Source organism: Moschus berezovskii, chromosome 14, assembly GCF_049115385.1.
Source record: "Moschus berezovskii isolate FMDL1 chromosome 14, NW_MosBer_1.0, whole genome shotgun sequence".
Lineage (NCBI taxonomy): Eukaryota > Metazoa > Chordata > Mammalia > Artiodactyla > Moschidae > Moschus > Moschus berezovskii.
In genome coordinates this window covers 78904149-79046552 of record NC_142473.1, presented here as the reverse complement: position 1 = coordinate 79046552, position 142404 = coordinate 78904149, and the positions used below count along the sequence as shown (strand labels likewise).

The following is a 142404-nucleotide window of genomic DNA, read 5'->3' as shown; positions in this document are numbered from 1 at the left end:
AGCGGGGTTTTCTGTCCTGGGATCCCGCGGCCTCTGGCAGGTGAAGAGAGGGGAAGCTAGACCGGCTGGGAACGAGGCCCTTTTCCTTCCTCTGGAGCCTCCTCCCATTTTGATTCCCTCCCGGCTGGAGGAGAAAGGTGAAGTCAGCGAAATCCACCCCCACCCCGCCCACTCACCGTCCTGGGCCCCCAGCCACCCTTCCCCTCCCCACGCCCCAGAGCAGTTACCAAGCTGGAAAGCCCTGGGAAAGTAGTGGCAGGGATGCCATTGACCCAGCTCCAGGACCAAGCTTTGGAATCTCCAAAGCTGCTTCTTCACTGAAAGCTGTTCGGGGGGTGGGGATGGGGGTGGGGGTGGGACAGGGGCGAAAGGGAACTGATCATTCAGTGGGATGCTTTCGTCTCCTGCGATTGTCACAGCAGCCTCGTGGGTGGGAATCGCTACCCCCCGCTTTACAGATGGAAGCACAGAGGTTCTGAGAGCTTGCAGCTGGGGAGAACTATGGTTGGGATCTGAGCTTAAACTTGCATTCCTTCCGAGTCTGCCCACCCAGCCAGGGGTGGCTGCAAGGTTTTCCCTGTCACTACTTCCTTTTTGAATGACGCATCTTTTAAGTAATATTTTAAAAATTATTTTATTTGTGACTGCGCTGGGTCTTTGGTGCTGCTACGGGCTTTCTCTAGTGGCAGCAAGCGGGTGCTACTCTCTAGTTGCAGTGCATGGGAATCCCACTGCAGTGGCTTCTCTTGTTGCAGAGCACGGGCTTATTGTGGTACATGTGCTTAGGGCTTACCTGCTCCGCAGCATGTCAGATCTTCCCGGACCAGGGATCGACCCTGTGTCTCCTACATCGGCAGGGAGATTCTTCACCATTGAACCACCAGGGAAGCCCCCATCACAGCCTTCTAAGTGATCCTGCTGGTTTGTTCTGGGCCACTTTGGAGGCAAGCTCTCTGCCCCGAGGGGAGGCCTGAGTGGATCTGCTGGACCCTCTCTGAGGTTTCCTGGAGAGTTCCATCTCAGCTCCTCGAGGGCTCTCACCCTCAGGGACTGGTCACTGCAGGGGATTCAGCGCCCATGGGCTGAAAACAGAACTTCACAGGTCAGCCCTCCCAGGCTTGGTCACATGGGAGAGAACTCAGGGCCTGTGGTCACTGACCGGTGGCTGCAGAGTGACCTTCTATGGGGATGCCCCGTCCTGATGGTACACCCTGCGAAGGATGTACAAGATGAAAGTGCCAGGCAGTGGCTGTCAGAGTCCAGAGATCTGCCTGGTAGAAGTCTGTCCTTGAAGCTGTACAAGGGATTCATGCTGGCTTTGAGGGGAAGTATGAAAGGAGATCAGGGCTGGGGAAGCTCTCTCCAGGGCTCCCCACAAGCTCCAGCCCCATCACTACTCTTTCAGGCCCATCTCCATGAGGAGCTGGAGAGTTAGGGGGCCTGATATCTCCCGTATACTTCACTGAGCAGTATCGTCCATGGAGCCCAGGTTTGTACTCCAATCCAAGCTCTGTGGAACCCCACAAACAATTCTACCTGTTTGTTGGTGAGTCCTACTACCTACCCACTACCCAAGCACAAACTCCCATCCCTCAACAGTCTGTCTCTTTGAGGGCAGAGAGCGCTTTCCAGCCACAAAGCTCTGTTAGCGGACTGTGCCAGCCAGACCCCAGCTAGGAAGGGACCTGAGCCTGGGAAACTGGGGGGAGGGGGGTCAAGGGTGGCAGCCCCTGATCCGCCCCAGCTGTTCAAACATCCAAACCCCCTTCCCTCTTCCTTCCAGTGTCCCTGGTCAGCACTCGACCTGACTCACGGTCACCCTGGGTCCCTGCAGTAAACACCTGGCAGAGATTTCCTCCTGGGGCCAGAAGGCCACCAGCTCTGGGCAGCTGCCCCGGGAATGGGACAGAGGGCCATGCTGAGCTCAGCAGTGGGTGCAGGAAAGGGCAGGGGACGGGGTGAGTGGCCCCGAGGGTTGGCTGCACCCAGGTCTCCTTGCCTTTTGCCCGTTCACCCACGGACATTGACGTGATGCCGCCGGTTCATTAGTGATGGGTCCCTCTCAGTGCACGGAATGCCTCTCCACCCAGCCTTTGCCGCAGCCCACACTGACGCCTGTGTCTCTTCCCGTATCCCACCTCTGGCTATTGACCGCACTGTCCTCTCCTTCCGGCTCCTCTCTGAGTATCTGAATTCTGTCTACTTTCAAGTCCCCCAATAAAGTGCTTCCAGGTAGAAAGCACCTCTGTCCATCCTCTGGCCCCACGGTGCCTTGCCTCTGTGGCTCTGGTCATTTTCTGTCATATCGGACAGATATTTGGGTGAAGGTCATCCCTGCCTTCCTGCAATTCTTGAGACCAAATGTGAGCAGAGTCCTGCCATGGAGTCCCCAAAGGGTGCCTAATCCACTGCCTTGGAGATGAGCAGGAGGAGCTGACATTTATTAACCTAGTAACTTTTCACTTGCTGGTACCTCTTACTTTTCTCAATAATCCCCACACAAACATGGTGAGGTGGATACTACCATCCACATTTTACAGATGTGGCAACTGTTGTAAAAATGATTTTTTTATTATTTACATTTTCCAGTGTACTGGGACACACAAGCAGGATAGATTCTTTTCTGTGTTGATTTTGTATCTGGCAGCCTTGCTAAGTTCTCTTGTTAAACCTAATACTATATCCATGCATTCTTTTGGGTTGTCCATGAAATAATCACATCCATTGAAAGGAGTTATTATTTTTTTCTTTCTAATATTTATGTCCTTTAATCTTTGAAAAGTTTATCTTATTATCTGTCTTACTTGGCTGAGTGGAACTTCCAATACAATACTAACTAGAAGTGGCAGTGTGTGCTGAGTTGTTCAGTTGTATCCAATTCTTTGCAACCCTTTGAACTATCACCCACCGGGTTCCTATGTCCATGGGATTTTTCAGGCATGAATACAGGAATGCCATTTCCTCCTCCAGGGGATCTTCCCAACCCAGGGCTTGAACCCACATCGGTTATGTCTCCTGCATCCCAGGCAGATTCTTTACCTGCTGAGACATCAGGGAAGCCCTAGACGTGACATTAGCAGGTATGTTTGTCTCATACCCAATTTTAAAGGGTATGTTTTCCATCACTTCTCATGTTTTATGAATTCTGCACTAGAGTTTCTGAGATATTACTTATTAGGCTAAAGAAATATTTCTTCTCTTTCCAGATTTCTAAGAGTTTTTGTCATGAATAGATATTTACTGCACTTTTTCTGCATCTGTTGAGATTATTATATAGCATCTGCCCTTTGACTTGTCTGATGTGGCAAATTACATTAATCTATTTTCCAAAGTCAAACCAACTTTGCATTCCTGGAATAAATTGAACAAGTCATGATGTGTTGTCATTTTTATTCTTTAGAAGATTCAGTTTGCTTACGTTTGGTCCAGGATTTTATCTCTGTGTTCACAAATGAAGCAGCTTCCTTTTCCACAGAGCTGTGTCTGTCCTGGGCATCATGATTTAACTTGCTTTGTAAGAACAAACTGGAGATTAGCTTCTTTTTTCCTGTCCTCTGGAATATTTTGTGTGGAATTAGAATTATCTGAAACTTGATTGTTTGATAGAACTTGCCTATAAAGTTGCCTTAGCCTGGTGTTTCCCATTTGGAAAGTCTGAAACTTTAGATTCCATGTCTTCTGTTGTTCTAAAACTATTCAGATTGGGGGGGGGGAGGGGATCCTGTGTTTATAATTCTCGAGATACCATTTTACCTTGTATTTCTTCTGGTTCCAATTTTTTAAGTTTTATTTTTCTAAGAATTCATTCATGTCACATAATTTTAAAAATGTATTTGAAGAAAGTTCATAATATCTTCTGATAATTTGGGCAACTTAATTGCAGTATAACCTCCATTAACTTTACACATACAAAGCATACAACTAGGTGAGTTTTGACAGAGGTATACACTTGTGAAACCATCACTGTTTTCAAAATAGTGAAAATATCTCTTGTCCCCCCAAATTTGCTCATGCCCCTTGGTAATTCCTAGGTCTCCCACACTGCAAGTGGATTCTTTACCATCTGAGCCACCAGGAAAGCCCAAATATAGAGTTACTACCAGCTCAGTTCAGTCGCTCAGTTGTGTCTGACTCTTTGCGACCCCATGGACGACAGCACGCCAGGCCTCCCTGTCCATCACCAACTCCCGGAGTTCACTCAAACTCATGTCCGTTGAGTCGGTGATGCCATCCAGCCATCTCATCCTCTGTTGTCCCTTCTCCTCCCGCCTTCAACCTTTCCCAGCATCAGGGTCTTTTCTAATGAGTCAGTTTTCCGCATTAGCTGGTCAAAGTATTGTAGTTTCAGCTTCAGCATTAGTCTTTCCAATGAATATTCAGGACTTATTTCCTTTAGGATGGACTGGTTTGATAGTCATGCAGACCAAGGGACTCTCACGAATCTCCTCCAAAATCACAGTTCAAAACCATCAGTTCTTCATTGCTCCACTTTCTTTATGGTCCAACTCTCATATCCGTACATGACTATTGGAAAAACCGTAGCTTTGACTATATGGACCTTTGTCGGTAAAATAATGTCTCTACTTATTAATAAATATTGTCTAGGTTGGTGATAACTTTCCCTCTAAGGAGCAAGCATCTTTTAATTTCATGGCTATAGTCACCATCTGCAGTGATTTTGGAGCCCAAGAAAATAAAGTCTGACACTGTTTCCATTGTTTCCCCATCTATTTGCCATAAAGTGATGGGACCGAATGCCACGATCTTCGTTTTCTGAATGTTGAGTCAATTTTTTCACTCTCCTCTTTCACTTTAGTCAAGAGGTTCTTTAGTTACTCTTTGCTTTCTGCCCTAAGAGTGGTGTCATCTGCATATCTGAGGTTGTTGATATTTCTCCCGGCAATCTTGATTCCAGCCTGTGCTTCCTCCAGCCTGGCATTTCACATGGTGTACTCTGCATATAAGTTAAATAAACAGGGTGACAATATACAGCATTGACGTACTCCTTTCCCAGTTTGGAACCAGTTCCTTGTTCCATGTCCAGTTCTGTTGCTTCTTGACCTACACACAGATTTCTCAGGAGGCAGGTCAGGTGGTCTGGTACTCCCATCTCTTGAAGAATTTTCCACAGTTCATTGTGATCCACACAGTCAAAGACTTAAGCAGAGACCATGAAGCAGAGGTAGATGTTTTTCTGGAATTCTCTTGCTTTCTCTATGGTCCAGTGGATGATGGCAATCTGGTTCTTCTGCCTTTTTAAAATCAGTCCCTTTGCCGAATTCCCAGGTTGGGGAATCTGCTGTGGGCCCTAGAACCTTTGCATCAGTGTGAGAACATCTTTGATGTAACTGTTGTCCAGTTTGCGGGTCGTCTGCTCGGTGGCTCTATGGACTTACGCCATGCGCCGCGCCTGCAGCCAGAGCCCCGGTCCCTGTAGCAGGCCGCTGCTGACCTTGCCTCTGCAGGAGACAGACACTCAGAGGCGGGGCTGGCTCAGCCTCTGTGGGGTCTCTGAGTCCTGGTGCGCCAAGGTCTTGTTTGAGCCCTCTGAGCACCTCTGGCAGATATGGAATTTGTTTCTAAATGTGATTTCACCCCTTCTACCATCTTGTAGGGGCTACTCCTATGCCCTTGAACGTGGGGTACCTTTTATTGGTGGATCCAACATTCTCCTGTCAATGGTTGTTTAGCAGTGAGTTGTAATTTTGGAGTTCTCGCAAAAGATGAGCCCATGTCCTTCTACTCCGCCACCTTGAGAAAGAGGAGAGTTACTATATGACCCAGCAATTTCAGTCTTAGTAAACAAATGTCCACATAAAAACTTATACACAAATGTTCATAGCAGGTTCATTCATATACTAGACAAAAAGTAGAAACAACTCAAAAGTCCTTTGGGTAATGAATGGATGGATAAAATGGCTATCAGACAATGGGATATTATTTGGCAATAAAAAGGCATAAAGTACCGCAGAGTGTGTGGTCCTGTTCATCACACATCTGACACCTGTGAAGTCCAGAACAGACGAATCTATAGAGACCAGACGTAGAGCACAGTGGCAACTGGGGCTGGGGATTTTGAGAGAAGTGGGGAATGACTGCTAATGGGCATGGCGTATCTTTTTGCTGTGATGAAAATATTCTAAGATGGATGGTTGCACAATCCTGTGAACATACTAAAATCCATTAAATTTCGCATTTTAAATTGGTGAATTGTGTGGCATATGAATTATATCTTAATAAAGTTGCTACTTGAAAGAAGAAAGACAGAAGCATACAAGCAAACATTGGCTCAGATTGAAAAATAACTAGCTTAGAGATGGAATTTAACTTTTAATTGAGTCTGAAAATTTTGTCTTTTAATGAGAACATGTAGTTCATCTGTATTGACTGTGATTACTGGAATATTTGGCTTATTCCCACCGTCTTATTTTGTGCTTTTTATTTGTACAGCTTTTTCTGTTTCTTATCTTTTATGTCTCACTTTGAATTAAACAGATTTAGTCCTCACTGAAGAACTCATTAACTGGAGAAAAACTAACAGGAGGGACAGAAAGTAATGATATCCGCCAGTGCCCCCAGATCCACCCCCAGAAAGGTCAGTCTATTTTGAGGTGAGCGTTGGCTTCTCTATGGCATTCTGCCCATAGGGCCAGCTGTTCTGTGATCTGCTTGTATACCCAGTAATAAGACGAGGCCCAGAGTTTCACGCATATTGGATTCCATTCCCCCAACTAGTTCGGCAGTTTTATTTTTTATCTATTCTTTTATTTGTTACCTTTAGTAGTTTCACATTCTTACTTAGCAAGACAAAGCTCAGTTCTACTTGGTTATGTTGGACCCCCCGCCCCCGCAGTTAGACATTATTTACTTTGTATGATACAGACATTGTGTTTTGAATTTAACCACATGCTTACCATCATCTGCTAACCATTCTTTCTTGCACCTTAGTCCTATCAGCTCTGAGATACTTCCTTTTCTGCCTGCTACTGCTGCTGCTGCTGCTAAGTCACTTCGGTCATGTCCGACTCTGTGCAACCCCATAGATGGCAGCCCACCAGGCTCGCCCATCCCTGGGATTCCCCAGGCAAGAACACTGGAGTGGGTTGCCATTTCCTTCTCCAATGCAGGAAAGTGAAAAGTGAAAGTGAAGTCACTCAGTAATTTCCGACCCTTAGCGACCCATGGACTGCAGCCTACCAGGTTCCTCCGTCCATGGGATTTTCCAGGCAAGAGTACTGGAGTGGGGTGCCATCGCCTTCTCCATCCTTTACTGCCTGCTGCTGCTGCTGCTAAGTCACTTCAGTCGTGTCCGACTCTGTGCGACCCCATAGACAGAAGCCTACCAGGCTCCCCCGTCCCTGGGATTCTCCAGGCAAGAACACTGGAGTGGGTTGCCATTTCCTTCTCCAATGTGTGAAAGTGAAAAGTGAAAGTGAAGTTGCTCAGTCGTGTCCGACCCTTAGTGACCCCACGGACTGCAGCCTACCAGGCTCCTTCATCCATGGGATTTTCTAGGCAATAGCACTGGAGTGGCTTGCCATTGCCTTCTCCGCCTTTACTGCCTAGAGTACATTAAAAAAAAAAAACAAAACTGTTTCATTGAGCTGCAATTCACATACCATATAATTTATCCATTTAGTACAATTCAATGATTTTTAATATATTCACAATTGTTCAACCACCACCACAGTCAACTTTTGAACATTTTCATCACCCAGTATGGTTACCCGTAACCGTAACAGTTATAGGCATTCCATACTCCCCCTACAAATCCCGCAGCCCTAGAAAACCACTAAACTATTTTCTGTCTCTGGTGTTGTTGTTCAATCACTAAGTCATGTCTGACTCCTTGCAACCCCATGGACTATAGCATGCCAGGCTCCTCTTTCCTCCACTGTCTCTTGGTGTTTGCTAAAATTCACGTCCATTGAATGGTGATGCTCTCTAACCATCTCATCTTCTGCCGCCCCCTTCTCTTTTTGCCTTTGGTCTTTCCCAGCATCATGGTCTTTTCCAGTGAGTCAGCTGTTTGCATCACATGACCAAAGTATTGGAGCTTTAGCTTCAGCATCAGTCCTTCCAATGAATATTCAAGGTTGATTTCCTTTAGAATTGACTGGTTTGCTCTCCTTCCAGTCCAAGGGACTCTCAAGAGTCTTTTTCTCTAGCACCGTAATCCAAAAGTAACAATTCTTCAGCATTCAGCCTTCATTATGGTTCAACTCTCACATCCGTACATGACTACTGGAAAAAACACAGCTTTGACTGCATGGACCTTTGTCGGTGAAGTGACATCTCTGCTTTCTAAAGTGCTGTCTAGGTTTATCATAGCTTTCCTTCCAAGGAGCAAACGACTTTTAATTTCATGGCTACAGTCACCATCCACAGTGATTCTGGAGCCCATAAAAATAAAGTCTGTCACTGTTTCCACTTTTCCCTCATCTATTTGCCATGAAGTGAGGGGACCAGATGCCAGGCTCTTAGTTTTTTGAATGTTGAGTTTCAAGCCAGCTTTTTCACTCTTTTCTTTCAGCCTCATCAAGAGGCTGTCTAGTTCTTCACTTTCTGCCATTAGAGTGGTGTCATCTGCGAATCTGAGGATGTTGATATTTCTCCTGGCAATCTTGATTCCAGCTTGTGATTCATCCAACCTGACATTTCACAGGATGTATTCTGTTAGATAAGTTAAATAACCAGGGTGACAGTACACAGCCGTGTTACACTGCTTTCAGTATTGAACCAATCAGTTGTAGATTTGCTTATTCTGGACATTTCACATGAATGGAACCATGCAATATATGGTTTTTTGTGATTGGGTTCTTTCACTTAGCACAGCACTTTCCAAAGTTATCAAGCTGCAGCACGCATTAGTACTTCATTTCTCTTTATTGCTGAATAATGCTCCACTGCATGAATATGTCACACTTTTCTCATCAATTCATCAGCCAAAGGATATTGGGGTTGTTTCTGCTTTTTTATTCAGCTGTTTCCAATAACGCTGCTTTGAACATTTGTGTGTGATTTTTTTTTTGTATGGATGTATGTCTTCATTTCCGTTAGGTATACATCTAGAAGTGAAATTTCTGACTCATATGGTAACTGTATGTTTAATATTTTGAGGAACTGCCAAACTGTTTTTCAAAATGACTGCACTATTTTACATTTTCATCGGCAACATATGAGGGTTCTAATTTCCCCATGTCCTCACCAATGCTTGATATTTTCTTGTGAGTATAAAGTGATATCTCATTGTAGCTTCGATTTGCATTTCTGGGATGACTAATAATGTTCAGCTTGTACTTCTGTTTCCATGTGCTTGTTGTCCATTTGCATGTATTCTTTGGAGAGATGTCTATTTCTAAATCTTGTGCCTATTTTCAACTGAGTAATTGGTCTTTTTACTATTGAGTTGTAAGAGTTCTTTGTATATTACAGATAGTTCTTTATCAAATATATGATTTGCAAATATATTCTCCCATTTTACGTTTATCTTTTCATTTCCTTGGTGATAGTCTTTGAAGCATGAAAGTTTTCCAATTTGATGAAGCCTAATGTATCTATTTTTTCTCTTCTTGCTTGTGCTTTTGGTGTTGTGTCCAAAAAGGATCTAAGATTTACACCAAAGTAACTAATATTTACACAAAGTTTCCTTCTAAGAGGTTTACAGTTTAAACGTTTGCATTTTGGTTTATGATCCATTTTAAGATAATTTTCACGTGTGATGTAAGGAAGGCTCCAACTTCATTCTTTTGTATGCGGGTATCTAGTTTCCTGGCACATTTGTTGAAAAGACGATTCTTTCCCCGTTGAATTGTCTTGGCACCTGTTTCCATAATGCACTAGCTTGTTTCTGTGTTCTCAGTGTTGTTCCATTGATCTTTAAGTCTCTCCTGATGCCAGAACCACACTGTCTTGATTACTACAGTTTTATAAGTTTTAAAATTAGTAACTTTGAGTCCTCCACCTTTGTTCTTTTCCAAATTTTAGCTATTCTTGGTCTCTTGAATTTCCATATGAATTTTAGGATCTGCTTGTCATTTTGGTGGGGCTGGGGAGGGAAATAGCCAGCTGAGATTTTGAAAGAGATTGCATTGAATTTATAAATCAATTTGCAGTATATCGCCATCTCAATAATATTAAATCTCCAAATCCATGAACAGGATATCTCTTCCCATTTACTTAGGTCTTCTTGAGTTATTTCACTTGGGTCGAGAAGGTGAAAGCTGGCATTGTATTGATTTACATCCCAGATATCCTGAGTTGAAAATCATTTTTGGCCTCTGCAAGTTTTTGTCTTTTAATATTTTATCTGGCTTGTTTTAGTTGATGTATTTAGGAGGGAAAGTCAGAGCAGCTCAATCATCATATGACTTAAAGAATCTAAGGATTTTACGTGTACAGACTCACTTAATATTCTTAACAGCCCTGTGTATACGTACTATTATTTCCCTCATTTACAGAAGAGAAAACTGAGGTGGAGGGAAACTGAGTCATTTCAGCACTACACAGCCAGTGGTGCTGAAGTGGAGATTCTAGCCCAGGGACTCTGACTCCAGAACCACACACTCAGCCACTATGGGCCAACTGCCTCTAAGTGCAACGGAAGGTGAAGCCGGTGGCAGCCTCCAGATGAAAAGGATCCATGGAAATGATTTGAGTCATAATGAAGGTCACCCACACTGGCTGCCATCAGGTGACATTTTCTTTGATAATATCCACAAGCCGCAATCCAACTTTTCAATGACCCAGAGCTGATCAGGTTCATGGAAGCTGATTCACACTTAGTGAATCATCATTCCCAAAGGATGATGCGTAAACCACAGTGCCAGCTGGTAACGTATATAACTGCCACTGCCTGCGTATCACCTCCTCGCCAGGAAAGCCAAGGCTCCAGGTGTTTGCATGGGGAAGAGGGGAGCTGGATGTGGGATTTGAGTGTGCACTGGTTCCCAGAGTGTACTCAGAAACTCACCCCTTCTACAAGATTAGTATTATGGATGTCAGAGAAATTTGACAAATACCAGAGTAGAATAAAAAAAGGTAAGCCCATTTTTAAAATAAAAATTCAAGGACGGTTGATTTGGAATGGTGTGCCATTTTCAATGCCCTTTTAGGTACTGGGGACACAGTGAAGAAGAGCAAAGCCGATGGAAACCCTCCTGGAGGAAGGAGAGCCCTCCTGGAGCTGCCAGTCTAGGGACGCACAGAAGGCAGATCTTTATGCTGAAGAGTCCTTAGCACAGTCTCGGATGGCGTTTTGTGCTGTGAAGGAAGATGGGGCTGGGTGAGGTGAGCAGAGCATCACGTTGGGGTGGGGGAGATCTAATTAGGGCAGCCAGCGAGGGCGTCAGAAGGGGGAACAAGAGCTGAACCCTGAATGAGTGGAGGAACTTTATCTTCCTGTCTATTTGTCTCAACTTTCTATTCATCTCCACGGTATGACTTTGTAACTGTACCCGTGTGTTATTTTTGTAATAGAAACGTGAAGGGTTCACCAAAAGCTAAGATGAGGTTGGGTAGGTGGGAGGTAGGTGAGGAGGGTTTTTTTGCACTGCTTCCTAAACTGACTCAACCACACTGCTATTATTTTACCGGTGGTGGCAGCGGCGTGTGTAGGTGGTCTCTGATGAAGCCCCCTGCAGGACTGGCAGCCTGGGGAAACAGCTGGGAGGTGCATGTTGGGGCAGCCTCGGGGACCTCCTCCCTGTGGACCTCAGCAGCAGACAGAGGATGCTGTTCTTGCTGTTGTTCAGTGGGCTCGGCTGTGTCTGACACTGTGACCCCATGGACTGCAGCACGCTAGTCTTCCCTGTCCTCCATCATCTCCCGGAGCTTGCTCAAACTCATGTCCGTTGAGTTGACGATGCCATCCAACCATCTTATCCTCTGTCGCCCTCTTCTCCTCCTGCCTTCAGTCTTTCCCAGCATCAGGGTCTTTTCCAGTGAGTCAGCTCTTCACATCAAGTGGCCAAAGGATTGGAGCTTCAGCTGCAGCATCACTCCTTCCAATGAGTTCTCAGAGTTGATTTCCTTTAGGATGTACTGGTTTGATCTCCTTCCAGTCCAAGGGACTCTCAAGAGTCTTTTCCAGACAGAGGATGCGGGGAGAGCAGTCTCCCAGGTGGAGGGTCTGGAAGGCTCTCCCATCTCCCAACACCAAGACAGCTGCCCTCTATATTCAGATTCTGGGTCCCAGGTGGCAGGAGGTGGGGATTAGCATCCTCATGCTGTGAGGCTGTTCCTGAATAAAACCTCCATCTGCGTATTTGCTTGGGAGGCACAAGGCCCTTGGCAGGAAGCATGAAGATCTAGTGCTGGGCGTTGGGCTGCAGCCTCGGCTCTGACGGAGGAGCAGGAGTTTGTGCAGACAGAGTAGGGCCTGAGCTGGGAATGGGCACACATGGCAGGGTCTCATACTGGGGATGGCCGCTGTGGTACCGGGAGGTGGGTGCTGAGAGCATGGGTGGGAGGTCCTTGTCCCCCAGCTGGCCACGATGGCAAAGGACCAGACATCTGACTTTGAAATGGACCTTGAGGACTTAGTCATGAGCGTGCCCCTGGCCAGCAAGATGGTCTGACATTCCGCTTCCCCAGGGCAGGGCCCCGAAGAACATGATCTCACGTAAGCCTCACAACTCACCCTGTGAGGCAAATCTGGTTACTATCCTTGTTTCAGAGATGAGGTTTAAGGGGCTAAAGTTACTCATCCAGGGCTACCCAGCTGGTGGATGGAGAAGCCTGGGGTGTATTCGGATCCCTTGGCATGGCCTCCAGGACCATGACTGCTCCAATAAGACAGAGCAGTCTCCAGCCTGGGGCAGAGGGCAGTGGTGGGGAACAGGGTGGCCTGAGCCCCTGAGTTTGGTTGGGGCTGAGGACCCCAGGGGACGACTCCTTCCCCCCACCCAGGATGTGTCATATTCTCAGGGGCAGCCAAGAGTAAAGGGTAAGCTGGCCGGGGGCAGGGTGGGACTCGGGAGGGTGACGTCACCTCCCTCTTAGTAATGCTTTGGCAGAGCCTGAAGCTCCCACCTTGGAAGGGAGAGGGGGGAGGAGGGGCGGCCCTGGAGCCCACAGCACGGAGGCTGCCAAGTCGGAGATCAGGAAGGGGCACACTGCCAGGAGCGCCCTGGACCAGGCCTTCGGGCAGGGGTTCTCCGGGAAAGGAGACACATTCCCAGAGCCCTGTGAGGGGACTCGGAAGGAGCAGGCACATCAGAGGGAGTGTGGAGCCTTGGTCTGTCTGTCTGGCATGGCTGGCAGCCATACGTCCGCTGATCGATGCTCGACTGTCTGATGGCCTGAGCGTTCATCCTCCGCAGTGCGGGACGGCCTGTCTGACTTACGTGACTGGCCCTTGGAGATGGCAGAAAGGATGGGCTGAACCTCCATCCACTTCTATGAAGCCTGGGGCTGGCCTCTCGCAGGGGCCACTTGTCACCCTCTCTGAGCACCCAGGGTCAGGTGGAAGGAAGGGAGGAAATTAGCATCCAAGGGTGGCCAGGTGCCAGAGCTGAATCCGACAAGGACCTGCCCACGAGGGCTTGCATCTGGGAGGGAAGAGCGATTCGTACGCATGAAAACAGACCCCAGCCGGCGCTCTGGACAAGCCGCACTCATGGGTGGAGTGGAGAGCCCCTTTACTTTTGTCTTCTGATGTCTCTTTATGAGCCATTTGTGGGACACGGTTCACCCCCCGTTTCTGGATGAAAACTCAGGCAGTTTCACTAGTTTTCTGTCTTCTGCGAGGGGACAAAAATTCTTAGGTCACTTTAAGTGGCAAACAGGAAGTCAAGCTAATAACTCACAGTGTCTGGTCCCTGGTAAGAGTTGCACCTTTGAACTTGGTTTGGAGTTTCTTCTCCTGCCCTTGCTGTCCCCCACAGGCTGTGAGCTGGAGAAGCCCAGACCTTCCTTCACCCTGCACGCGCCCTTGCTCCCCCGCCCTCTTCCCTCATCTTGTGTTGAGTATTTGAGTTTCAGAGGCTGCCAGAGCCGAGAGAGGAAGAGGCCGAAGTCAAGGGAAGGAAAGGCTCTAATTCACTCGTTCCTGCCTGAGCTGGCTTCTGCTGCCGGGGCCCTGCAGAGGACAGCACTGGCCCTAGGAGTCCTCAGGACCCCTTCCCACCTCCCGCGGTGTGGACACGTGCCTTCTCCACGTGACTGCTCCCCAGTAAACCTCAGGTTCTCCAGGGCCACACAGACTCTGTTTACTGTTTCTTAAATTTACTAGACCACAAGATGGTGATGATGATGGCAATGATGGTGTTGATGTCCTGTGTCTTGTAAAACACCTCGGCAGACCAGGCCCATGTCTGGACCACAGAAAACACACGTGTGTCCTGTACACGCTCTGGGGTCCTGGCCTGTTCCACCCCAGACACCCCTCCCTCAGCTCATCCCTTTTCTGCCCCTTTCAGATTTCCCTGGTGGGAGCCAGCTGCACCTGGGCCACTGTGTGCCTGAACCACTGGACACACGTGTGACCAAAAAGCTTCTCACCAAGCCCGAGGGAGGGGGCGGGTAGTCCCACCTCCCCCCCTTCACAGGGGCCAGAATCCAAGCACCCCTGGATCTCCCTCCAGAGGAGTCCTTCCGACAGCATCTCTCTCCTCCTCTCTGGGCACCTGACCCAGTTACACTCTCAACACAGCATACTGTGAACCTGCTTTCTGCCCAAGCTTCCACTATGGCTCCTGCCACACTGCAACCTCTTATCTGTTCCCAGTCATGTTCCTCCTCCAGGCTCCCAAGCTTGTAAATGGCCCTTCGTCATGCTCAGCTGTCCATGCCGGAACCTAGGAACTTTCTTTGACCCTTCCTCTCTAACCCAAATCAGCCCCCTTGCTCTGAGACCTCACCCATCCTGGAGTGACCAACCCATCCCATTTGTCTTTAGCCTTGACAATCCCACATCCCAGAGATTCCCTCAGCCCCAGGCGGACCAGGACGGCTGGGCACCCTCCTCCAGCTCCCTTGCTCCAAACGATCCAGGCTGCCGGCACCTCTTGTTCAGACAACTAGTCTCGCTGCCCCAGTTCAAGCCCTTCCAAACCTCTCTCCATCCAGCAACCAGAGTCAATATTCAAGATGCCGTGATCATGTCCCTCTAACAGTGCCACCCAAATCCTCACCTTCTGCTCTTCACTCACCTCTCCTCCCTCCTCCCTCCTCTCTCGGCAGCTCTGTACCTTCTGGCCCAGCCCACAGAAGCTGGGAATTTCCACTGCTAAGGAGAGGCCCAAGCGATTGCTAAACCAGGCAAGCGTGGGGCAGTTCTCAAAGGACTGTTGCCTGACTTCTCTGCGTCACCTTATTTCTGTCTGGCATGGAAATCACATCCATGCATTTATCAAAGAAAGAAAGTGAAAGTGAAGTCACTCAGTCGTCTCTGACTCTGCAACCCAAGGACTGTAACCTGCCAGGCTCCTCCATCCATGGGATTTTCCAGACAAGAATACGGGAGTGGGTAGCCATTCCCTCCTCCAGGGGATCTTCCCAACCCAGGGATCAAAATGGGGTCTTCTGCGTTATAGGTGGATTCTTTACCGTCTGAGCCACCAGGGAAGCCCAAGAATGCTGGCATGGGTAGCCATGGGATCTGGAGCCATGGGCTCCAGGGGATCCTTCCAGCCCAGGGATTGAACTCACATCTCTTACATCTCTGTCTCCTGTAGTGGCAAGCGAGTTCTTCACCATTAGCACCACCTGGGAAGCCCATTCATTCAACAAGTATGTATCAAATGCCAGTATGTGCCAGGAATTGTGTTCCAAGCAGGAGGTGTGACATAGAATAAGTTAGAAGCCCTCCCTCCCCTCAGGGAACCTGGAGTCAACAGAAGATACAAACCTTAACCAACAGTTACCGTTTACTATCTCCGGAGCCCCAGTGGGAAAACAGTGCCTGGTACCAGGCATTGAGAGCCTGCCCTGCCTCCGCTGGCAGGTTTACACAAGTGCCCACTCATCCAGTCTTTCCACCAGCCCTACCAGGTGGGACGATGATTACGTCCTTTTCTCAGAGGAGGAACGAGAAGGTTAACCCGTTTGCTGAGGGCCATACAGCTCGGGAGGGCAGAGGCTGGATTTGGACCCATGGCCCATGTGTGGGCAGGCAGGCGTCAGTGCTATCTTGCCTTGGGAGGAGAGGGCGGTGGGAGAGCACAGCAAGGCCACCAGCGTCACTTGGGGGTGTGGTCAGGGATCTCCCTGATGGCTGATCTGAAGGAGGAGCAGGGTTAGGCAGGAGACCAGAGGAAGATGGTTCCAGACCCGAGCGGAGGACGTTTCTGAGCACTCAGGGGGGTCCCGGAGTGCAGGGCCGGCAGCTTAGTCCAGAACACCAGGCAGGCGAGTGTGGGAGGTCCACCTGCCCAGCAGCTGGTGAATCTGGCGGCGAGTCTACGCATGTACAAACGGTACCTCCCCCAGAAGGGAGGCCGAGCCCCTAGGCTGGGAGTCAGGATGGCTCGGTTCAAATGAAGTGGGTGGCCACCACCCACTTGCCAGCTGTGTGACTCTGGGCCAGCCACTTAACCTCACCAAGCCCCCTCAACTTTCCCACCTGTAAATGGGGTGATGTTGAAAGTACCTAGGTCTTCGGGTTGGTTGGAAAAATAACAGAGAATGTGTATGAAGTTCTGAACACTTACTAAGCGCTGTTTTTTTAGCGTCTGGGCATATGCGGCTCTGAGCATTTTCCGTCCAGTTTAAAGATGAAGAGACAGAGGTCCAGATACTTAGAGTAACTTGTCAAAGGTCAGTGAGGGCGCCCAGTGCAGGGGTCTTCCCAAGTCCCCCCAGGGGAAGAGAGCCATTTGTGGTTGTGGGATGTGAAATTCCCTCATTGTCAAGAAGACCCTCAGGCCTCCTAGCCTAGTGCCTCCTGACTCTTCCCAATCCCCCAGACACAACCCCTGGCACTCCTGAACCACAGGAGGGCTCCTCGCAATTAGACTCTGATAAGCCAGGACACCTGGGTGGGGCCTGATGCCAGCCTAGAGGAGGCAGCCTTGGAGGGAACGGGACTCTGGGAACTTTCGAAGGCCTGCAGCTCAGCCCCCAGCCCAGAAGTATAATCACCCTGGGAGGAGGAGACAGCCTGGATGGTCCCTGAGTTCCCCGTTTGTAAACAGTTCAGCCAGAAGGGGCAGGGCGCTGTGCCTGGTGCCTGGTGCTGGAAGATGGCTGTGGTCCAGCGGCTAAGCGGAGGGGCGGGTCCGGCGGGTGGGGATGAAGGATGGGCAGGACTTGTCAGCTCTGGAGGCTGGGAGCAGGAAGGAGCCTTGCTTCTCTCTCCACCCCTCCAGGATACGCTCCCTCCTCCCTTAAGTGCTGCCGCTTGCAGCAGTACCTGAGCATCACGGCAGAGAACCAGACAGTTCTTCGAGTTGGGGAACATTTTCCAACACCCCACTACACTTTCTTTCTCTTCTCAACCTCCCAGTCTCCTACCTGCCATACTCAAAGCCCAGGGGAAATTTCAAAAAAAGTCTTTAAAAAAAAAAAAGCCACAGCTATGGTGATAGAGTAAGAAGAGGCTCGACCTGAATTCAATCAAACCTGGAATAAAATCATGTCCCGGCCACTCACTCGTGAGGTGGCCTCAGGGTGGCCATGTCAATCCTCTGGAACCTCAGTCTTCCTATCTGTAAAGTGGGGATGCCCTTCGCTCCCCCAGTGTGGCTGTCAGGGTTACACATGCTGAGTGAGGGCCTGCCGCTCAGTCAGGGTCCAGGAAATGTCAGCAAAGAAAGAACGCTGTGGGAATAGGCACATGAGAGACCCTCGACAAATATTTTCTGATTAAATAGGAGACTGAATAAAAAGGAAATAAATAATCCCGACATCTGTGCTTTTGTCATCTTAAAAGCACACGGGAATTAGAGGCATTGGATGGGGTAAGAGAGGAGCAGGGTGAGACATGGCATAATTCTTGGGAGACGGGAGGCTGAGAACATTCTTAGTGATGTCAGCTCCCGTGTGCAGAATACATTATGATCTCAAGGGCTGCTGGCTTGCTCTGACATTGAGGCTTATCTGGGAAGGAGATTCAGAACTGAGTCCATGGAGATAGACTTTAGGTTCCCACCTTGCTTCTGCCTCCAGCCATTCAGGGAAGTTTGGACAAGGCCTGTGCCTTCCCCCTGGCCTCCGTTTTCTTGTCTGTAAAGTGAAGATCCAGACACCAATGTTCAGAGCTGCCGGGAGGATTAAATGGGCTTCCCGGGTGGCTCAGCAGGTAAAAGGTCTGCCTACAATGAAGAAGACCTGGGTTCGATCCCTGGGTCGGGACGATCCTCTGGAGAAGGAAATGGCAACCCACTCCAGTATTCTTGCATGGAAAATTCCATGGACAGAGGAGCCTGGTAGGATAAGTCCATGGGGTCACAAAGAGTCAGTCACGACTGAGTGACTTCACTTTCACTACTTTCATGTTGAGGGTTTGGTCCAGTAGGCCCAGCAAATGGTAACCATTTTTGTTATTTCCTAAGTTCATCACTGTGTCAGTTAGCTGTTGCTAACTAAATTTAGGGGCCTGAAACAATCACTGTTTATTTAGCTCACCATTCTGTTTTGCAAGTTGACAATTCAGGTTGGGTTCAGCTAGGTGATCCTTTGGCTCTCCTCTTGTGTCTGAGGTTGGCCACAGTCAAGAATTGTCCAGGACAGGAAGCCGGTCTCTCGATTCGCAGTGCAGTGACCCTCCCTCAGCTGCCCACTCTGCCCTGTGACAGCATCAGCAAAGGCCGTGGCTTTCTCAGATGGCTTTACGGCTCCATGCTCCAACTGCAGTCAGAGTCAGGTTGCCCTCTTCAAATCCCTGTACCCTCAGGAGATGGAGACCAGACCCCATGCAGGCCAGCTGCATGAATCCCATTCACGGAACCTTAGGACCCGGATGACCTGCGTACACCAAGGAAACCTCAAGGGGTCCCTGCCCCCTCGGTCCTCAGAGGAAGGAAATACACACAGCACCCCTGGATACACAGGGGTCCACTGTCCCTCCCCATAGGATCACCCAGCTGTCTGCCAAATAAGCTCCCTGAGCTATCCCTGAGGAGCCGTTTTAGACCATCATGAACTAGCGACAGCTCCTGCTGCCCACATCCAGCGAACAGGAGGCCATGTCAGTTCCCCGTGGTAGGGGTGCCTGGTTCTCATCTGTGTCCACATTTTGACAGGTTCCTGTGCCTCTTCTCGGGTCACCGGCCTCTTGGTGCGGGGGGGGAATCAACCCCTGCAGTGCTCCAGGCGATGAGGACATCAGGTGCCAATGACCAGTCTGGGGACAGGCTTCTTCCAGCCTCTGCGCCTTCACCGGCTGGGAGAGGCAGGGTCTTGGTCATGTGTCCCCAACACGGGGCACATTTTCCAGTTTCTGTTTCTGTTTATGGCCTGTACCCCACCATAGACTGTGAGCCCCGCCGTAGACTGTGAGATCCATGATGTCAGGGACCGCGGCGAACCCCAGTTCCTTCCACACAGCCTGGCACATACTGGGTGCCAATAGCCACTGCACAGGTGGACAGATGAAAAGTTAGATTTGACTGTGTTGAGCCTCCTCACAAAGGGTTTACATCCTCTCTCCTTTTCTGAACCCGGAGTCTTTATTCCTATTGGCCTTGAAAGTGAAAGTGGCTCAGTCGTGTTCGACTCTTTGCGACCCCATGGATTATGTAGTCCATGGAATTCTCCAGGCCAGAATACTGGAGTGGGTGGGTAGTCTTTCCCTTCTCCAGGGGATCTTCCCAACCCAGGGATCGAACCCAGGTCTCCCACATTGCAGGCGGATTCTTTATCAGCTGAGCCATAAGGGAAACCCAAGAATACTGGAGTGGGTAGCCTATCCCTTCTCCAGGTGCATCTTCCTGACTCAGGAATCAAACCAGTGTCTCCTGCATTGCAGGCAGATTGTTTTTTACCAAAGGAGCTGTCAGGGAAGCCCCTTGGCTTTGAGGCCTAGCAGAAAGGGCCCTGAGCACAGAGCAACTGGCCTGGGGGCCAATCCCAGCCTCTCCACTTACGGTGTGGCCATCACAGGAGGTGGTCACGTGCAGGGGTACAGGTTGTCCGCTGCCACCTCCAAGGGGAGTTGTTTCTTTAGACCAGAATGTGAGTGACTCCTCCTGGGTTAGTGTAATGGGGCAGTCACAGCAAGTGCCTTAGCTTTTCCAAGTCTCAGTTTCCCCAACCACAGGGGGCATCCAAGGTGCCGGGGTACGATGGGTGAAGGTGGGCACTCAGCGCACGGCGGCCGCTGCGATGGTGGTGACGATGGGGATGGTGACAGGGCAGGAGGCAGGTGCCAGGGAGACGCGCCCAGCCTCGAGACTGCTGGCTGCCACCCTCACCCAGAGCCTCCTCCCCACACTGGCCCTCCCCATCTCCTCTCTGCAGCTCTGAGGGTGAGCCTGCCCCTCCCCCCATCCTATTAGACCCAGAAATGGGGCCCTCCAGTCCCCAAGACCCTGAGTTCTCCGTCCCTGAGTCCTCGGCAGCAAGACAGGGTCACCCTGAAAGCCCCGAGGTGGGCTCTCCCAGGTGCGCAATGCAGGGCAGGGGGCAGACCCCTCCACGCCGGTCACCCTCCATCCTGCCCGCACTGCACCCCTCCCCGAGGCTGCTCGGCTTCTCCAGCTCCCAGCTTCCATCCTCCCCTCCCCCCAGCCCCCCTGTACTTCCGGCCCTTCCTGCCGGTACCCCCACACCCCCACAGCATCCTGCAGGAAGCCCACTCGTGTTCCCAGAGGCGCTGCTGGAGGCATCCGCGGTAACGTTAGGGCGTGAGGGGGGAACTTAGCTCTGGGCCTGACATTCCCCCGGCCCAGAAGGCAGGTGCTGGGGAAGTGACTTCAGAGGAGGCGGCTGGGGGATGGGGGTGTGTGTGCACGACTCGCTGCCTTCTAGCAGCCCCTCCTACCCCTTTGCATCTCCCCTCACTGGGCAGGGGGCTAGACACAGATCCTTCCTGCCTGTTTGCAGCCTCATAAACCAACGAGCAGTTCCTGGTCTGGAGGCAACAGAGTTCTCCAACCTGCAGGTTCAGGTCCAAGGGGATGGAGAATCCCCCTGAGGCCAAGGACTGCCCTGGGAATCCACTAACAGGAAGTAGCTCAGGAAGTGCTTTAGGTCATTTGATTCCCACAATAACCCTGGGAGTCAGGAGCTGTAGTCCCCATTTCACAGATGAGACTAACAGAGGGGAAGTCACTGGGCGCCCCCCCCAGCCCCCAGGACCAGCAGGTGTTCTGAATTTGTTTGGTTTGGGCTGGAATGGGGTGCTGGAGGCAGGGATTGAGTCCTGCAGAGTGCGGCTGGAGGGGCGGGGGCTGAGTGATGAGCCTCCCACCCTCTTTCCTGTTTGTTCCACTGGCTGTTCATTATTCTACTTCCTTCCACAGGATGCCGGAGGCCTTGGATGGGCCCCAGGGGTCCCTGGCAACACTCAGCATGGATCGTGCTGTCGGCAGCTGGTGGTTGTGTGCGTGTGCGTGTAGGTGTGTACAGGTGAGTGTGCAAGACTCCCCTGCATGCACCAGGATACAAGTGCCATGGGGGTATCTTTGCAGCTGTGCTCTCAAGGGTCTAGAACAGGGCTTGGCTCATAGCAGGTGCCCATTAAATGTTCATGGGGTGAATGGATGCGTGAAGGAGCCCGCGGGCTCCCAGGGAGCAGCGGCTCTTCACCCGGAGGCAGTGTGACAACTTAGGGCTCTGTCCCTCTGCAGGGGGCGGAGGTGGTGGCCGTCCTGGCCCAGGAGATGCGCTGGTGACTAGCCATGCCAGCATCACGATGACTCCGCCTCGCTGGCAGCTCCTCGGCCTGGGGAACTTGCTCACCTGGAAGACTCCAGAGCAGGGGCTGGAAGAGTCTCTGCCCTGGAACAGGCACGATTGGGGTCGGTGGTGGGAGGCTCTGCTACACAGGCCTGGAACATTACAGGCTGGCTGCTTTCGGCCTTTCCTGCTACCACCAGCCACCTGCAGCCGAGAGGAGAGCTGGAGGTCCTGCCACCCAGGAATGGACTGCGCTCAGGTTTCAGGGCCCGTGTGTGTGTGTGTGTGTGTGTGTGTGTGTGTGCACGTGCAGGGCTGACATTCAGAGGTACTCACCTACAGCCACGTTAGTTACTGAAACATTTCTCTACCAGTGAAGGACATCCCCCCAGGCCTGCTCCTAGGAGACCCTGCACCGCCTGCCAATCCACACAGAAGGACTCTATTCTGACCCAAGTGATGGTCAGTGTCCATGTCACACAGCATCCAGCCTCCTGGACACTTCCTGGGCACCACTGTTGGCTCCCCCAACCCAGAGAGCAAGCTGGTGCCCACCTAGGCCTCCTACCTGGCCCCTGGGAGCCATGAGCAGGCACTGCCCAGGGGCTCAGCGCCCAGGCATTGTGGGGGCCCTTTGTGGCCAGTCGCCTGCACAGCATGTCCCCCCAGCCTGGGCATCAGTGGGGAAGATGGCAGCCTAGGGGTGGCCCTGCCCCCACAGAAGGTCCGGCAGCCCCTCAGCTGGCCCAGCTCCTGGGGAGGGAGGCCGGAGGCCAGAGCCCAGGGTACCTGCGGACAGATGACCGGCTCTCTCGGGGCCAGCTGGGCATTAGAGAAGCTGGTTTATGGCCCTTCCTCATGGAACTCCATGGGCCTGGGGGCAGGGAGGTGGAGAAGGAGGTGGAGAAACTGGTCCTGCCAGGAGGCAGGAGTGAGGCTCAGTGCTGTGGTGACCGAGTTTTGCAACACCACCTTGGGGTCGTCCTGGGAAATCGGGGAGTGGAGAGCAGCTGTGGAGGCAGGGGGATGCCCTCCGAGTCAGCTCCCTGCCGGTCCAGGCCTGGCTCTGGCACCCGCCAGCTGCTAGGCCCGGCATGCACCTCAAGAGGTGGGCATGCCCCAGGAGGCGGCCCAGCTCGCATCTCTCTGCCACCATCTCCGTCCTAAGGCATTTGCAGACGCGGTTTTGAGCCCGTCCCTACTCCCGGTGGCACAGGGCCCGTGAGGATGGGCCCGGGAGAAACTTAAACACTCTGCCACCCGTCCCCTTCACCCGCCTTGGGAGGGGGCCGAGGTCCTGTTGAGGTCGCTGGTCAGCGAGTGGCTGGGGGACAGGAGCTACCTCAGGGCTCCCTTGCAACCCCACACCAGCTTCTCGAGACTCCCAGCCTCAGCCCCAGAGCCCCGGGCATCAGAGCCCGGCCCACCCAGATTTCACATCGTGTTCTCAGCCAGATAACACTGTTCTGCTGCTGTTCTTTGCAGAGGGCTCTCTGGGCTTTCTGGACCGTCCTGGCTCTCCCAGGCCCAGGGGGATCGAGGAGGAGAGAAGTGCGTGCGGAAGAAAGGAGTTGGTTTCCTAGTGCTCACCTGACTGTTGGCCCCACACTGGTGTCATCCCCAACTCCAGGGGCCTGGGGGTCCTGAGACAGACCCCAGGCAGAGATCCCGGGGTCTGACACCCTCCTGCCTACTTGTCCCAGGCATCCCGCTGAGCCTTCCCCACCCCCCCCCCCCCCACTGGCATTACTGAAGGGCAGGGAAGTTCTGCCCTATGACCAGCTAGACTCTCCCCGCACTGCCTCACAGAGCCCCGGGCTCCTCTGGCCCCGCCTCCCGCAGCCCCTCACCCTCCATATGAGCCCCACACCCTCTGCCGCCCTGGTCTCAGACAGACAGGACAGACGTCTGCTCCGCTGGGGGCACTAGGAGATGGGCAAAGCCCAGGGAGGCAGTTGTTCGCTCTGGGTCGGGGTTCCCGGGGGCCCAGGTGCCTACAGGTTGCACATCCTTCATGTGACCTGAGCCTGGCGTGACCCCGTCACCCTCCCAACATTCAGACGAGAAAACTGAGGCACCAAGGGGTGAAGAGGTCTGCCAGGCTCGCGTGGCTCCTGAGCACCTGAGCTTCCTGTTTGACCCCAGATCTGCCTGACCCACGGACTGGGCCCTTCTCAGGCCGGGGGATGGGTGTCCGCCACCCCCAACCTTGTGCGGTGGAATTGCTGTCTGGGCGCCGAGGGACCACTAAGCTGAACCAGATCCCATCCCTGCCCCCTTGTGGCTCTGAGTCCAACTGAAGAACCAGATTTTCCTTATTTGGCCAAGGACTGCAGCCCTCAGCCAAACACCAAGCTGTGTCTCTTTTCTGAGCCTCTCTCCCCCTGTAAGCCCACCGTGGGAGAGGGGTAGCTCATGAGTCCCTTTGCAGGGCAGAGTGATGGTGGTTTGTTTAGTCGCTAAGTTATGTCTGACTCCTCTGCAGCCCACCAGGCTCCTCTGTCTGTGGGATTTCCCAGGCAAGAGTCCTGGAGTGGGATGCCATTGCCTTCTCGGTGTGGGTCAGCTCCCAGCTGCCTTGGCAGTGGGACCACACCCTCACCTGCAGACTGTGCAACCCAATGGTCAGGATGTGGCTCCCACTCCTTTTATTTTTAAAATTACTTTTTTATTTTGGCTGTGCTGGGTCTTCGTGGCAGCACACAGGCTTTCTGTAGTTGCAGCTGGAGGGCTCAGTTGCGGCAAAGCAAGTGGGATCATAGTTTCCTGACTGGGGACCGAACCCACGTCTCCTGCGTTGGAAGGCAGGATCTTAACCACTGGCCCACCAGGGAAGTCCCTCCCGCTCCTCTTAGCAATAGCAGAATGTTGGGGGAACTAGTTAAGCTCGTTCCTCATTGTCCTTATCTGTAAAATGGGGGTAATCATGACCATGCACCCCACTGGACTGTGCTGAGCCAATCAGTCAACACTTCAGTGGGACTAGTGCAGAGTCAGGGCTGGCCAAGCACCAGCTATTCAGAACTGTCACCCAGTGGGTCTGAGCACCTTCACTAGATCTTCCTGGGTCCTCCTTGACAGATAGCACAGCTCCTGTCTCCATTGCCAATAACCAGCTTCAGGTCAGGCCCAGTAGGTCCATTTATACTTTCTGCTCCTGCCACGAAGGGATATCAAAGTTTCTGGGTCTGAGAGCTGTCTTGGGGGCTTCCCTGATAGCTCAGCTGTAAAGAATCTGCCTGCAATGCAGGAGGTTCCAATAGTCATGTTTGGATGTGAGAGTTGGACTATAAAGAAAGCTGAGCACCGAAGAATTGATGCTTTTGAACTGTGGTGTTGGAGAAGACTCTGGAGAGTCTCTTGGACTGCAAGCAGATCCAACCAGTCCATCCTAAAGGAAATCGGTTCTTAATATTCATTGGAAGGACTTCATGCTGAAGCTGAAACTCCAATACTTTGGCCACCTGATGCAAAGAACTGACTCATTTGAAAAGACCCAGATGCTGGGAAAGATTGCAGGCAGCAGGGGAAGGGGACAACAGAGAATGAGATGGCTGGTTGGCATCACCGACGCAATGGACATGAGTTTGAGTAAACTCCAGGAGTTGGCGATGGACAGGAAGGCCTGGCGTGCTGCAGTCTCTGGGGTCACAAAGAGTAGGACATAACTGAACAACTGAACTGAGCCGTCTTGAATTCTAGATTCTGGCCAGTTGCAGTCTTCCTAGTGGCTAAGCTAAGGAAACATTGAGAAATTAAAGCTATATACCTGAAAATGTTCCCTTTATTGCTTTGACCACCAGGAAGCTCAGAGGTAAACTTATATAGGGTTCAACTAAACAATAGAGCTCAAGGCTGGCAACTGCTTTCACTCTGCATTCCAGCTAGACTGGCCAACTATGCTGAGCTGAGAAGGATTCAGAGGCTGCACTGAGGGAGATCAGCTGAGAAGCAGAGCCCGAGTACCTCTGGCTAAGAAAATGAGGACGGTGATCAATTAGTGATGTCTGCTGTGAGTGCAGCCACGGGGAGCACACTGTGCACGCCGTGCATTTGCCATCCCCAGGTTGGGCAACTCAGCCTTGTGTCTGCTGCATTCAAGTCTGTATTTCTCTGCAGTGGTGGTTGCTCAGTGACTCGGTCATGTCTGCCTCCGCAGCCCCACGGACTGCAGCGCGCCAGGCCTCCCTGCCCTTCACTGTCTCCCAGAGCTTGCTTAAACTCATGTCCGTTGAGTCACTGATGCCGTCCAACCATGCCATCCTCTGTCTCTCCCTTCTCCTCCTCCCCTCAATCTTTCCCAGCATCAGGGTCTTTTCTAACGAGTTGGCTCTTCCCATCAGTTGGTCAAAGCATTGGAGCTTCTTCATAAATTTATTACTTTCTCTATTGTTTTTTATTTTATTATATGTACTTCCTTTGTGGAATGAGGCAGATTATAAAAAAACAAAATAAAATCAGCTGGAATGGCTTCACTGGGAGCCTTCAGCCCTCTGAGCTGGGTAAGAGCTCCAGGGGAATCCCTGATTATGGTAAATAGCACCTTGGAGTTAAAGGTTTCTTCAGCCCAGGGCTGTGTCTGATACCTCCCACAGGCCCCAACTCCAGTTTGCCTAGGGTTTTAGCCACAGAAAGCCTCTGGCAAGAATTTAATTAGGTTCAGATCAAGTGTTAGACGGCTCCTAGGCTGCTGTCTATGGGGTCGCACAGAGTCGGACATGACCGATGTGACTTAGCAGCAGCAGCAGCAGCAAGGGGTGTCCCCGTCCTCCTTCCTGGATAGACAAGCACTGTCTGCCCCAGGCCCACCCTCCAGCCCAGCTCTCTTTGGGGAAGGAGCATCTCTAAGCTACATCTTGTCAGGGCCTGAGAAATTAAAGCGATTTGGTTCAGGAATCATCTTGGAGGGCTGTCCAAGATGCTGGTTCATTCTCCCCAACCCAGATCTGCTGCCTCCGATCTGCTGGGCCCAGGAATCCGCACTTTCAACGGCTGCACCCCAGGGAGAGGCCCACCAGCCCGGGAACCACGCTGGGGTCCACCAGGCTCCTGGGATGGGGCAGCAGCACCACCTGGTGGCTCCTGCTGAAACACCCTACTCACTGCTCTTCCCGCCCCGCTTCAGGGAGGCGAGTCCCCTACCCACCCCTTCCTCTGCCTCCGAGGCCTCAGAGAAGACAGACAGGAGGAGATGGTGGAGCCAGTGACCTCCTAGATGGGCCTTTCCCCCAGCCTTCCAGACCCACCACACTTCCAGACCCACCCAGGGGACTCCCCGCGCTCATACTCCTAAAGCAGCCGCCAGGGCAGAGCGTCTGCACAGCCCCCCTGAGCTTCGTGATGCTGGGCAGGGGTGTGTGCTGGGGTTCAACTTCCTTACTTGAGTAGGTACAAGTAAGAACTTCCTTTAAAGATGCTTCTTGCATCTTTCAAAACCTCCTGAATTCTGCACATCTTACTCCATCACATTTCTTCAATATGAAAATATTTCCTTCCTTTGTTAAAAAAAAAAAAATAGATGCTCTAGAAAGAGGCAGACTTTATTCTGTGGCTTCACTGACCCACCTCCGCAGTCAGCCCACTTTGGGTCACTTTCTGGGGACACCTGTACGCTAAGGGTACCATCAACACCTGTTTGAACACACAAATCAAACCCCAGCCACACCAGGATTCAGACAAATGGATCAGAGCCAGGTGTCACACTTCTCATGTGCCAGCTTGAATGGGGGGCCAGAGGTGCCCCTAAAGGAGCTCCTGTCCTGGGGACAGCAGGGAGGCTCTCACCATTCTTTCCCACAGGCCTGGCCACCCCGTCCACATCAGCTCGTCCCTTTGGTTCTCCCTCCCTGCCCTCGGAAGCAGCATCTCCACCAAGGCAGGCTGGATTGTTACAAATCCTCTTTAATAATCAGTCGTGTGTGTTTTACAGAACTGTGCCCTGGGCCCCTCCCCACTCCCCTTCAAGGCACAACCTTACCCACCCATTCCCTGGGGGACAGAGGACAGGAGAAAGCATCCTCACTTCCCTGGACCGTTTAGGGTCCTGGTAAATGCAGGGCCAGCTCTGTGCCACACGGGGAGGGTTCACCCCCTGCTTCCCTAAGCGGCCCAGGGCCAGTCCAGACCTTCATGCCCAGGACACCCCCCTTCAGCCCAGCTCACGCGGGCCCTTCCCTCACAGCGTGGCCCAGACTGACCTGAGCTGCTTGGGTGGGGCTGGGTCAGGCTGGAGAAGGGGTGCTGCTTCTCATGTCAGGTCAAGCCCACCCTCTCCCACTACCTCAAGGAAAATGGAAAAACCAAGGACAGAAGCAGCAGAGTAGAAACAAAGCTGACCCACGCAGTGGGCAGTGACAACCCAGGGCGCCTTATCCAACCCCCCTCCCCGGTTTTTAATACACTTTCTCCCATACAATATATACAGCCCCAAGGCAGGTAGAAACCCAGGCCACCTGGGCAGGGAGCATTTTCTTTGGGTTGCTAAGACAACCCTGGCAGACAGGGAGGAGGAGCCACAGAATAGCTGGGGCTTAAGGCTGATGGCAGAAAAGCAAAGGAGAGGGGTTCAAGTCCCCAGGAAGACCCCCACTTCCAGCCAGCACGGGACAGACAAGGAGTCTTGGCAGTGAGGTGGGAGGCGGGCCTGGAGCGGGGAGCCTAGGAGAGACCCCTAGGAGTCCTGAGGTTGGGGGGACAGGCAGGGAGGTGGGGACAGCAGTTGCCTCAGTACTTGGGCACCTTGCTGTAGTCTTCAGAATGGACACGCCGGCATAAGAACATGGACAGGAACATCCCCAGGAGCTGGTGAGGGAGAGGGCGACAGTCAGAGGCGGGACCCCAGAGGAGCATCCCGCAGTCTGGGTCAGCACACAGGGCCTGACCTGGACGAAGCCGATCCTCAGCTAGAGCCTCAGGACCAACCTGTGACTCAGGTGGCAGAGGGCCCTGCGAGGGGCAGGGGTCAGGCCAGACTTGCCATGGGGCCTCTAGAAGCCGATGGGCCTCAACTCACCCCTCCCTCCACCCTGAACATCTGCAGAGCAGGGCCAGGCTTGGGGGGTGGGCAGCACGGGGCGGGGGTTGGAGGGGAGGGGACCCAGACCTCGATGACTGCGACGCCCACGCACACGCCGAGGATGACGCCCAGGTTCTCCTGCAGCCAGCCCTGCACCTTCTCCATGCAGCCCTACGAGCAGAGAACACAGCCACGTCACCCCACGATGGGCCGCATCACCCCGACACGCAGGATCACCGGGGGCGGGGCCCACCCCCAGCCCGGAGGTCTGGGTGGTCCTCGAATGGATCCACTGGTGAGCGCAAAGATGAAGGTGCACATGAGCAAACAGACGAGTCAAAGGAAGACAGGAATAGCTCCGCGAAGAAAGGACGATGGAGCAACAGCCCAGGGGCGGCGGGACCGGAGGGTCTGAACCCACTGTGCCCCGCCCCCACCCCCGACCACCATCCACGCACCTCCTGGTACACCGGCCAGTCCTCGGGGTTGTTGCCGCTCTGGGTCCCATTGCCAAAAGGGGCCTCGCAGAAGCCCTTCTGTGGCGTCATGAGGGTGTCATTCTCATCAGTCTTCTTGCACGAACAGGGGAAGGTGATGGTGGAGCGATTCATGAGCTCGGCGTTTTCTGTCCAGTTGAGGAAGCTGACCCAGCCGCAGCACTTCACCTGGGTGGGGGAGGGGACAGGGTGCTCGAGCCCACCGCCCGCTCAACTGGGGGCTTCCTGGACAGGAGCTCAGATCTGCCCCGCCCAGGTCTGCCCCCCAACTCCCATCCCCCCCAAGTCTCAGCCAAACCCCCAGGATTAGAGTTTAGTTTTCACTTTGAGCTTTGTGAGCCACAAGGAGTTGAAAGAGGCTCTCAGGATACACCATAAACTATGAAAACAGCAGGAAACAAAATCAGAAGCTGCAAAATTAGAAAACAACAGAAGGGACGGTCAAGTTGAAAGGACATGGGTGTGCAGGACAAGTTGCTGCACTTCTTTGAGCCCCAGTTTCCTCATCTGGAGAATGGGGTGATGACAGCCGCTCTGCCAGGGCTGAAGGGCTAGTGCGGGTGAGCTGCGTGCCACCATGCCAGCACGTGGTCACTTCCCCGCCGGCCCCCCTCCCGTCTGAAGTGAGGGGTTCCTGCACGGCAGCGCGGTGGCCAGCAGGGGGCGTGCCAGGCACACTCAGGCGTTCACCCGCTCCTGCCCGACCGCTGTTTCTAGTCGAGGGTTTATCTTCTACCTTGCTCCTTTCTTGCTGGATGCCTCCCCTCCAGCAAGAAAGGCTGGCGCCTCTGGGGGGCACCCACAGCCCCTCCCACACCCAGGCAAAGTGAGGCCGCTTCTCTTGGTCATTCAAGCACCAGACAGAGCCCTGCTCACCAGGGGCCCCTGCAAGGACGCCCCCTGTCTCGGCGTCTGTTTATCATAATAAACATCATCACTCACTGGCCACATGGTAAGGGCCTCGGGCCTTATAAACTCATCACACGTGAGCGTGGATCAATAGTCCCATTTTAGAGGTGAGGAGACTGAGTCAGGAAGTAGCTGAGTTTTGTATTTCAGCCCCTGGGAGCCTGACTCGCCTTCTGTTTTCTTACCGCCATCCCAAGCAGCACCTGATAGACATCAAGTCACCCGGAGGTCCTGCCTGCTGCAGGAATTCCCCCAGTCAGTCCACCTCCTCCCCTGACGGGGTGCTCACCGTCTCCACAGAAACCCACCTCTGCCTCAGGCTTCTTGAAGGGTGTTTATCCTGGGAACCCCCACGCCCCACCCCGCTCCCTCTGATCTCAGCAAAGGCTGTCAGCAGTTGTGGATCGAACCAAAGGATGACAGTGCCTTCCCATGCGCCTGGAGCCTCTCAGGTGACACAGGCCCCCGTGTCTCCAAACCTCGGGGACACACATAGGCCAGGAAGCGCCGCCCTCCCCTCCTTCACTGCCCGGAGAACAGATGTGCCCGCGTGGCCAGGGCAGAGACCCGCCTCCAGTCTCCGGGGTCTCCTGGTGTCAGGCTTGCCTGTGCTGTCCCTTCCCTGCCCCTCACCCCCACAGGCCTCCCCGAAGGCAGCGGTCGGGCAGGGCCAGCCGGTCCTCTTGTGACAGAGGGGGTGGCTACTGCCCGGGGAGGGCAGGTCCCGTCCGAGGACGCACAACATCTGGGACCACCCAAGGGGGGTGTCTGGGACCTTATCACCAAGGACGTTTGCTATGTGTGGTGACTGGTTTGACATTAAGGCAGGAACCCGGACATCAAGGCAGGCTGGGAACGCAGTCAGTCATCCTGCCTCTCTCCTCCACTTTAACTGAGGTGAAATATGCTAAGGTGTACGGGGCTTCCCTGGTGGCTCAGACGGTAAAGCATCTGCCTGCAATGCGGGAGACCTGGGTTCAGTCCCTGGGTTGGGAAGATCCCCTGAAGATAGGGCATAGAGTCGGACATGACTGAGCGACTTCACTTCACACTGAAGTGAACAAGTGTGTCTTGATGAACTTTTCCACCCACGATGACACAACCGCCGCCTGGATGAAAATTTGAATAGAACATTCCTTTCGCCCCGGAAGGTTCCCGTGCCACCTCCCCAGAGGCGGACCTCACCCTGGGTAGCCTCTCAGCTTGGACACGCGGTTTTGTAACCTCCAGGGGGAGCGCCCAGCCTGGCTTGAGAGGAGAGGACGGAGGACTGCCCTCAACTCTCTGGCCAGGGGTGGGGAGAGTACTGTGAATCCTGGATCAGCCTCCGGGCCCAGGGCCCCTGGGCAAAGAGTTGTGGGGGTCACTGGGGGTCGGGCAGGAAGAGGGGCTGCTCAGGAGCGCCTGACCCCAGCAGACACACACTGACACTCAAACCACTAGCTTGTCTGTCGGGCACACCCAGGCCCTCAGGCGCCCAGAAGCCTGTCCGCGTGTCCCTCACCTGAGCCTGCACGTAGTCCCAGGCCTCCTGCAGGTTGTCCCCAGAGCCGTCCGTGTAGTTGTGGATGAGGTTGGTCACGATGCTGCCCATCTCCTGCTTCAGCTGCGGAGGAGAGAGCACGGACCACGGTCAGCACACTCCAAACCCGCGACCCCATCCCTGGTCACACGTGTTTGAGCTGCCTCTCCGCCGTGCCCTGAAACGCCGGGGCTACACTCACCGCTCAGAAGCGTGTTGTCACCCGTTCCAACCACTTTCCTGGTCCTCCCTGGGCGCCAGCCCCCCCGAACCCCAGTGCAGTCAGGGTCAGCCACCCCCGCCCGCCCGTCCCCTCAGCACTCAACAGCACAGGAGCCTGTGGACAAGGATCTGTCCACGCCATTGCTGCAAACTCTCCAGCGGCAGGCATCTCACCAAGCTCGGGAGAAACACTGCCGTCTTCCCAGAGGCCCACAAGGCCCTACACCTTTTGGCCCAGTTCTTTTTGTTTCTTTGTTTTTAATTAATTAACTTTTTAAATTGAAGGATAATTGCTTTACAGAATTGGCCCTGCTGCTTCCAGACCCGTTTCCTCTGCTCTTCTGCCTTCCTTTTCAGTTACGCGGGTCTCTGGGCAAGGCGCACTCCTGCCTGGGGCCTTTGCAGGCCTTTGCACTTGCTGTCCCCTCAGTCTAAAATCTTCTTCCCCCAAATATGGATGTGGCTCATTCTCCCACTTTCTTTAGAGCTCTCCTCAAATGGCTCCTCCACAAACGGCTTTCCCGAAGCACCCATGAAAATCTCAGCCCTTCCCTATCCCCTGCCAGGCCCCCCTTATCCTGCAGAGGAGGCCCACTGTAGGTTTTTCCTTGTAGCCTCATCATAGCACGCTCATGTGCTTCCAGGATTTATGGTCTCTCCCTGACTAGAACATCAGCTCCGTGGGGGGCAGCGACTGAGTCTGAGCCAGCCTGGCCAGGGGAAGTGTGCGGCGAGCATGGGGAATGAGAGCACGAGGAACCCGTCACCTGCCCAGCTCCAGGGCCCCCCCAAGTTCACATCTGCCTAGACTGGCTGGGAACGTAGGGTCCCTGTCGGGGGGAGAGGGAAGCACCTGCTTTTTGCTAACCCCGCAGAGGAAACACTCGTTTATAAAGCCGGTGGGTGTGAGGTGCAGGGATCAAAAGGCTTCCTCTGCCCCCAAGGCCTCTTTCTGGGGGTTGAACAGAGGAGCTCACCGACGGCAGTTTTTCAGGAACCAGCCCACTGTACAGCGGGAGGTGAGACCCAAACTGACCCCACCTGCAGACCTTGCTCAGGGGCCTCCCCGGTCGCCCCAGCTGGAACAGGCTGCTCATGGCCACCTCTTGGCCCCACAGAACCTCGGGGCAAGAGGCCTGAGAGGAGCGGGAACACTGAGGGGACGGCCCCATGCCTGCCCCTCAGTTCCTGAGAAAGAGGAGTCGGGGAGGTGGGACAGGGACCTCCAGATGGGGGCTTTCAGAGTGAGCTGGCTCAGAACTCCGTGAGCGGGGCTTCCTCCAGCTCCCACGAACGCAGGGCTCAAAGAACCCACATCCTCCAGATAGCCCTGCGGCCCGGCCCCCTGCGTTCACCCGCCCTGGGAAACCAGCCCCCTCCCAGGCAGACCCACCCCCAGCCCACCCCAGGATCACACTCTGTCCCTCTCTTACCATAAATTTCCAAGTCAAATATTTCTCTGGTTTTACTGGCAGAGATCTACAATTTGCAAAGCTAGCCTGTCAGTAACTAATCACAACAGTAGCAGCCAACTTTGATCAAGCTTGTTATTACCAGTACCGCGCAAAGGACTTTTAATGCATTATTTGACTGTCCCTCCAGGCAGCTCAATGGCCTAGGTATTATGGAGAGGCAGAAAACAAGGCCCAGGGAGATTAACTTGCCCAAGGTCTCACCGCCAACATGTGAAGAGCTGGGGTTTGGTCCCAGGTCTGACTGACTCCAGAACCCGTTTTTACCCACTGAGCTCTGTCAGCATTTAAACCACATGGCCGTCGCTTGCAATAGGTCAGACCAGTTTCTTTCTCTCTTTTTCTTTAGCACTTTATCTTTAATATGTTTAATTTGGTCAAAATCTATGGAAGTCTACACAAATCTACAGACCATATGGCTGTGTAGTGCAATGCACGATATATTATAGCAGTATCATGGAGAATTAAAAATGTAAAGTTAGACATTAGGTTAACTCACAGATGTGAACATAGTCTTTTCTCCAGTGCTGACAAGGACCACTTACTTTAAAATTCTCTTAACGAATAATTAAAAGCTGCCTAGGTATCATTTTAAGCTACCTCAATTCTCTTGTTTGGAATGAAACCCCTTGAGGTCATGGCAAAGAGCAGTTTTAAACCAGAGCAGCTCGGTGCTTTGCACATGTCATACAGCGAGGGCTGTGCCTGCAGAATCTGAGTCTCTTTGCCCCGACCCTCTCCACGCAACCTCTGCTCCCCAGTGAGCAGGTGACCCCTGAGGCGTGGAAAGAAGGGGGTCCCCAGGGGCACTTGCAGGGACAGCGGTCTCCCCCCACATCCTCCCAGCGGCCCTCCTCCACCGACCCGGGCTCTATTTATGCCCGGCATGGTTGCCACAACAGCCCAGACTTCCCCGTTTCAGCCCTAGAAATGAGAAGGCGATGGAAGCTGGGTGGTTTCCACTGAGGCCGGGTGGTTTCCATGGAAACACCACATCCATCCTCCAGCCCAGAATGTGGCTGAGGGACACAATTGGGCCATGCGGGCCACGGCAGCAGGGGCTGATTCAGCTCGGAGCTGATGCCTTGGGACCCCAACGCCCAGGAGGCAGTGTCGGGAGCCTGGGGAAGTTACCCTGGCAACCAGGCTGTTCCCAAGACAGGGAGGAGCAGGGAGGAGCGGCTCGCCATCACACTTCACCCCTGCAGGGGCCACTCTGTGGTTTCTGCCTGCCCCGTGTCCACTCTCCCTTCTTGAAACAGCGTCTCCCTTCCTTAGCAGTAAGCACCCTTCAAACCCTCCATGTGGCCGAGGAGTCCCGCCTGCTCGCTGCCAGAGGCAAGCAAAAACCCAGGCTGCCACTTAGCGCCTTCTACACCCTGGCACAGCGAGTGGTTCAAGGATGGGCAAGTGACCCAAGGTCACACCCGAAGGCCCTCACTTTCCGCTAATTTGGTGGGATGAGGGCCTGAGGGGCCAGCCCAAAGCCCCCTGGGGACAGCTGGCCTGAAGCCAACGGAGGTGAGCAGGGCTGAAGATGAAGATAGTGCCGGTGGCAGCCTTTAGAAGCCTGGACCCAGCTGAGCCTGCAGCCAGGTCGGGCCAGTTTCAGTTGGGTTACTGTTACATGTGATAAAGAGGCTTGCCCAGGAATGGCTGCATAATTTACAGCCCAGAGTAAAGTGAAAATGCAAGGCTCCTTACTTCAAAATGATTAGGGATTTCAAGACATCAGCCCAAGTGCAGAAACCTTCTAAGCGTGGGATGGCTGTGTGGCTGCTCAGTGAACACACCTAGGAAGCTGGCCCTGGTCTTGCCCAATACCATCCTCCCCACTTCCCCCAAGAGAAAACCAAGCTCAGACAGTGAGAACAACCTCACAAGATCAGACAGCTGGCAAGCTGTGGAGATACAACCATCACCTGCTATGTGCATCTCCAGGACCCTGAGATCCTATCACAGCAAGCCACCCACCATCTCCACCTGACCCCGCCCCTGCCACCCTCACCCCCACCCCTCCCCCATGCTATGCTTTTATGTCACTTTGCAGTGTGACTTTTATGAGAGAGGTACAATCAGAAGTCATCTTTGAGTCCAGAATTTCATCCAAATGTAAGAATCCTTTTCATACTTTTCCAGGCTCTGCTTAAATGCTCCCTTGATGGGGAACTCAGTACCACACAAAATAGCACATTACAGGGAGGCTCTTGGTACAATCAGTTCATTTTAAGTTGAGCCCAAATGACTTCTGTCCATTAGTTTCCATCTTCCCTCTCCCTCCCAAGTCCCAGCTGGGACCACACAGAACAAATCGAATCGTTCTCTCCCAGGACAAATGTCATTCAGATGTTTGAGACCCAAACTCATCTCCCTTTACCCCTTCCTCCCCAGGGTAAATCTCCAGGCTCCTTTGCAGGCTCCTTGGGATGGGGTTCAGCCCTATCTCCATGCTCTTATGTGCCAAACTGCCTGTCACAATGAGGGGTCCCCGTGCAATGAAAGGGACCCCCACCTTCTCGCCCCCTCCCCCTGGACCCACAGAAGGGGATGCCGAGCACTCTGAGTCTTCATCCTGGGAACCTGGTAAGAAATGGGGACCCACTGCCCTGAAAGATGTGCAGCGGGTAGCATTCTCACTCTTAGTGACCACCGAGGTCTTTCCTGAAAGTCTGGCTGCAATCTACAAAACCAGCTACCGCAGAATTCAGCAGGGGGCCAAGCCATGTACCTCTGTCCCACCCCCACGACAGGCTTCCTTAAGGCGGGGCCCGAGTCAGGTGCTGGAGCCAGATGCGCAGGTGCTTGAGAGTCTCTGCCCACCGGTCTCCACAACCCCTTTCCAGAAGGACAGTCCGGGTGCCTTCTTCCCCTTTCCCGAAAGGGAAGAGAAAGGTCCCCACCACCCCCGTCCCGACTCCAGCCACCTCCCTGTGGCAGTGGAAACCCAGGCTAGTGAATCAGGAAGTTTCCACGGCAGGGAGAGCTGTCTCACAGAACACGCTGTCCTCCAGGAGCTCGTTTAATCACCTGTGTGTTCCCTCCTGTGGGCCTGGTTGGCTACTGCGGGCCTCTCGCGTGGGAAGGGAAGGAGGAGGAAGGGAAAAATGGTTTTCCTGGCCAGCCACCCTCTCTGCAGAGCACATAACAGTCCAGCTGAGCCCCTGTCACCACCACCACCCCCCTGCCTCCGCCCCGGCGACCACCCAGACCACGCGAGCCCCTCCCCTAACGCTCTCAGCCCTCAGGCCTTCTGCTCAGGTTGAAAGTGAAAGTATGAGTCGCTCAGTCATGTCTGACTCTTTGCGACCGTATGGACTGTCGCCTGCCAGGCTTCTCTGTCCATGGAGTTCTCCAGGCAGGAATACGAGGGTGGGATGCCATTCCCTTTCCCAGAGGACCTTCCCGACCTAGAGACTGAACCCGGGTCATCTGCACTGCAGACAGATTCTTTGCCATCAGAGCCACCAGGGAAGCCCCCTGATACAAACTCTCAGAGCCTCAGTGGCCTCATGCGTGCAGGTCAATGGGACGGCCTGTGTGAGTGCACCCAGCCCAGCACCCAGCACATTCTGGGAACCGGTTACTAGTTCACCCTCTTCTGCACTGACCCCTGCCCACCCTCCACCACCCGGAAAGAACAAACCAGCATCCCAGAGTGACAGAGCTGGGAATGGCCCAAGAGGTGACCAGGAACTCAAAGAGGCTGAGTAACATGTCCAAGGCCACATAGCAGGCAACGGCAGAACCCAGACCTGAGTTTTTCCCACTAAGTCGGGGCTGGGTAATGATCAGACCGGAAACAGCCAGAGGAATCTTAACTCCATACCTAAACTCCGGTTCCCACAGCCCTTGCTAATATGAACATTGATACTGGTGACAGCAGGAACAGCTGCCCATTTACTGAGCCCTTACGAGGCATTAGTGAAGCCAGCAACAGAGACAATAATAGCAAACTCTTGCAGTGATGCCAGCACACATCTGCTCTGGGCCAGGTGGACACTAGGCCTTCCCATCTGTCAGCGCTCTCCACCCTCGGTGCCCTACTTAGAAGGTGGCCTTTGGGGCCAGTGCGCTCTGGCACTGAGAAACAGTCAGATTTTAGGCAGGGCTGGAGGGCCGCGTGTCACCCCCACAATTTCTTCCATTCTGTATTTCCCAGGGGGCACCTAAAGCGGGTAAGCCAAGGCCATCAACAAGCTCATTTCCATCCGGGTTCGATTTTGCCACCAAATGAATTGTGAGTGGTATGTTGGGTTTCTGAAGTGTTTTTGGACTTTGGAATTATGGCTAAGGGAGAGCGGACCTGCAGGACCGCTGCCGCTTGACAAAGGACGAAGCAGCGGCACAGAGGGCTCAGTAACTCGCCAAGGGCCTCAGAGCGGGGCTCCGGCATGGGCAGTTCGGTTCTGGGGGCCAGGCCCTGCGCCAGCACATCTGTGTTTTCCACAAGCCTTGAAATCTGGGCTCCTAGCAACCCTGGGGTTTTGGGGAAGCCAACCAGGTCTATTCTCCTCCGTTGACAGAAGCAGACCCCATAGCTTGGAAGGCCCGTGCTTGGCCCAAGGCGCCCAGCCTCCCCTGCTGCCGCCCTGGGAACAGTGGCTGCTGGCAGGAAGGACACTGGAGACCACTTCAGGGAGACCCCAGGGGTCAGTCCCTCCCACCTGCTCAGGAGGCCGGCGAGAGGTGGAGACAGGGCCCGTCGCCTTCCAAAAAAGCCTTTTTCCTTCAGGCTCACCCAAGTCCCACCTCCCCAGCTGGGCCTCATCTGCAGGAATAAACACCACCAAGGGCATGTTTAGTCTTCCACTGGGATTTACAATGTGCTGGGAAAGAAAAAATAAATCATTCATTCCAACTCGGGCGATCGGGTGGCGCCAGAACTTCCCCAGCGAAGCCAGGAAACTTCCCCCTGCTTTCCAGAGGAGGTGGGCTGGGGGCTGGGGCTGGGGGCTGGGGCATGAAGTGTGGAGTCTGGGGGCTTGGGGGGAGGCAGAGAAGGGGGCAGTGGGGTACCGTGATACACACAGCCTGGGCTAGAGCCAGGAGAGCTGAGCCTCCAAACCAGCCCAGCTCTGGGGCTGGGCGTCGCCTCTGGGACATGGCTCCTGGTTGGCAGCCAAGCAGATTATGCCAGCTAGAGGGGAGGCAGCGTGTAAGTAGAGGGAAGCACAGGCCTCAGGTTGGAGTGGATGGGAATCTCTGCCCTGTCGCATTTGAACCGCATGTGACCAGGGCCAAAAGTCACTGCCTTCCTGGGCCTCGGTTTCTTAAACTTGAAAATGCCAGTAAAACTAAAACGAGTGTCAAGCGACTAGCTCAGCCCCTGGGACATGATTGGTGCTCACAGATGGACACTTTATTACTGTGAGATGGGACAACACGGGGGTGAAGGGGCGGACTGCCCGACACCCTTTGACGAGCTTCTGAGTCACAGGAACCGCTCACTGGGGCCCCGTTCTCATCCACTCTCTTGGTAATGTGCCACTGACTGGGGCCCAGAGAAGCCCCAAGTGCCACACAGTGGAAATGAAGACCTAATCCTGCAACACTTGCCCTGGGAGAGTAGCGTCCCTTCCCTCAACATTGGCTTTCTGTCTGGTAACCAAGCCAACTTCCTTTCATCTACTAAACTGCTATTTTCCCTTTGACCTTGGTGGCCAGGAAGCTCAGTATTCAAGTTAGCTCTAAGCTCCCATGAGTATCTTGTCCCCCAGCTCAGGAATAGAGTTTTTCTTTTCTCTCTGTGTGTCTTCTGATATTCCTTATATTGACTTTAGCTGCTCTGTGCCTACGTTCAGAGAAGGCAATGGCACCCCACTCCAGTACTCTGGCCTGGAAAACCCCATGGACGGAGGAGCCTGGTAGCCTGCAGTCCATGGGGTCGCTAAGAGTCGGACACGACTGAGCGACCTCACTTTCAATTTTCACTTTCATGCACTGGAGAAGGAAATGGCAACCTACTCCAGTGTTCTTGCCTGGAGAATCCCAGGGACGGGGGAGCCTGGTGGGCTGCCATCTATGGGGTCACACAGAGTCGGACACGACTGAAGCGACTTAGCAGCAGCAGCAGCAGCATGCCTACGTTGGAAGCTAGCTCCAATGCTCCTAGGAAACAGACTGGGTAGATTATAAATAAGCAAAGCTCATTCAGGTGGGAACCACTATAGCGAAAATTTCAGCAGCGTGAACCAGGAAGCCAGGTTGCCTGGATTCAAACCCTGGCTCTGCCACTTCCTAGCTGTGTGACCTTTGGCCCAGTGACTTAACCCCTCTGTGCCTTGGGTTCCACATCTGAAAATGAGGGTACTCATACCCAGGACCTCAAAGGCTCGCTCTGAGGAACAAATAAACGCAGTATATACACAGAGTTTAGTACCAGGCTTGTTCTAAATTCTCTGAAGTATTACTTGACGATGTGGCTAGGATGCTTTCTCAACTTCCTTCCAAGAAGGATCTGTGGCAACTTGACCTTCAAGTGGTAAAATGTAGGAGTCGGCATGGCCACTGGCTCTGCAGCCCTGTGGGTAGATGAGAAGTGTGGTCCTGGAGGACAGGCAGGATCCAGCCTCAGCTGGGCCCAGGGTGAACTCCGATGGGCCTCGTGGCGCCTGGGCCCTCCCCTGGCCTGGCTACTGCCACTGTATGCCCTCAGCCCTCACCTGGAGCATGAGGAGGTGGGGCTCAGGAAGAGAAGGCATGGAAAGCGGCTGACACTGAGCCGAGGATCTGGTGTGTGCTCAGCAGGGATTAGGGATACGGGGCTATTGTTACTATTACGGATGCTGTCGTTGAAAATCATCTCTCTGAGCATTTGCTTCCTGGCCCATCAACATAAGGCTGACACAGCAGAGCTGCTGGGAGGACGGGAAGAGATAATGTGCATAAAGCCCCTAGGAAATACCAACTGCACCGAGTAGGTGCTCCATAATGCTGTGACAGCCACAATCAACTGGCACTCCCAGTGGCCAACAGACAGCCCCCTTCTCTCTTGCGTCTCTGTCTTTAGAGTCTGAAAGCTGGATACTCACTTTCTCAGCCTCCCTTGAAGCTAGGAGTGCCTTTAAAACTCAGTCTGGAGGAGACTGGTCGGGGGCGTGCTTTTTGGATAAAAGGGATGGCCGTGGCTGGCACTGCCCCAGACTTGCTTGCTTGGTCGGGGGCTTGCTTTTCGGATAAAAGGGATGGCCGTGGCTGGCACTGCCCCACTCTCTTTCTACTGGCCACAGCAGCAGATGTCGGGCCTGGTGCTGTGGCAGCCATCCTGTGACCATGAGGTGAGTGGCATGATGGAGGAAAGATGACATGATGAGGATGCTGAACAGACAGCCAGGACCAGGGCCTCTTGAGCTTCCAAACCTGACTTCTGGTTAAATCAACAACATACGTCCTTAGAGTTTAAGCCCAAGTATGTCTGATTTTCTATTCCTTAACACTGAGGGTCTTCCCTCTGACATGGGAATAACGCTTTCATGGACCGTCTCCTCCCTGGGCCTCATCTGCGGACGAGATGCTGAGAATTACGCTAACTGTTTTGCTAAGATAATCTCACTGAATCATTGCAGCAACCCAGAGAGTTAAATCATTAATGACCCCCGTCTACAGAAGGGGAAACAGGAGCAGAGAGGCGAGCAGCTCGCCAGTGGCCACACAGCTAGGAAGCGGTGGGGTCCAGTCAGTACTGGGCCCAGCAGCGACTCTACCGCCCTGTATTGTTTCCACCCACCTCGAGCATTCTGCCATGTGACCACAGGGAACCGGAGACCCTGGAGGCTGACCTGGCACCTGCGAGTTTCCTTTTTTCTTTCTTTTGGCTGCGACGCATGGCTTGGGGGATGCTAGTTCCCCGACCAGGGATTGAACCCACACCGTTGGCCATGAAAGCATGGAGTCCTAACCACCGAACTGCCAAGGAATTCCCCACCTTTGGGTTCCTCCGTAACAACCACGAGGCCTCTTGTCTGTCCCCCACCCCCAGGCCACCCCCACCCCTACTCCCTACCCACGTGGCTAGTCCAGCTCAGGTCAGGGGTAGGGACGGGGTCATGGGGGGCTCACCTGGCCCATGTTGAAGGAGAAGAAGACCCCTACAGTCACCTGGGCGATGAGGATCAGCAGGAGGAAGGCAAAGTACTGGGGACACAGAGCAGGGACAGAGTCAGCAGGATCCCCACCACGCCCCCCGACCTTGGATGCCCCCACCCAGACTGGGCCAGGGCCCCCAGGCAGTGCTGGGGGGACCATACTCACCATCCCCAGCAGGCAGCGGACCTCATTGACGGCACCCAGGCAGCCCAGGAAGCCCATGAGCATGGTGAGGGCCCCCACGCTGATGAAGACGTAGGCCGCCACCTTGAATGAGGTGGAGGAGGTCTCTGCCAGGGAAGAAGGACATTGGATTCAGCCTGCCTGTCTCGCCCTTGCTGAGTGCAAAATCGGGGCAGGGCTGTGGCCACATCCCTGCTGTGGGGTCGGGACACTGGGGTCAGCCATCCAGCCAGGCAGCTCCTCCCTCCCCCTCTTTGGAGGTGGCCTCCCCTAGATGCGTGCCCCACCCCCTCCCTGCTCTACTTTTTCTCCTTAGCATTTAGGGGACTGAAAAGACTCTAGTTTTACTGACTTCTCTTGCTTATTGTCTGTGACTCCTAGGAGCCTGTAAGCTGCACGAGGGCAGGGACCGGTCCCTGCTGAACCCCCGCCCCCGGGACAGCGTCCAGCACAGCAAAGTGCTGTATGAGTCACTTGCTGAATTAACGAAACAGACTGGCAGGTTGTGCTGGGGCTATGGACGTGGAGGCCCACCTTCCTCCGTGCCCATAAACAACGAATGCGGCCCCTCTTGCCCACTCACTCCGCCTCAGGGCTTGACACGTCTGCCAGAACTCTCCCGGCAGGCACCAGCACGCCCATCTCACAGATGAGGAAACTGAGGCTCAGAAAGGCACATCAGCAAGGGCCAGTGCTGGGGTGTGCAAACAGGCAGACCCAATATTTTGTCCACCTGATGCGAAGAACAGACTCACTGGAGAAGCCTCTGATGCTGGGAAAGACTGAAGGCAGGAGGAGAAGAGGGCGACAGAGGATGAGATGGTTGGACGGCATCCCTGACCCGATGGACGTGAGTCTGAGTGAGCTCCAGGGGAGAGTGAAGGACAGGGAGGCCTGCTGTGCTGCAGTCCGTGGGGTCGCAAAGAGTCAGACAGACTGAGCGGCTCAGCAAGACTCCCGACGCCAGGCTCTTTCCACTGCTGCATGGGGCACGCGTACTGATGCAGGTGTGTCTCTCCCGCATTTGTTCGGCCCACAGAGAGTCACCAGGAACCACTGCGTGCCAGGCGCTACGCCAACTGCTAGGTATGCAGCGGCCAGTCAACCTGCTGAGCTCCCCACCCCACAAAGGTGACATGCGGTGGGGTGAGGGGTGTGAAAGGCCATGAAGATGCTGAGGCTGGCTAAGGTCAAGTGAGCTCGGCAGGTGCCTGATGCAGGAGGAAGCTCAGTGCACGGGGAGACGGAAAAGAAGGTGAGAGAGAGGAGCCTGACAGGGGATATGTGGGGCGGGGGGGGCGGCTCCTAATGGCAATGACGGAGCCCCCCAGGCGGATGGAGGTCAGAAATCTCGACCAGCGTCTCCCAAGAATCCCAACAGATCACTCAGGGAAGAGCTCACGTCCTCCTCCAGCTCCCAGGTGGCGGGTGTGTGGAGCCCACTCCAAACCCCGAGGCTGTGACGTGCCAGGAGGGCCTGGGGGGACGCGCCTTCCGTGGGCAGTGGGCTGCGGGCGCTCTCCTCTGACAGCCCCGGGCGCTGCAGGGAAGCTGGTGCAGCACCCTCAGGGCACAGGGGGTGGGGGTGCTTCCAGCTGGTGACAGAACCACCCCAAGAGCCTCAGCGGATCAGGAGGACTGCCCTCAGGGATGCAGATTCCTGGGTCCACCGCAGCTGGGCCGGCTTTGCAGGAGACGACCCAGAATCTGCCTGTTCATTGTGCTTTCCCAGTGACTTGGGCACGGCCAGGGCTGCCAATGGGCTGACTGACCGTGACTCCCAGGGCAGAGCGGCAACCCTCAGAAGGGCTGAGGTCCCCATCTCAGCCACAGAAGGTGTGTGGGGGCTCTTAAAGAATGACCACAAAGATGGAGCGTGGGTGGGTAGGGGAGGGCGATCCAGCCCCACTTCCCGGGCACAGACAGAAGTTTCTGGACCTGAGGAAACGCCCAGGCCATCCCACCTAACTCTCAGGCATCAGGGCCACCCCGCCCAGCTCCTTAAAGGAGACCAGGAGAAGGTGAGCAGAGGACCCGAGGGGGTGAGTGAGGAGACCTCCCTCTTACTCCAGGCCCTTACTGCCCAGGCTCTCACCCACCAATAAAAGCAGGGGAAGGCAGTCAAAATTTGCTTTCTCTTAAACTTCCTGGGTTTGGGTTTCAGCAAGCCCTCCCAATGAATCCTCCTCCTGCCAACATCAACTGGCACTGCCTGGAAATCCACGGTGTGCCAGCCCTGAAGAAGGCCCTGTATCCAAACCATCCTGCTGAATTTCTGCCATGGACCAGTGAAGGTGGCTCCACACCCTGAACCGTCTGTCAGGGCCTGGAGCAGCTAGAAGGCTGCAGATGGGGCCCAGGGGCCAAGGCTGGGGGCTGAGACCCCGCCGCCACCACCACCACCACTCCAGGCCTTCTCCCGGGAGGCCGGCCTGATTCCCAGAACATTTTGTCAGCGCCAGTCCCTGTCCTCCTCCAGGGCCTCAGGCTGGCACTGATCTGAGCAACCCGGCTTAGGAAGGGGACACACGCATAGCACAGGTCCTATGCGCCAAGACTGGCATCCTCCTGGTCTTGTTGGGTCTCAGAGGTACCAGCAAAGTGGGCAGGAAGTGAGCCAAACCTCCCAAAGTGACCAAGGACCACGCAAAGTCGGCTGCTGCTTAACCCCAACTTTGCTGCCAACAGGCTCTGACCCCTGTGGGGTGTGGGCAGGCCATTTTCTGGGCTTCTGGTTTTTTGTTTTTTTCCTCTGTGAAATAAAACTAGTAATTCCGGCTTCTTAAAGATGTTCTAAGGATCAGATGGTATTATAAACTGATTTAATAATCATTTATGTAGGGTTTAAGATTTACTAGAAACCCTTCTAAACTTGTTCAGACATTAACTTGCCTAATTTCTCATGATGGACTTTATGACATGGTCTATTATTACCTTCATATTACAGATGAGAAGGTACAGAGGGTGGAGTACCTTGCCCAGGATCACACAACCGGTAGATAGCAGAGCCAGGGCTGGAACCCTGGCATCAGGCTCGGTGTTCTGCATCCTGACCCGCTGTGCTGGCTTCTGCTCCTGAATGCTGGGCATGCCGTGGGGCCCGGTGGTAGGGGGCTGGGGGGCGGGGTCTCAGGAGCCACGCCCCCTGGTTCCCATCCCTGTTTCCCCACCCTCTAGCTGTGCCCTTGGACAAGTGACTACCTTTCCCCTCAATTTCCTCCGTTGTAAAATGGGGCTGGTAATGCCGAGCCCCAGGGACTCCTGGTGAGGATTTAATTAGGTAAGGGGAGAGCCGAGTCACGCAGACTCTGGGCTCACGCACACAGTAGGCCCTGGGCTCCCGGTTCTGACTCTCACTTGCTGCGAGACTCTTAGCAAGTCTTTTTCTGCCCTTCACTGAGCCTCAGTTTACTCAAGAGTATAGTGACTGGACTAACAAATTAGTGTTTCTGAACTCTGGCTACCCGGGGAACCCTCTGGGAAGATTTTTAAAAGCGTTGGTGCTCCGGAACTCCACCCACACCCCTGGAGTCAGATCCCTCGGGGGTGGGGTCAGGCCTTGGTATCCGTAAAATCACTGGGGTGCATCCAGGGGGCCTCCAAAGCCTGGCCAACTTGAGATCCTCAGCCCTGAACAGGGAGGACCCCGGGAGCGCCGGGCGGGTGGGGCGCAGAGGGCAGAAATGCGGTGGGCAGGCTGGGCCCTGAGACTTTGCCCCGAGGCACAGTGCCCGCTGAGTGCGCACCACAGCCCAGGAAGTGGGCAGCCTGGGCCGAGCGCGGGGCCAGGGAGAATGTGTCCCATCCTCCTTGCGGGGAGGGCGTGGGGACTGTGGGCACCCGGCTGCAGCAGGAAACCCAAACCTTAGCCCCCGGATGGGGAGCAGTCCACGCCCTGCCCCCAGCAGAAGTCAGGACTGACGGCCCCAGACAGCAGGGGATATGGTGGAGGGGGGATCACCCCTGCTTCCCTTCCCTTCACGTCCGAAGGGAGGCACAGCCCCCCAGGGCCCCCTCCATCACCCATCCTAGCCTGGTTCCGTTTCATTCAAATCAAGCAGCTGTCATGGGCCTGAGTCCAAACCTGCTGCCTCGGGCAGCTGCTGGGAGGGGAAGTGAGCCAAGGATCCGCTCGCTGAGGGGTGTGGCATCGCTGTACTCCGCTGTCAGCCTCTGTCCCACCTCAGGACGTCCACTGGAGGCTAACTCAGCAAGCCTGGCAGGCTTCCTGGAGGAGGCCACGAGAAGACCGGAAAGGCCTATCGTCCTGGCAGGGGAGCCTTGGGCTTCTTCCCCTCCAGCTTCAAGAGGGAGTCAAGGGGCTTCCCCTACCATCTGGACCAAAGCTCTGGGGGTTCGAGTCCCACACCCATCACTCTGTGGTTGGGTGAACTTGAGCTGGGGTGTTACTTCTCTGAGGCTCCTCTCTTCATTTGAAAGGCAGGAAGTTCCTATTGCCCGAGGCTGCTGTGAGGTTAAGGCAGTTTATCTACGCCAAACGCTTGGCTCCATGCCTGGCACACTGTGACCACAAACGGTAGACGCGGGCCTGGCGCCTCCTCATCACTGCACTTGCCTGGCCCACCTGGCCGGGGCCAGGCACATAGTAGGTGTTTTGTGCATACCTGATGATCTACCACTCCTGGCTTTTCTTCTGAACTGGGAAGGGGAGGCACTACTGCCCATGTGTGGCTGAGCAGACAGGTGGGGGCACAGAGGAGGTAAGAGGCTTTCTCAAGGTCAGGGCAGAGGGAAGGGGCCAGGGTGGAGAACAAGCCTCTCTCATCCCCCGGCCTTCTCCAGACAACAGCAGCTTTGTCTGGAGAGGGAGAGAAAATTCCTTCTGAAAACCCCTGCGGAGAGGCCCGGGGCAGAGTGGTCAAGGCAGGCCCGGAGGGCAGCTGAGAAAGGGAGGGATGGGCTTTGAGGGTCGAGGACTTGTGGGAGCAGCCCTGGCTGCTGCCCCGCCCCTCGTTCAGAGGCAGCTGGGCCAGTGGGGAGCAGGGGGGCCCTTACGTAAGATGGAGATGAAACTGTTCTTGTCGACCAGGATCCATATTCCGAAGCCCAGGATCACCGCGCCCAGGACCTGGAAGAAGGGGCAGTTAATGGGGTCCCCTCCCAGCAGCCCTGGGGTGGGGGAGCCACATCCATCTTTGCCCAGCCCAGGATGGCAGGACGGCCTCAGGCCCCAAACCCCAACTGCAACCAACTCCAACAATCCAGACAGCAGGCCATGAGTGGGAAGCCCCTCCTCCCTCTCCTCTCCCCTACCCTACACTGTGTGCGGTCAAACCGAGGGTGCCGGCTCCGGGGTCTCCGCCTCCTGCCAGGGGGACCCTCCTACTTATCTCCTGGCCCTTCCCCAGCGTGGGGACTGGGAGCTTCCCACACAAGCCAGGCTCTAGGGCACTTGGAGCCCTCCGCGGACTTGATTATTGAAGCCTAACCTGTCCCCAGATCTCTCGGCTCCGAGACCACTTTTCACAGGAGACTTCCTGACCCTCAGCCAACTAAGGGGCCTCAACTGTGGGGCAACCACCATGGGACCCTTCTTAAACCTGCGAAACCCACTGGGTTTAACTCTGCTGCATGTCTCTCTGGCTGGACTGTGAGCTCCCTGAGGGCAGGGCTGGGTTGCACGCAGCCCGTGGACCTGGGCACCTACTGTACCAGGTACATGGAGGACTCAGCGGGGACTGAGTTAATGAACCAGACTGTGTACATACAAGACTAGAAAAGGAAAGGAATGTGGGGTGGGGGTGGTCATGTAGGCCCGGGCCCAGGGATTTCCTGCCTCCCTTCCCTGCACCAGCGGGCAGACCCACAACCTGAGCCTACTTCACCCTCCCATCAAGCCAGCTAAGTGTGGGAGAGGCCCACAGTCTGGGCCAAAGCACAGATTCCCTTAAGGCGATAGATGTGGGGAGGCCTGCATCACCCTGCAAGACTGGTCTTCCCCTGGGGCTTGGCCTGGGTCCACCTTGGGGATAACCCACCTTCAGGGTCCCAGCGCTTCACCAAACCCCTTTACCACCAGCCCTGGGCTGCAGAGGAGAGCCCATAGTCTCAGGGGCTAGGCCAGCAGCTGCTGATAAAGCCCTCAGCCTGGGATGAGCCCCTTGGCCCCACGGGCTTTGTCAGTCTTGCTCTACAGTTATTAAAAACCAGAGCTGGGGCCCTGGGTAAGGTGAATGGGGCATTTGCTTCACATGTAAAAACTCAGGGGACACCTAAACCACTCAGTAACCAAGATAAATGAGTTTATAGCAATCATTTTTAAGAAATAAAATCTCATGGGGAAAAAAAATTCATGATGAACAAAATATCAATCTTTTAAATAAAGACAGGCTTGGTGTTAACTGCTTTTGCCTTTTGAAAAGGCACAGGGCCCCAGTGTGGTGGGCTCTTTCGACCCCAAAGCAAGTCCCTTGCTCGCCTCACCCTTAAGGACAACAGCAGCTGCGGCCAGGAAGTGGAAAGCACAATGATCTCCTGACATTTGTCCCCAGCGACTCACCTGTCGCCTCCTCTCTCCCTGTCAGATGGGCCCTGTTATTGTTCTCATTTTACAGACAGGGCATCTGGGGTCCTGGCCTTGCCCACGGTCACCCAATTCACCCACCAGGGGCTCAACGTCAGGTCTGACTGTACAGCTTGGTCACGTGGCTGCAAACCAGGGTCAGGGATTCTGGGGTTCTGTCCTGCGCCTCAGCCCAGAAAGCTAGCCCCTGAAGACAGGAAAATTCCTGAGAACCTTGGGGGGGTGCCAGGGGAGTGGCGAGGGGCCACTTGTGAGTGGGGGGGCACCTAAGACCACACAGCTCACTGGGAGGAAGGTGGGCTTGACAGGGCCTGGCAGTTAGGTGTCCAAAGGCTCCCGAACCCCTCCCCACCCCAGCCAAGCACCTCAGCACGGTTGGCCCGGGGTCTGCCCTGCACTCACACCCATGTGAAGGAGCCCCTGTCTGCTCACCTGCCCTCATGGGGCAGGGCTGCAGGAAGAACTGCCCTCCGAAATAGAGAATGCAAGACAGGGTGGAAAATTCCCTCTGGGCAAATATTTTACCCCAATAGAGTTTAAAATTCCAGACTGCCCACCCGGGCTCCTCAGCTCGCCTCCAGGAGCCCAGGGAGCGAAGTGCCTGGCACGATCTTTTCGGTTCCTCTGCAGGTCTGGAGACTATGGCCTGACCGCCCGCCAGGTGTGGCTGGATCCGCGCCAGGCCACAGGTTAGCCAGGAGCGAGGCCAGGTCAGGGGGCCGAGCACCAGGACACGCCCTTTCTCTGTGAACCCAGACCGGGGCCAAGGAGCAAGCCCCGCATGAACACCCCTCCCCAGGCCCACCAGCGCCTCCTGACAGGAGCCAGGTGCCTCAGAGGCCAGCATCCTACCTGCAGAAAGGCCACGGCACCCACGGCCTCAAAGTTTCAAAGGTCTGAGAAAAGCTGATGACGGGGTAATTTTCTGGGGAGTTTGGGGTCACGAGGGAGGGTAGGCCAGGGTGTTCACGTGGACCTGTGTGCATACGTGAGAACACACCGCAGCCAGAGCGATTTTGCCAAACCACAAGTGCAATCACGTAACTGCTTCCCGCTGTGCAGGAAACGCAGACCCAGATCCTTCCTGGAAGGGCTGCTCGCCCAGCTGAGAGAGGCTCGCCGGGATCCAATCCCCCGGTGCTGGACTTCCGGTCCTGCTGGGGGATCGTGTGTCCCAGCCGCACATGTAACTGCAGGGCACTCTTGCTGACTGCCCCGACGAGGTCGGCTGCCTTGTTATCTGCTCTCTTAGGGACCACGTCCTTCACTCCCAGCACCTCCCACAGCTGCAGTACTATTGTCCACTTGAGCCGGTATTTGATGGAAGCCCATCACCCCTCGGACTACAGGCCCCGCGAGTGCAGAAGCCACAGTTCTTCCACCAAGTGAATGTCTACCTGGCACCCAGGACGGGGTCTGAATACAGAGGGCTGTCAAGTATACCCTTGGTGGATGAGTGACGAGTGATGGGTAAATGGACAAACACACACACACACACTCTGGCTCCTTTCATTCTCTTATTTCTCTCTCACCCTCCTGAGATAAAAAGCTCCCGCTCTATCCCACTGCAGCCCCCCCTCCATATCCTGATGAGCCCTCCTGGGCCCCGGCACCCGGGGAGGGGACACCGGCTCCCTGCCAGTGTCGTGGAGCAGCTGGGAGGAGACGACGCGAGACCAACCCTCAGAGCGCGGCCCGAGAGAAGCTTGTCCAGGCTCTGGTTCCGTGGGAAGCCTGGGAGTGCAAGGGACACCCTGGTCCCAAACCCTCAACCCCTCTCCCTTCCTCCAGAAGTCTCCACCTCCCTCCCTCCCACTGCATGGGAGGAGACGGGATGGCTGTGTCCCTGTGTCCCCAGGCCCTGCCACCTCCTAGGCTGTAGCCCAGACTCCCCGCTCTGGCCCCAAGAGCCCCAGGGACACAACCACTGGCTCCCACACTCCACCCCCCGCATCCTGGCTGGCTGGCCCTTAAAGCTGGGCCTCAGCCCGGGAGCACAGAGCCTGCCAGGGAAGGTGTGGTTCGGGCTGTGTGGGCAGCCGATTTCCAGAAGCCTGGCCCCGCTGGGAGGGCCCTGACTGCCGAGCTGGGAAACTCAGGTGCTTAGGCCCTGCGGCCATCAGTGGAGGTCCGGAGCAACAGGGCGGCCTCAGCAGCATCCTTGAGGCGGGGAAGATGGGCCGGAGCCAGGGTGGACCCACTGCAGAGCAGGCAGCACCAGGGCTGTCCATGTCCATGTAAGTGTGTGTATGTGTGCGCGTACATGTGTCTACATGTGTGCGTGCATGTGGGTACATGTGTGTGCATGCATGTGTGCCAGGAACACTCCTGTAAACATCTCTGTGTTGGGTTAAAGTTATGAGAGGGAGTTTAGAATGATGCTTTATTTTCCAAACTTTCTATACTCCTGTGTAACTTGTAATGTAAAAAAACTTTTATTCCACAAGGAATTCATTGTAGAAAATTTGAAAAATGCAGAGAAGCAAAATAATGAGACCAAAAGTCTCAGGAATCCCAACATGAACATTCAGAGGTATTTTCTGTTCCTCTCAAAAATATGCATGTATATATACCTTTTTAAAAATAAAATTGAGTCACAATAAACATCCTATAAACATTTTGATTTTTTTTGATGGTATCGGGTGAACCAACAGCTTGAAAGGCCACGGCCCCCAGCACCACTCCTTTAACGGTCTCTCTAATCCAGTCTCCACCTGCCCGACCCCCATCACACACTCACACTGTCCCACAGGCACACATGTACAGCCACGCACGCTCACAAACATACACACACTAACATACCCCCCACACTCACACACACACACTCACACGTGATCTCACAAACTCACATACCCCCCCACACACTCACACACATATATACTCACCCATAAATGTGTGCATACACGCACGCACACACACACACACTCATTCCATCATCCTGGCAACTCCAAGGCAGGAGGAGTCCTCCTGTGCCAGACCAGAGAGGAAAATCAAGGCCCCGGGAAGAGCAGCTCCAGATGTGCACAGAGCGAACAGCTGGGCGGCTCCTGGCCCGTGAGGCCTGCAGGGTGGGTGTGGGGAGGGGCGACGGTGCCCTCACTCTGGCCCAGAGCCCTGCCTCTGCTTGCCCACCCTCTGGGAGCTCGGAGCAGGGGGGGACACCCCTCACCGTGTGGGTGGGGGTGTGGTGGGGCAGCTGAGACCCCTGCCGCAGGCAGATTCCTCAGGGCAGGCGGCGGAGGATGGGACGTCAGGACCAGACAAGGAAGATGCCGCTCTGCCCACGCCCACCTCCCACCCGGACCGCCCCCGTGGCCTCGGCGGAGGGAGCTCCAGGAGAGGGAAAGGCTGGGGCAGGGGCCCAGTGTTCTGCCTCCGCGCCAGCTGGGAACGCTGGGAATCTCCTTCCACCCCCACCTGCTTCCATTCCCAACAGTCTGCCTGAGGCCCCAGCCCCGCCACACCCCACTGCCAGCCCCAGGCTGGAAGGTCTTGGACTGGGATGCCCCCAGGAAGAGAGTCTCTTTCCTAGGCAGCTGGGTGGTGCCAGTCATACTTACAAAGAAGAGCAAGTTGAAGAGGAATAGGAAGTACTTGGTGACTTTGATGCAGGCTGACCCCATCCTGTCGGTCCTGGAGCTCCCTGGGGACAGGAGAGAAGGCAGGTGGGTCAGTGCTGGGCAGGACCTGGGCTGTGGAGAGGAGAGGGAACCGATGCTGACGGACACCCCAGACCCACTGACCCTCGATCACCCCGCTCACCCTCGCCACAACCTCAGGTAGGTGCAAATGATGTCAGGTCCTCTTACAGGGAACCCTGAGGCCGAGAGGTTAGATGACCGACCCAGAGCCACACTGCAGTGGGGTGAGGGTGGCAGTTAGGGTCTGGCTTAGCCGCTCCACCAGGGCTGGGCCTACAGGAAAGTTACGAACAACAACCCTCAGGCTCCCTGAGGTCAGACACAACCAGGAATGACTAACGGCCAGCTTTCAGGCCCCACGGGGCCAAGGGAGCCAGCAAAGGCAGCTGGGGCTGAGACAGCTGGCCTGGGACAGCTGCAGGGGCTGAGCTGGCCTGGGGGTGGGGGAAGCAGGCACCAGACCCTGCTTCCACCGCCCCGTGCAGGGTGGGGAGAAGCGGGCCATGGAGCAGAGGGAACAGAGGGCCCAAGGCGTGGGCTTCACCCCTTCTTGCTCCTGCAGGGGTGAAAGGCCATCCTGAGCCTTGTGACTGCCCCTGTCCACGTGGAGGCCCCCTCACCCTGGTCTAATCCGTCATTTTTGCCAAATGGGAGCTCAGCTTCAATTTTCTACACCTCCAGGGACCGGGGTAGGGGAGTTAAGGGGGAGATTCGAGTACAACATAGAATAAAGCCGTCCGAGGAAGGAAACGATGGTAGTGAGTGCCCTATCCCGAGTGGCAGGCAAGCAACAGCTGAATAAAGACTTATAGGAATTCAAGTGCTACAAGGGGAGATTAGACTGAACACTCCTCCAGGGTACCAGGGTCCAAGGCCTGGGTCTGAGAAATGTGGGAACAGCAGTGACTCAGAGCCAGGGAAGTCCAGCCTCGGTAACTTCACCTGGGGCCTCTCCCAGGCGCAGAGTGGGGAGAAAACAAGGGTTCCCCTCGTGTCAAGAGATCCAGAGATCTGAGATCCCGCAGCCAGGCCTGACCCCAGGAAGACCTGCTGGGGGTGTTCCCTGTGAAGGAGAGCCATTGTCCTCCGCCTCCCCTCCCAGTGCAGCGCCTGACGACCACAGGCACTTGGTGAACTGGCCCAGAACAAAACAGCAAGAGAAAAAAGAGCCTCTCGCCTTTTCTTGCCGACCCCGGCCCTGCTTGAGTTTCCTCCCCGTGAAGGCAGAGGGGCTGCCCCAGGCTCAGCCCCAAGCTGCCCGTGGCTAAGTCATCCCTTCCCGAGAAGAACCCCACCACCTCGGGGAGCGGGGGTGCTGGCTGCATTCTTGTGAAACTGGAGAAGTGTGGAAATGATTGGTCCTTCAGCAATCGATGCCGGCCGGCGCTGTTGCACAGGGAAAGGAGTTTCTATCCTTTCCAGTGTCACATCCTCCATTCAGGCCGGGTCTCCAGGGCAGCCTTGCAAGGTTGCAAGTGTTCAGAAAGGGGCGATTTTTAGACAAGAGGACCCACCTGGCTGGTGCTTCCCCAGCGGCTCAGAAGAATCCACCTGTCAGTGCAGGAGACTCGGGTTCGATCCCTGAGTCGGGAAAACCCCTTTGGAGAAGGAAAGGGCAAACTACTCCAGTATTCTTGCCCTGGAAATTCCATGGACAGTCCATAGGCTCGCCAAATAGTCAGACATGACTTGAGTCTCCCTGGCCTCCCCCGTGAACAGTACCGACTACAGGCACTGTCGGTGTGTGTCATCCCTTTAGTCCTCACAGCCTGCCCAGAAGGTGTGGACGGTATTACTCTCCGGTGGGGGGCAGGGGCAGGGGGAGGCAAGTGAGGTAACTCGCCTGAGTCGCATTAAGCAGTGGTGTGGTATTTGAGCCACAGAATTACCATATTCCACTCTATTTGATGAGCATGGTATTGCTTTTTATTGATTTTTATAAGGTGGCACTAGTGGAGGAGCCTGGTAGGCTGCAGTCCATGGGGTCACGAAGAGTCGGACACGACTGAGCAACTTCACTTTCACTTTTCACTTTCATGCATTGGAGAAGGAAATGGCAACCCACTCCAGTGTTCTTGCCTGGAGAATCCCAGGGACGGGGGAGCCTGGTGGGCTGCCGTCTATGGGGTCGCACAGAGTCGGACACGACTGAAGCGACTTAGCAGCAGCAGCAGCAGTGGTAAAGAAGGGCTTCCCTGATAGCTCAGCTCGTAAAGAATCTGCTGCAATGCAAGAGACCCCGGTTCGATTCCTCAGTTGGGAATATCTGCTGGAGAAGGGTTAGGCTACCCACTCCAGTATTCTTGGGCTTCCCAGGGGACTCAGCTGGTAAAGAACCCGCCTGCAATGTGGGAGACCTGGGTTCAGTCCCTGGGTTGGGAAGATCCCCTGGAGAAGGGTTAGGCTACCCACTCCAGTATTCTTGGGCTTCCCAGGGGACTCAGCTGGTAAAGAACCCGCCTGCAATGTGGGAGACCTGGGTTCAGTCCCTGGGTTGGGAAGATCCCCTGGAGAAGGGAAAGGCTACCCAGCCCAGTATTCTGGCCTGGAGAAGTCCACGGACTGTATAGTCCATGGGGTCCCAAAGAGTTGGACAGACTGAGTGACTTTCACTTTCACTTTTGGTCTTCCCTGTAGCTCAAATGGTAAACAATTTGCCTCCAATTCAGAAGACCCAGGTTCAATCCCTGGGTCGGGAAGATCCCCTGGAGAAGGAAATGGCAACCCACTCCAGTATTCTTGCCCGGAGAATCCCGTGTACAGAGGAGCCTGGTGGGCTACAGTCCATGGGGTTGCAGAGTCAGACACAACTGAAGCGCTTAGCACACACGATAGCTCCAGACCCAAGGACTGCGAAGTGCTGCCTTCCAGGAGTGGCCCTGACTGCAGAAAGGGGTCTCTGGGAATGGCTGGGATTCCATTAAGTAGGTGGTGAGCACCAAGGCCACTGTCCAAAGGAGCTCTGGTTTACAGGCAAGGAGGAGGCAGAGGCTGCTCGGCTGGGATTCCCTGATACTACGGGCAACCTTGCGGGTCTCTCTTCACGCACTCAAATTATACGAGGAGTTCGGCAAAGTAAGCCCTTCAGCATCCTATGAGCAAACTGGAGCTCAGGGGGGTGAGGGAGCTTGCCCAAAGTCAAGGGTACATGGACCAGCAAGGACAGAACCCAGGCCTCCTGGCCCCTGAGGCCACCTCCTCCTCTCCAGGTGGCAACTGGGTGGATGCAGATGCTGAAACAGGCAGCCCCATGATTGACAGGTAGGTTGGCCAATCAGGGAAAGCCCAGAGACTACCTGAGACTCATCTGGGGGAAGAGAAGGGGCTGAGAATTAGAGCCTGGGGTGATGGATCCGGGATACAGAGTGTTTCTGCCCCACGAGTGCTGACACTACCCCTTACAGAAACAGGGAGCAGAAGATGAACACATCTTCCATACTTGGCAGAAGATGGGTGGCCCCACGAAGGGCAGGGAGTCAGCTCAGGCTGGGGACATGCCCAGGTTGCCCCTGTTGCAGGGTGACATCAACCTCAGTGAGACCGCAAGGACCACCAAGCCCGAGGGAGACCCCAAAGTCGGAATCCGAGGGTCTGGGGTCACACTCTAGTGGTCTCAACTTCAGTCTCTTCATCTGCAAGTTAAGAATAAGGGTTGGTGTAAGACAGGGATTGGCCAGTTAGGGCCTGTGGATCAAGTCCAACCCACCCTCTAGATGCTGTACGGCTCACAGAACAGATTTTACATTTTTAAGTAGTTAGAAAAATAGAAAAGTCTCTCAGTCATGTTTGACTCTTTGTGACCCCTGGAATTCTCCAAGCCAGAATACTGGAGTGGGTAGCCTTTCCCTTCTCCAGAGGATCTCCCCAACCCAGGGATCAAACCCAGGTCTCCCACATTGCAGGTGGATTCTTTACCAGCTGAGCCACAAGGGAAGCCCCAAATCATACGTTCCCTGACTGAAAACCATTTTAAGTAGGTGGGAAAAAATAATAAGCATATCTTGTAACACATGAAATTCAAATAAATAAAGTTGTCCTGGCACCCAGCCATGCCCACCCTTTTATGTATTTGCCCATGGTAGCTATCACAAGCAATGGCAAAGTGCACTGGTTGTGACAGAGACCACTGGCCTGCAAAGCCTTAAACATTCCCTGCCTGGCCTTTTATGGAAGAAGTCTGCAGGCTCCTGGCGCAGGGGAGCAGATGGTACACACACAAGTGTCTGGAAGAGACGGCAAGAACCAGGACTGCTGATAGCCTGGGATTTTGGCGGAGAGCGAGCTGGGTGGCAGAAATTGAATAATCAGGAAGGAGAAGATGCAGGATCCCTAGATAAGGGTTCAAATCCTCGTTCTGCCAATGCACGACCAGAGAAGGGACTCCCAGGGTCTCGTTGCCCAGTGGAAGCCTGTGTTATAAAGAAAAGTGAGATCAGCGCCTGGCACAGTCAGGGCTGGATGAGCCAGAGCTGGGGAAGCGTCTTCATCAGCACTTTCCCGAGAAGCGGTGGGTGAGCATTTCACTTGCACATGAAATTAAACAAAGAGGGAGGCTCCTGATGTTAGGCTTTCCTGTATACACTTTCTGTAAACACGAGAAGGTCTGCCCATGCTTTCCTGCGAGGACGTCTTGATAATCACAAAACAAGTGAAGGAGATGCAAGCCCGTCTCTTTAGGAAAATTCCAGGGAACCGTCATAGACGGCTCAGTGAGCAGCAGGAAGGAGCTGCTGCTTTCATGGAAGACTCCAGAGCACGGAAACGGGCCGCTTCTAAGCAACTTCAGTTTAAATGGACAAAATGCATGAATTCCACACCGAATCAGTTTGTACAATGAAATTATCATACTCCTGGCATTTTACTAACTCCAGCTCATCATTCGACACTCACTGCAGACATCCACCTCCTCCAGGAAACGACTCCGGCCATCCTTGTCAGCACGGTCACCGCCACTGGCTCCCCACTCACACACAGGCCGGTTCGGACCCCTCCCCCACTGCTTCCTTCCAGTGGGACTGGGTACCAGAGCCGTTCCCACAACAGGCCCTGGCATCAGACTGCCTGGGTTTGAATGCTGTTCTATCTCCTCCTGGCTGTGTGACCTCAGACAAGGGACTTAGCCTCTTTGAACCTCACCTTGCTCACCTGTGAGAAAAAACACACAACCCGTTTGGCAGATTTGCCCAAAGATTAAATGGGACAATGTGGGTCAAACGCCTGGCACGAAGGAGGCTTTCAGTAAGCGGAGGCTACCATTACCACTCGTGAAGCTGTACAGTAATTTTCTACTTACTTGTCCATCTCCCCTATGGACTGTGATATCTTGAGGGGAAAGGTGATGTCTTCTTTATGAGGTCAAAGAGGGCTCATCCGAAATGTGCTGAATGAGAGCCTTGATGGGTGCAGGGAGGGAGGGAGGGATGAGAGCATGGATGAAGGCATGGACGGGCGACGGACAGATGAATGGCTGGAGGGAGGGGTCAGTGGAGAGGTGGTGGGCGGGTGGACAGAGAGGTGAAGGGGGGAAGGAACTTCCACATGGAAAACCAGGACGTTTCAGATGCGGAGTTACTCGAAGGGGGCCTGAGAGCCATAGCCCGTAAGTCAGCTGAGGCTCCCTTTTCAGACTTCCCTGTCTCGTCCCAAGGGGTGGGGCGGGGGATGTGTAGGGGTGGCACTCAGGGCCGGCTCTGCATGCCAGGACCCACAGTCACGGCTCCCTCACCTTCCCCGGAGGTGGGGGGAAGCCTGTGGGGAAGAACCCCTTCTTTACGAGAATCCCTGTCTGTGCCGGGCCCCTGTGAGTTCACCCCAGTAGAGTGGGAGGTTGGTTTATCCTTCAACTGATGAAGGAGGAAGCCCCCGGCCTGACCCTGGAACCGGATGGCCCTGAACAGCCCTGCGGGAACCAAGTGGGGGGAGTGCTGTGGCCCCTCCAGGCCCCGAGTCTGGAGGTTCAAGCTCGGCGCCTGCTCTGAAGGGACGCCCTGCTCTGCCCTGCTTGAGACCCAGCACAGTGGCTGTCCTTCCCACCCCAACCCCAGACCTGTCTCTTCAACTGTCAAGTGACAGGCTGGGACCAGAGCAGAGGCAGTTTCCAGGGTGGTTCTTTGGAATACAAGTCCCAGAAGACACACCGTTCGGAACTAGAGACTCCCCTGTCACCAAGTCTATGGAGTGCCAGTTCTCCCCGAGGGTCACATTAGGCTATTAGCGTCTCCAAGACACCCGGCAGTAAACACCACTGACGGAAAACCATCTATCACTTAACAGCCTAACATTGCATGGAATACATCTTAGGCAACGCCAAGCCCAAGGCTCTCGAAGGTCCCCTGGGGCCAGGGCTCCTGAACTCTAAGTGCTGCAGGATTCACAGATGGGGAGATGAATGGCCCTTCGACCCACCAGCTGGCTCAGACACGACACCCGAGAGCCAAACTCGGGTCTCCTTCCTTCATTGCACAGCCGGAATGGGTCTCCTCCAACCCTTGACCCTCCCAGCTCCCCGCCCCACCTCCGACCTGGACCAGTGCAGCTCCCTGGCTGCTCACGGGATCCCCTCCTGCCCTTGTCAGGCCGTCATGCCCACTGCAGGGAGGGCTCTGGGAAAATCCAAACTAGATCTTGTCACTCCCTGGCCTGCAACCCTCCAACGGTGACGGAGCCGAGGTGTTCGCTGTAAGATCCAGACGCTTACGTGGCCGGTGAGGCCCCGCCTCGTTGACCCCATCCCTCCTCTGTCCTCAGAATCTCCATCCTCACCGTCACACGTTCGTTCCTAAGGCCGCTCCTTCCTGTTGTTCTGTACACCAGGCCCCTGCCCACCAGAGCACCTTTGCCCTCGCAGTTCCTCTGCCACGAGCACTCTGCCCACAAAGACCCGGGTTGGCTCCCTCCCTCCCCCTAGGCAGGCGGAGGTAATCCCCCCCAGAAGCCTTTCCTGAACACCTGATCTACACGGCTGGCTGGCCGGCTGGCTGGCCACAACTCCAGCTGAGTGTGGGAATCAAAACATGCTAATATGCAGCCCCTGGCTCCTGCCCCAATCAAATCATCGGACTCTTGGGTATGGGGTCGGGGAGTCCCCTGATGCAGCTTGGACCCCTGGGCCCGTCACATGGCCCTGTTCACCGAAGTCACCTTACTGCTCCACTAACGTGACCAGAGCCCCCATTAGAATAGAATATGGTTCTGTTAGTTCTATGCTTCTAAGAGAATATGGTTCCGTCAGGGGAGGGGCTGCATCCGCCTCATATACCCAGTAACCCACAGCCCAGGACAGTGCCTGGAACACCGCAAGCCTTCCGTGTGTATCTGCAGGAAGAAGGAAAGGCAAGGAAGGTCTGGGGAAGTTAGGAGCAGCTCCTCAGAGGGGACAGGGCAAGCCGACTTTGATCCTGTGACTGCGGGTCTCCAGTTGTTCCGCCGCTCAGTCATGTCCGACTCTTTGTGACCCTACGGACTGCAGCCCGCCAGGCCTCCCTGTCCACCACCAACTCCCGGAGCCTGCTCAAACTCATGTCCATCCAATCGATGATGCCATCCAGCCATCTCATTCTCTGTTGCTCCCTTCTCCTGCCCTCAGTCTTCCCCATCATCAGGGTCTTTTCCAGTGAGTTGACACTTTGCATCAACTGGCTAGGGCTTCCCTGGTGGCTCAGATGGTAAAGAATCCGCCTGCAGTGCAGGAGACCTGGGTTCCTTCCCTGGGTTGGGATGATCCCCTTGAGGAGGGGGTGGCAACCCACTCCAGTATTCTTGCCTGGAGAATCGCCCTGGACAGAGGAGCCTGGTGGGCTACAGTCCTTAGGGTCGCAAAGAGTCGGATGCTACTGAGCAACTGAGCACATCAGGTGGTTAAAGTATTGGAGCCTCAGCATCAGTCTTTCCAATGAATGTTCAGGGTTGATTTCCTTTAGGATTGACTGGTTTGATCTCCTTGCCGTCCAAGGGACTCTCAAGAGTCTTCTCCAGCAACCCAGTTCAAAAACATCAATTCTGTGGCAGTCAGCCTTTTCTTGGTCCAACTCTCACATCCATACATGACTACTGGAATGAACAGTATGAAAAGGCAAGTCTCTGGTGCTTAAAAATAACATCATTGACTTGTGGGAAGAGGGTTGCTTCCCTTCCCCAGAGATTGAATTTTAATCTCTGCTGGGTCAGAAAAGGCTGACAGAAGCCATGAGCCCTCTCTCTAGAAAGACACATGAAGACAGGCGGACATATGCTCTCATCTGCTTTCAGGGGGTCACTAACCCTGGAAAGTCAGGGCCTTACTTCCCCCATCTCCCGATTGCTAAAGAATGGCCCCCAACCTTGGCCAAACCTTAGAATTAGCTCTAAACCTTGCTGGTGCCTGCCCTGCTAACTCCGCCCCCAAGCCCCTGAAATCCTGATTTAATTGGCCTGGGGTGCAGTCTGGGTTCTCAGTTCAGTTCAGTCACAGTCGTGTCCAGCTCTTTGCGACTCCATGGACCGCAGCACGCCAGGCTTTCCTGTCCATCACCAACTCCCAGAGCTTGCTCAAACTCAAGTCCATCATGTCAGCAATGCCATCCAACCATCTCATCTTCTGTCCTCCTCGTCTCCTCCTGGACACTAGGGTTTTATTTTTTTAAGCTTCCCAGGGGATTCTCATGGATCGAGACCCAGCGTGGCCTGGTCCCTCTGCTCTGAGAGGGGATGTCTCTGGCCTGGGAACCCTGGGGCAGCAGGTCCTGGCCAGGGAGAATCTCACGTGAAGCTTCCTGTACCTCTGCTTGGTCCTCCACTTTCTGGAGGCACATTCCCAGGATGATTCACCCCAGAGCAATATCTGCTGTGCAGGAGGAGACTTTTGAGATCACTGCTCTTCTCAGAGGGGCCGGAGAACGCAGGAGACTACAGATCCCATAGCAAACTTGGGGCTGAGCACACCATGGAGGACTTGGAGATTCCCGGTCCAGAGCTTTTCTCTTTCCACCTGCTGCCCTGCCCCAGCTCCCCGGACCTTCCTCATAGAGATTTCAGGAGAACTGACTTGGCGTCACACAGTCATCCTTCGTTCTCACCCCTGCATCTGATACCTCCGGGCCACACAATCTGCAGAGCTGCCTCCTTAACAGTGAATGGGGAGACTAAACCCAGCCACCCCTCACAGGTGTGAAGGTGAGCTGGACTCAGGCTCTGCATAGTAGGGCTCGATCCATGCAGGTCCCCCGGCCCCCTCCTCCCACTCTCCCTGCCCGAAGATGCCAAATCTGCCATATCGTACCAACTGTGCAGCCTTGGGGAATCACTTCAGCCCCATGCCTCGACTTTCCCACCTGTAAAATGGACTTAATAATGGGCTCTGGTGAGGCTTACATGATTTAGTATCTGTAAAGCGCCTGGCACCTAGTAAGTGTCTAATAAATGCCACCAATTATGATGATGATGATGACTATCCGGAAGTTGTTGATTTCCTGACCAACAGTCCAAAGCCCTCTGCAGGGCCTCGAGCCAGCCTCTAGAAACGTGTAGGGGAGTGCCAGAGAGTGACTACCCCTGCTTTCAGGCGAGGTGGGCAGGGTGAAGCAGGGCGGGGCTGGGCCACCTGAGGAAGGAGGCCTCTGCCCTCCGTGGGGGCAGGGCCTCTGTCTCTGAGCCTCTGGGCTGTGTCTCAGCGGCCTGCCTGACACCTGGGTGTCCAGCCAGTTGGGTGAGTTGGACAACTGATCCCGTGGGAGCCCAGGCAGCTTGGACAGAAAGAGGAGAGAGCAAACCTGGCCTGGCTTCTCAGCTCTGGAAACCTGCCTGTCAACAGATAACGCCACCTGTAAGCTGGTTCTCGGCCACCCAGCTCTGCAGTTCTCTGGACTTTGTCCCGATTGCCCGAGAAAAGAGACGGGTCACAGGTGGCTGTGTTTGCTTTCATCTGTGACAGGTGATGTGTTTCCTGAAACCCATGCTGACTCCCTGGAGGGGGCTGGCTTTTTGGCCTCCCTATATCCTCCTTGTCAATCTCGGGTCATACCTTTCCCCTTGCTGTTAGACCAGAAAAAATGAAAAGCTATTACCCTGGGCAACTGGAAAATTAGGAGGCTCTCGGAGTGGGTTGCCATTTCTTTCTCCAGGGGAAATGGCAACCCTCTCGAGTATTCTGGCCTGGGAATTCCATGGATAGGGGAGCCTGGTGGGCTACAGTCTGTGGGGTCACGAAGAGTTGGACACAACTGAGCGACTAAACAACAGCATGATTAGGATCTCAGCTTCCTTCAGGACTTTGGTGTGAATCCCAGCTCTGCTTCCTACTGTGTGACCGCCAGCGGGGAAGTTACTCAACCTCTCTGAGCCCAATGTCTCAGCTCTAACACGAGGATACTAGCAGGACCTCCCATCTTATAGGGTTGTTGGAGGACCGAGATGAGGAGTGTAAAGAGCTTTGGGGACACTATCAGCTCCTCACAATGCAAGTGAGCAAACCCCACAACCACCCCCATAGGGTGGAAGAAACATGTCCAGATCAGACCTTTCCAGACATCCCAGGATTTTAGAGCCCAAGTTCAGTTCAGCTGTTCAGTCATGTCTGATTCTTTGTGACCCCATGGACTGCAGCATGCCAGGCTTCCCTGTCCGTCACCAACCCCCGGAGCTTGCTCAAACTCATGTTTATTGAATCGGTGATGCCATCCAACCATCTCATCCTCTGTCATCCCCTTCTCCTCCCGCCTTCAATCTTTCCCAGCATCAGGGTCTTTTCCAATGAGTCAGTTCTTCACATCAGGTGGCCAAAGTATTGGAGTTTCAGCTTCAGCATCAGTTCTTCCAATGAATATTCAGGACTGATCTCCCTTAGGATGGACTGGTTGGATCTCGTAGAGCCCAAACCAGAGCTCAAAGCCTTCTGCTGTCTTACCCGGCCAGACTGAAGTCGCAGAGGGGCAGCAACATGTCTCCGTATCAGCCCATGCCCGCCACCCCTCATTTAATCTGTAACAACCCTTGAGATACCATCACCCCTATCAAACAGATAAAGAGACTGAGATTCGGCTTCAGGGACTTGCCTCGGGCCACACAAGTCAGTGGCTAAGCCCTGACGGAACTCCAGGTCTGCCTTGAGACCAGAGCTCCTCTCTCTTCACCTGCTGCCAGAGCGAAGGAGGTCGATGCTGGAGCCCGCCAACCCCACCCTTCTGTACCTCGGTCTGCTTGCCTGAACCCCGCCATCCCACTCCAGCTCCAAAACCTGACTCCTGGCTTCCTGGCAGGAAGGAAAAGATCAGCCCCACCAATCCTGGCCACGCTGTTCCTTCAGGGGCTGATGAGGCCAACAGATGTGGCCCTTTCTTGCTTTTCTCTGAAGCCCAAGCAGTGAGACCAGAGGGCCTTCAGCATGAAGACGGGGCCATTCTGACAAAGGGTGCAGCTTGGGGAAGAGCAGACCCTTCGAATCTTGCAACCACCCCACCAGGCCCGATGCAGCCAAAGACTCAAGCTGAGGTTGAACCATAGCCTCCAATCTTTCCCTCTCCGTGACTCCCTTTCCTATGTTTTTTTGCAGGCTGCTTGGCCCCATGCAAACCCTGCTCCCTCCTAACCCTGGGTGCTAAGGCTCACACACTCAGATTCAGAGTGCTCGGAAGGCCTTTGACGTCACCTACTTCAGTCCTTATTTCTACGATGAAGTGACCGAGACACGAAGAGGACATGAGCCTCCCCTCGTCTGGGGAGGATGCGTGCACAGAGCAGAAGGGGTTGGTTAGAGCCGTCAGTACTTCCCAACCTGTTTCACATCATGATACATGTGGAGAGGTACATGTTTGTTCAGCACCCTGAGGTGGACAGACACTACTGAGCCTGGGCTGAGGCGGCCCTCCCAGGGCTCTGTTCCCAGGCACTGAGGAGATAACCAGCCATTCGGGAACATCACTTGGGAAATGGGAAGTTAAAGGGATCAGTTCAGTCCAGTCACTCAGTCGTGTCCGAGTCTTTGCAACCCCATGGACTGCAGCATGCCAGGCTTTGCTATCCATCACCACCTCCTGGAACCTGCTCAGACTCGTGTCCATTGAGTCGGTGACGCCATCCAACCATCTTTAGGAGTATATGAGAAGATGCCCGGGAGCCCCAGAGTCTAGGGGCCCTAACAAGAAGGCCCAGATTCCCAAGTGGGTTCTCAGGGAGTCAACCAGCTTCTGAGGACCCTTACCCAGCCCCGGGTGTGGAGGCAGAATAATAAATCGGTTCACAGTATGAACTCTGATTGAGAGAGACATAAATTCCATTTCACAGCGACGTGTAACCTTTGGCAACCCGCCTACCCACCCTGAACCTCAGTGTCCTTGTCTATAAAATGGGGATATCAAAGCTTGTTCAGGAAGATGGTTCAATCAACTCGCCAAACCCTAGGAAGCAAGCATGGCAGAGGCAGACGTCTCGGGGAAGAGGTCGTGTTAGGCAGAGTCCCCTCCTCACATGGCAGGAGGAGGGCATGCATAAAGATTGTCCCTTGAGACGTGTGGCGCAAAGAGATTCCTACAAACTGCGCCTGGAAAGTTACCGTCACCCAAGAACTTGAAACAGATCCCAGGCAGAGGGATGGCCGATGAAACGCACATTTATGAAAGCATCCCCACACGAGCGGTGCTTCGCTGATCTCATCTCCTTTAACCCCACAACCCCCTGCCATGTGAGGAGCACGGCTTCTGTTCTATAAGCGAGGTGTCTGGGGATCGGGAAGGTAGTGGCACCTTCTCCAGTCACATGGAGGACAGTGGCCCAGCTGAACTTTGTGTCCCAGACCCTCCAACTCTGGAGTCTAATGTCCTACTTGCTTTGTGACACTGCTCCCCACCACCAAGCCTTCTCACGTGGGGTCACAAAAGCCCAACATCAAAGCCCATGGAATCAGAGTATCCAGGAGCCAGGCCAGGTGTCTGCAGGTCTGACAAGCACACAGACGTTGTGGAACTCTTACCTTACACCCGGCAACTGTGGCAGCCGTGGGTTCAGAGGGCCGGGCGGAACCCCCAGGACCTGAGTAAACCCAGGACTAATCCTCAGAGGCGACTTCAAAGAGGGCAGCAAATCTCCTCCTCCCAGAAAGAGAGGGGACTTCCAGAATGGCTCATGGGGACTTCCCCGGTGGTCCAGAGTTTAAGAATCCGCCTGACAAGGCAGGGAACATTGGTCAATCCCTGGTCCAGGAAGATTCCCCAGGCTCTGGGGTAACTAAGTCCACGCACCACAACTCCTGAGGCTGCTTGTCTCAGAACCTGTGCTCTGCAGTGAGAGAAACCACCCCTAAGAGAAGCCTGAGCGCCACAACTAGATAAAGTCCTCAGGCAGCAACGAAGACCCAGTGAAGCCAACAAAAAAAATAAGAACGGCTCGTGGGTCAGAAAGCCTGAGCGGCTGCCCTCCCAGAGGGCCCCCCAGGTGACCAAGCCTGTTAGGTTTCCGTCCTGAGTCCATGCGGTTTACTGAACCCCCAACTCCGGCCCCAGACTGGACACAGGCAATGAACGGATGAACCTACCCTGCCTTCGGGGAGTGCTCAGTCTGGAGAGGGGACAGACAGGAAAGTGAGCGATTAGACACCCAGCAGTGTCATAAAGCCGGGCCCGGCGATTCCACCCAGCCTCCCGCTCTCCCTCGATGGGGCTCTTTAGAACACAGCCCCCAGGATTCAAGAATCACAAAAGCCCTTGCAGTTACTAACCGCCAGAGACTGTGCTCAGTCCTCCACATGGCTCAGTGTATCCTTGCAATGACCCTATGGGGAAAGCACTGCTTTTAACCCCATTTTACAGTTGAGGAAACTGAGACTCAGGGTGTCAAAGGGACTTGCCCATGGTTTACACAGACCACAGGGCTGGGAGTTGAACCCCGAAGCCTGACCAGAGGCCCTGAGCATAACCGTACTGCCTGCAAAAATGAAGTGATTCATGATACAAAACTAGAGTAACCTCACCAAGGCCCAACCTACGTTCATTGGGTTTCACAGCCCAGCCTCTGAACCCAGCCAATTGAAGACATTCCGCCAAGGCACCAGGTCCCAGCTCGCATACTCTACCCACCCAGGGGCCTGGGCAGCTGGGGGCAGGTGCCTAAAGAGGGGTTAATCTCTGAGTCGGGCCTGCGGAGATGGAGACTTGGAGCTGGGTGTGTGCCCTCAGCAAGGTGATTAGTGAGAAGGAGGGGAAACTCTAATCAGGGACCTCACATGGCAGCAGCCACAGCACACACACACCCCGCCCTGGGCTCAGGAAGGAAGAGATGGGGCCACTGTGACGCCACCTCCTCCGAGCAGCCTCCCCAGAACATTCTCCTACGCAGATGCACACAGGGCACTGGCAGCCCTGATCATCTCAGCCTGAGTAGTTGGGGTGGGCATCGGGCCGACAGGGGTTCAAACCTTGGCTCTGCCCACCCCTCAGTGTCACTTAACTTTCCTGAGCCTCAGTTTCCTCATCTGAAAAGTGGACTAATACTTCTGCTTCCCAAGCCGTCGTTCTCAGCACCTTCCTAGGCCTAAGAGCTACGCTGCCTTGGGGAGATGTGATGGACAGAGAGACACGGACAGGGAGGGGTGAGAGAGACGACGCAGCAATGCAAAGGGCTGCACGCGGGCCGCTGTCTCCCTCGAGTCAGAGGGAAACGCAGAAAAGAGTGGGAAGGGGAGGAGGGTCAGGGCAGGCCTGTGACTGGAAGAATTTGGAGGAGGAGGGAGGGATGGAGCGGGGCCTTCCACTCCGCTCAGCCAGGGGAGGAGGGGCCAGGGCAGTGCCTCTGGGGCCTCCCCGCTCTGCCCTTCCTCCTCACCTGTCTCTTCCCATCTGTATCTGTCCGTCTGTCTGTCGAGGGCTTCCTCCAGCCTTCCCCTCTTCCTGTTTCTGAGACCAGATCTCAAGTTTCTCTTCTCACATCCCGAGGGCCTCTGAACACCCAGAGTGTCCGGGGCACTCACCCCAGACTCCAGCACAGACAGTCCTCCCCGTGGTGGGCATTGGCTCCAGGGAAGAACGGCCCAGGTGACCCATCTCCATGGTCAGCTGCAGGGGTCCAGGCCCCCCGAGGCTGGGGGGAGGGCTGCACCTCCACACGGTGGGGAGAACCCGGGCCCCCAGTTCCCAGGCAGAGCAGTGAGCGTGTAACTGGCCCAGACACGTGGCAGATAGGGCAGGAAAGCGGGTCACAGCACAGCCTGTGGGGGCTCCTTACCCAGGGCCCCCCGGGACTGCAGAGGGGCAGGGCCGGGACAGCTCCCCTATGCTGGGCTTCGCCAGGGTGGCACTCAGCGCCTGCGAGGCCCTCCAGAGATGCCCTGGCTTCAGAGGCACAGGAGACTGATGGGGGGCGCTGGTGGCAGGGGAGGCTTAAAGAGAGGCGAGGAGAGGGAGATGGGCAGGGATAAGGGAAGAGAGAGAACGCTAGGCGGAGAAGGACAGACAGGCCCCCGGAGGAGAGTGCCTCCAGGGCAGCCAGGGTTCCGGGCTCCAGACCTCAGGCCCTGCGGTCTCCATGCGAAGAGCCCAGGGGGCCCTGAAGCGACCCCTGACCAGGACTGCAGGCCTTGCTGGTCCAGGTAGGACGCCACCCTGGGAGCCAGTCAGTTCTGTCCCCTGACCACCCCTCTGCCCTCACCTGCCTCTGTAGCCGAGAGCCCTGCCTCCCCCTGTGGCCTCCTGGATGGACCAGCCAGCAACCCTTCTCCTACCAGCCTTCAACCAAGGCCCGTTCTTCTCAGCCTCAGTCTCCCCCGGATTCAGGGAGTGCCAAGCAGTGCCTGGACAGACACCCCGTCTTCCTGCACACACACACACAACACAGAGACACACACAGAAACAAACGCACACACACACAGAGAAACAGGCACACACACACACACAGAAATACACACACACATGGATACAAACGCACAGAGACACAGGCACACACACACACACACAGGAATACACACACATGGAAACAAACGCACACACACACAGAGACCCAGGCACACACACACACACAGAAATACACACACGCATAGAAACAAACGCACACACACACAGAGACACAGGCACACACACACACACAGAAATACACACACACATAGAAACAAACACACACACACACAGAGACCCAGGAGCGCACACATACACATGCTGATTCCTGAGCAGCCCGTGTCTTTATCACTAGATAGGTGCTGGAGTCACTCCCAGGCCTAAAGGAGCTGAAGCCGGATGAGGGACTTGACCTCAGGCAGCAGCACCTAAACCACCCAAACGAGCACCCAGGTCCCAAACAGCCCCCTGGAACCTCCCCAGCTCGGGCCTTGGGGAGGAGAGACGAAAGCCCAGGCAGTTGCACACTCATTCCTCGTCCATCACCCTCATCTGCCCTGCCTCAGCCATGGGGATAGTCCCTCTACCAGCCCCGAAGCAGGGAACCTGCCACCCCGGCCCTGGAGATCTAGGACTATGCCACGCTCACCTTCTTACAAACCACTTCCCACTCCTGACTCCAGGGGCATGCCTGCAGCAAAATGCAGCCAAGATACGAATGCCCACTGAGGGCTGGGGCCTGGGGCTGGGTGGACAGGTCATGAGGCCCCCACTGCGGGCTTTGAAAAGTCCCCTCCCCTGCCTCGGATAACCACAGTTCACTCCTACCTTACAGGGAGGAGACAGGCTTGGGGAATAAAAATGCTCTCGCACAATCAAGGGAAGTATGGTGATTATTATCACCGTGAGAAGGTTCCGGGCCACATGGAGTTGGGAGAAGGAGGGTATACAGACAGACAGAGAGACAGACAGAGTGGGAACGAAAGGGGCTTGCTGCTAGGGTCTGTGCCCACCATGAGCCCCAGGGACCAGGCATGGGGTTCCGAGAATTCTCAGCACAGGGACCCTCCTTCTGTCAGGTAGGTCTTCAGGCCTGGGCCAGCTCCCCGGGCTGCACAGGAAGAAAGGAGCCCTGAGGGCTGGCGACCCCACACACCAGGCCCAGAGCCAGGCACACAACAGCCTGGTGAGCCTCCGGGGGGCCAGAGGGAACAGGGACTGTTTGTGTCGCAGGAGGAAAGTGGACATGGAAATGAACTGTGACTGGCCGGACTCCAGGCTCCTGGGAGGGAGAACACAGCGCTGCAGGCCACCTGAATTCCCACCCCTACTCCTCCAGCTCTCCCAGGAGGCCCCGTGTGACCCTAGGAACACAGGTCATAGGCGTGCGCCCCTTCCACAGACCTGGAAACTGAGGCCCAGGAGGTCCCATGCCCAGGGCCACAATGTGGGGCTGGCAGAGCCTGTTGGGAGTTGATCTGTCTGTCTGCCCAATCATCCTGTTATCTGCCTAGAACACCCCCCAACCTGAGCAGATAGAGTTCAGGCCTGACACCAAGGCACAAGCAGACACCCAGCGGGCTGGGTGGTGAAGGAGGAATGAAACCCAGGCTGACCGCAGGGAAAGGGGAGTGGCCAGCATTTCCCGAGAGCCTCAAACCCACTGGACATCAGCAGTCGGTGTTTTATCCATTGCATCTCACGCCAGCCTCACAGTGACCGGTGAGGAAGATAGCGTTCTGATTTTTAGCGAGAAGCCGGTGGTCAGAGAAGAGATGTGACTTGCTCGTGGTGGCAAAGTATGAGAGAAGCAGCTCTGAGGCTGACCATAGGCGGCTCAGCTGTCCCCAGCCCACACAGACCCCCGGAGGCTCAGGCCCACAGCAGCCAGTCGCCGCCCTCATTGCCACCTTGGAGCATTAGCTAATCCTGTGAGCCAGCTCACCCACAGGACAGAACCTGGGACAGCTGAGCTGGCTTGGCCACAGGGAAGAAGGTGGTTGAAAGTGGGTCTGGAGGGAATGGGGAAGACCCAGATCAGGAGAGGAGGAGATGAAGGCAGAACCAGAGGGCGGGGAGCTGAGTCCTGAGATCTAGAAAATTCTGCATGGTGTATCTGGAGGCCAGGTACAGTCCTCAGGGGACCAGGGGAGGAGGACCTTGGCCAGACCACCCCCTGTCCACCAGGGACCTCACATGCCTGGGCCTGGGGAGGAACTGGTAACAGAGGCAGCCTGGACCACCCTAACTTCCTTCTCCATGGTTCCCAGCCCAGAGTGAGGATCTCTGGTCAGCCTTTCCTGGAGTTCTAGGCCCCTGGCACCCAAGAGCCAATAGTCCAACTAAGAGCCCTGGGACCCCCAATCCTGAGCTGAGAACAGAAGGAGCCCAGAGTTCTCCCTTCTTCCTTAGGAGGCAGCTGGGGTGCTGGACCAGGCTCAAAATGGGAAGCAAAGACAACATGGGTTCAAGTCCTGGCTCGAGGCCCTCCTTAGTCGTAGGACCCTGGGCATCTCACTTACGGCCTCTGTCATGATCTGTGAAATGGCCCCAGTAATCACCACCCCCTGCTTATTTCATAAGGGGCTGGGTGGCTTGCAGGAGCAAGCACATGAGAAAACGTCCACTGCTAAAAGCTATAAAGCATAAGGTATCATTATGAGAAATGAATTGGGTGCCCCAAGGCAGAGGGTGACTTACCGTGGTCACACAGCCAGGTGGCAACAGAGCATGATTTGAAGTACAGCTCCTGGTGGCCAGGCCAGAGTCCTCCCACTGCAAGACCCCGAGTCTGTGGGGAGTCCTGTCGCTTGGGCTGACCTTCTTTGCATGGGTGGTGGGCAGGGCACAGGCTGGGTCCCCGGGGAGCCCTGTCACTTGGGGTGACCTTTTTTGCATGGATGGTGGGTGGGGCACAGGTTGTGCCCCCACATCCCAGCTCCTGCCAGGACCTGCTACCACTCCAGACCAGGGGGCCCAACCTTGGGGTTTGGAAATGAAAGCCCAGCTCTGCCGCCTCCAACTGTGACCGTGGACAAGTCGTTCTAGCCTTGGGAGCTTCAGTTTCCTCATCTATAAACGGGTGTGTGTGTGTGTGTATGATGATAACCTCTCCTGGGGGGCAGGGGCTGGTGGGAGGGTGACCAGACATCACAGCTGCCAAGAGCCCAGGGCCAGGCCTGGCACACATCACATGGAGCTCTCTCCCCTCCCTCTGCTGTGCCTGCCAGACCGCGCCTGGTCGCAACCAGATGAACGTTTCCAGCCTCCCAGAAAAGCGGCCCAGAGCCATAACTGGGGACGTAGACTGACTAGAGGACACGAGGTCTCAGCAGGAGGTCCCATCACTGGATAGTCAGCAGGGGTACACTGTGAAGCAAGATGGAGTCGCCCAGGGCTGGCACGGGGCTCAGGGACTGCATCTCTGTTCCTGCATGACCCCTGCGCGGGGGGAGCCCAGAGACAGCATGTGCATTTTTTGTGGGGGTGGGTATTCAGGAGGAGCATGGAAAGGTGACAATATCAGGGGCCCTATATTAGAGCTCCTGGTGGCTTTCCTTGGATGTATCAGGTCGCCTGTCAGAGCCTCAGTTTTCCTTTCCATAAAGTGGGAATGGTGGTGATTATCTTCTCTTGCACACGGTTATATAATAGTGCATCCTGGAGAAGGGTGATGAGCTGGGGGCAGGGGCAAGCTGAGTTCAGATCTCACACCAGCCTTTGTTAAAGAAGCCAAGGTTCCTATGGGCAGCAACCCCAGGAGCAGAGCCTTCTCTGCCCTAACCCACTAATCCACTGTTCTCAGACTGGGATCCCACACCAAGAGCAGCAGCACGTCCCAGGAACATGTTAGCGACACACATTCCTGGGCTGCACCCCAGACAGCTGGAACCAGAGACTGTACGATCTGCGTTTTAAAAAACCCTCCAGGAGACTCTGATGTATGTCAGGGTTTGAGAACCATTGCAACACCCCGTGACCCGCCTCCTGTTCCAGAGAAACTTCCTCCCACAGACTCATCTCCCATTCCCTGGCTCCCAGCAGGCTGTTGGGAAGGAGTCACCATGGAGAGAGGTCATTAAATAGTAAAGATCCCATAATTAGTTAATGACACGCTAGGCTCCCCGACAGGAGGGTCAAAAGTCAGACTGCAGTCATAGAGGAAAAGCTCCTTCATATCTGTCTCTTTGTCTCTGACTGACAATTCCACATACATGGCCCAAGAGCCTGCCCACTTCCCTCCGTAAGCCTGCTCGGCACCAAGGGACAGATGGTGCCTCTCCCCTCAGGAGGTGGTGGTTTAGTCGTTAAGTTGTGTCTGACTCCTGCGACCCCATGGATTGAAGCCTGTCCATGGGATTTTCCAGGCAGGCATACTGGAGTAGGTTGCCATTTCCTTCTCCAGGGGATCTTCCCGACGCAGGGATCAAACCCGGGTCTCCTGCATTGCAGCAGATTCTTTATCAACTGAGCTACGAGGGAAGCCCCCCTCAGGAGACCTGGAGCTAAATGTGGTGGGGGGTGACATACACTCTGGTATGTATCACAGAGAGGGTTTTCCCTGAGAATCTGGTCCTCAGACCTTGAGTTTAAAAATCATCTGACAGGAAAGCCACTTTGAAAAATTCAGTCTGTGAAGATCACTCAAGTTGAGAAGAAAACAGCCATATGGACAAGGTGGTCACTATGGCAGTGTGGGCACGAATGAAAAATTCAAAACGGCCTAAATGTGCAACAGCAGGGGAACGTTTAACTGGGTCACGGCAGATCCACGCGGTGCGATGCTATGGAGCCGGGAAACACGCTGTGGAAGAATATTGAATAACATGGAAAAATCCTCCTTCTGCAGTGTTAATCTAAAAGCAACAGCACAGGAAGCGGTTCATATGTGAGATTCCAATCTTGTGTGTGTGTGTGTGTGCATGTGTAAACACCAAACCCTTCTCAGGACTTATCTCTGAGCAGTTATTTCCTCCTCTGCATCTGTTCTTCATCCTCAAACTTTTTCCACAAAACTATTTCTTCAGTAATTAGAAAGTGTGCTTTTTTTTTTTAAAGGGCCCATTAGTTCAGGCAGAGATGAAGGTTTTTTTTTTTAAAAAAAAAAAAAAACATTGACAGAAATGGATTGGGATTGACATACCTACCAGGCTCTTCGTCCATGGGATTCTCCAGGCAAGAATACTGGAGTGGGTTGCCATTTCCTTCTCCATGACATACACACACTACTATATATAAAGTAGATACCTAATAAGAACCTACTGTACAGCACAGGGACTCTACTCAATACTCTGTAATGACCTATATGGGAAATGAATCTAAAAAGAATGGGTATTTGTATATATACAACTGATTCACTTTGCTGTACATCAGAAATCAACATTGTAAATCAACAATACTCCAATAAAAATTAGTAAAAATAAGCAACAACAAAAAAGTTGATAGACATGTCTCTTTCCCACATCAGAATCACTGACCTGAGGGCAGAGGGGGAGGGTGCTGTAAGGGAGGCTCGGTTACCACCCCACACACACACACTCAGGGAGTACTCATACTCTGCATGGTCCCCAAGTGGTCCCCACGACCATGATCAGGACCAACAAATGGAAGGGAGGATAGGTTCGTTCAAATTCTACACGATATTTTTTAAGAGTCCGATCCATCCAGAGATGAAAGGCAGTGAGCTCTCCAAGCCCTGAGGTGTGCGAGCAAAGGCTGAATGTTGTCCAAGGGATCAGACGGGGCAGATAGGTTGACTCAGGGGACTATAATGCTGCTCACAAGACAGCATTATATGATCTTGAGACTTTAGTCACAAGCTCCCAGCTTTGCCCTTGCTCTTGGCCAAAAGCACACGTAGGTGGAGGCTGGGCTCAGACCGTCTCATGGAGGACTGAGCCCACAGAGGCCCAAGGCCCTCCTGACCCCAGGTTTCCAAATAGCCCAGAAAAGTCCTTCGCTCCAGATCAGGGACCTCAGTCTTTGGGGAAGAAGGACTCTGTTATTTCCCCAAAGGGGTGGCAGGAGCAGCCTTCATTCATCACTATCACCCTCATCATCCTATGGCTTGGATAGAGGGTGTGCTCTGTGCTGGGCCCACCACTGTTTCACCCAGAACTTTGATCTCATTTAATCCTCACCGAAAGTCGTGAGGGAAGGGATCAGAGGGGCATCGGAGAGCCTCGGACACAGCCTCCTATGGCTGTGAGTGCAGGGAGGCCAGGGGTCAGGCCACGGACAGTGGCCGACAGTGACCCAGGGCCTGGCTACCCACTCACTTGCGGCGAGATCTCAGACAAAGCAGTCATATCCACCCCCGCTGAGTTTCTATCTCCTTTATACATAAGGACGTCTCACCATGTCCCATTGCAACAGCATTCTCATATTCCATCTCCTAAGACAGTGAGTGGGAGAGTGATTTTCCAGCCTCAGTAGCAGAATTACTCATTGCTAACATTACTGTAAAAGACGCTTACTCCTTGGAAGGAAAGTTATGACCAACCTAGATAGGATATTAAAAAGCAGAGACATTGCTGCTGCTGCTGCTGCTAATTCACTTCAGTCGTGTCCCAAAGGTCCGTCTAGTCAAGGCTATGGTTTTTCCCGTGGTCATGTATGGATGTGAGAGTTGGACTGTGAAGAAAGCTGATCGCCCAAGAATTGATGCTTTTGAACTGTGGTGTTGGAGAAGACTCTTGAGAGTCCCTTGGACTGCAAGGAGATCCAACCAGTCCACTCTAAAGGAGATCAGTCCTGGGTGTTCACTGGAAGGATTGATGCTAAAGCTGAAACTCCAATACTTTGGCCACCTCATGCGACTAGTTGACTCACTGGAAAAGACTGATGCTGGGAAAGGTTGGGGGAGGGAGGAGAAGGGGACGACAGAGAATGAGATGGCTGGATGGCATCACCGACTCTGTGGACATGAATTTGAGTGAACTCTGGGAGTTGGTGATGGACAGGGAGGCCTGGCATGCTGTGGTTCATGGGGTCGCAAAGAGTCGGACACGACTGAGCTACTGAACTGAACTGAACTGAGCTGAACATTATTGTCCGAACTGAACATTATTGTCAGCAACGTCAAATGAACATTAATCAGTGTTTGCCTACCGGGTATCATTAGGAGCGCCCTGTAGGTATGAGGCGGAACACATATTCTTCTCTCCACCTGTTTCCCTGAACACCCGTGCTGGCCGAACACCTGGGGCCTGGCTCCACCCACTTCTTCCCTTCTTGCCAGGACCCCCAGCAGCGGCTTGTCTGATTGGTTCATCTGGGAGACGTAGGCGGTACGCTCAGTGGGGGTCTCCCCTTCTCCGTGAACCAGGCTGTCTGCTGGGAGCATTCCATCTGGGCTACTTCCCTGCACACTACCGGCTCTTGCGGAGAGGCTGGCTCCTGTTCAGAGCCGCCTGTGACCAGACGCGTAGCTCTGCCAGTTCCAGGGAAGAGTTAGCCAGCCCTCCAGGAACCAGATCTAAAGCCACGTTTTCCTGCCTTCCTTTGCAGCTCCATCTTTGTCAACTGTGCTTTTCACTTGGTTCCAAATTCAGAAGGAGAGGGCTTCCCTCTAAACTTAAAGTGTGAAGCTCCTGTAACCTTCACAGCATCCCTCTAAATTGTTTGTTATTATTATCACCCCTATTTGACAAGTGAGGAAAGTCAGCCCTCTGGAGTGAAAAACTTTTGAAATGCTTTCTCAACACCAGGCAGCACTCGGGGCGTGTCCACCACGATGCAGGCTAGAGTGGGCTCCCATACATGTCTGACTCTTGGCTTCCTCCACAGACACTCCCTCAGTCTTTAGAGGCTTGACAAATTGACATTCATTTCAAGCCAACACCCCACCCCCTTTTGAAATAAATATGATTTATTAACAACAACAAAACCCTCAATGTGATCCCAAGTTCACATAATGCATTTTTGTTTAAATATGTATAGTACGCTTTTTGATAGCTGTATTGTGTAAGTGTGTTCTTTCTTTCTTGAGCATAAAAATAATGAGGGTTTATTGCAGAAGATTCAGAAAATGGGGAAAAGTTAAAAAATAAAAGCCTGTAATTTGATCTAGATAATCCCATTATTATGTTGTATACAAAGGTATTCATCTGCTTTTTAGCCTTGTTGAATGTGGTCATGGCGGGGGGCACCCTGCCCTTCTCTTTCTGCAGTGTCTCTATGACACTGTGGGGACCTGACCACCTCCAGTGACTTTTTTGGGGCAGGAGAACAGGGTGGACACCCACAAGCCCTTTCCCTAAATAAAACCCTGCAGCTCCCCACTTTGATACCGCATGGGCTTCTCTTACAAAAGCCAAGTGCAGCCAAATGTGTGATAATAAGAGTTCTGCAGCCAGAGAAGGGCTATCTCTTGCCCAAGGTCATATGGCAAGTAAAGGATGAGCTGGGATCAGAACCCAGGTCTCCAGATTCCCAGACTCAAGCCATTCACCAAAGACTGCCCCCAAAGACTTAAGTCCTGCTCCCTATGGGCATACCAGGTGGCACAGTGGTAAAGGATCCACTTGCCTAGGCAGGAGACGTAAGAGATGCGGGTTCAATCCCTGGGTCAGGAAGATTCCCCAGAGTAGGACACGGCAACTCACTCCAGTATTCTTGCCTGGAAAATTCCATGGACAGAGAAGCCTAGTGGGCTACAGCGACTGTGCGCAAGCACATTAATAATGGGAACATTACCCAAAACAACCGACACATATTAATATAAAGCACTCACTGTGTGCCAGGTACATATCACACAGGCTTCATAAACATTGACTCGTATCATTCTCAAACAACCCTGTGAAAGAAATACTATAACTGTCCACATTTTAGATGCTGAAACGGACGGGCAGAGAGGTCAAGACCCTCAGGGTGTGACTAAGGTCACACCCAGCAGGTAAATAGCAGAAGCAGAAATGATAGTCCGATTCCAGAGTCCACGACGTTGCCTATGGTTCCTTCTCCATTGTCCTGGGCCAAGGCCATTTGGACCTCCAGCAGGCTTCTGGAGCATTTACTGCCTGAGAAGCAAGAGAACTGGCCTAGGGGACCAGCCCCCTGGACCAGCTCATGCTGCCACTTCACAGCAGAGTCAGGAACCAAACCCAGGCTTCCTAACCCCCCGTTTCCAGCACTGCATCCACTTTCCTGTACGGGTCCTATAAGCCCAGGTCTGGAATCCTCAGCAACTCCCATGCTGGATCACCCCTCAACACAGCAGGGAAAGTCAGGGATGGGGCCCAGAGAAAGGCAAAGAAAGAAGCCAGGAAAGAAGCCAGAGGGGAGAGCGGACAGACCTCCCAGAGCTCCCCACCGGGTGGTCTCCGGGGACAATGTTGGGGGGAGTGGGGGTCTGGGAGAGCATCTTCACATCCCCCAGCCCTCAGCCAGGGCCTCATGGGACAGGGGCACCTGGCACAAATAACTGCTGACTTGAAGATGGCTTTTCTGGCTGAGTCAGGGTTCACTAAAGGCCAGAGATGCCCCCACCAGGCTGGGGCTAGAGGAAGTTGAGCTCTTCCCCTCTCAGGAGGGGAAAGGCCGGGCCTCACACGGGAAGCCGAAGCCCGGGCTGAAGCAAGCCAGCTACCCTGTTCCCACCTCCCTGGACCCCAGTTCCAGATCCAGGGTGGGCAGTCCTGAAGGGCAAGGCAGGGGCGTGAGACCCTGCCCCCGTCCCGGCCCCACCCTTGCCCAGGAGTCACTGAGGATCTGGCTCAAACTGAGTCCCACTGGGCCACCCTGAGGAGAATCACTCACTCGTTCAACCTCCCTTTCCCGAGTGCCCGCTGTGGGCCAGGCTTTGTGCCTGCAGTCGGGACACAGAGATGGACGGGGCCGTCCCTGACTGGGAGGGTTCCCAGGGACACTCTGTGTGCCGCCAGACAGCAGCGGGGAGGCAAGGGCTCGGTGCAGACAAGCACAGAGGGAAGAAGGGAAGGGAAAGGAAGGGTTTCGAAGGAAGTCTGCACTGATGTTGAGACCCCCTTCCCCTCAGGAAGCTTAAGAGTCCCGTTGGGGAAACCCAGCGGCCCCCAGGAAGGACACCACGCAGGCAGAAATGACTGGTGTCTTGGGGCACGCGCGCACGAACACTGGAGAGGCACAGAGGGCCTGCACGGAAGGCTGGGGCTCTGGGGAATGTTTCCAGGGGCCTGAGGAGCAGCCTGGTACAGCCTGGAAAGACTGGCCAGATGTAGAAAATAAGGCCAGTGGCAGCTCTTGTTGAAGGAGGGTTCGCCATGTGCAGGCAGAAAATTGCTACGCGCTTCACGTGCAGTTTTTTTGTTTTATCCTCATGCCACCCTATGAAGTAGTAAGCATTATTATCCCCAATGTACAGATTCAAAAACTGAGGCTCAGAAAGGGTCACCTATCTAGGGATGGGCAGGGCCAAAACTTCAGACACCATGCTGGTCTATATTTCTAATCCGTGGACAGGCAGAAAGAAGCAAGGGTGCTTCAGGTCAGAGGTAGGCAAGGCTGGGAAGTGGGATCGATTACCGTGTGTTTGAGAGGCGTTGCCCAGTTTCACTCCGTACGGACCCTGTGTTTTGTGTGTGTGTGTGTGCACGCACACTCACATGTACCCTACTTTACAAGTGTCCGGTGTTACAGAACTTCCTGAGAGCCAAGTAAAGAATAAGTCATTAGCAGAGCAGGGAAGGATAGTCCAGAGAGGAGAAGGAACTTCTGAAAAGTCACACAGAGGAAGCAGGACGAAGTCTAACACGCAGACTGCAGGCCTCTTCCCTCCCCTCAACTGCCTCTCCGGGTCAGCTCAGAGTGAATCTGCTGCTCACAGGAAACCCACGGTGTCGGGGGAACCCCGGGGATGAGTCAGGAACCAGGCGGCCCTCAGACACCAAGTGGGCCCGTCACAGAGGCCCTGGGCCTGCGGTGCGCCTCCTCTCGGGCAGCGTCAGGGGGTAAGGCGAAGAGGGAAGCCAGCGTAGCAGGACACTCAGCCCATGTTTACCTCCGGGCTTCCCTCCTGGCTCCTCTGACCCAGGCTTACGGGAGGGGAAGCCAGTGGGCAGGACAATTCCTGCTGAGATTAAACCGGTGCCCCCCACCCCTGGCCCTGGCCTGTCCTAGAGAGGGGCCGAGGCTCTTCCCTCCTGCCTGCCTCTCACACAGCCAACTCCTGACCGTTTGATGCTCTCGGTGAAATTGTAACCGCCTCCTGAGGTCCCCGTGGGGTGGAGGAAGTGGATTTAAAGGTTTGGAGCGAGGGGTCAAGGCCAAGCCGAAACCACGGGGTGCCAGCGGGCCCCACATGCTACCACTCAAAAGGAATGCTTGGGGCTTGGGGCTACCGCCCTCTCCAGGAGGGGCTCTCTGGGTCTCAGAGGGGGACAGGGGCTGTGTCCAGAGGGTTGGGGGGTGAGAAGGTAGGGAGGAGCTTCCAGGCAGTGGTTCAAAATCCTGAGGCCTCAAGAGAGAGGGGACTGCCCCACACCACCGAAACTTCAGAGGAGCCCTGGAGGAACCAAAAAAACCCCCCACCATGTGAGAAAGGTGTGCTCCCACTGGCTAACCTTTCACCCTGGCCCTCCCTGGGCTGGAAGAGGAGCGGAGGGACTGCAGGCACTTCTTTCCAGCCACCCAGCTCTCCAGCCGCCGCCCCCTGACAACTGGCTCACGTCCCCTCCACTCGCCCAGACGCCTGTCCTGCACGGGCAAACACAGAGCCTTCTTGGGCGACTCCCTCTCTATCACTCTGGAGCATTCATCACCCTACCCAGCGTCCGTGCCCACCCAACCCAGCCACCTTCCTGTCTGCCATGCTCTTCGGTCTAGGCTGGGTGGGGGATAGAGAGAAACGCAGGGCACATTAGACACTCTGGGGCACTCACTCTTCCCTCCCCCCCGACAGTGCCCCCCCACTCCAGCCCCAGACCTCCCCAAAGCCCCTGTGGCCTCTCCTTCCCCATCACTACTGCCATCGGCTCATTCTCCCTTGACCGCTGGGCCCTGAACCCCAGCCCATTTGGCAGACTGTCCATCCTAAAGTGCCACCCTGACGAGGTCACTCCCCTGCTCGAACACCTTCAGCAGCCCTCAGGGTCTATAAAGCAAATCCAAACATCTCGTCTTGGCATTCAAAGTCCTCCACAAGCTGATGCAACCTACCATTCCCCCTTCCCATTCCTGCCGAGTCTCAACTCTTCAGCCAGACTGATCAATCAAGCAGTTTCTTCAGAATTCCCTGACCTCTCTTCCCTTTTCCATCAAATCTGAACCCTGGGCTTGGTAGTCATAAAAGGAGGCACAGTGGTACTGAAGCTGTGCTTATAGTACCGCTGTATAGCATGTGGGCTACCTTCAAACAAGTTGAAAAAAATGTCCCCTGAACACAATGACCCCCTTACCTTCCTCTAGGCATCCATGTCTACCCAAAACACTGCCTTAGCTGTGGATGCTGAAACCTTCAAAATGCTTAAGGCCCACCCAAGACTCCACCTGCTCCAGAAACTTTCCTGAAGATCCCTTGACTCTTTGTCTCAGAGTCCCCTTGTCCAAGTTCCTTACCAGATTGTAAGCAACTAAGGATGGGGTCAGTGTGTCATCATCCGTCATTCATCACATGGGGTGGAGGGGTGGTGGGAGGACTTTCCACTAGATGTTTACTAAGCACGGTTGGAAAGGAACATCTCTTCCCTGCCCCCCACACAGGCAACACCTACTGACCCCTCTCCCTCCCCACCATACCAAACTCTTAATCTTATGCCACTCAAAAGTTTAGAGAGGGAGTCTGGAGCCCCAAGTTGATCTAAGCCCAAGCAGGACTTGGGATCGCAGGCAGACAGTCCTGTTCAAGTCTCGGCAACTCCAGGAAGCCCCTTCACCCCGTGCCCTGGTTTCCCCAGTGTGTCACCTCTCTTGGGCACCACTCCTCCCGAACCTACACATGCCCATCCCCTCCACATATTAATAGTACAGCCCTCAATCGTACTCTGTCCCGTGGTGGTTTAAGTCGTGTCCACCTCTTGTGACATCTTGAATTGTGGCCTGTAAGGCTGCTGCAACACTGTAGTGGGTTGCCATTTCCTTCTCCAGGAGTGCTTTCCAGCTGGTTCCAAAGTATAAGGCTCATCTTGCCAGGAGATGCGAGGAGTCAGTCACCTTCAGTGCCCAACCCTGATCAAACAGATAAAAGGGGCACACAGTGCCCCTCACCTCCACCCTGAGCCCAGCAGGCAATGGAAGAGCTGGATTCTGGCCACCAGAGCAGTTCCATATCCATGACATCTGGATATGAGAATCTGGCCTTGAGCTCTGGGTGTGAGTTATCTTCTCCAGCAGAGGCATGGTGGGGATAGGGACCCCACTGGGAGCAGAACCCAAAGGCTAGTTCATTTCTACATCATATCACCTAGCTCCATCTGATATATAACAGATGTTAAGTAAACATTTGGGGGGTTATTTAACCACATACCTAACGACTGCAAGAGTATTACCCAAAACTCAGCTAGTCTTTGGTCTAGATGACACCTCCCCCCAACCCCAAAATGGACAAAGTGTTGCTGGTGGCAGGTGGCGAGTTTTGGCTCTCACAAGGTCAGGAGGAGCTTCAGCCAGACCTCCAAAAACAGTCTCATTCCCAGGCAGGAAGCCAGTCTATCACCTGCCCATCCACATCAGAGCAGCTGTCATACAGGGAGGGCTCACTGGGTCCCTGGCGCCTTGCTAAGCACTGTATACACATTATTGTATTAAGTCCTCCCTACCAGGTGGCTCAGTGGCAAAGAATCTGCCTGCTAATGCAGGAGTTGCAAGTTCAATTCCTCAGTCGTCGGGAAGATCCCCCGGAGAAGGAAATGGCAACCCATTCCAGTATTCTTGCCTGGGAAATTCCATGGACGGAGGAATCTGGCGGGCTACAGTCCACAGGGTCACAAAAGAGAGAGACACAGCCTAGCGGCTAAACAACCACCATCACCACTACGATTGATTACCATCACTATGCCCACTTCACAAATGAGGAAACTGAGGCATGAAAAGTGACTGGAACCCAAATCGATGTGGCCCCAACTCCTTGAACTAGCTGCTGTGGCCCAACACAGAACACCCACCGCCACCAGGGACAGAAACCTCCAGCCCAAGAAGGAACTTGGCATGCAGCAAGAGCCCCAGGCTCTGGGCTTGACTTTGGGCCCAACGTTTGGTGGGGTTTTCCCTTGTCTTCCCCACTCACCCAGATAAGAAGTTGTTCTCTAGCTTCCGCCAGGGACCTCCCAAGCCTGCTCACCTGGAAAAGCCCTGGGGCGGCGGGGGGCAAAGTCCCGCTGAGTTTCCCACCCCTCGTCTTACTGGGCTCTCAGAGGTGGGGGGAAGGGGAGGCTGAGACCTCCCTGACTTGGGTCACCACGCCCCCTCCGCCCCTCGGCTTTCCCAGGCCTGTGAGTTCAAGTCCCATCGGAGGAACGAGTGAGACCCTTAAAGCAATGCGCGTCAAGCTCGCGGAGAGTTCGCTTTGCTCAGTGCCACTCTGCAGGGAAACAGACTGTAGTCTGGGTGACGCGATCTGAAATACCTGTTGCAGTCCGCTCTCACTTGCCGGCCTCAGCTTCCGAGGGTTCCCAGCGAGAAAGGGCAGTGGAAGCACGCAGTCCACCTGGGTCCAGCCCCTCGGACTGGAACCCGAGAGGTCCAGAGCCGGTAATCGGGGTGGGGGGACGCGCCTGCGGTCACACAGCTGGTGCGCGGCGGAGCCGACCTGGGAGTGGGGTGGCGGTCAGGACTTGGGAACTTAAGCTCCTTCTCAGTCAACCACCAGCTTGCCTTCGCGGCCCGACCTGTCACTTGTTCCGAGAAAGCTGCCCCGAGCGGGCTCTGGAAACTGGGGGCTGAGACTAACCTTGCTCGCGGTTTGCCGGAGGGCCTCCCCCACCCACTTCTCACCTGCCGCCTCCGCTTTTTTTTTTTTTTGGCTCGGCGCTGCAAGCTCAAGAGGCGCCCGCTCGCGCCCCAGTCCTCCGCCTCCGACTGCGCAGCGCCGGGTTCAGCCGCTCGATGGTCCGTCCCCCTCCCGGCCGACTTCGGGGAACTCAACGGCCTCGGCCTGGCCCCGCCCCCAGAGGACACGCCCCGGACACGCCCCTCGGCCGCCGGACGGGCCCAAGCCCCGCCCCAGCCCCGCCCCCAGGCTCTGCGGGAGCGCGGCCGGGCTCCGCCACCCGGCTCCGCTCGCCGCGGCCTTCCCCCCGCCTCGGGCCCTGTGGCGGGTGGAGCTGTGCCCCTTGCCCCGCCCCGCTGACGGATCCCACCAAGATCACTCCCGGTCGGCCCCGCCCCCACGGTCACCCTGGGGATGGCGCCCTCCCTAGGCCTACCCCACCCCACCTAGCCCCCGGGCCTTGCCTGGATAAAGCTCTCTCTGGCCCAGGCCCCGAGCTCCAGCCCGGGCTGGCTGCGAAGCCCCCAGTCTCAGCGCTACCTAACGGTCCCGCCCCCTGCTCAGCCTTCCTCAACCTTCCCAGGCTCCTCCCAGGCCGCGGGAAGGTCCTCCCAGCATCCCTGCCTCTGCCTCCCTCGGCTCCGGGGCTATATCCCCCGCCACCAGCCCTCCTAGGAAGAGGCCACTCCCTAGGAACGCCCCTTCCCTCGCTTCACCGCCTCTCTAATCCAGCCCTGCCTTGGCAACCCTACCCCGGGCAGGCACGCCTCCGGGGCCCCCCCCGCACACTTGGCATTCCAGGGCGGGTGTATCCGGGTGCAACGGAGGAACGAACGGCGGCGTGGGAGCGGTTTGCGTTCCAAGTCCGCGCCTCTATCAAGACTTAGCGTGGACCCAGGCACTATTTGAAAATACTAACAGCCACCGCGGATTGAACTCTCTCCATGGGCCAGGCTCTATGCCAAACTCTGGCTTAAGAAGAGTACTTTACAAGGACTGGCCGTTGAATTCACAGGATTCTGGCCAAATGTTGCGCCCATTTTACCGATGAGCAACCTGAGGCTTAGAGAAGGGAAGTCATGGGCCTCCCGAGTCTCACCCGGGTGGTGAGCAGGACCGAGCCCCAGGGCCGTGAATCATAAGGCTTGATGCTGCACCAGCTTGTCTGGACTGGCCCCTGGAGAAGTAGCCCAGACCAGCCAGCTACTGAGACATTTCTAGCAGGCTGCTGGAGGTAAGGGGAGGAGACGTAGGTTGATGAGCTGCGTGGCAGGGGTTGCTGGTCCATCCCTGTGAAGGTGGCTTTCTCTCTTGAGAAAAAGTGGCTCAGAGTTAAGATGGGCAGCAAAAGATCTCCAGATGGCTGTGGTACCCCCACTTGCATCCCATCGCCAGCCTTGGGTCCCTGTGTAATGACTAGAGCCATTGACCTGTCTTGCTGACAAAGCTCTTTCGCTCCCATTAGCTCACTGACATCTCACAAGTACACCATTGTGGGGCGGGTATGATTATGCTGGTGTTGCATGGGTGGAGTAGGCTGGAGAGCTGGATCCCTGCCCAGCAAGGTGGATCCCGAAGCACAGTCTTCAGACCAGCAGCAGCAGCAGTAGCGTCTGGGAACTTGTTAGGAAAGTGTGTTTGGGGGCCCCATCTCAGATCTACTGAATAAGAAACTCTGAGGTGTGAGCCTACCAAGTTTGCTTTAACAAGGCTTCAGGGAGATTCTAAGTCACACTCAAGAACCACTGTTCAGCATAAAGGGGAAATTAGTGTGATGTGAGAATCGCACAGACCAGGGAGGCTCCTGGGAGCCTTGTGACCCAAGGCAAAGCAAGGAAGGTACTTAATTAACCTCTCTAGACTGAGCCCTTGAAAGGGAACATCATGGGGACAATCTTGAGGGTGGCTGTTGAGGATTAAATATGGTAATGCCCATGAAGTGTTTGGCCACTCTTAGATACCTTGCCTGCTCAATAAATAACTGTTCTCTTTCTAGTAAAAAGTCTCCATAGAATCTCCATATCAAGCTGGAGGAGTGGGGTTGGGGAGTCCTCTAAGCCTAGAAATGTCCCATAGTGTTGTCTTTCCTACAAAAGGACACCATCTTTCCTGCAGGGGGGCAAGAGCCTAAAAAGCCCTGGGTGATATTGATTCTGCTGGTTCAGGGACCACACTTGGAGAACCATGGTGCTATTCTGCCTTGGGCTGGATTCCCGCTCCCCACCCTAGCCAATCTGTGCAAAATGGGCATAAACTACCTTCCTTTCCTACCCTGCTCCAGATCCCCTTCCCTCAAGCTGGGGATGTTGATGATGGTGATTGGCAGGTGGCTTAACAGCTGGATTCCATCATCCCTCCCTACCCCCTTCTTCGACTGAACTGAAAATAAAAAATGCCTGTTCTGCTGAGAAATATTCTTTACAATGACCAAGAAGGTCATGCTGAAATTTAGAATTCTTGTACTCTTTGGAATTTCTGTGCAGAAAGGTAGCGGGGTGGAGTAAGTCAGCCCTGACCCTAGCCCTCGGTGCCGCCCACCCCCGTTCTCTTCCTAGCTCCATCTCTGCCCTGTGTCACAAGTAGCCCAGGACGCCAGCCTGTGAACACCCCAGCCCACAGGCCCAAACTCTGTCTACACGACTTGCCTGCAGCTACCACTAGTCACATCTCTAGGGGTGCATGGGGGAGCATGTTGTCCCCCTGGACGGACCTGCAGAAGTTGCTCATGTAAGTCCTAAAACCATGCTTGGGCCACGCAGGCAGCGATATCTAGGTTTTTAGATACCTGAAGCATGACAGAGGAGGGGGTGGGGTGCAGGCTCTGGGTAGACACAGGTGGCCTCCTGTGCAGGGCAATGAGTGGCACTGCCATTCAGCCTGGGCTTCCCAGCGCCTGGCATAATGCCAGGCACACGCTGGAAGCTTAAGGGACAGTCATTGAGTATATGCGTGTCTCAGTTATTTAATGAAATAGCAAGTTGGGTTGGTTTTCCAGCATTTCCTTCCAGCCGGAATCAGCCTTTGTCATAACTTGCCTCGGGCATTTTTCCTGGCAGAGAGTTGAGCCACCTCTAGTGAGAGATTACAGATAGAAATCTTTTGGGAAATTCTCCAATCCATTTCAGAGGTGAAGCTGGGAGTTCCGGAGGCAGAAAGACTTGAGGCAAGCCTTCAGATGACCAGCTTGGAGGTAGGGGAGATGGTGGTTATGGCAAGACCTCCAGAGGGTGTGGTTGTGGGGTTTTCAGCCTCTCAAAAGATTCTCCACCCCGGAGGTGGCTCGGGAGCTGCAGAGCAGGAGATCTGAAGGTCCTTGTGTGGTGCAAGAGCATGGGTGTTAGGGTCTCACTGATGCCCGGCCCAAGGTAAGTGCCCAAGACATTTTACAGCTCCGGGGCGGGGGCGGGGGGGTGGGGGGCGAGATGGAGGGCGAGAGGTGCATGTTTCTGATTGTTGTGTAACAAACCACTGATCATTTATTCAGCCCACGAATCTGCCATTTGGGGTTGGTTCCATAGGGGAGGCCTCTCTCCACTCAATGTGATATCAACCTATTCAACTGGAAGTTAAGGATCCATCCTCAAGATGGCACACTCACCCAGCTGGCTAGCAAGTTGGCACCAGCTGTTGGCTGGGAGCTCCGCAAGAGCTGGGGACCTGTTCCTCCCCATGAGGCCCGGCAGGCTGCTGGGGCCTCCTCACAGCAAGATGGCTGGGTTTCAAGAGCTAACAGAGATCAAGAAAGAAGCATGTGACATTTTATGGTGTTTAATGACCTAGCCTCAGAAATCATGTCACATCATTTCTTTGTATTCTATTAGTGGTGTGTGCATGCTAAGTTGCTTCCATTGTGTCCAACTTTTTGAGACCCTATGGACTGTAGCCCACCAGGCTCCTCTGTCCATAGGATTCTCCAGGCAAGAATACCAGAGTGGGTTGCCATGCCCTCCTCCAGGGGATCTTCCCAATCCAGGAATCGAACCCACGTCTCTTGAGTCTCCTGCATTGGCAGGCAAGTTCTTTACTGCTAGCGCCACCTGGGAAGCCCTCCTATTAGTAGAGGCAATCACAAAGTTCCACCTGGTTCAAGGGAGAGGGGATAGTCTCTTCTCTATGAGGGGCTGCAGTGTCCTAGAAGCGCTTGCAGGACAGAAAATATTGTCGCAGATATTCCGATCGGTGGGAAAATCAACCTGAAAAATACAATCTGCTTCGAGGAGGACCTCAGAATGACTGCAGTAGAAAGTCGTCTGGTGGGAACTGAGAGTCCGAATTAAGCTGATTTAAAGAAAAAGGTGCCCAATATTTGCTCACACAACCATTTGTGCACAAATAAATCAGAACTCTGGCAACGGACACACAGTCTTGAGTGTTTGGGTTGTTCAGGATCGTCCTTCAGAGTCCTCAGAACTTCAACCTGTACCATGTCTTTAGAGTTCTAAACTCAAATAGCAACCATTGGATCCTCGTAACAACGATCCTGGGAGGTACATACAATGATGATTCCCATTTCTAAGATAGGGGAATGCAGGCACTGAGAAGGTAAGTAACCAGCTCAGGGTCATATAATTAGTAAGTGACAGAGGGAAGAGAAGTGAGAGTTTATGGCCAACCCCGTTTTCAGTTGCAAGCAACTGACTCCAATGGGAAAGGCCCAAGTTGGGCAGGAACAGACACCCAGATTTTGACCGCCAGCACCAGCCTCCAGCTCTATCTCTGAAGGCTCACACTGAATCAAAGGGCTCCCCTCGGGGCCTTGAAAACACCCACCTTCCTGCCTGAGAAGCAGAAACAATGCTGGTCTCCCGGGGGGCTGGGCTCCACCCTTGCGTGGCACATACCTGCTCCTTGCTCTGTCCTCTTTCTGAGTCTCGGGCCAGGAAGCGGTCAATTGCAACTTCTCAAGCCTGAGTCTATGGTTGAGCACAATAGTGCCTGCATTTGAATGGGCTCAGCAGGGCCAAGGTCTTTACTTTCTTCTCCAAAGGACTGGATGAGGATCTACACTTTAAGCCCATTATACCTGGGTTGGAGCTGGGACAGGATGCAAAGTGAAAGTGAAAGTCACTCAGTCGTATCCAACTCTTTACAATCCCATGGCCTATACAATCCATGGAATTCTCCAGGCCAGAATACTGGAGTGGGGAGCCTTCCCCTTATCTGGGGGGTCATCCCAACCCAGGTATCGAACCCAGGTCTCCCCCATTGCAGGCAGATTCTTCACCAGCTGAGCCACAAGGGAAGCCCCAAGTTCCCACCAAAGGGACTGAGCCATTGGTTGCTTACTTTTCTTTTTTTAATTTTCTGTCTTCAGCCACTTAACAGAGATCATTTAGATCCCTGATTGGATCCCACCCTGCCCCCTACCACATCTGAAGGTCTGAGGGTTAATCCCATATAGCCCTGGCCTCATGGGGCTTTCGGTGCATTTGGGAAGCTGACCCAGAAACCAGGGCAGGGGTGCCCCACAGCGCAACAGCACCGAGAACTGTGGCAGCATTAATGGCAGCGCCTCCAGCTTTGAAGTTTTCTCTTACCGCACCAGACAGTTTAAAAATGGCTATGAGGATGTTTAACTAATGGGACAACTAGCGTTTGTGTAGTGCGTTACGTATTACAAAGCTTTTTAAAAAACACCTGTGGCACTTGGGCAACTGTTTGTAAAAGGGTGTCTCCCCATCCTCTGTTCCCTGTTACATCTGTTGTTTTCCACTTTTGGGCATCAGGTCAACCCCATGGCAGAGGTTGGGCACCCCAAACAGTCATGAGCCCACATGCCAATGTATGTTAGTTTATTTATTTATAATTGAGGTGTATGCGTCTTGATTATAAATAAACATGGAGAGGTATGCTTCTTGATTACATATGTTATAAATAAACGGTAGCATTTCTGTTATAAATAAAAATTGAGATGTAGGCATCTCAGTTATAAATAAGTAAATAAATGGTGGCACCTTGCTACCATCTGGCATAGTTTGAACTGTATGCAAAATCAAAAATTTTTAAAAATCATTTAAATTATTCAAGATACATAAAACATGCACAAACATAAAAATCAATAGGCAACCCTATTATTTTCTCCTTGAACCACAATAAATCCTGTTGGAGACCATCTCTCACGGCCTCTGCGCCCACAGGGAAAAGAAGACAACAGAGAAGGCCCCTCTGGGCAACCCTATTTCAGTGTCTTTAAATACACCTACACGCCTGAGACGGATGAGGACCTACTACCAAAAGGGCACCAGAAATGGCAGCTCTCACACCTGCCACTGGGTGGAGCTGCACAAGACCAGTGTGAGATCCTTCCCTAAAGTGGGTGCAAGGCCAAAAAGAACGTTCCCATGACCCCAAAAGCCAAAGGTGTAGGCAGTGTCCTCCATTGTAAAGTGGAGGATGCCAAAGCTCAGAGAATTGAATGGAGAAAAAAATTTTGCTTTTGTCATGAGTATTCCATCATTGGGCATTTCACAATATTTAGATGTACAACTTCTGATGAAAGAAATAGAAAAGTCCAGAACACCCAGATGTGCCTTCTGATAGGGCAATAGCTAGTGGACCTGAGTATGACACCCCTTTGTTTGTAACATACACCCCCAGCTGACCACAGTCCCCACCTCTCCCTGTTGCCTACCTGACTTGCTCTCCTCATTTCTGTGGGACCTGCCTGGTTGCTGTGGGCAACTGAGCTGGCAAATCCTGGGCTCCGCACAGGCTGGCTGAACTGGCGTTCGTACTGAGGGCTCTCTGAGTAACAGCGCTGCCTCACAGACCTCTGCCAGCAGACACCACAGAATTTCCTCCCTTCTCTCCACGACCCTCCCTAAGAAAGCTGCGGTGTTAGCACAGTTCTCCTCTGTGAGAGATGGTTTTAGCTCAAGTCCCTGCCCTGATAACTTCCTGGCCAGATGATCTTTCGCTTACATCTTCACTTGTCTGGTTCTGTTCCCTCATCTGTAAGCTGCAGACAACATACATGCAACATTTGCTACACTAGGGCGTTAAGATGGACTAGTTAGCCTTCTCCAAGTCATTGCTTTCACTAGCAGACATGTAGAAACTAAAACGAAAACAAAACACTAAAAAAATTTTTTCCCAGGCTTCCCTCTGAAATGAGCATCGGGCGCCCTCTGCTGTCTGTAGTTCTCAGTGCACCCAATCCAGAGGAGCTTGGAGAGGAAAGCCTGCGGGGAGAGGCAAGGGTCCCCAACCTCCACCCTGGGCCTCGGGTCAGTTCAGGCTCCCAGGAGCAGAGTAGGAGCCCAACATGAGGGTCAGGCAAGGGCGGATGTGGAGTTAGGTCTCCTTAGGAGGTTCCAACCGCAGATTCCTCACCCGGCGCAGACACAGAAACTTGGTGTGGGATGCGGGAGCCAGTGTGAGTGGGCCTGCAGTAACTTCGGGTGTTTAAAGGCCTTGAAGATCGATGACTCTTGTTTAATAATGGTGATGAAAAAATATTTAGTAGGCATTGACATGATATTAAGTAGGCAATGAAATAACATTACAGTAGGCATTGTATGGCGGAGATACCCCACGTCCAAGGACAGAGAAGCCCCAGCAAGACAGTAGGAGGGGTGAAATCACATTTAGAATCAAACCCCATACTCGCCAGACAGGCTCAGAGGGCTCAAACAAACCTTATGCACACCAGGACCCAGGGACCCCACAGAGACTGAGACAGAACTGTGTTTGAGTGTCTCCTGTGGAGGAAAATTCTGAAAGAGATGGGAATACCAGACCACCTGACCTGCCTCTTGAGAAACCTGTATGCAGGTCAGGAAGCAACAGTTAGAACTGGACATGGAACAACAGACTGGTTCCAAGTAGGACAAGAAGTGCATCAAGATTGTATATTGTCACCCTGCTTATTTAACTTACATGCAGAGTACATCATGAGGAACGCTGGGCTGGAAGAAGCACAAGCTGGAATTAAGATTGCCGGGAGAAATATCAGTCACCTCAGATATGCAGATGACACCACACTTATGGCAGAAAACGAAGAAGAACTAAAGAGCCTCTTGATGAAAGTGAAAGAGGGGAGTGAAAAAGTTGCCGTGAAGCTCAACATTCAGAAAACTAAGATCATGGCATCTGGTCCCATCACTTCATGGGAAATAGATGTGGAAACAGTGAGAGACTTTATTTTTCTGAGCTCCAAAATCACTGCAGATGGTGATTGCAGCCATGAAATTAAAAGATGCTTACTCCTTGGAAAGGAAGTTATGACCAACCTAAACAGCATATTAAAAAGCAGAGACATTACTTTGCCAACAAAGGCCCATCTAGTCAAGGCTATGGTTTTTCCAGTGGTCATGTATGGATGTGAGAGTTGGACTGTAAAGAAAGCTGAGGGCTGAAGAATTGATGCTTTTGAACTGTGATGTTGGAGAAGACTCTTGAGAGTCCCTTGGACAGCAAGGAGATCCAACCAGTCCGTTCTAAAGGAAATCAGTCCTGGGTGTTCATTGAAAGGACTGATGTTGAAGCTGAAGCTCCAATACTTTGGCCACCTGCTGCAAAAAGCTACTCATTGGAAAAGACCCTGATGCTGGGAAAGATTGAAGGTGGGAGAAGAGAGGATGACAGAGGATGAGATGGTTGGATGGGATCACCAACGTGACGGACATGAGTTTGGGTAAACTCTGGGAGTGGGTGATGGACGGGGAGGCCTGGCGTGCTGCGGTTCATGGGGTTGCAGAGAGTCGGACACGACTGAGCGGCTGAGGCACTGAGCGCACAGGAAGTCGAGTCTAGCCGTCCACGCAGAGAAACTTACTAAACAGCACCTGCGAAGCCCCCTGCATTGTTGAGTGGACTGGGGCTTGGCTAGAGACTCCGGCTTAAGCTCGGTCTCCAGGAATAAGGCCTCAAACTACACTACGTGCTTCTGCGTGCTTTGTCGCTCAGTCGTGTCTGACTCTTTGTGACCCTGTGGACCATCGCCCAACAGGCTCCTCTGTCCATGGATTTTTTTCAGGTAAGGATTACTGGAGTGGATTGCCATGTTCCCCTCCAGGAGATCTTCCCGATCCAGGGACCTAATCCACATTTCCTGTGTCTCCTGCACTGTAGGCGAATTCTTTACCCACCCAGCCATCAGGGAAGCCCAAACCATGTTGCAGCACTGGCCAAATAAGACAACTGTCCCCATCGCATCTTCCTCCTGATACCCCTCTGCCCCAGGAACTGCAGACTTTTGGGAGCCCACCACCTCTGTCACGACAGCAAAATACAGAAGCCCCTCGCGGAGCCTGTTCCCTCCAAATGCAAGCCTTGCAGGTGAGTGTCAGTCCCAAGGCCCCAAGGCCACTGGCCTGCAGGGTGCTAGGGAGGCTGGGAATTAAGAGTTCTGATGCTCTCTCCGAGAGACAGAACTTGTATTGTGGGAATTTCTTCCAGTATAGAAAGATTATCCAAAAGACGCAGGGTGGCTGTGAACATGACAAGTGTCCACTGCAGCTCCTGCTGATGGAGGGTGAACCACACACCAGGCTCCGGACATTATCCCATCTTATCCTCACACTCACCCTCAGAGGTACGGACAATTACCACCCCTGTTTTGTGGAGACAGAAACTAACGCTCGTGTGTTTAATTAAATGTAATAAATAAGACCTCGCAGCTGGGAAGAGGCAAACCAGGAACAAGTCAAGATCAGTTCAGCTCAGTTCAGTCACTCAGTCGTGTCTGACCCTTTGCGACCCCATAGTCTGCAACATACCAGGCTTCCCTGTCCATCACCAACTCTCAGAGCTTGCTCAAACTCATGTCCATTGAGTCGGTGATGCCATCCAACCTTCTCATCCTCTGTCGTCCCCTTCTCCCACCTTCAATCTTTCCCAGCATCAGGGTCTTTTCAGATGAGTCAGTTCTTCGCATCAGGTGGCCAAAGTATTGGAGTTTCAGCATCAGTCCTTACAATGAATATTCAGGACTGATTTCCTTTAGGATGGACTAGTTTGATCTCCTTGCAGTTCAAGGGACTCTCAAGTGTCCTTGCGACAACACCACAGTTCAAAAGCATCAATTCTTCGGTGCTCAGCTTTCCTTATAGTCCAACTCTCACATCCAAACATGACTACTAGAAAAACCATAGCTTTGACTGTATGGATCTTTGTCTGCAAAGTAATGTCTCTGCTTTTTAATACACTGTCGAGTCTGTAGTCACCATCTGCAGTGATTTTGGAGCCCAAGAAAATTAAGTCTCTCACTGTTTCCATTGTTTCCCCAACTATTTGCCATGAAATGATGGGACCAGATGCCATGATCTTAAGTTTTTTGAATGTTCAATTTTAAGCCAGTTTTTTCACTCTCCTCTTTCACCTTCATCAAGAGGCTCTTTAGTTCCTCTTTGCTTTCTACCATAAGGATAGTGTCATCTGCATATCTGAGGTTATTGAGATTTCTCCTGGACATCTTGATTCCAGCTTGTGCTTCATCCAGTCCAGCATTCCTCATGATGTGCTCTGCATATAAGTTAAATAAGCAGAGTGACAATACACAGCCTTGACGTACCCCTTTCCCAATTTTGAACCAGCCCGTTGTTTCATGTCCAGTTCTAACTGCTGCTTCTTGACCTGCACACAGATTTTGCAGGAGGCAGGTAAGGCGGTATTCCCATCTCTTGAAGAATTTTCCAGTTTATTGTGATCCACGCAGTCAGTCTTTAGCATAGACACTGAAGCAGAAGTAGATGTTTTTCTGGAACTCTCTCACTTTTTCTATGATCCAATGGATATCAGCAATTTAATCTCTGGTTCCTCTGCCTTTTCTAAATCCAGCTCGAACATCTGGAAGTTCTTGGTTCACGTACTGCTGAAGCCTGGCTTGGAGAATTTTGAGCATTACTTTGCTGGCATGTGAGATGAGTGCAATTGTGTGGTAGTTTGAGCGTTCTTTGGCATTGCCTTTCTTTGGGATTGGAATGAAAACTGACCTTTTCCGGTCCTATGGCCACTGCTGAGTTTTCCAAATTTGCTGGCATATTGAGTGCAGCACTTTCACAGCATCATCTTTTAGGATTTGAAATAGCTCAACTGGAATTCCATCACCTCCACTAACTTTGTTCGTCGTGATGCTTCCTAAGGCCCACTTGATTTCACATTCCAGGATGTCTGGCTCTAGGTGAGTGATCGCACCATCGTGATTATCTGGATCGTGATGATCTTTTTTTGTACAGTTCTTCTGTGTATTCTTGCCATGTCTTCTTAATATCTTCTGCTTCTGTTAGGTCCATACCTTTTCTGTCCTTTATTGAGCCCATCTTTGCATGAAATGTTCCCTTGGTATCTCTAATTTTCTTGAAGAGATCTCTAGTCTTTCCCATTCTGTTGTTTTCCTCTATTTCTTTGCATTGATCACTGAGGAAGGCTTTCTTATCTCTCCTTGATATTCTTTGAAACTCTGCATCAGATGGATATATCTTTCCTTTTCTCCTTTGCCTTTCATTTCTCTTCTTTTCTCAGCTATTTGTAAGGCCTCCTCAGACAACAATTTTGCCTTTTTCCATTTCTTTTTTTGAGGAATGGTTTTGATCCCTGCCTCCTGAACAATGTCACCAACCTCCATCCATAGTTCTTCAGGCACACTGTCTATCAGATCTAAACCCTTGAATCTATTTGTCATTTCCACTATATAATCGTAAGAGATATGATTTAAGTCTTACCTGAATGGCCTTGTTGTTTTCCCTACTTTCTTCAATTTAAGTCTGAATTTTGCAATAAGTATAATTGGGAACAAAAGCACCCTCTACCACCAGTTCTCCTAGCACTGAGAGCTTGCATTCTAGGTCGCAGAATTAACATATGAACAGTTGCAAAGCAACCGAATGCCAAAAATCACACCTAACACTAATTCACATTTAATGATCATCCATTCTTTCATTCCATACATGTTTGAGTGTAGACTATTCTAGCACTGAGAGGACAGTCATGGGTCCTGCCTTCTCGGAGCATCTTACCATCCTCTGATGGATAGACAATAATATATATAATACAGCAGGTGGTGGGTATGGAGTGGGTTGCCCTGCCCGCTCCAGTATTCTTGCCTAGAGAACCCCATGAACAGAGGAGCCTGGCGGGCTACAGTCTGTAAGATCACCAAGAATCAGACAAAACTGAAGCGACTTAGCACACACACACACGTGTGTGTGTGTGTGCGCGCACGTGCGTGCGTGTGTAGATTAGACACTCCTGAAGCAGGGGAAAGGGTAGGGAGTTTCTGGAAGAAGGAAGATATTTCGTGTAACAGGTCAAGGAAGCCCATGTGAGGAGGTAACATGTGAGCAGAGCCCTGAATGGAGTGAGGGAGGAAGAGCATCCCAGACAGAGCAGGTCACGTGCAAAGGGTGGAACAGGACGCATGCGGGCAAGTAACAGCAAATGAGGCCAGAGAGGTGGCAGAGCCGGATGCTGCATGGTCTCGCAGGCTTGGGGTTTTACTCAGAGCAGGGAAATGGCATGATCTGACTCCTGTTTCAAGGGGATCCCTCAAGCTGCTGGACTGAAAACAGACCTTGGGGAGGCCAGGCTAGAAGAGGGGAAACCAGAGAGGGCGCTCCCGCAATAATCTGGGCGGGAGATGGCCTGGACTGACCACGGTGGCCCAGGAAGCATTCAGTAGCACATCCATCAGCTTAGATATATCCCCAAGAGCAGCCGGCAGTCACAATGAGAGGAGCCCAGAAATATTACCAACACACGCAAAAAGATGGAAATCATAAAGAGAAAGGGAATGCATACCTGTAGAAAGCCCAGTTGAGAAAAGCTCCGACAAGTGAGCCCAAACCCGAGCTGCTGCAATGCTGGAAAAGTGGAAATAATCCAGTTCAAGGCTCTTCAAAGCAAGTTTTAGTGGTGATGAGCATCTTCATAGCTTTGTGGACGTGCCTGGGGCCCCCTAGGGTGGTGCCACAAGTTCGCGCCCCACCACTCGCTTCCTCCGGCAGCTCTGAGCTCAACTGTTTAATATATTTATCAGATTGAGATTTCTTCTGAAGGGTCACACACACACATGCTCAAAATGACCTAAAAAAATACTTACCCAAACCTCACTCTGATGAACCAACTCCGTGTCCTGATTCTGTGGACGACGGCATGAGAACATTTGCACTGCCAGTAGATACAGGGCAAAGGCTACGTGAGCAGGAGCATCATCTCAGCGATTCTCCGCAGAGAGCTACAAGCAGGGTCTACACCATATGCTGGACCACGAGCCACCACCATCATCTCATTAATAATAATAATACACATTGTGAAGTGCACCCATTTCCCTTCTACGAAAGGAAAAAAGCCTGGGAAGAAAGAAGTGCATCCAGAGGCCTGGAATGTCTGATCTACTAGTAGAAAAGCTCAGTAAGGGAGGGAATGAGACTTCATGTGCCCGCATGTGGGCCTCCACCCACCGAACACACTTTATTTTCATATCTGAGAAAGTTAAGATATTTATAAAGGTGTTATTGGACGTTTGATTTTAACATTGACTTTGTAGTGGACACATGCTCATATACACTTGTTTCGTTCTCGATTTCATCATAAATAAAAGAAGATAAAAGTAGAAGGACTAATTCCTAACTCACTCTATGAGGCTAGGATTACCTTAACCCCCAAAATCAGACGATGGCATTATGAGAAAAAGAAGACTACAGACCCGTATCTCTCATGAACGTAGACGCCAAAATTATCCACAGAAATCTTAGAAAACAAATGCAAAGCCAACAGTGCCTTCTGGTTTCCCACTGTATCCTCAGCAACTAGAACAATGGCGGACACATAGCAGTTATTTGTAAATACTTTTCAGTGAATTGATTGGCTCCCGAGGCAAATTAGAATCATATCCCTTCCCCAACCTCTAAGTAAATTACAGGCTAGGCTCGTGGCCATGTCATCTTCACGGCGAAGGCCGGTCACTTTCCCCCTCTGCCCTCCTGTCCTCTGCTAGCCAGCTCAGCCCCTTCACTCTGGTCACAGCATCTAGTCTTGAGCCCCTGGGTCCCATCAACTGAAGAAAAATGTACAACCTAAGTTGCAGGTTATGTTTTATCAGGGACCTTACTGAGAACTATAGCCTGGGAGACAGATGTCAGGTAGCTTTGAGAAACTACTCTGAAGAGGTAAGGGAGGATCCAGTATATGTAGTTTTTGCTGAAAAAGAAAAAAACATGTAGTCAAACATTAAAAGATTACTAATCGCTGATCATAAAAAGAGATCTCAAGTTAATAATCTTAGTGATTTTCTATGTATGGGAAGATGCAAGAGTCTGAGTTCATTGAAATTATTCCTTAATTATACGTCTTAACTCTCGAGGATCCTGTTTTTTTTCACTCTGAATTCCCTGAGGGTGCACCTGGCTGCAGCCGCAGTGGCTGGTGGCTTGATGGCAGGCCACATCTGTCGTTTCATGGAATGGCAGTATTTTTTGTCCATAGCCTACCGTGGAATAATCATTGCAACATGCAAATTTAACTTTCCTCTTCTGTTTAAAAATCTGTCAACATCTCCGTGTAGGGTGTTCACTGTGAGGTCAACAGCTGTTGGTGACTCCTTGGGTCCAGAGGAGGTGAAGGATGGGCTGAACAAGCATGGCTCCTGAGACAACCCCCTTCTTTTCAGCCAGAGAATCCTCACTTGTATAAGCTGTCCCCAGAGGCAGTGAGATGAAGGCAAGGCTTATAAAGCCAACCTGTGCATGTACCTGCCCGCTCAGTCGTGTCCGACTCTGTAGACGCTCTGTGACCCTATGGACTGTAGCCCACCAGGCTCCTCTGTCCATGGGATTTTCCCAGCAAGAATCCTGGAGTGGGTTACCATTTCCTTCTCCAGGGGATCTTCCCAACCTTGGGACTGAACCTGTGTCTCTTGCATTACGGGCAGATTCTTTACCTCTGAGCCCCTGAGGAAGTCCTGAGTTCAAATCCTAACCCTGCGTCTCTCAAGCTGTGTGACCTTGGCCAGGTTGCTCAACTTCTCTGAACACCCATTTCACAAATGAAGCTAATATTATTACCACGTACTTGATATCACAGGGTCTTCGCAGATGGTGAAGAAGCCACCTGCCAATGCAGAAGATGTGAGTTTGATAAGATCCCCTGGAGGAGGAAACGACAACCCACTCCAGTATTCTAGCCTGGAGAGTCCCATGGACACAGGAGCCTGGAGGGCTACAGTCCAAGGGGTCGCAAAGAGTCGGACACGACTGAGGGACAGCATGTACATGATATCACATGTTGCTAGTAATATACTTACTATCTGAAAATGGAGCTAATGACAGTGTCTGTCTCCTAGGGCTGCTGGGAAGCTTCAATGAGTTTCTTCAGATAAAGCACTTTGGACAGTGTCTGGCCTGTAGCAAGTGTTCAGGAAGTGTCAGATATTACTGTAAATCACACTTCCATGTTGGATTAGTTTGCCCTGACTGAAAGGAAAAGCTGTGAAAATTTGGTTTTCATACTTTACATTGCAATTATTCTTATATAAGAATATTATATGCTTGAAGTTTCTTGAGGGAAGCTTCTCTATTATGCTGGAGGTTTTTTAAGGGTGAAGATCACATTTAGCTCTGTGTGCCTGGCACCTTGAACTGCGCTTGGCAAGGAGCAGGCCTTCCATACAGGCACACTGAGGCAGGGTGGAGAGGAGAGAAGCTGCCCCGGTTCTTTTCCAGCGCTGCGTGCAGAGCCGCCACCAGGTGTCGCCCTAGTCTCTGAAATGGGGTTACTTCATGGCCTTGTGCACTGCTCCAGGCTCAGGCAAGGGCACAGGAACAGGAAGGGGACACGGGAAGATGCTGCTGGCTCAGGACAGGAGGGGAGCTTTTCAAATCCAGGGGAAAGCACTGGGAGAAGCATGAGAAATCTCACCATAGCAAGCCTCACGCACTGTGGAGTCCTCAGGCCCGGGTTCTGGTCCTTGCAGGGAACACCACCAGGAGGGTCCCTTCACCCCTTTAAGCCTCAGTTTTCCTCATCTGCCAAGTGGGGGCAATAATGCTACCACGGGACATAGGCAGGCCCTACTGGGTAGTCGATAAGGATTTGTTCTGCTTCCTGGTTTTCCCGTTTGTTTTTAAGTCGACCTTTCGCCTACATTTGGCGGGGTGGGGGGTGGGAGGAGTGCCAGGGGCATTTGCAGACCCACTGCACACACTTTTGGGTGCTTCTTTTGAGCCCACTTAGATAGAACAAAGATCTTTCTCGAGAGGCAGCCATGCTAGGGCTAAGGGGATAAGGGCATGGAGAGGATGGTCCTCTCTCACCTCTGCCCCCTCAGCCTCTTTGGCTGTGTGACTCAAGCAGATCCCTTCTCCTTTCTGGGTCATTCTCTCCTGAAGTGGGACGGGTGAAGGTCAGGAGTTCGCAAGCTGATCTTTACAAGTAGATACTGCATTGAGCCACATCCCCAGTGGAGTCAGATGTGGGAGCAGATAAAGCAAGACTGTCAGGGTCTGGAGGGGCCGGGAGAGGAGCTGTGAGCCCTCTGACCACCCCACCCCTGCAGTGACCCTGAGCATCCCCCAAGGTCCCCTCCAGGTGCCATTCGATGACTCTGCAGGTCCTCCCCTCCCGGCCATGTTGCTGTCCTCACCCACCCCCGGGACTTCCCATCCCCTGGCCTTTCCTCACAGTCTCAGGCCCAGGGAGTGTCAGCCTTGGAAGGGAGCCCCTGGCAGGGGCCACCAGCTTCATCCATCACTTTCTGTAGATGGGAAAGTGATGGAGAGGCAATCAGGGACTAGTCCAAGGTCTCCAGAGCTGGGGGGTGGGTGGTGGTGGTGGCTGAGCTGGGGCTGGAAGCTAGTCCACGGACTCCCGGCCTGAGCTGGTCCTCCCCACCAAACTGCACCCCACCTCTGTCCCTCACCCTCAAGCCCCTTCCAGGCTGCTGGAGAGGAGGCTGGATGTCCGTAGGTGCCAGGCTTGGTGTTGGGGCCAGTGGGACGCCAGCCAGTCTCTAAAGGTCACCACCTTCACAGTCCCCTCCCAGTGGCTAATCAGTTCCAGGCCCAGTCGGCCATAGCTCCCAGGATGCTCTCAAGCTGGGACCTCACTCCAGCCAGCTCCCGACTCCCCGGAGCTGGGACGAGCCCTGCCTCCAAGCCTGCGATGGTCACTGCCCAGCTCCATCCAGCCCTTGCTTCTCCCGGCGCTTTCTTTTGCCTCACTCTGCCCTCTTGAGGACATTTGAGGAATTACCCAGGCCCAACGGGGCTCACAAGCTGGTAGCTTACCGCACTCACTAGACGTGGCTCTTGCAGGGACACCCTCGATTGCCCCTCAGGCCATCTCCCCGCAGAGCACACAGACAGGTCCACTCAAAACTTCTGTCAGCCCTCCCTCCAAACAGATACCTGACGAGAGCCTCCATGCCATCTGCCCCACCTCCAGCCCAGACACCAGGCCGTCTCACCCAGACAACCGTGGTTGTCCGCTGCTTCCTCTATCCCTCCTTCAGGTCCGCTCTCAGCCAGCATCTGGAGCCGTCTGTTGAAGCTGAAGATGCCATCCTGCTCCAGCCTGCCGAACTCCTTACTCAGCCTCAGCCTGCACACCCTGGGCCCTGTTCTCCTCACCCCCTGTCAACTACTCCTCCCCCCAAACTCACCAAGTTCCAGCTGCACCGGCCTTCTCTCTAGTGAGAAATGTGTACCCGCCCCAGGACACTTGCACTGGCTATTCCCCTTGCCTGGACTCCCCTTCCTACAGAGAGCCACATCATCCAGGGCTCAGCTGAAGTGTCGCTTCTCAAAGAGGCATCTTTAAGGACCCTAAGGTGGCCCGGCCCCTCCCCAGGGCTCATTCCACTGTATCTTTTCCTCACAGCTCTTACCAGCTGAAATCATTTTGCCCTGTCTCTCGTCTCACCACCCACATGTATGTCCCTGAGGCAGGCCTGTGTCTGCCTCCTTGCACTGATCTGAGCCTAGAGCAGTTCTAACCACTGAAGGGACGTGTGTGGCTTAATTGGACTTTCCCAACCTCCCCTGCTAACTGCAGCCTCCCTACGATTCACACCTGTCTGGTCCCTCCCCCAGCACAGGCTATTCACACAAAAACACTTCTGCCTCAGGGCCTTTGCACTTGCTGTTCTCTCTAACCAGAATGCTCTTTTCTTAAAAAAAAAAAAAAAAATGGCTCGCGTGGCTCTGTCGTCATTTCCTTCAAAGCTTTGCTCAAATTCACATCGAGACCCTCCCACCACCACTCCCAATGCTCAATAACGTAGCACCCCTTCCTTCATCTGCTATTTCTTCCTAATTGCTTTAGTGTAGCACCAGAACAGTGGCTGGCACATGGAAGGAGCTCCCAGGACAGTTGCCAGCTGAATGGGTGGAAGAGAGAGGTGGGCAATGGGACCGCAGCCTTGGGCAGGAGACAGTTTCCAGTGAGACTAACGGCACTGTTTTATCTTCATGGTATTTATTTTTCTGGTTACCTTTTATTTCTCATGGCAAACAATACTGCAATTTTCCAGTTGTAGAAGTGATTTAAAATTCCCTTTTAAAATAAATTCACTGAATTAGAAAGCGTACGTTGATCGCAAGAATAATATTCAGTTAACAGAGTTACAGGTGGTAGGCACACGTGGCAGAAGCTGAGAAGCGGGACCAGGAGTGAGCGAGGCTGCATGAATGCTGGAGTCCAGGCCTCCCATTTGACAGATGGGGAGGTTGAGGCCCAGAGTCTGAGTTACTCGTTCAAGGTCACAGAGGAAGTTAATGGCAAGGTGAACACGTATAGCCTGGTCTTCCGATTTCAGGCCTGGCTTTTTGCATTTCCCTTCTAAATTCTTTGTTCCATCCATCACTGGACACTTAAGGGGTGTCCAGGGTTATTAATAGCTTGTTCTGAAGATAATAGAACTGAGGACCATTTTTAATGACTGTATCTCCATCATGAGAACAGTGTCTGACAGGAGGCACATTTTAGACTCATGAATAGAGAGAAGAGAACACATTGAACCCCAAATCCTTCCCCGATGAGCACGCAGTGCCAGCGGGGAGAGGAACCAGACCTAGGGCGGCAGGGGCAGGCTGTGGAGAACACCTGCTGGCATCTGTCTTGGATAGGAGATGCCCCAGTCTACCTGGAGGAGCAGTGGGGAGGAGGGTGCTCCTTTGGGATCCGGAGACAAGGTGGCCTGCATGGGGCAGGCGGGCGGCAGGGGGCAGCAGAGTGCAGAGCTTGGGTGGATTTCTTCCTCCTGAGGACATCCGCGGCCATGGGCCCTAGCATGGGGGTGAAAGCTCAGGCCCCGCGTCTGGCAGCTCTGGCCCGGAATCTGGCCCCTGCCACCCACCAGCATCACCTTCTTTATCATCTTCACCATCTTCCTCCCTCTCTAAAGGGCTGACATCAGGGCTGAATGAGAAAGGCCTCCCAGGGTGCTCGCTGTAGCATCGGATCCATAGATGGAGCTCAGAAGATGCAAATGCCTGGCACTTCGGGATAGTGGGGTCAGGTTCATTGATGGTTTAGGGGAACCAAGAGGTCTACTCTGCATATTTCTGGGTAACAACTTTCCAAAGCTGTCCGTTCCTATTTCTTTGAGGAGAATCAGTGACGCTAAAAGGTCCTGCCCCCTTCAGTTTGGGGCTGGAGAGTCTGGAGAGGCTCCATCAGGAGGCTGGCGAGAGCTCAGGATTAAATGGGTGATGGACAGAACCTCAGAGGGCCCAAGCCCATTGCCATGACCACATAACCGAGCGGGGACTAGAGGCCAAGTGCACGGGCCCCGTGCTCTGTGTCCTGCCCAGTTCCTCGCAACTTCCAGACTTAAGAAATGGGAGTTTCCTTGCACTGGCCAGGCCTTTGAGAAATGACATGTCATCCTGGCATTGTTGCTGAGCTGGCCCTGAATGACCGAGGACAGAACCAGAGCCTCAGTTTACCCCTCTGCAGAATGGGGAGAAACGTACTGGCCAGTCCATCTGGCTCAGTGACCTGAAAGTCAAATGAAACCGTTCTTCTCTCTCTTTGATTCCTCTCCAATCATTTCGATTATTCCGATTTCCGAGCTGCGTGGCTCAGCCTCTGGGGATCAGGGCAGAGCAGATGCCCCTCGGGGCCTGAAGACTCGGAGGAACAGGGTCTCAGAGGTCAGGCCTCGGGGCTCTGCAGAAGCGTGGGGACTCTTTCCCAGGGCCCTGCCAGAGAAGGATTTATGGTTTGGCCTGCAACGTGGTGAACTGCTAAATATGCAGATTACGGGTACAAATCCAGGGGGAGGCTGGAAAGGCAGCCAGGCGGGGAGGCAAGGCGGGGGTTGGGGGGCACTGGAGGTCTGGCTGCTGGACCGTGTGTGGGGGTGGGGCCCAGCTATTCCAGATGGGGCTGCAGATGTGCATACGGTGGGCGTTCCGGGGTGGGGGGAGCTCAGCCCCTGCGCCTCACCCCACCTCCTCACCCTCCCCGGGCAGGTCCGCTGAGCTGTTCCCCTTGAGGCTCCAGCCACTGAGCCCCTCCGGGCACTGGCTCCTTGAGCAGCTGGACGACGGCAGAAGTGGGAAGAATGGGGAAGAGAGGCACGTTCATTGCTCAGATGGGAAATCAGGGCACAGAGACGCAGAGGGTCACCTCCCTGAGGCCACATGGCAGGCTAATGACCAGGTCTGAAAGCCAAGGCTGGTCTCTGGTCTCTTGGTTGGCCCCAGGCATGCCTGGGTGGGGAGAGGGGTGACGCAGCCCCTGGGAGCTCGGGTTCATTTTCCAAACAACCCAGGGCACAAGGCGGGGTGTGGGGGTCATCGCCGTCTCACACATGAGGAACAGGGGACACGCTGCCGAGGCAGCCCAGCTGGAGGCGTAGAGCTCGGTCTGTCCCAGGGCTGGGAGGAGGAGGGGGCCTCTGCATCAAACATGGGCCGCATCCTTAGACCAGCTGGAAGTTTCTGGAAAACTGAGCTGGGTTGCCGGAGGGGAGAGGAGTCGGGATGTAGCTATAGTTTGGGTTGAAGTTTGGAGCGCGAAGCTGCAGAGGATCCGACGGTCCCACAGGCGTGTATGGGGCGGGTGGCGTCAATGGGGGGACAAGGCACCGAGAAGGCCAGTCATTGCTTCAAGGGGCCGCACATTTCGGTGAGATCACAGCACACGGACCTGAGGTCTTGGGTCCCTGCCCAGGGTGCCTGGGATGAGAGAAGGCAGTGCTGAGTGCTGAGACCGGAACCTTCCCGCATCCTTGGACGAGGTCCCTCAGCCTGACCCACGGCTGGTCCTGAGAATTAGGCGGGCTCCCCCGGTGGCTCAGCTGGGAAAGAATCCGCCTGCAATGCGGGAGACCTGGGTTTGATCCCTGGGTTGGGAAGATCCTCTGGAGAAGGGAAAGGCTACCCACTCTCGTATTCTGGCCTGGAGAATTCCACAGACTGTATAGCCATGGGGTCACAAAGAGTCTGACACGACTGAGCGCCTTTCACTTCCGAGGTTTAGGCAGACCAGGGGTGCCTGGGGTCCCTCCCCATCCAGCCATTGCCTCCTCCCCAGCTGGGGTACCAAACCACAGGAACCCCACCCTTGCAGAGGAGATGGCCCACTGTCCCGCGTGTCCTGTTCCTGGGTCCTGAACCCCCTCCCACTCGTCCTAACGGGGACCGAGATGGCAGCTGGGAAGCAGGACATCAGCGACTCAGAGCAGCAGGCACTGGGACGGAAGGGCGAACCCACCAGTAGGAAACGAGAAGTGAAATCGGAAGCGCTGGGCCCTGGGAGGCAGAAACCACTCAGGTGTCTGAGTCAACAAAATACTCCCAGGACCACTGGGTGTTTTCTCAAGGCAAAGGGGCACCGCCCGGGAGACGACTGGCATAGGGGGACTCAGACACCCTCATCACCCACAGCGAGGGCTGCCGGAGGGAGGGTGACAGCTGGCCCGGCCACTCCCGCCTTCACAGCAGGATTCTGCCCCCAAGGACTCTTCTCCACTCACTCGTGGGCCCCCACGTTGTGCCTTTGAAGGCACACATGGCTTTGGGGGAGGTATTCTCAAGGACAGAGTAAGCTAAGCATGAACTGGAAGTCTGACAGACCCAGGGACGAATGTGAGTCTCTTGTTTGCAGTGTGACCTTAGACGAATGACTTAACCTCTCTGAACCTTGTAGAATAAGGGTTGCCATATGCCAGACCCATGGTCGGTGCTCATTAAAAAGGTCATCCCCCTTCTTCTGTTTCCCCTTGAGAGGAGACTTCTGCTGCTCCACCACTCCCATTGCCAACACACTATCGAATAGGGTCCTTCTCCCCCAGTGTACTTCTTCCTCAGCGATAACAAGATTATAGGCAAGTGAACACGTAGCAGTCTTCGTTACCAGGCCCTCTTCTGGGTGTTTCCATCACTGCAGGGGACACTGAAGCACGGAGGGGTCAAGTCACTTGCTCAAGGTCACACAGCAACGAAGAGGCCTAGCAGACACAGTCCACACCTGTGGGAACCCAAGGCTTTGCTTTTCACGTCTGCCTCTTCTAATGAATCACAGGCAGACTTTAGACTGGAAAGATCAATAAGGTGTGGGCGGGGCACAGGCGTCTTGGGACAGAGGACCTGGCGGGGTCTGGAAAAGAGAAGGGGGTTCAAGAGCAGGGTTTGTCTCCTCCCAGTTCTGCAGAGGGGAGGATCTGCCCCACACTGCTGCGTGGCTTACAGGAACAGGGGGGCCCCGGGGAGGGTGAGGTCGGAGCTGTCAGGCGGCCAGGAAGGCCAGGAGAGGGTCAGAGACAGGCCCGGACCTCGGACACACACGGTCCTGTTCGCTGCTCCTGGAAGGGCAGGGATTTCTCCTCTGCCTTTGGGAGAAGCCGAGTTATCAGAAGAACCTTCAGGCGAAGGTTCCGAACATGGCCTCCCCACGCTCGACCCCCCAACCCCGAGCCAGCCATAGCAGAAGGGCTTTCATGCTGGGAAAGAATGTTTTCTCCCCCATGTCATTTTATTGAGTTCAGCAGAGCCTTTTATTTCTAATTCAGGAAGTGTCCTGACAATAAAGACATCATCAATATATTAACTCACTTCTTCAAAATCTCAAGCACGTTCTGCAGAGAGAGCTTGCAAATGGAAAACAGTAAAGGGAACAGTGTGGGCCGGGCTGGCGCTGCGTTTATGGCTGGGCTCTGAGCGGGGAGGGAGTGCGGCGGGGGAGGGAAAAACCTGACAAACCCACCAGGAAAGGCACACTCCCACCATCCCGTCGAGGCGCTCATTCCACAGCCGGCCTCCGTGATCGGGCATGGCTTCACTTCGCTTCCATCTGCTGTACCAAAGAAATTACCAGAAGCCATGGCTCCCTGTTAGTGCCCTTGGCCACGCTATTAACGCCGTTGACACACTCACAGGAGGACGTTCAAGCTCATTCTCTGACTTCCAATGGCATCTGTGTCTGTGAAGTTTTTTTATTGCGCCCAGAGACCTGAGATAGGCTTTGTTTTCAGGGACTCATTCAATTCAGGCCTCCCAGCATGCTCAGGGGGCTTCCCAGGTGGCGCTAGTGGTAAAGTACCTGCCTGCCAATGCAAGAGCTACAGGAGACGTGGGTTCGACCCCTGGTTCAGGAAGATCCCTTGATGGAGATAATGGCAACCCACTCCAGTATTCTCGACTGGGAAATCCCATGGACAGAAGAGCCTAGCAGGCTATGGTCCACAGGGTCGCAAAGGTTGGACACGACTGAAGCAACTTCACACATCATGCTCTCGGGAGCAGGGGACATCTCTGCCCATTTTACAGGTGCAGACAACTGAGGCTTGTTCCATATCATACAGTTCAAAGGTGAGAGTCAGGATGGTGTCCAAGAGCTCGGACCCAAATGCCCTTGCTGAGAGGAAGACTTTGGTTCTTGGAGGTCAGTGGCGGTGTGGGTGTAGTGGGAGGGGGGCGCCTCCAACCTGACAGCCTACTTTACCTTCAGCTTCAAAGTTGAGCCAACTTCTCGTTGGTGAGAAACCACTCATCCGTTCATTTATGTGACAGATGCTTGCAGAGAATCTTCTAGAAGCCAAGACTTGTGCTAGTGTAAGGACAGAGTCACAGAGGAGAATAGCAAGCTTCCTTGAATTTCAGGGTCTGGCCCCTCTTGCCTGCCACCCCTTTCCTTCCCAAGAAGAGGCAGCTTTAACCGCCCCTCCCCAGCCCTGATCCTCCTCCGATCCCTTCCCCCTCCATGTGGGCGTGAGACAGAGGCTGGTGCCCCCTACTCACTCCGCACAGCCCACCCCCCACAGCCCACCCCCCACCTCTGCCCCGCTCCTTCTGGTTTCAGCTCTGCCTGGGACAGGCCAGGGGCGAGGGAGCCCCCCGGGGAGCCTTGAGCCACAGCCAGGAGGGGGCAGGAAGGGAAGCGGGGCAAGCAGAGGTGTGTTTTGAAATCTGCTTCCTTTTGGCCACGCTTGAACTTCCAAGCAGCCGGGTTTGACTGACAGGCGTGGAAAGGGAGCGCCGGCTCCCCATGGAGCCCCGGGCAGAGATGGAGGGACTCCGTGGGGCTCGGGGCTCCAGGGCCCGCACCCTCTGCCCTTCCTCCCTGCTCTCAGCCAAGCAGGGCCTGGGGGCCTGGGTCCCCGCACTCTGGGCCCAGGAAGTCCAGGCTGGGGGGTGGAGGTCTTGGAGTCCCAGGCAGGAAAATTCCAGAGTCCCTGCAAGCCTGAACCCTTTCAAGCAGTCTGGTCAACAAGGGCAGGCAGCATTTACTGAGGGCATACTGTTTATTCTTAACCCAAACGCTTATTAAATGAGTTCGTCCTTGTAAAACTCTTCCGCTAGTGCCCGGTGTTTATACAAGCACTGTGCTATGCTGTGCTGTGCTTAGTTGCTCAGGTCTGTCTGACTCTTGGCGACCACTCGGACTGTAGACCGCCAGGCTCCTCTGTCCATGGGATTCTCCAGGCAAGGATACTGGAGTGGGTTGCCATGCCCTCCTCCAGGGGATCTTCCCAACCCAGGGATCCAACCCAGGTCTCCTGCCTTGCAGGCGGATTCTTTACCAGCTGAGCCACCCATATGCAAACATGCACACGGGCTTCCCAGGTGGCGTGAGTTGGTAAAGAACCTGCCTGCAAATACAGGAGACGTAAGAGATGGGGATTTAATCAACAAAAATGAGGCTTGACTCTGCTGTCTGTTCAACTCAGATCTGACCCCTGCTTTTTCTTTATCCTCTGTATCTCAGGGTTGATTCCTGCCAAAGGACATCTCCGACACTCCCTTGCCGACTGGCTCCCTGTTACCCTTGGCCAGTGGGATGAGCCAGTTGGAGATCAGAGGGCAGGAGGCAGGGTCCTTCGGTTGTCATCTTGGGTAGTGTCTGCACCACCCTTATGCTCCCAGGTCCTGGGGACAGGAGGCGCTCCCCCTGTGTGTCAGTTCCTATGGGCAGCCGTGCCTAACTGTGATTCCAGTATCCTTCCCTGATCCTGGCTCCTGAGCACTTACTCCTTGGTCCCGCTAGTCCCAGGGATGTCGCAGCTTCCTGCTGCAGCTTGTCCTCGAGTTGCCCCTCATCCCATAAAGACTTTCGGCTCGGCTCTTCCAACCCCTTCAAAATGAGTGCCCTATATTAAATTCCTTCTGTGGAAAGACCTGCAGGAGTTCTGGTTTCCTGACTGGATCTAATAAAAGCCCTAACTATGTGCCAGGCTCAGGTTCTTGCCTTCAAGAAGCGTATAGAACCTAGTAGAGAATAAGGGTGTTCATCCAATCATCACATAAATACATACTGCAGACAGCAGTCAGGGCTGTCAAGGACAGAGGCTATAAAGAAAGGTCCTGTCAAGGGGGCTGGATCTCACCTTGGGGTCAGGCTCCCCCCGAGGAATGGATGTGTTTTCAGGCACTGTGTGAGATGCTTTCCATGCATCAGTTAACCTCACGGCAGCATGGCAAGGTAAGGGTTGTTTTCTGCATGTTGTGGATGAAGGTCCAGCAAGACGCCACCTTCCGTTGCAGCCCCACAGTCCTGGGGGGCCTGGTCTGTGATGGGGACCCAGGCCTGCCTAATCTTTGCCTGGCTCCCTGTGGCCCACTGTCTGGAAATGACATTTTGCAGAGGAGGGAACAGGCCTAGAGAGCAAGAGTAACTTCCCCAGGGTCCCCATACCAGAAGAAGCCAGGTCACCCTGTCCTGGTACCGATCCCGGGGGCCACCTCTACCTCGCGAACTTCTCCAGACATGCTCAGCTATAGACTCAGCACTTCCTCCCTCCCCCACCCTCTGCTTCCCTCCAAGTCCCAGGCTGAGGCCGCTCCAGAAACCACAGCTCTGGGCCCAGAGCCAGAGCCTGCCCCCTCAGCGACCCCGCTCTTACTGTCCTGAGTTTCTGAAACTCACTTTCTGTCTCGGAGGGGGGCGGGGGGCGGGGGAGAAAGCTTTTGCAGCCCTCCTGAGGCCGAGTGTGTGTGTGTGTGTGTGTGTGTGTGTGTGCGCGCGCGCGCACTTACCTGGGCCATGTCTCTCCTGCGGTAGGAGGTGGGGGACCCTTCCAACCAAGCCTCACTGTGACTCTGCCCCCTAAGAGCAATTCCTGTAGGTGTGAGCACAACTTCCTGCTGCATAGATGGGGGGAAGTGAGGGGTTGCGGGATGCTGGGGGTCTGGTGGTCTCTCCAGGGCTGAGCGAGCCCCTGCAACAGGCGCTTGGGGGCACGGGGAGGGGCCAGGGGCTTTCTGGCTGGGAGGCGGTGGGGACAGAGAGCAGCCCCAGGGAGAGCCGGGGAGGCAAGACTCCAGGACATCTGGGCTGGGGGAAGGTGCAAAATATTCATGCAGGAGGTGAAGGCCCGGCTCTGCGTGACCCTGAGGGCTCTGACGGGAAGTTAAGGCCTCAGGGAACAGGGAGCTTGGCTGGGAAAGGGCTGGCGGAGGGGAGCCGCCCCAGAGGGAAGCTGGCTGATGCCCCCTGGAGTCGACGGGGACCCTGAGGCTGAGAGACGGATGATTTGTTCAAGGCAGAGACTGGAAATGACCTAACTCGGTGCTTCCAAATTTCCACCCCATCCTTCCCATATCCGTGCCAACCAGGAATGGCTTCTTTAAAAGAGCAAGCAGCGTAGCCTCGGTTTCTGTGGGATATGGGAGGCGGCACTGGGCCACGATAACCAGCATTTACTCAGCTCTCACTGTGGGTCAGAATCTGCCTAAATATGAAGCTGGAGCCTATTATACAGAGTGAAGCAAGTCAGAGAAAACAAATATCATATATATATATGGAGTCTAGAAAGACGGAACTTGAATTTGTTTGCAGGGCAGCAATGGAGATGCAGACAGGGAGAAGGGACTTATGGACACAGCGGGGTACGTAGGAAGGAAAGGGTGGGATGAACGGAAACATGCAAAACAGACAGCCAGTGGGAATTTGCTGTATGACTCAAGGAACTCAACCTGGGGCTCTGTGATGACCCAGCGGGGTGGGGAGGGGGGAGATGGGAGGGAGGCTCAAGGAGAAGAGGACATGTGCATACCTAAGGCTGGTCCGTGTTGATGTACGGCAGCAGCCAACACAGTATCGTCATTACCCGCCAACTAAAAGTAAATAAATGAAGAGAAAATAACACACTCACCGCTGGCATCCCCTGTGTCTTCACAGTAACCGGACCAGGTAGGTGGTATACTCATCCCCATTCTACAGGTGAGGAAATGGAGGATAAAGAAGGTTAATTCTTGCCGGAGATCACTCAGAAAGGCAGTGGGAGATGCAGGATTTTAGTCCAAGGATCCAGAGCCCCTTGTGGTGCCACCAAAGGCTTGTAGGAAAATGTCTCACAGCATGAATGAATTCTTCTCTGAAGGTCTATCTAATGTCTGTCTTTTCCACCTGACTGTCACTCCATGAAAAGAAAAAAAAAAAAAAACACATTTTCCTGTCTTGTCCACGATGGTATCCAGTGCTTAGAACGGGACCTGGCATATAGTAGATGCTCAGTGCTCAGTGCCTTGCACACAGTAGTGAACGGGTGAATGCCTGAATGAGAAGCAGAACGTCTCTGCACACTCAAATGCTGATCACACTCCTGCCCCAGAGAGGATGCAGGATTGTCAGTTTCCTCCTCAAAGCCTCCCTTCTGTAACCATCAGCAATGCTGAGCATCACATAACCTGATGAAAACCATAATTTGAAAAGACACACATACCCCGATGTTCACTGCACCATTTGCAGCAGCCAGAATGGCATTGACAGGGAATGGAGAAAGAAGATGTAGTACATTTACACAATGGACTACTACCCAGCCATTAAAAGTAATGGAATTGGGTCATTTGTAGCGACGCGGACGGACCTAGAGACTGTCATACAAAGTGAAGTAAGTCAGAAAGTGAAAACAGCGATCATATATTAAGGCATATGGGTGGAATCTAGGAAAATGGTACTGATGAACCGATTTGTAGGGCAGGACTGGGATGCAGACATAAAGAGATGTGTAGGCACGGGATGGGGCAAAGGGGGCACGGGATGAATTGCGGGATTGGGGTTGACATAACACATAGGGGCTTCCCTGGTGGCTCAGATGGTAAAGCATCTGCCTGCAACTCGGGAGACCCAGATTCGATCCCTGTGTTGGGACGATCCCCTGGAGAAGGAAATGGCAACCCACTCTAGTATTCTTGCCTGGAAAATCCCATGGACGGAGGAGCCTGGTGGGCTATTGTCCATAGGGTCGCAAAGAGTCAGACACGACTGAACAACTTCACTTTCTCTCTACATACACGCATAACCATGTGTGAAATAGCTAGCTAGTGGGGACCTGCTGTATAGTGCCGGAAGCTCAACTCTATGCTCTGTGATGACCTAGGTGGGTGGGATGGTGGGGAGTGGGGTGGGAGGAAGGCCCCAGAGGGAGGGGTTAACATATAGCTGGTTCACTTCATTGTACAGCGGAGACTAACGCAGTGTTGTAAAGCCACTATACCGCCGTTTGAATAATCTAAGGAAAAAGGTCCCCTTCTCTCCCCAAAAGTAAGTGAGCAGGAAGCCTGAGGGATCCTTTGGGACAGATGCTGAGAATCCCCACTTGTTAACCATCTGGGCCCAGAACAGATGACTGAGGGAGCCAGCAGCGAGGCTGCGGGGAAGTGAAGGGGCAGGAAGGAGAGTAGACGGGACCAGCTCACGGCGCTCCAGACAGCCCCGATGGGCCATCACCCACACCCCTGTGGGAAGCGGAGCCCCCGCCAGGGCAGCCGAGGTGGTGGCAGAAGGCGGCTTCCTCACAGCTGCACTGGCTCTGGAGTGGCAGGCCCAGACAGGAAGGGGTAGGGCGCACCTGCACCCTCAGCATGGGGTGGGCACGAGGCTGTAGGCGGGCAGACGGGCAGGGCCATCCGGGAGTGGCCTGGGCTCAGGAGAGCCCAGCTGGCTGGCGATAAGGGGCTTTACTATACCAGAGGGGACACTCCCTCCTGGGTGGGAGGCGTTAGGGAGGGCCTCGGCTTTGGGGAGTCTCCTCTGTGGCCCAGTGCAAAGGCCAAGGGTCCACCTGTGGCCTCGGTGTCCCCCAGCCCAGCCCCCCTGAGCTGACATGGGCCTGAGAGGCAGAAGGTGTGGGAATAGCCAAGGGGCTGTGGGGAGGGCATGGGGTGTCCATGTCAAAAGCGCTGGCTCAGCCACCCGCTGGCCGTGACCCTGGCAGGCATGTCCCCTCTCCAGACCTCAGTGTTTTCACTCTGTACAATGGGATGATCACCATAATGCTGACCTCACAGGGTTACTATGGGGATCAATGGGGGAAACCCCATTGCTCTGCAAATGGCGAGGTGTAGGCATTGGGCCAGTGCTTTCCTGGTGGCTTGGTTGATAAAGAATCCACCTGCATGCAGGAGATGCAGGTTCGATCCCTAGGTCGGGAAGTTCCCCTGGAGAAGCAAATGGCAACTCACTTCAGTATTCTTGCCTGGAAAATCCTGTGGACAGAGGAACCTGGCAGGTTATAGTCAATAGGGTTACAAAGAGTCCAGCACGACTGAGCAACTAAACCAGGGGTTTGGTCAGGGGTAGGGAGGAAAAAGGAAACATTCCCTGCTTGCCAACTCATTCCCCAGACTGACACTTAGCAGGCCAGCACTTGTGTTTTGGAATCAGATAAACTTGGTTTGAATCCTGGCTAACAATTCTCTGAGCCTCAGTTTCCAAGCCTGTAAAGTAGATGAATATGATAGATAGTAAAATAGAAAAACACTTCACTTAGCTCCTGGCACACAGCAAGAGCTCGGTGAACGGTGGTTTATATTATCGAGTGAATGCCAGGGGGTCAAGATGAAGAAAGGCAGGCCCCTGGTTATCTGGGGACAAATACCAGATGATCGAGGAAGAGTTTGGTAAGGACAAGGAGTGGGCCTGGTGGAGCAGGAGCGCCAAAGCGAGCCTCCCAACAGCAGGTGGCACAGACGCCGAGGTTACAAGGACGGCTGGCACTTCTCCAGGGCACCCGGTCCTCTGGGCCGCAGGACCGGCTTGGGTAAAGGTAAGGAGGCTGAAAACGCTTGGAGGCTGGAGGTGGCTGAGGTCAGGAGGCTCCCAGCTGACTTAAGGAAGGGGGCCAGGCCCTGTGCCCCTCTCTGCGTGACCCTGAGTCACTGCTGCCCTGTGGGGCCGGGCCTGTTTTCCCCGGCATCGCTCAGGGCGGAAATCCAGCAGGGGCTGCCAGGCTGACATCAAACCCTCCCACCTCAGTCCCGGCCTCAGCCTCTCTCCAGGCCTTAACGAAGCCATAAATCCCCCGGCCGGGCGGCGGGAGGGGCAGGCCCCCGCACATGTCCTGGCGGCTGGACAGGGGCCGGCATCTCTGGCTGGCGGTGACTGAGCGCCCCGACACCCCATCACTCATTCCCCACGCCCAGCCGCCCCCACCTCGGCCGCAGCCCATCCGTCTCAGCCGGACGCTTTCAAGTCCAGCCCCAGGCCTCTCTGCTTAGTGTTAAGATGAGCCCGGGCTCACGCGGACTGTTCTTATTTATCTTCAGGTTCGTCCCCCAGCGACCATCACTCTGCGGGGCAGCCCCAGTTCTCAGGACAGGCCCCCAGAATGCGATCCTCCTCCGGCTTCCTTTCCAGCCCCCACCTGGCAACGCTCGGAGAAAGCCTGAAGCCTGGGGCCAATTCGTCTTAGTCACCGGCCACGCTGGCTGGGCGTCTGGGCCTCTGCTATCTTTTGGCAGCCCCACAGCAGCCCTTGGAAGCGTTAGCGTCTGTGCGCTCCGCCTGGGGAAACTGAGGCCCAGAGTGGGGAGCAGCTCAGTTCACGGGTCGCCTGGGCTGCCTGGCTCTGCGGCAGGTGCCATCTTTGGCCAAATCACGCAGGGCCTCCTGGGGCCTTTGTGCTGCTGCTCTGCAAGTTTGGGCACATTAATTCCTGTCCGGTATCCTCGGCTAGACTGGGAAGTCCTCCAGGCAAGGCCGATGCTGTCCTCCAACCCTCACTCCAATCACAGGATTCTAGACTCAGGCAAGGAGATCAAACCAGTCAATCCCAAAGCAAATCCACCCTGACTTGCTTCGCAAGGACAGATGCATGGAAAGGACTGATGCTGAAACTCCAATACTTGGGCCACCTGATGTGAAGAGCCAGCTCATCGGGAAAGACTCTGATGCTGGGAAAGATTAAAGGCAGAAGATTGAGCTGATGAGATAGCATCACCTGCTCAGTGGACGTGAATTTGAGCAAACTCTGAGAGAGAGTAGAGGACAGAGGAGCCTGGTGTGCTGCAGCCCGTGGGGGTCACAAAGAACCACAACTTAGCGACTGACAAACAATGACAACAGACTTAGGCAAGGGAAGGAAAATTAGTGCTGGGATTCAGGAATGTGGCTCTGGAATCACACAGGACAGGAGAACGGACTCTCTGTATCCCGGCTCATGACCCTCGGAGTCACTTAAGTCTTTGGGTCTTTACCAGGCTGCCTTCATGCAGGATGAGGACAGGGATAGCGCCTGTGAGGTAACACAGGGAAACTTCCTGGAACCATGCAGGGCACAGGACGGGAGCTCAGTGAAGGCCTGTGACTGCGTTTCTTGTCACCATCACCCTCCCAGGGGCTTTTGACCTGGGGTCCTCAGAGAGGTAAAAGAATGGGTACCATCCCATTATCCTGACATTTCCAAGTCCCTTACAGGCCCTGCTGAGGGAATTCTGCCCGGGCAGAGAATGTTCTGTCTTGGGGGTGATTAGAATTCTGACAGCCTAAGGTGGGTGGACACAGCGGTCATCTCAGAAGATGGCCATGGCATGTCTGAGGAGTAAGAAGGGCAGAGGGGAATTAAGTACTGTTGTTGCTGTTCAGTAGCTCAGTCGTGCGACCCCATGGACTACAGCACTCCAGGCTTCCCTGTCCTTCACTCTCTCCTGGAGTTTGCTCAAACTCACGTCTATTGAGTCAGTGATGCCATCCAACCATCTCATACTCTGCCATCCCCTTCTTCTCCTGCCTTTAATCTTTCCCAGCATCAGGGTCTTTTCCAATGAGTCAGTTCTTCGCATCAGGTGGCCAAAGTATTGGAGCTTCAGCTTTAGCATCAGTCTTTCCAATGGACACCCAGGATTGATCTCCTTTAGAATGGACTGGTTAGATCTCCTTGCAGTCCAAGGGACTCTCAAGAGCATTCTCCAACACCACAGTTCAAAAGCATCAATTCTTTGGTGCTCAGCTTTCTTCACAGTCCAACTCTCACATCCATACATGACCCCTGGAGAAACCATAGCCTTGACCAGACGGACCTTTCAGACTCCAAATGTCTGCTCTGGACCAGGCTTTATCCCAGATATTGGGGCCTTTAAGCTGAGCTTACCAATCACATCCCAGTCCTCTGATGGCTCTTAGACAAGTGTGCAAGAAGGATCCTCCTGGGAGCCCCGAGACCCTGCCTGTCCCCCAGGAGTCCCTCTCTGCCCAGCCCCTCACCCAGGATGTGAGAGGGTTAAAAAGCACAGGGCAGTGCAGGCCCACGCCCGGCCCACGCCTGGGTCGGCCAGCCTGGCCACCACTGGGGTCTTGCCGTGTTCCTTTTCCTCCTCCTCCTCACTTCTTTTTTTTCCTTCAAGAAACATATGTCACTCGCCATAACTCATGTGGTTATTATAATCATGACCAGACGCTTAATGGCTTGTAATAAAACCACCACTAACCTGGCCCTGCTCACAAATCTCTCCCCCTCGCCCCCACCCTGCGGCCAGCCCGCCTGCCCCTCAGGCGCTCTTGACGGTTTCTCAGGGCAAGGCTGACGGGAGGGAAAGGGACGAAAGGGGAGTGGACTCTGCCTTCACTTCCGGTCATTGGTCATCCGTCCATTCACCATTCGTCCCTCATCCGCTCGCTCTTTCATTGAGTGTACGGCACGCCAGGCCCCGAAGATGCAACGGCGGACGCGGACAGGCTGGCCTCTGTCCTCCTCAGTCCCCTGCGAGGAGAGATCGATGTCCTGTAACCAGGTAACTAACCCTTAATTAATTACAGTTAATTGCAGCGGAGACTACCTATCAGGACAGTCTAGCCAGACTGGATGGTCACCTTCAAGAGCAGAACCGTGTCCAGCCGATGCGTCCACGTACATTGGGTCCCTAGAAGGTCCTCTATGGGTATTTGCCCAGGGAATGAACGAATAAAGGAGTGAGCTGTGGGTCAGAAAAGGGTTTCTGAAGGACAGAGGTCGAGTTCTCCAACAATGTCTCCCAAATGGCGAGTCCGCAGTGACTCTCACTTGACTGGATTACATGAAGAAGAGAGTAGAAATTCTATTTGCTTTTGTTTCTCAGTTTTAAAAATAAGAAGCTAACCTCCCCTGGAGAGGGAAATGGCAACCCACTCCAGTATTCTTGCCTGGAAAATCCCATGGACAGAGGAGCCTGGCGGGCTACAGGCCATGGGGTCACAAAAGAGTGGACACACTTTAGCAATGAAATGACAAACAACAGCCTAACACAGCACTGTAAAGCAACCACACTCCAATTTAAAAAAAGATCCTCAATTACTGTCACTGGGTGCATCCCAAATTAGGTGATTAATGCTGGTTAAATTAATGAATAAATAAATGTATGGAAATTAAGACTTTCCTTTGCCCTTGACACGCACTGGTACCATTGTCAAAAATCAATAAACCATAAACATAAAAAAAAAAGAAACGGACATTTTTTCTGACGCTGAATCATGCATTGATAGCAGAATATGTGGTATATGTAGGAAACCATAAATAGCTCTACATGCAGTGGTGGGGAGTGCTTTGTGTTTTCACTGCTGGTGGAGAGGCCCGTTCAAGAGTTGGAAGACCCCTTCTCTTAGCTCCGGGGTGGCTCAGCGGTTAAACAATCCACCTACAATGCAGGAGATGCAGGAGACTTGGGTTTGATCCCTGGGTCAGGAAGATGCCCTGGAGGAGGAAATGGCAACCCGCTCCAATATTTTTGCACATGGGTGAGGGAAGAGTCCCCGTTTTCTTCCTCCTCTTCCCGGGCCGCCTAGCCTGTCAGACTAGGCTCCTATCCTGTGACTTTTCTGACCCTTGTGTGTGTGTTCCATTATCATTTCAGTCATATTCAACTCTTTGGGATCCTGTGGACTGCAGCCTTCTAGGCTCCTCAATGAACCTTAATTACCTCCTAAAAGCCTTATCTCCAAACCCAATCACTTTGGAGGTGAGGGCTTCAACATATGAGTCTGGGGGGACACACCTCTGCGCTAAAGGAAGGATGGATGAGGACCTGTGTGAAGGGGAAGGTGCTGGGGAGACGGACCACATTCTGGTAGCAGTGGTTGCTTTAAAGACTCGGGCATGCGGATGAGCTTGGGAATACGAGGAATTAAAATTCCCGCCGTTCTACTCAGCATTCTTAGCAAAGCATTTCTTCCCTCTAATCCCTAGTCACTAGGGCTGAAACCTAGCACTTTTTCAGGTGCACGGAACAGTGTGGGAGGTGGAATCAAGGTGATCTGTGTTCCCAAGCCCGTGGAGGCTTTTGCACAGCAGGATGGCTCAGTGGAAATGGTCACGATATAAAGATGTGGTGCAGGTGTGATGTCAAGGTGTGCACCCCCGGCCAACACCTAAGGCGCAAAGCTTCATTCGCCTCTGTACTGAGGTCAAAGTCCCTGCTCCACCCACTTTCCCTCTCCAGTCTCTGCTTGCCCAAGTTCAGGCCTCAACCTGGACTGCTTCCAGCATCTACTCAGACCTTCCAGAGGTCTATCCCATGGCAGGATAGGATGCAGAGTGATCCTTTTAAAGCAGAGGAGTTTGCCACTCACAGACTTGAACCCTCAGAGCTTCCAGCACACTCGGAATACATCCGAGTCCCTGCTGTGGCACCCCGGCATGAGCTGTGTGAGCTGGCTTCTGGTCACCTCTTCCAGATGCACACCTATCCCACCATTTGGCTGCCATGTGTGCCATCTTGCACTTGCTTGGGCACACAGCACACTCCCACCCCAGGGCATTTGCACTCACCCTTCTCTCTCCCTGGACCACTCTCTGCTTTCACCCCAGTGACCCACACCCTCACTTCACTCAGGTCTCTGCCCAAATGTCATGGCCTCAGAGAGGTCCTCTGGGCCTCCCCACCCTTATTCCACTTTCTTTTCTAAATAACACTTATCACAGTCTGACATATTACGTATTTGTTTCTTTGTGATATTGCCCCTCCCCCACCAAAATGTAAGCTCTAGGAGAACTAGAAGGTGAGTCTGTTCCTGACTGCATTCTGAGGGCTTATAAAGGCATCTGGGTCCTGTCCTTTGTTTATGAAACATTTGTTGAATGACTGCATTAATGAGCAAATGAATAAAAAGGGTTTTTGCAACTTATCAAGTGGAGGGAGATGGGAGAGAAGGAAGGAGACAGACCACAGGAAACTAGGAGACCCTGGTAGGAGGTTTGGGGCTTGTACTAATTGAAGCAGGGAGATATTGAAGAATTCAACGTGATTTGGTTGGTTTTTTGTAAAGATAACTCCCCTAGGCATGCCATGGTGGAATAGAACTGGAGAGCTTTCGACTATGGAACTGGGGGGCAGTTAGCGGCAATCTGATAAAATTATGGAGAAAGCAACTCTTTTAGCCTCAGTCTCCCCCATCTAGCCTCTCCCTCTCCCTGGTGCCCCCGTGATCTCTCTAAGATCCCTTTTTGGCTAAAAAAAACAAAGGAATAAATACAGGGGTGGGAAAGCCACTGTCCAGCACATCCAGACCTCTGTGCATTTTCTGTCTGTTCTCTGCGTGTCTTCCCCGTTCCCGAGTGTGTGAGAAGAGGGTCCGGCCCTGATTTATGCTGCTGACAGAGAATCTAACGAATTGAAGACATAAAAGCATAACAAGGTTCCCCCTGGGATAAATCCATTCTGGATTCTGGCCTCTGAGAGGGGCACGTGGCCACGCTGACAGCCCAGTGTCCGTGATGGATGTAGCTCTGGACGCCGCGCTCAGGGGCACCGAGGAGCTCATTGGGGGTGGTAATGGGAGGAGCTGATGTAGACTTAGGAAGCTCTAAAACATCCCAACCTTGTAGCAAAAGGAGCTTAAGGCAAATCCAAAGCAGAGATTCCAAGCACGTGTGGGGTGCGTGCGGGCGGGTCCCAGTGTGCGGGGAAGGATGCCTGGGGACCCTGAGGCAGGTGGAAGGGTGGAGGTAGGACTCAGGGGCCTCGGTCCCATCGTGACCCAAACTGCGTCGCTAAATGCAATTTTAGACAGCCCCCTAGCCGCGCATCTGTGTCCACCTGCAAAATAAGGTTTTAAACAAATCAGAGGCCAAAAATGTCAGTGCTTACAGGAGCCCAGGACAGATTTTGTATAAATGGGAGAAGTGATGGGGGAAGAGCTTCAGGAAAAAAGGAGAACATTTGCTCTGTTTGTAAGAAGGGGCCACCCTTCAGCTCTAACCAACCGGCTTTTTGTCAGAGCTAGGTCCAGGAAGGAGGTGGTGGCAACCCTTCTGCTTATTGAAGAGAAAGTGGGGTTCATTATTCCATGGAATCTCCCCTTTTAAAAATGCTCAAAGCTCGTTACATAGAATTTTAAAATATGCGGGCTGAATCCTCTCTGGGGGCCACCTGTTTGAAACCTCCCAATGAGGGGAACACTCAAGAGTCCTGTCTAACTTTAATTCAGTTAATTCAACAACCATTTGGGGAATTCTACGTGCGCCAGGCACCGAGCTAGACACTAGGGAGGCGCACGGACCAACAGGGGGCTCGACACGCAACAGCTCTCCACTGGATAGAACAGTGTGAGTCAAGGTTCTGCAAACAGCCCAGCGGGGGCCAAGAGAAGGCAGGACTGGAGCTGAGGCCAAGGGCAGGCAGTGGAAGATTCTGAAGGGTCCAGGCGCCCTGGGGGAAGGGGGACGCTTTGTCCTGAGCTCACCCCGCTTTGAAGGTCGGGGTGTGAGGCTCAGACTTCCACATTAGAGAGAAAGCGCCCTCTGGTGGCTGTGTGGATGATGCGGCGCCCAATCAAAAGGACCGCGAGGACAACGGTCTTAACCACGCAGGGAGAGTTGAGGTGGCCTTGGACCCAGGCAGAGGGAAGGAAAAGAGGGCACCTTTGAGGGACTGACGAAGTTCTCTCCCATTTTCTGGGGCATTTCCCAGCTGATTGATACCAACAACACAGAGCTTCTAGTGGCAAGTGACCAAAACCAATGGCGGCTACTCTGCACAGACAAAGGTGGAAAACCAGGCTTGGATGCTATGCCTTCCTGAGGAGCAAAGCCCTGAGTTGCACTGTGGAACTGGCCCAGGAATAAGCCACCATCATTCCTAAGCAGATCTCAGCTAACTTGACAGTCGCCAGATACCATCACTGGCTTGGGGACACTGAATTACTGAGCAAGTGAAGACAATAATTCCTGCTTCTGTGTGATTGCTTTGCAGCTCAAAGACAACCCTATCTGTTAGGCACTCAGCAGGGTACCACAGGGTCTGGTGACAAGCCACTCAGGACGGCAGCTGTCACCATTGTCTTCAGAATCCTTGTCATCGTGATGGTAAAGCCAGTTAGACTGGCTGCCAAGACAAGGTCCCTGCATGATCCTCCTGTGCACTCAACAATACTCGGCATATTTTAGGGGCTTCATATTCTAAAGTCATATTTAAGCTTCTACTTGGAAGGAAAGCTATGAGAAACAGTGACAGCATATTAAAAAGCAAAGACATCAATTTGCCAGCCAAGATCCATATAGTTAAAACTATGTTTTTTTCCAGTAGTCAGGTATGGATGTGAGAGCTGGACCATAAAGAATGCTGAGCACCGAAGAATGGATGCCTTCAAATTGTGGTGTTGGAGAGTCCCTTGGACTGCACGGAGATCCAACCAGTCCATTCTAAAGGAGATCAGTCCTGGGTGTTCTCTGGAAGGACTGATGCTAAAGCTGAAACTCCAATACTTTGGCCACCTGATGCGAAGATGTGACTCATTGGAAAAGACCCTGATGCTGAGAAAGACTGAGGGCAGGAGGAGAAGGGGACGACAGAGGATGAGATGGTTGGATGGCATTACCGACTCAATGGCCATGAATCTGAGCGAACTCCGGGAGATAGTGAAAGACAGGGAAGCCTGGCTTGATTCAGTCCATGGGGTCTTGAAGAATCAGGAACGACTTAGCAACTGAGCAAAAACAAAATTCTAAACTCATCCAGCGTCTGCATGAAATGACTGAATAACTAAACGGGAAGGTGGACAGAGGGTGTGGCAGGAGAAAGAACGGCGGGTGTAGCCAGATCAATAAACCAGATGTTTTCTTCAGCTGAAAGACCACTCTCGTCTTTTCTTTACTTTAACCATACTGCAGACAAAGGGAGAACAGATGTCCTCTTTGTCATACCGAGGATGCCCCAGAATTGACAAGACACCGTCTGTGGTCAACTCCGTGTCTCCCACTGGGAAAGAGGGATTCCAGGTGTTTCTGAGGAGCCAGTTGCCCAGCCAACAGGTGGTGTCGTAGGAGAGAGATCAGGGTCTCTATGTGTCAGCTGAGATGAGTGTGAGCCAGGGGGAGGGCATAGATGAAGCCCAGCTCCGGGACACACACCAGGAAGGTACTTGATGCTCACATGTTGCAACACAGGCTTAAGAGTACAGAGGCTTTTCTCACGCCGACATCACATCACAGAGGGTGTCAGAAATGCTGGGAATCCACCAAATATTCCAAGTGGTCCTTCCATCTCCCAGAATCCCTTGTAGCTGGGGCGGACCCCCGGGACTCCCTGAGCCAGTGGACTCTGAACAAAGACTGTGGGCATCCCTGCCAGACAGAGGCAGTTAGAGCCACAATTACTTCCTCATCTTTCTCTCCTCTGCCTTGGGACCTGGGAGGCCACCTGTTCCAGAGGCTGCTGCTAACACATGGCAAAGTTTTGGGGGGTGAGGGTGACAAGGGTATTGCACCAAGCTGCTGAGCTGGGTGGCTCTGTCGGTTACCATGACGTAGTCTGGTCCATCCTGACTAGTAGTTGGATTCACATCTAAATATGTCCCTACCTGTTTCAGAGACAGGCAAGAGCTTGTAGCTTTATCAACATTAGCGTTCATTGCAAGGATTCTCAGAGTTGTCTAGTTCGGCCACCCCCTTTTCACAGATGGATAAACTGAGTCAGGCCCAGGAAGGAGGGGCAACAGCCTCACTGAGGCACCAGGGTCCTGCGTGGGTGAGTCCTCAGCGGGAGTCTCCTGGTCCCAGCCCAGCTGATCACATCAAAGCTTCAGTGAAAAATAATCTAAAAGTTCAAGAGACTTGCTCCTCCACCCTGGCTTCCTTCGGACTCTGCGGAGACCCCTTCTCCTTAGTCCCCAGTCCTTCCCCTTCCCTCCCTCTCTCCCCTGCTGGAATTCTGCCTGCTGGAGGCCTCAAATGAGTTTCAAGCCCGTTGCTGACCCCCAGAGATGGGCTCCACCATGTGTGTGTGGCTGAGAACCCAGCACTTTGTGAAACTATTAAGGCCTCTTCAAGAAGACACAGGCTTTACTTTGCAATGATCAGCCTGTATGAGCCCCACCATTAACACGAACAGTCTCTCAATTCCCAGACTTCTGTGCATCCCTCTTCAGGGTTGAGAGGCATCCATCAGTGCTCGGTGGGGTGCAGCGAATTGACAGAGAAGTTCAATGTAGGCATCGAACCATTTACTACACACCCTCTTCATGAGCCTGATACATTTCCCCCCACAAAGGAGTGGATAGTCTGGCAGGAGAGCAGACATGGAACAATTAATTGCAATTGTGATAAATATCATGTGTGATATACACAGGGCAAGGAGGGAGCAAATAGCATTGTCTAGGACCGGGTAGAAGGAAAGCCCTCTTCCACAGGATCTGATCAGGTGAGAAAGGAGACGGGGGAAGCATTCCTGGCAGAAGGACCTGTATGTGCAAAGGCCCTGTGACAGGAAGGAGCCTGGAACGTTTGATGACTTCAGAGAAGGTCAGTGTGACAGGAGGAGAGAGAAAGACAGACAGTCAAACAGATGGAGGAAGGAGGGGGGTAGAGAGAGATCAAACAAAATAAAATCAAAGCCTGGTCATAGATCTGGGACTTCATTATTTTTATCCAGAAAGCCACTGAAGGACTTCAGACAGAGCAGTGACTTTTAGACTGATGATGGTGGCTGCTCTGTGCAGAACTGATCGTGTAGAAGAAGCAAAACCAGTTTGGAAGCTACCCCAGTGGACCAAGGAAGAGATGGGCCTTTAATTAAGATAGAGACTTTGGGAGATAGAGTGGGAGGAGAGATTCAGGAATATTTTGGGGGTTGAATCGGCAGACTTTGGTGATATGTTGTATGTGGGTCTTTGCTGGAGGTGAGGTAACAGTTGTCAGATGTATGATTTGGGCAACTGACTGGACAGTGATGCCAATTCTTGAGATGGGGAAGGCTAGGTTTATGAGGTAAGTGAGTAGTTTATCACTGGTTGTGGCTTTGAGTGGTGGAACCAGGAGGCAGGTTCTGAATGAGAACTCCCTACCTTGTAGGCAGTGACAGAGTTGTCAGGTGTCCACCTCAATACTTATTCCCTCTTTCCTCTTTAGTAATATAACCCTTGATTCTTAGCTGGGCATATAACTACCTGGAATAAAGAGGTACTTCCTAGCCTTCCTACTATCAAGACGTAAGCAGAAATGCTGTGTTCAGCAACAGGAGGTGCCCCAAACAGGAGAAAGGCTACCTTCCTTTGTTTCCTTCCTTCTTCTGGATAACTGGAAAGTGGACTTGATGTCTGGAGCTCAGGCAGTCATCTTGTTTCATGAGGAGTAAGTCACATGCTGAGAATGTAAAGAAGCAACATGGAAGGAGCTGGGGATGTGACACTGGAGAGTGGCTACATTCTCTGGACGTCTTTGCCATGCACCTGGTCTGATCCTGTTTAATACTAGGAAATCTGTCCCTCACCATCAGACAGCCCTCACCAGCCCTCTCTCCCTCCCTAACTCCATGCCAGCTACAATGGCTTTCCTGCTCTTGCAGTGCTCCAAGCTTGCTCCCCCCAGAGACTTTGCATTTGCTGTTCCATCTTCCTGGAGTGCTTTTCCTCTTCATCTTCCCATTTAGCTTCACTCAAACACCTGCTCTTCAGGGAGGTATCCCAACGCCTTCCCAGCTAAGGTCCTGCACATAAGCTTCCTCTACCATAGCAGCCTATTTCCTTTCTTACACAGCATTTTCACAGTCCAGGTACTTCACTTCTGCATATGTGTACTTGGGATTTACTGCTTCCTCCCACAAGAATGGGTGCTTTAAAGAACAGGAGCCCTTCTCCCTGTCTACCCCACATTTCCCAAGATTAAATAGAAACCAGCATGCACTATGGGCTTAAAACATACTTGTTGACTGATTAACAAAAGAAAATAGAGTAAGTGCCTCATTTTACCAAGACTATTGAGACCAAAAAAGAGAAACTAACTTGACCAAGGTCACCACTCAGGTCAAGGTCAGGCTGGGGGTCCAGGAGTCCCAGCACTGAGGGCACGGTGTGCCCTTCACACATCTCAGCAGGGACAGGCAGACCCTTGGTTGGCACCACCATCCCCTCTTTGTCTCAGGAGCGGGCATCGCCACGTGCATGACCTTCTGCCAGCCTGGCTGGCTGGGCTAGCCCCTCTCCTGCACCCCCAGACTGAGGTCCCGAAAGGCCTGCTGTCCCTCTCCCTTCCCCAGAGCAGCATCACCCCGACGGGCCTCTGTGGGAAGAGGGTGGGGTGGGGAGGGAAGAAGCCTGCTGGGGATGGGCCTTGGGCCACATCTGGAATTAAGAGCTGAAAACCCAGCTCAGCGCTGATAATGCTTTATTGACAGGAGATGAAAGTCGGGCAGGCTGTCCCTCTCCGCGCTCCGGCTCGCACTGCTTTACGAGGTGTGATGTTCTCTGGGAACTTCGGGGGCCCTCCCCACCCGCTTTTCCTGCTCCCAGCCCACATTAGAGCCTTCACAGGCAGGAGCCCCTGGCTTGCACTCCCCACCCTTGGCCAGGGGGTGGAGGTGGGGGATCGGTCCCACCTTGGAAAAGACTGAAGAGGCCCAGGAAAGTAAGGGCTTGTTCCTGCCCTGCCCCGGGGACCTGCCTGCCCCCAGCAGCCTCAGCTGAGATGAACCTTCATTTGCCCATCATGTAACATTTGATGGTCCCGGGAATTAGGACATGGACATGTTGTGGGGGGGCATTTTCTGCCAATCACATGAGCTAAGAAAGAGACCCTCCTCGGTGTGTGTGTGTGTGTGTGTGAGTGTGTGTGCGCGTGTGTGTGTGTGCGCGCGTGCGTGCATGCGTAGGGTGGGTGGGTGTGCAGAGAACTGAAGGTTCTAGCAGGAAGCCCCTCATAGTGTGAGGTGGGACAATAAGACATATACGCTTTACAGGCTGTAAACTCAAGTGTGTCAGAAATGTAACATCTTTGTTTTTCTGGGACCAATCTTGATTTCTCTCCGGAGCCCTCTTGGTGCCGATGCAGTAAAACTTCGTCCCATCCGGCGGATGCACTGACAGCCATGAATGTCTCGGGCCTTTTCTGGGCCGACATGGAGGCAGGCGCTACTCAGTCTGAGACCGCTGCCTCCTCCTTCATCCTTCGGATGCAGTTCTCAGCTGCCGGCGCCTCAGGCTGATACCTGCGGAGACAGCTCAGCATCCTCCGGGCCTCTCCTCAGCTCGGGGGTCTCCTCCACTTTGGGTCCCAAACTTTCTATCATTTAGCCAAACTATAAGGATTCTTTGGTCCAAGCCCTTCTTTCTCACAGACACGTGTGGTCATTGTCATTCTTTGGGGGACAGAGGGCTGAGCTCCAGGCTTCCTTGCGCTCCCTCTGGGCCACGAGATTCTGTTTCCTTTGGCCTGTTCATCTCCCAGAGTAAAGAAGGCCATCCTTCCCACTTCTCCTATTCTGCTCCAGCACTAGCAGAGCCCCCATTCTGACACAAAGCTTCCCACTGCCTCCCCCAAACTCTGCTGTTCCTGAAATAAACCCTCTTCCCAAATTGCTTAGCTCTTCACCGAAATCTGTTAGAACAACAGACTGGTTCCAAATAGGAAAAGGAATACGTCAAGGCTGCATATTGTCACCCTGCTCATTTAACTTATATGCAGAGTACATCATGAAAAAATGCTGGGCTGGATGAAGCACAAGCTAGAGTCAAGATTGCCTGGAGAAATATCAATAACCTCAGATATGCAGGTGACACCACACTTACGGCAGAAAACGAAGAGGAACTAAAGAGCCTCTTGATGAAAATGAAAGAGGAGAGTGAAAAAATTGACTCAACATTCAGAAAACTAAGATCATGGCATCTGGTCCCATCACTTCATGACAAATAGATGGGGAAACAGTGAGATACTTTATTTTGGGGGCTCTAAAAATCACTGCAGATGGTGACTGCAGCCATGAAATTAAAAGACACTTGCTCCTTGGAAGAAAAGTTATGACCAACCTAGACAGCATATTAAAAAGCAGAGACATTACTTTGCCAACAAACGTCTGCCTACTCAAAGCTATGGTTTCTCCAGTAGTCATGTATGGATGTGAGAGCTGGACTATAAAGAAAGCTGAGCAAATTGATTGAGCTGAAGAATTAATGCTTTTGAACTGTGGTGTTGGAGAAGACTTCTGAAAGGCCCTTGGACAGCAAAGAGATCCAACCAGTCCATCCTAAAGGAAATCAGCAGTCCTGAATATTCATTGGAAGGAATGAAGGAAACTGAAGCTGAAACTCCCATACTTTGGCCACCTGATGCAAAGAACTGATTCATTTGAAAAGACCCTGATGCTGAGAAAGATTGAAGACAGGAGGAGAAGGGGATGATAGAGGATGAGATGGTTGGATGGCATCACTGACTCAATGGACGTGAGTTTGAGTAAGCTCTGGGAGTTGGTGATGGACAGGGAAGCCTGGCGTGCTGCAGCCCATGGGGTTGCAAAGAGTCGGACACAACTGAGCGACTGAACTGGACTCATCTAAATCAGAGCGAATTATAGAGTGTTGGAATCAGTGATCTTTCTCAGTTGCTTGCGACACCTCCCTGGGACCACAGCTAAAGGCTACTTAAAACTAAAAGGATCAGTACACAAAGGTGAGAGGTGCGGAGCATCAAAGGGTTAAGAAAGTTGTAGAAAAACATACAAATTGAGATGTTGGTACCAGCCTGCTGCGATCCCAGCGTGATGGGCCACGATTGCTGAAGCTGTTTCCTTTTCTGTAAAATGGGTACAGGGAGGCTGCTCCCCACCTCAGAAGTTTGTTGGAGAGCTTCATGGGCGTGCATGTGAGAGTGTTAGCCTGGAGGCTGGCACTCAAGCCCAACATACCTGCCCTGCTCTTTTCAGGTGGTGGGTAAGCTGTATTGACTTCCCATGAATGATATGCAATCAGCAAAAGGAATGTTTAAAAGTAGTTTGTTTACAGTAGATTCAAACCTTACTCCAGTCATACTGATCTTGTATTCGTCCGTCCATTTCTTGTTCTTAAACTCAGCACTGGTGTAAAGTTGGAGAAACGGGGCCTCGTGTCCACTGGAAACATCTTTATTGGGACAAAGTTTCAGAGGTTTCTCAAGCTATTTCTCCCTCTCCCCAACACCAGTGACCTCTGACCCTGTGGGGAGACCCCACTGAGTCCGGCCCATGGGTTTCTCTCCTGCTTAAGCCACAGAGCAGAAGGCACACAGGATGTGTACGCCATCTACCGCATGTGTGTTTGTGGGGTGCTTTTCATCTGGCTTTGTATCTAGATGGACTTCCCCTTCTAAAAGGTGTCATAGACTCACTCTGAATGAATTTACCCAGTGCCTCGTAACCTCACCTCCACAGACACCTGCCCATTTTGGAGGCGTGCCCATGTTTCTTGGACACACGATAGCACAGTGGTCAAGGATGTGAATTCTGGAGCCAGAGAGACTCAGGTTTAAATGTCCGCTCTGCTGTTCCTCATGCTGATCCAGGTAAGTGACTTCATTGATCACCCCCCGCCCAGTTTCCCCCTCTAACTAATGAAGGCACTAACAGACACAGCTGATGAGATGCCACCTACTTGCTCTCAGGAGGACTGAATTAGGTCATGTACAGATCCATTTTCTGGACGGGTAAACTGAGGCCCACATCGCTATCCCAAAGACTCATCTAAGGTTACGCAAGATATTAGATAAGAATTGTGTGAAAGAGTCTGGGTCTTCACATCAAAACATAAAATCCCCTGACAGGTAAACCTCCCCTCCCAGAGGCTCTGAGCTGGGCACAGGCCCCTCAGTCTTGCGTCAGCATCCCTCTCTCCCCTCCCCTTTCTCCAGCAACATCCTCCTCCCTGTCCTAGCCATGTCATCGGTGTCCGTGCTCTCTGGCTCTCCAGACACAGTGACTATGCCAAGACTTGGAAGACGGCTGAAGGTACAGCATGTGCAAAGGCGCTTAGCTGGAGGAAGCTTGGCATGTTCGGGACTGACAGGGAGGGGATTCTCTGGTGGTCCAGTGGCTAGGACTTGGCATTCTCATTGCCAGGGCCTGGGATTGATCCCTAGTCAGGAAAGTAAGATCTTGCAAGCCATGCAGTATGGCCAAAAAATAAAAGATTGACATGGAGGCTGGTGTGAGTGGTGTGTAGGGGTCCTGGGAGGAGGTGGGAGAGGACTCAGCAGGACCAAGCGCCCAGAGCTTTGTAGACCGTGGGTGGCAAGTGCAGGGGAATTACGTGATCCCAGTTGGAATTCTAAAATATCCACTTTCTGTGGAGTGTAACACGCACGTGGGTTAGGGAAAGAGACAAGAGAGAAAGCAAAGACTGCAGTTTAGAGGTGTGTTCCTTTACGAGGGCTGCCACAACCAAAACCACTGGCTGGGCAGGTTAAACAGCAGAAATGTGTTGTCTCACAGTTCTGGAGGCTGGAAGTCTGAGATCCAGGTGTTGGCAGTGTCACTGCCTTCTGAAAGCTGGAAGGGAGAATCGATTCGGGCCTCTCCCCGAGTTTCTGAAGTTCTGTGGACAGTCTTCGGCATTGCTTAGGTTATGGAGGCATCACCCTCATCTCGGCCTCCGTCATCACATGGCATTCTCCCTATCTATGCGTCTGTGTCTGAGTTTCCCCTTTTAATAAGGACACCAGTCATGTTGAATTAGGGCCCATCCTACTCCAGTATGACCTCATCATAACGAATTACATCTATAAGGACCCTACTCCCCAGTCAGGTCATATTCTGAGGTTTGAGGCTCTAGGATTTCAACATATGCATTCAACATTTTTGAATTTTTTCAATCCATCCCAGGAGGCTAGTGCAATAGTCCAGGAGAGATATAGCCCGTGGCCCGGATCAGTGATGTCGGTGGAGACGGAGAGAGTGGTCAGACCCAAAGTGGTGCTGATGGGATCTGCTGATGGATTGGATGTATGGGGGTGGGGGGGGGAGTGGTGGTGGTGGGGAGCGAGGACCCAGTCTGGCCTGAGGAACCAGGGGGCTGTCGGGTGGGGGCGGGGAAGTAGGTCTGGGGGTGAGAAGTCAAGAGCAAGGTTTTGCAGCCAGCTGTGGCGGACACATCTGGTGTTTGCCCCAGCTTACCTCGTGGGTCCACCTTGTCCTGGGCTGAAGGAAGCAGGCCCTAATGAGAGGCAGCTGTGGCCAGGCGGCCGGCTCACATTTGTTCTGCTTTCAGCATCAAAGGCCTGAGAAGAAGTTGTCCGGCCCTGAAGGCCATGGCCATCCATCTTGGAGGCTACACAGCCAAGAAGCCAGGTCCCCGTGGCCAGTGGCTGCTCACTCCATGAAGAGGACCCCTCCTCCCCTTTCCAGCACAATTTCCTGGCTGCAGCTTTAGAAACTTCCCCTCCACCCAGCGTCCCCCACCTCTACCCAGAACCTGTTCCTCCCTGCGAGGAGATTGATCACATGAGATAAAGAAGGAAAGCCTCATGGTACATACCTGACCATCCCCAACATGGCCCCCAAACATATTACATTCTACTTAATAACAAAGGAAGGGAGCCATCGTGCTCCGGCTCCATCCCATCTGTTTCAGCCCCCAGAGCTGCCTCCGACCAGCCTCCATAAAACAGAGGGAGAAATAATCCCTACGTCATTATGATTGTGATCAGTTACGAGACCTATGTGCTTAACATATGGTAAGTTCCTCTTGCTACTACTCTTGCTGTTATCCTTATTATTTGGGAATAACCATCTTATATCAAAATTTTGTATTTTAGATGTTCACCCTAACAAACCAACAAAGACTTGATCAAACCTACTAGACTGATCTTCTGCTTAAGGTAAAAATTTAAGCAGTTATGGGATGATAAAGCCTCAAAGTTCATAATTAAAAGATTTATATCCAAGCCATGTGCTGGTGTGGGAAGATCACCTACTGCAGCAGGACTGGAAGTCTAATCTTGGCACTGCAGTTTACCAGCTGTGTGACCCTGGGCAAGTCACTGTACCTCTCTGAGGTCTAAATCAGGGTCAGGATGATAATAGCTGTGAATATTAAAGATGATATATGCAGGATCTGGTCCAGGACCTGGCTCATGGTAGATACACAATAAATGATAAGTTTTATGGTAGATCAACAGTGTTAACAATTCCGCCCCATCCCAACCTCCCCACCCTTTGCCTAACTCTTTATGCCTTCACATGTCTGCACTCTCTGTTACGTAATTTTTAGTGTCATATCTGTCTGACTATGGCTCAGACGTGTGAGTTGCTTTAACCATTGAAATGATAGGAGGTGCGAGCTTATACTGTTGACCCTTGAACAACATGGAGTTTAGGGGTGCCGACCTTTTGTGCATTGAAAAATCCAAGTATAACTTATGGTTGGCCCTTCTTATACACAGGTCCCTTCTATCTGCAGATCCTCCATATCCGTGGCTCCATATTCACACATTCAACTAACCAACCCACCCATAGTAAATACTAAAGTACCCACAGTACTATAGTATTTACTATTGAACATAACATGTATAAGTGGATCCCACACAGTTCAAACCCCATGTTTTTCAAGGGTCAACTGTATTTCAAGAGCCTGAGTATTTCCATTTTGTTGGTCTCGCTTCTCTGCACCTGCCATGAGAATAAGTCTGAGCTATTCTACTGGAGGATGCTACCTCTGCAGGAGCGCTGAGTCAGCCCAGTCATCTCAGACGAGGCCAGCCTAGATCAGCTAGGAGCCAGCCAACTCCAGACATGTGCACAGACTTGGCCAAGATAGAGCTGCCCAGACATCCCACAGCTGGCAGCAGACGCATGAGCAAGTGCACCGGGGGTCAGCCAAGCCCACACCAGATCGGTAGAACCTTACAGATTCTTGAGCCAAAGACATGTTTATTGCTGTAGGCATCCAAGTCTTTGTGGCCATAAATCAGCATTATTGTGGCAACAGATAATAGACTCAGATTTTAATATGCCATATTAGTGATGCTTGCTTATGAAATCCAGACTCCCTTAGATGGCTCTTAAGGCATTTAGGACCCAAAGATGTTGACATTTGTAAAGAGAGTTCACCCTACCCTAATCCCCATAAGCTTATTTAACTGTGAGCCCATGAATCTCCAGATCTGAGATATAATAAATAAGCTTCATTATTTTGTTTTGCTTTGTTTTGTTTGAGATAAAGAACCGAGAATAAAAAATGCCAGAAACATTAATGATGTTGGCCAGACAGAGGAAATGAGAGGAGAAAATAGGCCAGGTCACTTTCTCCTTCTCTATCTTCTAACCCAAATCTTTTAGCCATCTTGGCTCCAGAATCATAAATTAGAGCACTCTTTTTAGGACCTTCCCTGTTAATTATACAAATCTGATTCTAAGCACCTTAATATTAGTAGGATGGCTTTAGCCATTCACTGTTGAAACAAAAAAATCTCCTTATGAGTCTGGCAATCTATTTAGTTCCCACCAGCCTAGGAAGAAAGGCCAGCACACGGCTTGAGAGTACGGCTTGGCTTCAGGAGTCCTGGCCCTGAATCTAACTCCCCTGCCCTCCTGCTGTGCAATCTTAGAACTTCTTTGTGAGGTTTTTACAGAGACTTCTTCTCTGTTAAATGGACATAAACTTGGTAGCTGTTTAATAGGGTTCAGGAAGATAATGTTTTTCACTCTCCAAATCTAGACAGCACATTAAAAAGCAGAGACATCACATTGCCGACAAAAGTCCGTCTAGTCAAAGCCATGGCTTTTCTAGTAGTCATGTACGTTTTTGAGAGTTGAAAGGCTGAGCACCAAAGGATTGATACTTTCAAACTGTGGTGTTGGAGAAGACTCTTGAAAGTCCCTTGTACTGTAAGGAGATCAAACCAGTCAATCCTAAAGGAAACCAGTCCTGAATATTCATTAGAAGGACTGATGCTGAAGCTGAAGCTCCAATACTTTGGCCACCTGATACGAAGAGCTGACCTATTGGAAAAGACCCTGATGCTGGAAAAGATTGAAGGCAGGAGGAGAAGGGGACGACACAGGACGAGATGGTTGGATGGCATCACCGACTCAGTGGACATGGGTTTGAGCAGGCTCCGGGAGACGGTGAAAGGAAGCCTGCCTGCACGGTCTGGGGGGCTGCAAAGAGTGGGCCGTGACTGAGCAGCAGCAACGAGGAAGAGGAAGCGAAGGCGGAGCCAGCACACAGGTGTGCTCGGTGACTGGGGTCTGCCACGAGGAGCGTGTTTATTCAGCCCAGGCACAACAACGAGCCTGTGTGCCCCACACTGTCCCAGCAGGGTCAGTCCTGGGACCCGAGGGGTGCTGCCACACTGCCCTTTCCTTCTGTTTCTGAGTTTATGGGAGCTCTTCTCTGAACTTCATGTCAGTTTTATATCTTGAGTTCGATCTTCAGGATAATCAGATGGCTCTCATCACTGACAGCTGGATCAGGTAAGGTAAAGTTACTTGAGGTTAAAGATAGAGTAAGTCCTGGGAATTCCTTGGCAGTCTAATGGTTGGGGGATTCTGTGATTCCGTTGCAGGGGGCATAGGTTCAATCCCTGGTCAAGGAATTAAGATCCTGCATGCTTTGTGGCACAACCAAAAACAAACAAAGAAAAAAAATAGAGTAAATCCCAAGATCTCATTGATTTAACATAATAGAGGATTATTTCTTATTCACATACAATTTAAATGGCAGTGGAATACCAGGGAGGTGTTAGCCCCATGTACCCAGGGACATAGGCTGATGGAGGCTTTGCCATTTTCATCTCCTAGATTCAAAGGTCACACAGGACATCAACATTCAGGCAGACACAAGAGAGAGGAAGATGGGACCGCCAGGAGGTCTTCTGTGGGTCCAGCCTGCAGGAACTCATCGCAGTGCCTGCATTCCACCAGCCAGAACCAGTCACGCGAGCACGCACAGAGGAGGGGGCTGGGAGATGCAGTGCTCATCTCCACTGCTTTTTCCAGCAATGACGCTGCACTCTGGAAGGGGAGCATAGGTCTAGGCAGGTAGACAACCACTGCTGTTTCAATGGCGAGCACTCCCCGGCTGTGTGCCTGGTCCCATGTGATACCCCTTATGCCCACCATTCATGGATGCTCCTGGCAGCCCCACTGGGGAGGATCCTTATTGCCGCCCTCGTCTCCTAGCTGAGGAATGAGACCCTGAGCAGTGGCCCCTTGCTGCAGCCTTGCCTCTCAGAAGCAGCAGTTTCTTCTGGGCTCTAATGGGTGGCAAGGTGGCTGGGGCCCCATTTCTGGACTCTGGCTGGAAGGCTGACTGTTGGTACTGTCTTGCCAACACAGCACTGCCATTCTCTCAGGCTCTACATTGCAGCCTTTCCATCATGCACCTGTGCAGAGACCCTGGGCTAATCTCCCTGCCCAGCATCAATGCCATCACCAACCCTTAGCTCTCAGCAAGCCATTTGCCTTTCTAGGACCCAAACTTAAAATGCCTTGCTCTGCTCTCTGTCCCAGCTAAAATCAGGTAAACCAGCTCACTCAACTTCAAGCCGTAGTGGATGAAAGAACTATATTTAGGGCTTCATCTTGGCTGTCTTATAAATAGTGCGGCTGCTGGGGTTGTCACTTGTGGTGGACAGTATGCTGCCTCTCCCCCAAAGTTATCTACATCTTAATCCCTCGGAACCTGTGATTATGTCATTTTACATTGCAAACAGAAATCTGACGATGCGGTTAACTTACGGATTTTGAGATAGGGAATTGACCCTGGGTGTTCAAGGTGGACTTAGTATAATCACAAGCATCCTTATAAGAGGAAGACAAGAGGATCAGAGAGGAGGTGTGACGATGCAAGCAGAGAATAAAATGACGTACTGTGAAGATGGAGGAAGGGGCTAAGGATTCTTTTCTCTAAAATGGGTATCTTGATCCTGTGCAATATTATGCACAAACCTGGCTGGGTGGATGAACACATGGCTGGACCTGGAATAGGAGTAGGTATTGGCCAAAGCCCTCTGGACAGAAAAGGCAAACTCATACCTTGAGTATGTGTCACTTTCAGTCAAGATAAATCTGTTCCTTCCTGGGTGGAAGGAATCCAAAATAGTTACTCGTCACCAAGTGGCTGTTTGGTCTTCTTGAGGACAAGTGTCATGTAGCGGGCTCAGAGCTGGTCCCACTCCTGGCAGTTTGGGTGTTCAGCATCGGCAGTTTGGGAACTGGGACCCGTCCCAAGCATAGCCTCCACCCTGGCCACCATGCCTCCTCCATTCCCTGCCAGCTGAACAGGCACTGGGGTGGTTGATATCACCGGCTGACATCATCTGGCTGAGTCATTCTGGCTGGCTGGTCGGTTACTGACTCCTCTGAGGTGGACACTCCCTTGCAGGCATTAACATGCAATGGAAAACAATCTTCACACTTTAGGCCTGTTCCCTTAAATCCCTCCACCTATTTCTTCCAAATTTTCTCTTTCTTTTCCTAAGTAGCCAGTCTAGTCATTCACCTCTGCCTCTGAATCCATCCATATTCTAACCCCTGGCCAATTCTCTTTCTGCACTGAGTGGAGGACCAGATCACTGCCCAAAATTCCGCCCAAGGCTAGGATCTCCCCCCACTACTGTTTTTCAGGACAAACCCTGAATGGGGCGGTGTTAGGGTCCATTTGCAGCTTGCAGCCACACATCAATTAACTCATCTCTGAACTTTTTTTTAAGTGTTGTGTTTTTTTTAAAATTGAAGCACAGCTGGTTTACAATGGTGTGCCGATCTCTGCTGCACAGCAGTGTCTCAGTTATACACACACATACACTTTTTAAAATAATCTTTTCCTTTATGGTTTATCCCAGGAGATTGGATGTAGTTCCTTGTACTATACAGCAGGACCTTATGGTTTATCCATTCTAAATGTCATCTGTGAACTTTCCCCCTCCTGTCTCAGTTATTTATAAGGACTCTAGAGATGGACTTGGGATGAGTGGAACAGTGGTGGGTGGTGAGGAGACCTGGCTTATGGGCCTGTCAGCCTATTTGTACTCTCTGGTCTTATTGGGCCAAACTTCTGTCTTTGCAGTACTGTCTGAACTCAGCTAATGAGGGACAGCTCTGGCTATTGGAAACCTGCTGTCCGTGGTTGGGTAGGCTATCCACATCTTTGCACAGAATCATTCCAAGAACTGTTTGTGAAAGATGTATATATTTTCCACTGCAGATGGCATGAACTTGCTCCAGGACTTCAGAGGTCTACACTGAGAGTCTCCTACTGGGGTTCACCACAAAATCTACATAGTGTTTTGTCCCACCTTGGAGAGCTCCCATACCATCCAGTCTGTTGAGCCATATGACCCAAGCAGCTGGGCTTCTTACACTACAGTCTGGATCTGTTGTAGACAGACCCTGCTCTGGTCTCCACTGAAACTGGATACTTCTCATCTATTTCAATATATGGATGGAACACATGTAAACATATGCTGCTTCTAGAGCCCACAGAGGCCTACCAGGCATTGTAGTTCTGCCTTAGCGGTGAGATGCAGCCATTTGCCCTTTACTTTAGAGGGAATGTCCTGGTATGCTCTAGGCCAGGACAAACTATTGGACCACAAGCTTCACCGCTGTGGCTCCTGAATCTTCCAGGGTACCTCGGGTCTGGAAGATCCCCTGGAGGAGCTCATGGAAACCCACTCCAGTATTCTTGCCTGGAGAATCTCATGGACAGAGGCGACAGAAGCGACTTAGCATGCACCATACACAATCCAGTCCCGGGGGTGGCTGGAGTGGAGGTGATTCTCAGCTGTGAGCTCTCAGCTCTCCACCCTCTCCGTAGCGGAAGGAGCATCTGGGCAACACACCACCGCATCCACTACGTCACCATACTTCTCACATGAAAAGATGTGTAAGAGCCCAGAAAAGACAAAAATATATCCCCCGTATTTTGCACATTTAAAATGCTGATTGATATGGCCAAATTTCGCTTCAGAAATCTTGAACCAATTTATACTTCTTCCAGCAATGAACAAAGATGCCCGTTTCCCAACCTCTTAGTCAACTTGGAGTATTTGATCTTTGAAAACTGTCTATGTTGAGGGAGGGGAGAATACATTTCAGTATTCTAATTTTTATTTCTTTTATTATTAAGAGGTTGATCATCTTTTTGAATGTTTTTCAGGTCCTTTGCTTTTTTTTACTCATTGATTTGTAGAAACTCTTTTTATCTTATGGATAGTAAATGTATCTCTGTCATATTTTTTCCCCAGGCAGAGCTTGTCTTTCAATTTTATTTGCAGTGTATTTTACTGTAAAATCTGTAAAACCTCAAACTGCCTATCTTTTTCCATTATGGATTCTGGGTCTCATTTGCTACTTATAAAACCTTTTCCTTATAGAGTATTCTTCCATTGCTTTTTTCTAATATTTTTATGGTTTGGATTTCTACATTTAAATCTTATTCCATCTGGAATGTATTCCAGTGAAAGAAGTATGACTCTGTCTTTATTTTTTTTCTAAATGGCCAGCCAGTTGCCTGCATCATCTGTTAAATAATACATTTCTCCCCTCCGATTAGAAGCGTCTTTTCTGGAATACTAAGTTCTCGTATTGAGTTGCACTTTCTACTCTACTCTATTGATGTTCTTGTTTTAGATCCCATATCAAAGCATCTATAGTATTCTATTTTTAAAGTGTGTTTCAGTATCTGCTGAAAGTGCAACTTTCCCCTCTTTTCTCACTTTTGACGCAGATATCTATTTTCCCCTATTTATTCTTCCATGCTGTCAAACTCCAAAAATAACCACACTGGAATCTGGGTTGACACGGGATTGGATTTTTCAATATGTTTTAGGAGAATTGACATTTGTATAATTTTGAGACCTTCTAGACAAGAACACGGAGAAGGCAATGGTAAGCCACTCCAGTACTCTTGCCTAGAAAATCCCATGGATGGAGGAGCCTGGTGGGCTGCAGTCCATGGGGTTGCTGGGGGTCGGACATGACTGAGCGACTTCACTTTCACTTTTCACTTGCACACATTGGAGAAAGAAATGGCAACCCACTCCAGTGTTCTTGCCTGGAGAATCCCAGGGACGGGGGAGCCTGGTGGGCTTCCGTCTATGGGGTCACACAGAGTCGGACACGACTGAAGTGACTTAGCAGCAGACAAGAACAAGATACATATCTTATAGATACGTATACATATTTATACATACATATTTATAAGATACATATCTATTTATATGTTCTCCTCTCTGTACTTCTGGGAGTTGTAGATTTATTTTTTCATATATATTTTTTTTTCATGTGAACTTGCTGATTCTTGCCAAATCTTAGTATTTTATGCATTGTTGTTATTATTATCGTTCTTTATTTTCACTGTGCTGGTTACTGTTATATAAGAAAGCTGCTAATTTTTGTATATTTCTTTTTTAACTTTATATTATGCCAAGATTCTTTACTATTTATCATAGTTTTCCATTAATTATCTTGGCCTTTACAGAGAGATGAAGATATTCTTCTTGTCTCCAGATCTATGCTTCAGAAAGATTACTCTCTAGGAAAGACTGGAGTGGGAGAAGTTGGAGGTTCAGAGTGAGGTCTTAGCTCATCATATTAAATACGTTTTCTTTCTTCGGAAGGACTGATGCTAAAACTGAAACTCCAATACTTTGGCCACCTCATGCAACGAGTTGACTCACTGGAAAAGACTCTGATGCTGGGAGGGATTGGGGGTGGGAGGAGACGGGGACAACAGAGGATGAGATGGATGGATGGCATCACCAACTCAATGGACATGAGTTTGAGTGAACTCTGGGAGTTGGTGATGGACAGGGAGGCCTGGCGTGCTGTGATTCATGGGGTCGTGGAGAGTCGGACACGACTGAGTGACTGAACTACTACAACTACTACAATCTACATTTGGACTGAAAATTTCAAGGTTAGTAGAAAAGAATCCAGAAGTACTGCCCATTGAACTGGTGATGAGGTAAATGAACCTTCAATTTGTGAATTGTAATTTTGTCATATTATAGGAAGCCAATCTGTGTAGATAAAGGATAATTATAAACGTAAACACCAAAGCAGCACTAGCTGTATGCTAAATACTCTCCTAAGCACTTATATAAATTGTCTCACTTAATCTCCCTTTGAAGTGGGTACCCATTTTACAGATGAAGAAGCTGAGACCCAGAAAGGCTGATGACTTTTCTATGGTCATTAAGCTGACAGTTTGTAGAGCCAAGATTTGAATCCAGTGACTCTGGAGTTCATTGTCCAATAGTCTCTACAGTAGGATGAGTTAACCCAGTAGAAATCTCCTCTTTATTCCAAGCTCCAGAATAACCTCTGAAACCCGAATCCAGATTAACCACAGATATTGCCTTCTCTCTTTTGCATCTTCTTTGATTCAGCCACCCTGAGGAAGTCAGGGACTCCTAGCTTTCCAGGCAGCCCCAGGTTATCAAAAAAAGCAGATATTTGGGGAGACTCAAATGTGGGGTGAGATGAGTAAATTGATGTGACTGGGCCCCAGGAGATCGGTTTTTAAAATTCAGATTTTCTCTGGGTAGCTCTCTCATTTCATTCAGTTCAGTTCAGTTCAGTCGCTCAGTCGTGTCCGACTCTCCACGACCCCATGAATCACAGCACGCCAGGCCTCCCTGTCCATCACCAACTCCCGGAGTTCACTCAAACTCATGTCCATCGAGTCGGTGATGCCATCCAGCCATCTCATTCTCTGTCGTCCCCTTCTCCTCCCACCCCCAGTCCCTCCCAGCATCAGACTCTTTTCCAGTGAGTCAACTCGTCGCATGAGGTGGCCAAAGTATTGCAGTTTCAGCTTTAGCATCAGTCCTTCCAATGAACACCCAGGATTGATCTCCTTTAGAATGGACTGGCTGGATCTCCTTGCAGTCCAAGGGACTCTCAAGAGTCTTCTCCAGCACCACAGTTCAAAAGCATCAATTCTTCGGCAATCAGCCTTCTTCACAGTCCAACTCTCACATCCATACATGACCATGGGAAAAACCATAGCCTTGACTAGACGGACCTTTGTTGGCAAAGTAATGTCTCTGCTCTTTAATATGCATTAAGTGGGAACTCAGTAAATCAGTGAATGAATGAATCATGTCTCTTGGCAATTCTGAACAGTTCTGTCTCTTGCCTGTGAGTCCTCAGGGGAGACTCCTGGCTGAAACGCAGCTCTGTCACTGCACTACCTGGCACCCACCACCCACCACCCCCCGGAAAAAACCATCCTGGTCTCTATAGGGGCAGACCCTTGCTCCCAGGGCACCAGCTTTCAGGCCACTGTGCTGCAGTGCTGGGGTTGGGGGGCCCACCTGGCTGCCAGAACTGAGAAGGCAGGAGGGAAACCCTGAGAGGGATGCAATGGGAAAGGGGACTAGAAGGCCTTTTGTTGAGGGGTCGCAGGGAGGGGTCCAGTGTCTTAGTGTGGCAGGTAGGCAGGGAGCCCCACCAACCCAACCCCATTTTCTGGAAATACTGTCCATCCAGGGCCTCCAGACCACCAGAAGTCCTACCCTTTTTACAGGGGAGGGGGTTGGGAGTGCAGTTTCCATTAGAGAAAATGAGGACTTCAGCAAAGACCTCCCCTTTCCCAGGCAGTAAACCTGTCTCGGGTCCCTTACAGGAAGGCTTCATGTTGAGGCCCACACTGAGGCTGACTGGGAAGACAAGCTGCATGGTCCAAATATTTGTAAATGGAGCTGTCTTCCCAAGCAAAGCAAAACCAGATGCCACCTCATCTGGGAGGCCAGGCCTTGGCACTGGGTGGCAGACTGGAGGCTGGGAAACCGGGTAGTAAGGTGGAGGCTGGCCAGGGATTGCAACGTGGGGTCCTGGGAAGTCAGTTGCATGTTGGAGAGGATATGGTTAGGCTGCCTGGCCGGACAGTGAACCAGAGAAGAGCAGGACCTGCCTGTCACGCATATCGGGGTAGCCAGCATGTCTAAGGACGGGTACATCATGGGACCGAGTCCTTGTCTCCCGAAAGGCTCAGTTTGGAGGGAGGCAAAGAGCAGGAACCTACTGATTTTTAGATTCTTCTTTTCTATAAAATTTCTTTAAAAATATAGGTAATTGAGGGGTGGAGAGGAAAGAAGGACCCGGCGGAGAGGCTGTGGCTAGCTGTGGGCTCCAGGGTCAGAATGCCCAGATCAAATCTCAGCTCTGCTGTGGTGCTAGTTAGCCCACCTCTGCACTTTGCTTTTTCTCATTTGTTAAACGGGGTTATTAGAGGTGCTGATGTCATAGGGCTATTGTAGAAATTTGATGGGTAAGAATACTATCAGGCTTCCCTGTTGGCTCAGACAGTAAAGAATCTGCCTGCAATGAGGGAGACCTGGGTTCGATCCCTTGGTTGGAAAGTTTCCCTGGAGGAGGGCATGGCAACCCACTCCAGTATTCTTGCCTGGAGAATCCCCAGGGACAGAGGAGCCTGGTGGGCTACAGTCCATGGGGTCGCAAAGAGTCAGACATGACTGAGAGACTAAGCATAAGAATGCTATCAATGCCCAGATGGTGCCAGGCCCTGCTGCAAATGCTTTTGTGTTTGCTTGAAGAGAGATAGCATGGCATAATGAAAAGTGCTAGGTTTGGTTTGAATCAGTCAGTCAATCAGTTCAGTCCGTCAGTTACGACTGACTTTTTGCAAGCCCATGGACTGCAGCATGGCAGGCCTCCCTGTCTACCACCAACTCCCGGAGCTCACTCAAACTCGTGTCCATTGAGTTGGTGATGCCATCCAGCCATCTTATCCTCTGTCATCCCCTTCTCCTCCCGCCTTCAATCTTTCCCAACATCAGAGTCTTTTCAAATGACTCAGCTCTTCTCATCAGGTGGCCAAAGTATTGGAGTTTCAGCTTCAACATTAGTCCTTCCAATGAATATTCAGGACTGATCTCCTTTAGGATAGACTGGTTGGATCTCCTTGAAGTCCAAGGGACTCTCAAGAGTCTTCTCCAACACCACAGTTCAAAAGCATCAATTCTTTGGTGCTCAGCTTTCTTTATAATCCAACTCTCACATCCATATATGACTAATGGAGAAATAATAGCTTTGACTAGATGGATCTTTGTTGGGAAAGTAATGTCCCTGCTTTTTAATATGCTGTCTACGTTGGTCAAAAATTTTCTTCCAAGAAGCAAGTGTCTTTTAATTTCATGGCTGCAGTCACCATCTGCAGTGATTTTGGAGCCCAAAACAATAATCTGTCACTGTTTCCCCATCTATTTGCCATGAAGTGATGGAAACACATGCAATGACCTTAGTTTTCTGAATGTTGAGTTTTAAGCCAACTTTTTCCCTCTTCTCTTCCACTTTCAGCAAGAGGCTCTTTAGCTCTTCTTCGCTTTCTGCCATAAGGGCGGTGTCATCTATATATCTGAGGTGATTGATATTTTTCCTGGCAATCTTGATTCCAGCTTGTGCTTCATCCAGTCCAGCATTTCTCATGATGTGCTCTATATATGTAAGTTGAATAAACAGGGTGACAATTATACAGCCTTGACGTACTCCTTTCTCAATTTGGAACCAGTCTGTTGTTTCAAGTCCAGTTCTAACTGTTGCTTCTTGACCTATATACAGGCAGGTCAGGTGATCAGGTATTCCCATCTCTTGAAGAATGTTCCACAGTTTGTTGTGATCCTCACAGTCAAAGGCTTTGGCATAGTCAATAAAGCAGAAATAGGTGTTTTTCTGGAAACCTCTTGCTTTTTCGATGATTCAATGGATGTTGGCAGTTTGATCTCTGGTTCCTCTGCCTTTTCTAAATCCAGTTTGAACATCTGGAAGTTCTTGGTTCACATACTGCTGAAGCCTGGAGAATTTTGAACATGACTTTGCTAGCATGTGACATGAGTGGAATTGTGCAGTAGTTTGAGCATTCTTTGGCATTGCCTTTCTTTGGGATTAGAATGAAAACTGACATTTTCCAGTCCTGTGGCCATTGCTGAGTTTTCCAAATTTGCTAGCATTGAGTGCAGCACTTTCACAGCATCATCTTTCAGTATTTTAAATAGCTCAACTGGAA

The 142404-nt window shown here is 52.8% G+C and overlaps 1 protein-coding gene across 7 annotated transcripts; it reads right to left on the bottom strand.

Annotated features, from left to right (window-relative positions):
• Positions 1-27663: 27663 nt before the first annotated feature.
• Positions 27664-82723, bottom strand: CD82 (CD82 molecule). Of its 7 annotated transcripts, none has more exons than XM_055423888.2 (10): positions 82569-82721; positions 82201-82383; positions 51790-51921; positions 46702-46774; positions 41668-41792; positions 41476-41550; positions 31706-31807; positions 29254-29460; positions 28883-28966; positions 27664-28581 (listed from the first exon to the last, which is right to left on the bottom strand). In XM_055423888.2, the coding sequence occupies exons 3-10, from the start codon at positions 51850-51852 to the stop codon at positions 28504-28506; spliced, it is 807 nt and encodes a 268-aa protein (XP_055279863.1). In that variant the 5' UTR covers positions 51853-51921; positions 82201-82383; positions 82569-82721; the 3' UTR covers positions 27664-28503. The 7 variants fall into 7 exon arrangements, with proteins under 7 accessions (XP_055279863.1, XP_055279861.1, XP_055279860.1 ...); XM_055423886.2 differs by having other exon boundaries at positions 51790-51872; XM_055423885.2 differs by lacking the exon at positions 82201-82383 and having other exon boundaries at positions 51790-51872; positions 82569-82723.
• Between the last annotated feature and the right edge of the window lie 59681 nt (positions 82724-142404).

Coding starts and splice junctions, on each gene's coding strand:
- CD82 (XM_055423885.2), bottom strand. CDS start 51,852: ATGGGGTCAGCCTGCATCAAAGTCACCAAGTACTTCCTATTCCTCTTC. Junction 46,775..51,789: donor TCTTCAACTTGCTCTTCTTT/GTAAGTATGACT, acceptor CCCTTCTTCCAG/GTCCTGGGCGCGGTGATCCT. Junction 28,967..29,253: donor ACTGGCCGGTGTACCAGGAG/GTGCGTGGATGG, acceptor CTCTGCTCGTAG/GGCTGCATGGAGAAGGTGCA.